Genomic DNA, 144,179 nt, shown 5'->3' on the forward strand with positions numbered 1-144,179 from the left:
AGCCCCAGGATCTGCACTTTAACATGCATCTCAGGCAACTCCACTGCAGAAGGTATCTGGGTGACATCTCAGGAGCCCTGCCTGGCTGGGCAGTGGGTTCTTGTGTTGTGTCTGGCACATCCCAGTGTTCTCGGCTCTCACTAGGCATGTGTGAGTGCAATGTAACTGTGCACGAAGAGCTGGAACAGAAGGCTTCCCTGGTGGCGCAGTGGTTAAGAGTCCGCCTGCCAGTGCAGGAGACATGGGTTCGAGCCCTGGTCTGGGAAGATCCGACATGCCGCGGAGCAACTAAGCCCATGCGCCACAACTACTGAGCCTGCGCTCTAGAGCCCACGAGCCACAACTACTGAAGCTTGCGTGCCTAGAGCCCGTGCTCCGCAACAAGAGAGGCCACCGCAGTGAGAAGCCCGCGCACCAAAATGAAGACCTGACGCAGCAAAAAATAAATAAATTGAAAAAAAAAATAAAAGAGCTGGAACAGAGCTCTATGTGTGTCAAGATGTCCAAGGGGGTGACCACAGACCTAGGGGGTGGAATTAGAGCACAGGCATGCTGGGAGTTGAATCAGCTGCCTCCAGTCACGAGAGCCCACTGAATGTCCCCGTGACAGCTTCATTTCAGGAAGGGGCGATGCAGCAGGAAGGGCACTGGCTGGGTACCTCGGGCCAGTTGCTGGGAATGCTGGTTCTGCCGCTCTCTGATGGTACAACCTTGGGCATTTTACCAGCCTAAAATCTTGAGGATGTCAGATGTGAAATGAACATTCTACCCACCCCAGTGGATTGTTGCGGGCCTATAGTGGGGTGCTTGCCCCAGTGCTTGGCGGGGTTGTTGTGAGAATTCGATAATCTAATGCATGTAGAATGGTTATCATGGTGCCCAGCTTACAGCAGACATTAAGTCAATGTTCCTTTCCACTTCTTTTTTGTGGACTGAGAGTTGGGGAGAATGTTTTAAACTAGCCCTAATGAAAAGAAAAGATAAATATGTTGTCTCATTAAATATGTTGTCCACATAAGGGTCAGTTGCTACTGTACCTGTTGCACCTGGAACTTGGGTGCTGGGGCCCAGGCCAGTTAGCACTGCTGCTGTGGGCACACACCTGAGAGATTTCCAGAGATGGTCCCGTCCCTGGGTACGAGTGCTGGAGGCCTGGTGGGTGCTTGGTGTGGTGTGGAGTGGGACACTCCTTGGGGACTGCTCTGACTGCAAAGCCCCTGTGAAGAGAACACATTGATGTACATTTCATTATAATCTGGAACAAGGTTTCTGTACCAAGATGTATCTGTCTATCTCTCGGGCCAGGGCTGCAGGGATTGGCATCCTGACAGTGATCCTGGGAATTTTACTGCTCATCACCTGCTGGTACTGTAGAAGACGAAGTGGATACAGAAGCTTGAATGTGGTAAAGTTCCCACTGCTGTGTCCCTCCAGATCAAGGACCTCCTTTCTCCTTCTTTCTCTGAATTTCTGGGGAGTGGGGGGACATTCTCATGATCACCTCTAGCTCTGATTCCTGGTTCCAATGAGTCTTCCTCTACATTGTACTTCTTGTAACTCTTCCTTTGCCTCTGCCCACGTGTGAACACCAATCAGGAACTTGGTCCATATTTTTGGTTCCACTCACAGGAAACTCGAGTGCCTATCTGTGTGTGTAGCTGAACACTAATGGTTTGTGGGGCACAGGAGAAGGGTTCGTGGTTCTCTTGCACAGTGAACAGCAGCATTTGAGACACTCCAGATCTTACCAATCCTTCTGGGGATTCCCACTGGCCCTGTTACTCCACTTAGAGGCCCGCTCCTCTCACCTTGCCTCTTCACCCCTTTCCTCCCAGGTTGCCTGGGAATTCCAAGTTCTTCTAACTCTGTTAGCAAGCAACCCATCATACCCAGGACCCGTCCAGCCATCAGTGCAGTGAGGAAACCATCCACCCCTCAGCAGCACAAAAGACCACCAGGTTTTTAACAGATTCCTTCCTCCACTGATGGCCAATGTGGTTTTAATAGGATTTTTCCTCCTTTACCCATACGAGCAGGAAGTTAACAAATGACACGGTCCAGCCTTGGGGTAGCAGGATCTTCCACACATGAGAAACATCAACAGAGTCTCTAAACTGCAAAGACGACAGGTTTCAGAAACCTTGCTTCAAAGCCAGGTAGCACTTTGGAACTTAAGCATTCTCCACTGTGAGAAATGGGATGGAAGGAGAGTTGCAACTTGCTCTCTCTCTTTCTCTCTCTCTCCCTCTCTGCCTTGTTATTGCAGATCTGAAAGCTTCTGAGGTTGATAAGTAATGGAAAAAAATTTATATTTACAAAAGATGTTGGAAAGTTCCAGTCCTCATTCAGCAAGCACTTCATGCAGAGAAAGAGGTTCTGTGATGGAGGGGAGGACCGGCCTGGGTGGAGGGTTGGAGCCTGCGGCAGTCTGAGGAGAAGAAAGGAAAGGGGAGAGCTGTAGCTTCAAGTTCTTCTCCTCCTTGCCAGGAAGCCTGGGCAGTCACATGTGTCCCTTTCCCTAATGCCCATCTTGCCATAGCGTCCCAGATACCAACCATGGAAGACAGGGTGACCTTGGGGGGATACAGCCACCAAGCAGCAGCCCTCCAGTGTGGTGACAGTTATGGGAAGGAGAAGTTTCTGAGCCTGAATAAGACTCCAGACCAAGTTCTGTAGCAAAGCCTTGGGTTAGGAGGTTAGGGATAAAACTCTTTGCTCTCTGCCACACACTCCATGTGTACCTCTAGCACTGTGTTATGACATTGCCTTGTAATTTATTTACTTTTTGCTTCTTCACCCCTTCTCTTTCTCTCGTTTATGAGCTGGGACAGAGAATATTTCTTATTCATCTTTGTAACTCCAGTGCCTAGCACGGTGCCTGGCACACAGCACTCACCCAATCGTATGGCATAAGGAGTTGGTCTCATTGTCTGCCATTGACTTGCTTGGTGGTGTTAGATTTTCATTTCTTTGAGCCTCATTTACTCTATTATACACCTAGACACAGATGATATAACATGATGTGTATCAGTTTTTATTTAATATGTTTTCTTCTATAATTTAAAAAATTTCATTCTATGTTTGCATATTTTAAAAGTTTTTTAAAATAAATTTATTATTTATTTTATTTATTTACTTTTGGCTGCGTTGGGTCTTCGTTGCTTGCGCGTGAGCTTTCTCCAGTTGCGGCGAGCGGGGGCTACTCTTGTTGCGGTGAGCAGGCTTCTCATTGTGGTGGCCTCTCTTGTTGCGGAGCACAGGCTCTAGGAGCGCGGGCTTCAGTAGTTGTGTCTCGCGGGCTCAGTAATTGTGGCTGGCAGGCTCTAGAGAGCAGGCTCAGTAGCTGTGGCGCACAGGCTTAGCTGCTCCGTGGCATGTGGGATCTTCCCGGACCAGGGCTCGAACCTGTGTCCCCTGTATTGGCAGGCAGACTCTTAACCACTGTGGCACCAGGGAAGCCCTATGTCTGCATAGTAAAAGAAAAATGATTTAGTCTTTCAAGGAGTAAAACCTCTACAAACTCAGTATGTTGGTACCCATTTCCTAACTGTCCACGATTGCTAGCTTGATGCTACCCGGACAAAAAGGCAATGTGTTTTGTTTTTCTTTTTCCTTTCTGCTTCAACACTCTCATCTTAAATGTGTTCACTTGAAGAGTAACAGTCTTAGTGTCGTGAGCTCAGACACTGAGCATTTTGCCTGGTGTAGTTCAAGTTCAACCTGCCACCCTCCATTCCTCCAGGCCTAGACCAGTGATTTGCAGAGTTTTTGGAATTTTTATGAGATAGAACTGTGTTTAAATTCCCTTGTTCCCTAATGTTTAAAAATGCTGTCATTTATTTTTTTAATTAATATTAAAATATTGTTTTGAGACTTTCATATCTCCTGAAAAGCCATGTCGGGGACCAGCAGTCTAAGAAGTTTAGGCAAAATTATGTAAAATAGTGCATTAAGTACTGCATTTAATTACATACTCATCTCCCTGTCTCTCCTTGGTGATTCTATTTTCATTATAAAGCAGAAGAACATAAGTGATGAAAAACGCAAGTTTTGGGTACCTGAATCACTCCACATGTAGCAACCTTCATTAGGCTTTGAAATATGTTTATTCTCCCACTTACACTGACCACAGAATGGTAGAAAGGTTGGTTGGAATTAAGGTCTCCTAAAATTTCCCCTTTGGCTAACAATTCCCCTTAGATCTGAAAAACATCTTCTGAAAAGAAAGACTGCTTTTTGCAGCAATGTGTCTCAGAGGAAAATGATTTGTAAGGGAGTGGAAGTTGGCTTTCATATTTATCAGTTTTACTCTTTCACTTGGGAAGTTTAGGACATAATACTTTTAATTCTTGGGGAAGAATTTAAAGGCTCTGCTGATAGCTCAGTTTACACTCATGTCTTGCGGTGCCATGTCTCTCAATGTATGGTCAGGGGCCTTTGCACTTGAATCACCTAGGGTTCTTGCTAAAACGCAGATTCTGGGACCATCTCTGGTGGTGGGACCCGGGAACCTATGTTTTAACACACACACTGAAGTTTGATCAAATACAGAGAATTGGCAGTGAACTGGGGAAGTGGCCCACGCTCCTATCCTATGGCAGGTGAGGATTAAAAAAAAAAAAGAAGAAGAATAAAAGCAATAATTGAGGTAAAGGGAGAGAATGCATTAAACACCTTACCTGAGATATATTGCTGGGAGTGGTGGAGGGGAGCAGAACCTCCCTGGGCCCTCATGTCAAAATTGGGGTTCTTGTGCTTATATCTTTCCAAGGGGTAGTGTCAATAATGATTTCAGACTAGAGTTTAGGAAAATTACTTCCTTACAGTCTGCACACTGTGTAGGTATCACCTCCAACCATGTGTGGCCTCATCCAATTGATGTTCCAAACACTTCTCCTCCCTGGGAGACCTGCCTTGATGCCCTTCTCTTCCAACCCAGTAACCCCAATAATCAGCCATGGTCTGAAGACAAGCCTGCAGAGGCACTGAACACCTGCACAGCCTCCCTGTTCCAGCCCCCCTCAGCCAGGACCACAGAGAGCTGCTCATGCCCTACTGGTGGACTGGGTTCAGATATGTTTGGGTCTGTATCTTCAAAAGATGAATTAGGTGCGAGCATTTAAAAGTAACAGTTTACATAAAAATCTTAATTTCTAGTTTCTTTTTTTTTAAAAATCAAAAGATCTGGCAAAACTGGCAGCTATGCAGTGGTCTGTCCCTTTAGATGGGATATACACTCCCTCCTTTCCTATGGTCCCCACTTGACCTCCTCCTCCCTCTAAGTGTCTGAGCCTAGCTGAGTCACCCCAGGCACAGGCGATAAGAAATTGCATTGTCTGGAGAGCAGTGGTTCTCTGTGTGGCCCTGGACCAGCAGGATCCACATCACCCAGGGAACTTGTCAGAAATACACATTCGTGGGCCTTCACCCTAGACATACTATGTAAGAAATTCTGGGTGTGAGCCCAGGAATCTGTATTTAACAAACCCTCCAGGTGACGCTGATGCATTCTAAAGTTTGAGAACCACTGCTGTGGAGAATTTAACAGTAAAAGCAACTAAAAGTTAGTCTGCTTTTTATAATCACAATGTGCTAGCAATTTTAAACAATGTCAGTAATGAAATACTCCCCCTCACTAGGATGGACCGCTCCTGCAGTCCCCATTTTGGTATGTGTCTCTGCCTTGCATAAATGGTTGTCATTCTATTCTAGGGAGGGAAGGCATTACCCCCTGAACCTATGCAAACCACCGAACTAAGCTTTTACCCACCCCTCCCCCAATAACTCAAGGTGCACGACAGCCTTTGACTGACTTGCCATCATTGTTGTGATGTGACTTGGAAGCTCAGTGCTAGAGCCACAGCATTTCTATCACAACACAGGCATTCGTACTGTTTCAGATATTTTGCTGTCATTATGGGGAAGGCAGAAATAGACAGTGTCCCTGCTATCAAGTTGCTCATATGCTTGTCCTTACTGTGATACCAGCTCCTGCTTCACTAGCTCTGATCTCTTCCACTTGTAACCATTCTCTGAGAGCCATTTTTTAGATTCACTCTTTTTTTCCCTTCCTTTCAAAAATATTCATTGACTAACTAGTGGGTGTCAGGCACTGTACTAGGTGCTTCACCTTTAGTTAATTCCCACAACAATTTTGAGATGTAGGCGATATTATCTTCATATTACAGATGAAAACACTGGAATTCAGAGAGATAAAGTGACTAGCCTGAGGATACACAGCGAGTAAGTGGCAGAACCAAGATTAAAACCCATTCTTAAAACTTTGGCTTCTTCCTCTTTTCTTTAATGGACTCAATTATTTTTTCCTCACCCACTTACTTTCATGAATTCACATTTCAGGACAAAAGCATTCATGCTGGTACTCAAAGTACCTTAACAGGAAGATGTTCATGTGAGGGGCTTGGTCACCAGGACGCCAAACTGCCTTTTCAAGAGAACAATTGTGAACCTGTGGTAGGTTGAGATCCTGCATCTTGATGTTTTTGTGTATGGCTGGTTTCAACTTAAATGAATAAAATTATTCCCATTTAGAAAGCAAGGGCAATGTGAATGTGCTTAATGCTACGGACTTTAAAAAGTGGTTAAAATGGTAAATTTTTGTTATGTATATTTTACCATAATAAAAAATAAATAGTAAGATTAAAAACAAGGGAATCATAGAGATTTTCTTAAATTGTGTCCTCTCATACCCAGATTTTCCAGGGTCAATAATGAGACCCCACATATAAGATCTACAGGAAGAATTTGGTTCTGGTTACAATATCCTTTTGTCTTATGTTTTTAGTATAATTGCCTTTGTCCTGAACATAGATATTATCTAACGGAGAAAAAAAAGTACCTACTATTAACTGTATAGAGTTGCACTGTCCAATAGGGTAACCACTAGTCACATGTGGCTATTGAACACTTGAAACAGAGTTGTTTGAATTAAGATGTGCTGGAATACATAACAGATTTCAAAAACTTAGTATGAGGAAAAGAGTATAATTCATTAATGATTTTTTTATTGACTACATGTCAAAGTGATAATATTTTGGTAGGTGGGGTTAAATAAAATATATTAGTGAGATCAATTTTACCTGTTTCTCTTAATTTTTTAAATTGTAGCTACTAGAAATTTTAAAATCACATATGTGGTGCACTCTATTTCTATTGGACAGTGCTGGTATAGATGTAGTACGTCATAGTTTTTGAGAGCACTGACTCCAGAGCCAAGTTACTCCATGACTTACCAGTTGTGTGATCTTCGGCAAGTGACTTAACCTCCTTGTGCCTCAGTTTCCCGACCTGTAACTTGAAAATACTCCCAGGGTTGTTGTGAGCATTAAATGAAGGCTGACACATTTGTGCTCTGTTGATAGTAGCAGTGGCCTTTAGACACGACTATAGGGATTTATGCTTGTGGTAAAGATGCAGTGCGATCAGTGTCTGTTTAACAGGATTCAAGAATTCATTAGTTAGGTTTGGGGCTTCTACTGACAAGGATAATCCAGGTATAAATAAGTTTCTGAAATTTTTGGGAAGCCACTTAGCCCTTTTTCTTCTCTGCCATTGTTTCCCCCAACAATGCTTCAACATATATACTTGTGTAACCTAATAACGATTACCTCATTGGGTGGAAATTAGCTGTGGACAGTTAAACAAGTTTCAATCCAGAGCAAAAGTATAAACATCATGCTAACTATTTTGACTTAATCCCTCTTCCAGAACCATATGTACTGCTGCCAAGCCCATGCTCTCCTTTCTCACCCTTACAGGTTCCCAACGCTCCATCTGCCTATGAGAAACTCTCCACAGAACAGTCACCACCACCTTACTCTCCGTGAGAGCCAGGAGGCCCCTGAGAGATGCTGAAATGATTTCCCTCACACTTTTTGTTGAATTTGATGTGGACATGTAATGTTCTGCTTCAGAATGCTGTAGAAACAGTGTACATCATCTCTACTATTAAGCTGGCTGTTAAATTCCTTATAGGGCAACTAGCAATACTGATTGAGGAAATGATGAGAAATATTAAAATGGGAAAAGCTTCGTCAATAAACATGGTAATGGATGATACTCTCTGTGCCAGTAATAATAAATCTACAGTATTATTTTCTGAGGGAGATCTTTCAAGTGTGTGTTCTGGGATCATCTGATTTCTTTTTAAGTTGAAATATGGCTAGTAACTAACAAACTGCTATTCTGATTTTTGAAGACGCAGCCTCTTGACCTACATGAACTCTAACAGGACTGTTGCAGGTGAGTCTGTGCTGCAGAGCACTCACAAAGGATACCTTTACAGGTTTAAGACCAAGAGCTAAATGACCTACCAAATTATAGTCAGATTCACCTGATCAGGAAAGTGTCAGTAATGTCTCTTTGTCTTCTAAAATTCCATGATGCTACAATAATATACTGCAGAGATCCTGTATCTTCAGCAATACATATCGTGCAGTTCTAATCACATTTCACTTCAAGGATCAATGCTATGATAATTAATGACAAGAACTTTCTGTTAAGCCAGAAGGTGGTGTAAGGACTTGGAAACAAGTAAAAGCTACTGTAGTTTGGTTGATGTCTTGTCTTAAATATTGCAAAGGCAATTTAGCTCCTTTGAGCTCCCAAATCCCTCTCAAAAGCACATGCAGAAGAAATCATAAGGGACCAGAAATTCTGGAATGGTGTCATTATTTGTATAAAAATATTGCAATTTATCTGTGTGACATCTACATAACATCTGTCTGTTTTTCTTTTCACTGAAAAATTTTTTTGGCTTAACTTATATCGCCATCCTAAATGGAAAATCAGTATCATTTTTCGTAAGTAGAGGATGATTATAAAAAATGAAGATAATGAAAGCAAATTACTTTTATTGAAACCTAGGAAGATACTGATGGTCACAGAATGCTGTCAACTTGAAACGTGCCCTCGTTATTAAAGAGGGAGATTAGCAAGAATCAGAGAAAATCTTTTGACCTAATTAGAAGGCTTGCAAGAGAAAGAAATGACTTGCTCACTCTGTGACTCACTGTTGTTTAATGCCAAGTCAGTAAACCACCTAAAATCACCTTGTGTCATTGGAAACGCCAGTGTGGCGTAACTGCATCATTTTCACCAAAAGACAAGATTGCACAGAGGAGAAAAAACACTGAATAAAGAGACATTACACACACTGAAAAAAAATGTCATTCCACAAAATACTAAAAGACCCTCCCCCACTGCCCTTCCTGATTCTGTCCAGTCTTAACACTTAAAATAAGCCCTCTCCCTCCCGTTTTCAAACAAATAAATTCTGAAAAAGAAAAGTTCATTAGGATTTGGCCAGCATCTGTCCTCATGACAGGGCCCTGTCTGAGCCTCAATCCTCCCCTTCTTATAGAAGAACCTGTGCCCCCCCAAGACCAACCACAGCTGCTTATTTATTTACTATTGTGTGTCACTGAATCACCCCTTCACCCTGCTATAACCAATCCTCCTGTAATAAAAGTGTTAGTGGGAATGTAAAAAAAATTTTTTTTGACAAAAGAATAAAGTTGGATCCCTATCTCACACCATTACAAAAATTAACTCAAAAAAAAAATCATAGAGCTAAGTATAGGAGTTAAGACTACTCCTTAGTTAAGATTTCTCCTTGTTCCTCTTAGGAGAAAACAAAAGAGTAAATCTTTGCAACGTTAGATTTGGTAATGGTTTCTTAGTTATGATGCAAAACCATAAGTAATGTTGGTAAATTGGAATTCATCAAAATTAAAAGCGCTGTGCTTCAAATGAAGGACAAATCAAGAAGGAGAAGACACACAGCACTGGGAGAAAATATCTGCAAGTGATATAACTGATAAGGGAATTGTATGTGGTATATATAAGTAACTCTTACAACTCAACAATAAAAAGAAAACCCAATTACAAAGTGAGCACATTTACCTCATTACTTATTTCTCTATATATTGAAAATCATGAGTTCACACTGATAACTCCAATCTTAAATCAACTACAAAGGGTTCATTCTAACTTTTTTCATTCTGATCTCTTTTCATATTTTTAAATCAATTTCTCCCCATAGTGAGAAAGTGGCTTCTGTTAATCTCAGATTACCAATTTACTGCATGAATCACCTTTGTATGTAAGCATTTCACCATCTATCTTTCATGCCGTCCCACCCCCCTCAACAGATGCCCTCCAGTCCTTATTCAGACCTCGAAGTCTTGCTGTGGACCACCACCAGCTCCCTAACCGGAACACACCTTTCCCTGCTCAGGCGCCAATACCCCGTGCCCAAGCTTCTAACTATGGCTGCCTCCCCCTGACATAGACCTGCTATGGTACCCCCCGTTCAAACATCCAGATATTGGCCTCATGTGGCCAACAAATAAATAAATAAATAAAATTAGGAGAGAGAAAAGGTATTCTTAAAAAAAACCCAAAAAACAAAAAAAGTGTGATGCAAATTTGCATAAAATCAAAATCAATCAAGGAGAGAATTTACTGCATATAAATCGAGAAGAAATGTCCCAAAGTGCACAAAAATATTAGTCATATACATCAGAAACATGACCCCTAGAAGGGATGGCCTTGAGAAAGAGTTGGAAAGAAGCACTTCCTTTTATCAAAGCTGGATTGTCTCCCATGAGAAAAAAGCTCAAGAAAGTTGTTCGGCAGCTTGGCTGAGTGCAAGTTCACTGAGCTAAGAAAATAATCAAAACAGACAAAAATTGGCTGAAGCAGTTTAAATTCCAGCTTTTCCCAAGTTGCCCCCACTGTTCCACATGCAGCCCTGGTCAGAGGTGGGAGAGTATCAGGAGACTCCCTGAATCATCAGGTCCCAAAGGAAGGGAGAGGTTTCAGCTGTGAGGGCTCAGGCATGAGCATCACCTGCAGGTCTGATTCAGGTTTACAGCAGCCAACTCCTAAACATCCATAGCAGGACATCTGTGTTTTCTCTCTTTAAAAATAATTTAAATAAATCTCTTTTCAGATTAACTGCTTTTACTTAATGGATGCTACATTTGCTCAAATTGAAGTTTGATAGAACTGTAATTCCTAAGATAGTGTTTTGCAAATCTAGATGGTTATAATAAAATTCTTACGGATATCAGACCATTAGACTCTAGAATTAGATCCATATATGTACTGTATTTAGGTTGAACTCAATGGTCCACTATTATTTAACCCATAATTGAATTTTTATATGATCAGGGAGAGACATTTAAATCAATAAAGACCATTTATATACGCTATGAACTGTCAGAAGAAATCTGTAAAAAAAAAAAACTACTTATCTCAATAAATTTTGATTTAAAAAGTGATATAAAACAAGAACCCCACCGAATGTAAATTGATACAGCCACTGTGGACAACACTATGGATGTTCCTTAAAAAATCTAAATAGAATTACTATATGCCCCAGCAATCCCACTACTGGGCATACACCCAGAGAAAACCATAATTCAAAAAGACACATGCACCCCAATGTTCATTGCAGCACTATTTACAATAGTCAGGTCATGGAAGCCACCTAAATGCCCATTGACAGACGAATGGATAAAGATGTGGTACATATATACAATGGAATATTACTCAGCCATAAAAAGGAACGCAATTGGGTCATTTGTAGAGATGTGGATGGACCCAAAGACTGTCATACAGAGTGAAGTCGGTCAGAAAGAGAAAAACAAATATCATATATTAACGCATATACGTGGAACCTAGAAAAATGGTACAGATGAACTGGTTTGCAGGGCAGAAATAGAGACACAGATGTAGAGAACAAATGTATGGACACCAAGGGGGTAAAGCGGGGTGGGGGGAGGGGGGTGGGATGAATTGGGAGATTGGGATAGACATGTATACACTAATATGTATAAAATGGATGACTAGTAAGAAACTGCTGTACAAAAAAATAAAGTAAAATTAAAAAAAAACTGATACTTCTTCAGAAGTTTGTATTTTCATATGGTTTTCCACAGATATGCTCATAGTGGATGAACCAACAGAATGTTCCAACATTCCAGGTGCTAAAAGATTGCTATGAGAACCATCTTTCCCCTTTGCAGTTGCAAATAAATTCTTTTTTTAAAAAACAAAACAAAAAAACCCCAAAACAAGAACCCCACCAAAAACAAAACCCCAAACAAAATTGAAAAAAACATCACCCCCAAATGAACCTATTAGTATTTTCATTAGTTTAGCACTAAACTCATAGATTAATTTAGGGGAGATAACACTTTGTTCATGATATTTTGTTGCTTAAATGTTTCTAAATTTTATAGTCAAAAAGCTTTTCCTTTAAAAATCCCCTTTCTCTATCCTTTCCAATCTAAATAGTGTCCATCTTTTTTCCCCCCTTAACCTCTCTGTTGCTACCATTACTGCCAGGTGACAGGTCTTCACACCACCTGCTCAACTCACCGAGTAATCTTATTAACATTTACTATGTGGCAGGCATTATCTTATCTAATTCTCATAGCAATCCTGAATGGTAGTCCTAGGTGGTACTTTAATAATCTTCACCTTACATGTGAATGCCACTTTTGCTTCCAGTCCTCTTAACCCGTAATATTCTATTCAAACCCAGTTGCTCTGTTCCTTATATGTTCCTTGTGCTTCTCTTTTTTAAGAACCTGAGGTACAATTGACATATAACCACAATAAGTTAACATTCACCACACAGAGTTACAATTTTTTCTTCTTGTGATGAGAACTTTTAAGATCTACTCTCTTAGCAACTTTCAAATATACAATAGAGTATTGTTAACTTCCTTGTGATATTGTGAGACTGAGTCTCTGCAGGCTTGGTTCTAAACATACTTTGTCCCGTCACAAACGCCACCTTGTGTTTGAAACCTCTGGCACCTCCCTACTAAACTCTTAGTTCTTTATTCCTCTGACATTTACTTTTAGCTTGTTATATTCTTTTGATTTTTTGTTGAGGACCGGGAAGGGATCTTACTTATCTATGCTGTTCCTACAACATCTTTTGTACTATATGGTTCTCAATAAATGTGTAGAATGAATTTATACAACTCTCTGATTTTATGTTGATAATTATGCTTTTGAGTTCATGTTGATAACTGCATTAAGAATGATATTAAAGATTACATACAGAAGAACACACAGTTTTGGTTCTGCAGAACCAAAAAACTGTAGATTTTTTTCACAGTTTGTCTCCAAGTTAAACTATAAGAACCTGAACCATGCCATGCCCTTCAGCTTTCTTGTTAATAAACAAGCAAGCATCAAGCACCATGGTGTGCATAGTAAGTGCTTTTTGAACAAATGAAGAAAAATACCTGGGGCAGATGACAGCATTATAGTGACAATGAGGCTCCGGGTTCAGGTGTTGGCAATACAACCTCTGGAAAGAACTTAAAGTGAGTTATGTATCATCTTTATGTTACAGTACAGTATAACTTTGAATAACTAAACTCCCCATCAAATTTCTTAGATCACTTTCAGATCCTGCCATTTTCTCAAGCTTTTAATATTAAGTATTTCTAAATTCATTCTAAGTTAATGATATAGTAGACCAAACAAACATTTCCATTTATCTTAGTGTATATTATAGCCATCGCTGCTTTGATCATAAAACTATTGATGTCAATTACTTATTAAATATATCAATAAAATTGGAATCTTGGAATGAAAGCAGGAATCTAAGCAGCCACTTAGTATTTTTTATATATATATATATATATATATATAAAATCACAAAGGAAAGTTTTTTTGGTAGGAAAAATCATAGGGAATGAGAGAAAAGAGTTAACACATGAGAAGGAGGTATGTTATTTCAGCATGTTTTATCTTAGCATTTAAAATGATATTGAATACTGACATCCAAATGGCCTACTAATTCTATACTAAGGGTAGAAACACCCTTCCAGGACCATGAAGTCTTTCAGGTAGCATTGTGGTGACTTTTCTTCCTTTACATGAATGCTTTAATAGATGACCTTTAAGAATACTTAAAAACACTGAACACAAAGAACTGAGGAATTTGACTTTGTACTCTCTGGCCAAGATCCCAGAAATCCACATGACCTTCCAAACTGGAGGCAAAGGAAAAGGAATTTGACTTTTTGATTATATAATCCATTAATTTAGTCAAATTTCTAGTAAAAATGGGGCATTATTTTTTTTAAAAGTAAACTAGACCTTAAATAATATAAGAAGCTAACTAGATTCCTCACTCATTCAACAAATACATATTGAATATCTACTATGTGCCAGTTGCTAGGGTGACAATGATGAAGATGACTGACAAGGTCTCTCTCTTCTAAAAAATGACAGGCATTAAATAATTGCATACAGATCATTTTATTACAGTTGTGAAGGAGTACTATGCATTTCTCACACTATGACCTCAATCTCTGAGTGACTGCAATAGCATGATGCTGGCTGGGGTAAGGAGCGGGAGTTATGTAATATGTAATGAGAACCTGAAATGAAACATTAAGTTAAAGGGAACATCTGGGAAGACCTTGAGGTCTTGAACTTTCTAGGAACTAAAAGAAAGCTAGAGTACAGAAAGCAAGGGGGAGAGTCAATTGAAATGAAGCTGGAGAGGTAAGCAGGAACAGACTGAAGAGCCTTTTAGGCTCTAAAAGCCTAAACGGGGAGCAGGGACTTTAAGGTTCACCAGATCACACAGAGCTTTGAAAGTCATATTAGGATTCTGATTTAGGAGTCAGAAAAGAATTAGTGGTTAATAAGTGAGGGGCCTTCACTGGGAATAAAGTGTGTCATAAGTAATTCGGTAAATTCGTTTCTGGAAGTGGTGTAGAGAATTGTTTTCAGACAAAAGATGAATAGTTTTAGGTTGTTTTGTTTTAAAAAGTTGAGTAGGTAAATACATTCATTTATTGTGCACCGTGTATGTACAATGCAATGTACTTCAAACATCACCCACTTCCCCCTGAAATCCAAGGTTTCTAAACTGACAAGGAAAGGGGGAAGGTGACTACAGAGTGAAGCATAGACATGATCAGCAAAGGTACTGTCTTAGAGTATAAATCTAGGCTTTTGAGAGCCTTTAGCAACTTTCCAGGAATACCCTCACTGCCCTCTTCAACTAATAAATTTCAATGTAGTTTCAAAAGAAGTCTTTAGGCCTACTCTTCAACCCTAGACTACAACTCCATGTGATCAGGTTTAATAGTATCATTATAAATGGGATGTGGATGAGTTTACAATCAGTATCCCAAAAAAGATAATGGATATAAACATCAAGTAAGTATAAAATCTACCTTTTATTTAAAATGAGGCAAATTCTGAAATACCATAAAGTTGAACCCCAAGAATAAGCTGGTCCATATAAACATTGCTTTACAATGGAATTTAAGTAACTGCTCTGTAATTGAAAAATACACACAAAAAGAGAGTACTTATAAATAATTGAAAGTGTTCACATTCATTTGTCATTCTAAACAAACAAAAAAAATTCACGTTTTTAAATATCATTTTGGAAAATCAGTCAACTATGAACCAACCCCTCAATGTAAATATAAATGTATCGGGGGAAACTAGGTGAAGGGTACCCCAAGCCTCTCTGTACTATCATTGCAACTTCCTGTAAATCTAAAATTATTTAAAAATAAAAAGTTAAAAAAACATATTTGGGATGTATAAACACAGACCAAACACACTGGCCTTTAAGATTACTTATTTTGATCAATGTAGAATCTGGTGGTGGATTAAGTGAAAAAAGTTAAAACAATGAAATCTAGAGTGAAATTTTAAAGCAGAAGTAATGTAAAGTTATGCAGAAATGATTTTAAGCATTAGGTTCAAATACTGGCTATACCACCAACTAGCTGAGTGACCTAGGGCACATCATTTAAGCTCTCAAGAGTACTGTGAAAGTCAAATGAGATATGTGGAAGTAAAGTTTATAAATTCTAAAGTCTTGTACAAATGCTATTATTAATTCAAATTTCCTAGCCTAAATTCCTTTTTGTAAAGATCTGTCCTCATCTTCTATCATGTAGTCTTTCAATAGAACAAGAATGCACTTTAAAAATGGTATTCAAACAAGGAAATACAGCAACTCAGTTTATTACATGCAGATTCTTCTGCATTGATGCTAACAGTTCACTGGTCCAAAATTACTAAAATACTTAAAAAACTATACATTATGTAAACAAAACATAAATAAGACAGCATAGTTCTTTGTACATATAGTTTAGTAGAGGTTGTTAAGGATTTAGGAATATGTACAATTTTACACAATGGACTGCATTTTCACAATGCATAAATATATATATATATTTTTTCTTACAGAAACAAAAATAAGATTCCACTAAAGACACAGAATACCATATTGTAGAGTCACGCCGCAACAGTCCAAATTCAAGAAGAAACATGTCAATGCAAGTGTGCAAAAGCCTAGCTTACTCCAAACTAGTCAAATTTGACTTTGTTCAATTCATGTTATATAGACAGGTAAGTCCTGTCTATTTTAAACAAATAACCTTTGAAAACATACTCATATCAATGAGTGAAATGGAACAGATTTTTCCCTCCCCAAGAAAAACAAAGCCTTGTTGCAAGCTAATGAAAAGATACATTAAAACACACACACACACAAACTATGTATGTTTTCAACAGTATAATAAAGTTAAAATTTTTATGGGAGTCAAAACAATGCCCCATTATTTAAAAACTGGCTCGTTTAGTCTAAATTCAAGATGCAGCTGTGTCAGGCTTCTCTAAGCCAGATGACTGAAAAGCAGGGAAGACAGAGGCAGGATTTCGACTGGCAGATACAACAATTTGAGAGAGTGATGAAGAGAGTGAAGAAACCTTAGATGATGGAGTATTTATGGTATTCAAAATGGCTCCTTCTGGGCTGACCAACAATTTTTTGACTGATGTATCCAAATGAAATACTGAAGTGCTACTCGGCAGTGAAGGATTACTAGAGCAAATGGCAGAAACCAAAGATGTCTTAGCCAAAAGAGTAGCTGGAGGAGACTTAATTACTGAAGTCAATGACACTGTTGGTGCAGGAGGTGGTACAGAAACTTCAGCAGCTGGGTTTATGATCTGTGGTGCTGCATGTACTCTGGGTAGAGAACTTGCATTCCCAAGAGAGTTTACAATTTTTGTAGAGCTTCTTAGAGAATGTTTCACAGGTTGCCCACTTAAAGAATTATTTGATGCTAGCGTGATCTTCTGGGCCAGGTTATCTACCGGTGCAGGCTGAATGCCTTGGCCACTGTTAAGAACTAAGGGAGGTCCGTATTTTGGATTAGTGGATATAAGGAGAACATGGCTGCCAGCTCCAAGACCTTGTGGTGGAACAATAAAGCGGGTTCCGTTAATCATGATTTGTGTGCCAGGTGCCAAAGGCGTACTGGTATTGATGACTATTTTTTGCTGAATACAAGGCTCACTGAACTGGCCCCCTGCCACACTAGTTACATTTGATGGTGCTGCACCAGTGTGAACGGCAGTGCCAGCTGGAGCAGAACTGTAACTGGGGGTTGATTTTACGAAAGCAGGGGACAGTTGCTGGTTTGGCAGAGAAGCAAAATTGGAAATGTTAATTATTTTACCTGGATTCGGTGAAAGGGATGGAAATTCAGTTTGAGGTTTATTTGTGTTTATACTTGTTGGCACTGTAGTTGAAACCCCTGGTGACTGAAACTGGACGCAAGTCCGAGATTGTCTTTTAGAAAGAGATACAGAACGTGTGGCTCCTGGTACTGTTGTGGCTTGTGGAACTGTGTTGATTATTTTAGGGGATACAGTCACAGATGTAGGCAAGGCAACTGTAACAGGGATTTGCAAAGCTGATGTCAGACATTTAGGAGACACTGTTGGTTGTGTATTTGAAATCAGAACAGATGATGCAAGATGTCCTGTTTTCACAGTTGATATAGCCACAGTGTTTCCGAGATTTGACGTGCAAAGTCTATTTGACAAAATAGGCATAATTCTTGAAGAGGTATCATTTCCACTGACTAAAACAGGAGGTCGTGTCCCAACTGAGGCAGAGGTTGAGGTCACTGAAAGAGAACCCAAAGATACATTTGCTCCTGTTACTGAAAACATGTTTACTGTTCTTGAAGCAGAAACCACTGATTCATTAACAGGAGTAATATTTTGACTCACAAAATTTGAGCTTACTGGAATTGAATTACCAATTGTTGACAGCGGCAAAACATAGCCCTTGGTACTTTTTTCTTCTCCTTTTGGGGTTACATTTTGCAATAGGTTAATTGATGGTATAGCTGGCACACTGCCTGAAGTATTTACAATTGCTTGGCCTATGTTTAGCCCAATTTTCACATCTTTTATCTGAGACACAGTTGGTGACGAATTTATTTTTATTGGTGCTCCCACTGTAGATGGAATTAGTACTATCTGGGGCTGCTCTGGAGCCTTAACATATGTTTTACTCAAGGGAGGAGGAAGAGTTTGTTTTAATGGTTCTGCCACAATAGTTGGGGTTGAAGTGCCACTGGGAATTGCAGCATTAATAAAAACTAATTTCTGGGCAGAAACACCTGCAGATGTTGGTGCAGGTGCCACATTAATTGCAGTTCCACTGCCAGAAGAAAGAATAGATGGAGCTGACACCAGCATAAGTTTCTGAACTGGAGTCCCACTGACCATATCTTCATTTGTTGCTGCTGTTGCTTCTGATCTTGTAACAGGGTAACTTTTTGTGACATAATCTACTTGTTGCTGTTTAGCTGGTGTATGAATAACATTTGCACTGGTTTGTCCAAAATTTCCTGTTGATATGCTAATTACGCTTACTGAACTATTTGCTGTTGATGGTAGGAGAGTGCTAGAAGAAACAGAAGACTTTAAGGGAGAGGAGGGCATGTGTGAAGTTTTATCTATCATGTGCCCCAAATTACTACTGCAGGAAGGTTGGCTTAATGTAAATTTAAGATTTTTCCCCGTGGATGGATTAAAGCCAGCTGGAATGGAAACAGAAGTAGGTGCTTGGCCAAAAGGTGGGAGACTAGATGTAGCAGTTGTTCCAGCTACTGGCGAAAAAGCAGAGGATGATGAAGTTGCTGATTTGGGCACTAGAAATGCCTGAAGCTGAGGAGCAAAAGTAAAAACTGAACTTGAAGATAAACTATTGGATGAATTTTGATCTGGATTGGTCTGTACTTTTACAACTCCAGTGTTCCCACCTCGTGTCCTAACAAGAATTGACTGTGAATCTCTTATGCATACAGTTTTCAGTTCTTGCTTTGCTTCAGAAGAATCAGCAGTTTGTTGTGCAAAACAGTTGAGGGAACTACCGGGATTTGTAGATCCATTTAGTGTTGTTGCTGATAACTGAGGCTGAACTGTTGAGGAAATGGTGGGTGAAGCAATGGGCTGGGGGAATGCGGCTGCTGAAACTGCATTCTTGACTTTTCCTGCCTCACTCTGGCTAGTCTTAACTGGTGGTGTTAATAAATTACTTATGGAGGTTACAGGTGTCAAAGGCTGTGGTCTAGCATTACTCACATTTGACAAAGGTGTAACTGTCTTGTTGAAAGCTGTATTAGGTAGTTGGGTAGAAACAGTTCCTGTTGGGTTGACAAGAACTGATGCTAAAGAAGAGTTTACATTTGCTGTCTGTGGGAAAGATGAACCACGTCGTTCTGTACCTTTTTGTTGAAGTGGTGGTATTTCTTTTGCAACTGCTTTCCCTTCCTTGTGCTGAATTACAAAATTCTTAGGCAGAATGAGAACCTGCTGCATGATTTTTTCTCCTGTTTTAGGATCCAGCATAGGTTGCATCTGAATCTTTACAGAGCTGTTATGAAGATCTATGGGCAACCACTGGCCACAGGGCATTTTGTACACCATCTGTAAAGGACCTTTTGTACTGGTGTGGCAGGTCAATGCTGGCTTTATGGGGCTTGCTTCTGGAGGAGATATAACTGGCTTTTCCACAGCAGGAGCACTTCTACCTGTGGAAGGGGGCAGTTGATTTGTTAAGGTCACTTTGTTCCCAATATTCTTTGCAAGCAAGGCCTGAATAGGTTTGGTCCCTTTCTGGAGAGTAGACACTGGTGTTGAATCCAATGAGGCAAATGACTCTGGAAACAGTGGCTCTGTATGCTTTGATTCATTCAAACAGTCAATTTGCATATCACCTTCTACAGTCTCAACTGTTGTCTCATTTGTGCTTAACTTTGTTTTCTTCCTTGGGGAAAGCTCTTTTGTGCTATCATCCAGATAATTAGTTTGTTTGGACTGCCGTTTAAGTGTTTTAGGCAGTGTCTTAGGTACATCTTTAGAAGGCAATTCTTTTTTCAGCAACTTGCTTCTGGCCATAGGTAAATCTATTTCTGACAATTTCATATCATCTGAAAATTATAAAACAAGCATTTTGTTTATATAAAACAGCAACTGAATAGCAATGGTAAGACCAATTATAAAAAAGAAAGTCAATCTTTGAACAAGCAATTTATTAAGAAACCTGTAGGGCGATTCAAAAGTCTCAGTACCACTGATGGAAATTAAGGTAAGGTGAGCTTTAACATGGTAATCCTGACATTGTAACCATTCCCAAGAACAACGTATTATTAATAAGGAAATTATTTTTGATCAAATTCTGCTGCCAATACAAGTGTAAAAGGAAAGTTTACATCTTTTAAAGAGATACTCAAGCCAGCAATTAGGACTTAGGATTTAGATTTGGAAAGGAATCTAGTCTAGTGCTCTCCTTCTAGATAGGGAAACCTTCGTATCAAAGAGAGATGGTTCTCCATATTTTCTATTTTTAGAGAGAGACTCTACGGAATTAAAAATGTCCAGCTTTTTCTGGTGTTTAATTATTCCTACAGTAAAAAATTTATGTTCATATCTGATCAAACTGGGTTGATGAGAAGTTACTCTTTTTCAATTCACCAGACATGGAAAACAATAGGTTAATACATTTCTAACCAAAAATTTTTATACCTCTTAGATAACTAAAGAAAGTTATTTAACTAGATTTATAGAATAAAATAATCTGATAAGTTGAAATGAATTACAGATCATCTAATCCAGCCTCCTTATAAGAATGAGGTGTCCACTCTGGTCTTATTAGGCCATCAACCTTGATCATTCCTCATAAAAAAAAAAAAATCTTCACAATTATCAGGGACTTGACAAGTTCCATTTAAAGCAAACATCAGAAATAGTGCTTCAAAATTAATAATAATAAAAAGAAGAGGCTAAACCTATTTCAAAGGGATGCATATCAGTGATGTGTGGTCTGTAATGAGCAATAACATGCCTACAGTTTGGAGTCGGGCACTGACTCCAGAAACTCCTAGAACAGTAATAATGACTCCAAAGAACCTTTAATAAGACATTAGTACACCTTCAAACATAACAGATTTTCCCAATCAATGAACTTCATTAACCAGATTATCCTTTATCTCCACAAAAGATACTAAAATTTCTCTTTGTGCTTTTAGTGTTGTTTTAAAGAAAGTTTTAATGCCTACCTGAATCAAAATGATCCTTCTCCAGGATATCTAGAGGTTCTGTGGTGTCTATAGACTTGCTACTGAGTTCTACTTTCGGAGATTCTTTTCCAGGATCTCCTTCACCTTCTTCAGCAGTCCACAGTTCTCCAGTAAATTTATCGTGATCAGGCTGTCTTCTGAAATCATCATAGTCTTTTTTTAGGCGACTCCTGAAGAAAAATATTCGACACAACAAACAATACATACGTATTGAACTCTTGGAAGCTAAAGTACCTTCTAACATTTTAAGCTATATTTTAGTATTTTCAATTAAGTCACTAAACCTATGTTTTAACCAAGTGTGTCTAAGATGCCAATGACTATTGTTCAAGAAGACAAAACACAGGGTGTAGGCATAAGAAACTTAAAAAAATATATGTGCAATTTCAGAATAAAGTGTTCGTACATATACCTATTTGTCTTTCTAAAGGCTGCTGTTAGACCTATTAAATGCGAAAAAGGTAATTTTTTTTCTAGCTGCACTGATAGAAATAGATTTGAGATAGTCTTAAAACTGCTGATTATAATATAGTTTAAAAGGTCATTTAAAAGAGTTAATCAAAAAGTTCTAATAAACAGTGTGTATTATTTTTGACTGTTATACAAAGAGTGACAAACAAAAACAATCCATCATTTAATCCTGAACCTTTGGGTCTCACTAGAAATTATTTTTTTAAATTAAGCATAGGGAAACAAAGCTGAAAAGTGATCTTTCAGAGATCCTTTTCACATAAAAACATAATACCTATGTTTCTATAACACTAAGAGAGATAGAAACATTTCCAAATGATTACATGATATTTTAGAGATCCTTTACTATTCATTTGCTTTCAACTGAGTTTCTCTATTTTACTTTTACCCTTTGTTTATTTTTATTTTTTAAAAAAAAATCTGAACATACATTCTCCAATTTACTTCTGCTACAAATTCCTATCTGTGTGGGACTTCCCTGGCGGTCCAGTGGTTAGGACTTCGCCTTCCAATGCAGGGGGTGTGGGTTCGATCCCTGGTCAGGGAGCTAGGATCCCACATGCCTCGTGGCCAAAAGGTCAAAACATAAAACAGAAGCAATGTTGTAACAAATTCAATAAAGACTTTGAAAATGGTCCACATCAAAAAAAAAAAATTCCTATGTGTGCATATTGGAGTTTAAATCTCACCTCTGTCACTCAACAGTTGTAAGACTTTGGGCAAGTTCCTTAAACTTTCTAAGCTTCAGTTTACTTATTTGTATAATGAGGATAATAATAGCACTTACTTCGTAGTTTGTGTGGCACACAAATATTCAACAAATGTTAGTTAATAATTACTCTCAATTTATCTTTCAATTATTGCTGAAGGTTTTTTTTTTTTTTTGCTTAAGGGTTTTATAGAGCAGATGAGGGCTGTAAGATACTAGAGTGGGTTATCAAAGGATAACTGTAAAATTAATTTCATTTTAGTAATATCTATATGGGGGTAGTATAAAGTTCCTCCCTTCTCAGTCTTCTTCTCAACTCAGCTAATGACTTTGCTCCTTATTTCAGGGAAAATGGAAGCAATCAGACAAGAACTCTCATATGCTCACACCCCATCTGCAACTTAAGACCTTCATCTGTACTCATATTCTCCATCTTCCTGTCTAAGCTAACCCTTCCAACTTATGCATCTTCTCTCACCTAGTCAAGAATCTCACTCAACCAAACATCCCTTCCATTGTCTGAGTTCATTTTTGCCTCTCTATTCAATCATTTCTACCAGTATACAAACATGTTATTTCTCCCATTAATAAAAACAAATGACCCAACTTGACTCCAACTTGTCCTTCCAGGTACTGCCCTATTTCTCTGCTCTACTTTTATAGAAAAACTCCAGTTCCTCACCCCTAATTCTCTTGAACACACTCCTTAGACTTTTACCCACATCTCTATCAACACAGCTCCTCAAGGTCATCAATGATATTGCCAAATTTAACAATGAATTCTCGTCCTCATCTTCCTCAATCCATCATGAGCAGCCTCCTTTTTAAAACATCTTCTTTACCTGGTTTCTAAGACACCACTCTTGGTTATGCTCCTGCCTTGCTGAATACTCCTTTTCAGTCATTTCTGCTGAGTCCTGCCATCTCCATCACCTCTAACTGTTGGAATGTCCCAGGGTTCAGTCTCTCTTATCTATGCTCATATACTAGGTGATTTCTACCATCTCACAGCTTAAATATAATCTATATCCTGACAACCCCCAAATTTATACCTCCAGCCTGGCTTACTCCCTTTAACTGGGACTAATATGCTAAACTGCCTACTCAGTAACTCCAATTAGACATCTGAAAGGCATATCAAACTTAACATGTTGAAATCCAAACTCCTGAATCCGCCCCCTCCCCAAAACTACTTCTTTGTTTCCCCTATCTCAGCTAATGGCAATTGCATTATTCCAGTTGTTTAGATAAAAAATACTAGGCACCATCTTTTTCTCCTCATTTTTTCTGACACTCCATATGCAAGCCTTAAGGAAATTCCACCAGTCCTACTTTCAAGATCTATCCAGAATCCAAGCACTCCCTGCCGTCTGCATTGCTACTATCATGGTCCAAGCCACTATCATTTTTTGCCTGGACCACTACTATAGTGTAACTGACTTCCCTGCCTTTATCATCATCCCACACTACACTATCTCAACAGAACAGGCAGAGGGAGTGCTTTAAAACATAAGTCAGATCATGTACTTCCTCTGTTTAAAGCTCTTCAATGGCTTCTCATCTCAGAGTAAAAGCCAAAATCCTTAAACACGTAGGCTACCTTTCCCTATACTTCTCTGACTCTTGACTCTTACCACTTTCCTCCTCACTCACTCGGCTCTGGTTATTCTTGCCCCTTTGCATTTCCTATAAATGTCAATCATGCTTTTAACCTTAGGGCTTCTACATCTTCTTTTCTCTTAGATATCCACTTGGCTCTCTCCCCTATTTCCTTCAGGTCTCTTTTCAAACATCAACTCATCAGGGAAGCGTTCTCCAACACCCTGGTAAATGACCAATCATTATTATCCCATCCAAACTAAGCATTTATTCCCCTTAACCTGCTTCATTTTTCTTCCCAGCACTTATCACCATCTGACATTTGAGTTTGTCTGTCTGAATAGATTTATAACTAGTAAGGAAATTGAATCAATAATCAAAAAAATCTCTAAACATTTCTCCAAAGATATATAAATTGCCATAAGCACATGAAAAAACACTCAATCTCACTAATCATTAGGGAAATGCAAATCCAAACTACAATGATATACCACCTCATATTCATTAGGATGGCAATTAAAAAAAATACAATAGCAAATGGTGAGGATGTGGAGAAGCTGGAACTCTTGTAACTGTTGGTGGGAATGTAACATTATACGGTCACTGTAGAAAACAGTATAGTAGTTCCTCAAAAAATTAAAAATAGAATTATCATATTCCTCTTCTAGGTATACACCCCAAAATTTGAAAGCAGGGTCTTGGATATTTGTACACCCATGTTCATAGCAGCATTATTCATAATAGCTAAAACATGAAAAGCCTCCCAAATGCCCATTACAGATGAATGGATAAGCACAATGTGGTATATGCATAAAATGCAATATTATTCAGCCTTTAAAAGGAAGTAACTTCTGACATATGCTGCAATATGGATGAACCCTGTGAACATTATGCTAAGTGAAATAAAGCCAGTCACAAAAAGACAAATATTTTGTACTATATGAGGTACTTAGTCAAAATCATAGATACAGAAAGTAGAATGGTGGTTGCCACGGGATGGGGGGAAGGGGGGAATAGGGAGTTATCGTTTAACAGGTATAGCGTTTCAGTTTCACAAGATGAAGTTCTGGAGATGGATGGGGTAACAGTGACACAACATCATGAATGTATTTAATATTACTGAGCAGTACACTTAAAACTAGTGAAGATGGTAAATTTTATTTGTGCATTTTACCACAATGAAAAAAAAAACTGGGGGAGAAAAAAACCACACAGTATAGAGTTTTGTTTAATCAATAGTACTTTGTCGGGCTTCCCTGGTGGTGCAGTGGTTGAGAGTCTGCCTGCCGATGCAGGGGACACGGGTTCATGCCCCGGTCGGGGAAGATCCCACATGCCACGGAGCAGCTGGGCCCGTGAGCCATGGCCGCTGAGCCTGCGCGTCTGGAGCCTGTGCTCCGCAATGGGAGAGGCCACAACAGTGAGAGGCCCGTGTACCGCAAAAAAAAAAAAAAAAAAAAAAAAGGTAATAGTACTTTGTCAGGGCTTAGGAGGTACCTTGTACACAGTAGGTACTCAAAACTATCTGAATTACAAATCAGTGGAAAACTATACTAAATGATACCAGGATACCTTCCATAATCATAAAGTAAGAGCCTTAAAAAAGATAATAAAGCTTGATTTACCTGTTCCTTTGAAAAGCTTTCATTAACTTTGGTTCCCATGGCAGCAATTCATTTAAAAGACGTATCAATGTACTATGCAATTCTTTTACAGCTTGCCTCCGATGATACCATTTGCCCTAAAAAACACAATTTTAAAAGTAAATTCCTTAGACTGAATCCAAAAGTAAACGCCAAGACTTATTTTCTGAGTAAAATACAAAACAAAATGCCAATACCCATCAAATAAGTACATATCTCTTCTTCAGAAGGTTGCAGCAAGGAGGAAAATATCCTATAATAAATCTTCTTCGATATACTTTAAAGATTCTCAATTCTACAGGAGAAATCTAAAACCCATTTAATTAAACCAAGAGATAAAAATTTTTTTTTAAGTTTTTAATTGGGTCAATTATAAACACTTTTATAAATCACTAAAACACATGTAAAGATACAAACATTTATATAACTATGTAAATGACATTGCTCACTTCTGTAAAGTTTCTGTAATTTTTCCAAAACAGTGGGGGAAAGAAGAGAGAAAGCCTGAATTGTTATCCTATTCAAAAGCCATCCTAACAAACTTCCTTAGGAAATTTTACAATTATTTTATTTAAAAATGTTTCCAGCACAGAAAAGTAAACAACTGGTCACCATTTTCAGTACTATCATGCTATACTAACGGTTAATTTCTGACATGCCCTCCATTTGCTAAGTATTATCCTAAGTATTTCATTCATACTTGGAGAGAAAGAGACAGAGAGAGAGACAGACAGAGAAGGAGGGAGGAAGGGAGGGAGAGAGAGATCGAGTGAACATGAGAGTTCACGTATACTAGCAGTTATAAAAGCCCTCTAAAGTGTGTGCATTTTTAGTCTTACTTAACAAATGATGAAACTAAGGCTCAGAGAGATTAAATGACTTGTTTAAGGTTCTCTGACTTGAACCCAGATCTGCCTGTTGGTGAAGTCCAAGTTCTTTAGAACTAATTACATCACTGCCTCTTAAAAACTGTATTACATAAATTCAATCTGACACAGGTTATAAAACCTCTAGTAAAGATACATTTCATCAGCACCCATAAAATTATTTGAATACCATAGGGACAGTAAGATTACAGAAGGTATAACTTTAGGTAGCCAACCTCCCCTTCTCCACAATGTTAGTGAACACCAGCTATCCACATCACCACCACCACCATCACTATAGTCCCTTACTGTTATATAACCAAGTTGTATTTCTTTTTTACTTGGTAACAGCTTTGAGATATAATTTACATACCATATAGTCCACTCATTTTATTTCTTTTATAACAAAAGGCACACAACTATATATGTTACAGATCATATTTAACCTGCATAAAATTAGATTTCACCCCACAGGAACTCTGAGTCAATTTGCATATAGGTAAAACATTAAGGCAGAAAAATAACCACTCCCTAGAGCAAAGCATATTCTAAAATCTGTGCATAAATTCCCCAACTTCACATATATCTAAAACTTTTCCTTTTGTCATGCAAATTTTAGACACATACAAAACTAAGTGATCAATAACAGTGCATTTCCTACTCCTGAAAATTTTGTGCTTTAAACCAACACAACGTTTATGCACATAAAAATAAACATTTCTAACTGAGGTTTTTATACTTCAGAAGGGAAACTGTTCATTAGAAGAGTAGGAAAAGGTGAGATTATATGTGCATGTGCTCATAATGAATGTGGAACCTAGGCTCACTGACTAATTTTTGTGTCTTCTCAGTGGCATAACAAATTATAGTATTGTGAAAAAATTTCAAGAAAAGTAACTTTTATTTCATATAATATACTAACCTGAAGAGACTTTCCATCTTGTCAAAAGCATTCTAAAAGGACCCAACTAACAATGAGTTATACCTCAAAAGTTTATTTTTCTAAGAAATGTTATGAGATAGTATAAAGTGCATATTCTAACCCATGAAAACAAAACTATTAGATTATAAATAATAAAACTGAGCAAGAAATAACTTCCATCTATGGAAAGCTATTTGAGGAAGATGAAAAGGCAGGTAACAGCTACCCTAAATCCTTTTCAGAATGAGGTAAGATTTTGTTTCAATAAAAAATAGAAAATAGTAGATGGAGATTTTTCCCTTTAACAAGGCATATCAACAACATTATTTTTTTCTACATATAAACTTCTATTTGGCTCAAAAATGAAATGGTGACAGTGGAAATAAACTTTTCCTAAGCTAAAGAGAGCAGAAAGAGGTAAGGAATGAAGGTGGGGAGAGTATTCTCTTCATGGTATAACTGACTGGAAAAGCATTAAAGGATTAGGGGGCGCCAGGCATGCTGAATTCCTTATTAACTGGGAGATATATGGGGAAGAATTACAGATGCAGACTTAACCTGGGCAGTACGGTGGCTGTGTGGATTAGTGTGGTGGTGATGGGGTAGGGATTACAGAACTGTCAGTGTTATGGGACTTTTAGGACTAGGTAGATGAAGCACGGGAAGGGGAGACTGTGTAACTGGATACTACTTAAAGCCATTTATCAACTCTGTTTGTGTCTCTACTAAATTACAACATTAATTTTTATAGGAAAGAGTTTTAAAAATATTAGGAAAATTTTACCTTTTGATTTTATTTTGGTTACTAAATTTTACTTAATCCAATGCCCAGAAAATATACTACTGAACAGGAGGGGTCATATAAATCAATCAGAGAATAGAGTCCTAACTTCCATATAACTCTGTTTTACCCACTGACCTGTTTGTAAATGTCTAAGGCCTTCAACTTTATGTATGTTTTTTGGCCTTCTTCCCCTTCTTTATACTGCATATTCTCAACTTGGGGTAGTGATGGTATGGTATCTCATTTATATTTGAAAATGCCTATCTAATCATTCTGTATTTGAAAAACAAACAAAAATTTATTATTTTCATAACACAAATTATATAAAGTAAAGGCTGATAAAATGTTTTGACTAGAAGATACATATAAAGGATACGATGACCTCAACAAAGGGCATCCCTGTACCTGCCATGGGGTATGTGTGTCATCTATCAAAAGGGGGCATAGGTTTAAAAAAGTTCAGAATCACTGCTCCAGGACTGGTGTTTGAGGTAGTAAGGTACTTTAATTACTTGACAGTAAAAGAGAAACTCATACTGGTTCTCTCATTTATTATTTCTTTGGTCAATACAATCCAAATGGAAAGAAAATAATACGTCCCTTTCTACCTAGTGCTGGTCTCAGAGTGTCACAGTATACAATGGAACTAATGTAGAGAAGTTATGAATTTTTAAATGAAGTTAGTCAAATGGTAATAATTTGCCTTAACTTGGATCTAATATAAAAATCTATTTAAAATCAAACAAAATATTTCCTGAACTTTAAATCAGATCATTAGCAATAGCTTTCCTGACTGATCAACTTTATTTATATACACAGATAAAGGAAAAACTATCATGTTTCTTCTAGGATGAAATTATTAAAGCTAAAAGGGAACTCAGAGGACATAATTTTACAGAAGGAAAGTGTCTAAAGTAAACAGAGAATTACTTGTAGGTGGAAGAAGACTTTAGAATTCTAGATCTCCCGAATGCTAAAATCCACTTTCCTTCCACTACACAATGCCATCTCTCATGGGCTACACACAGACAATTCCTAAAGAAGAAAGAGACTGTACTGTGTAAGTTCCTATATTTACATGTAGGTATCTCTGTAATGCAAACATTAAAATCTCTAAAATTTACTTTGTTTCATTTGTTTAATTACAGTAGTACTTAAAACTATGGTGACCTTAAGTTTAAAAGTGAATTAAAAAAACAAGGAAAACAGCAAGTTCCCCATCTTCAAACACATAAGAGAGAATACGGATATAATGAAAATCAGAAAGGCTCTTACAGTTTTTATCTGCACTGATCAATACAGAATCAAAGAAAGTAGATAGAAAGATTAAGTAAATGGTTATTTATAGAACAGTGTTCTAATTGTTTCTCTAATAAAAAATACATTTAATACGCTTTACATATATAAATTTAGTGCTGACTTTTCTTTATAAACAGGTATGTGAATATGGGGATAAATGAACATTTTTTAGTATTAGAATTCTCACAATTTTTAGTATTAGAATTCTCACTATTTTCACAGACAAAAATTTTTTTCTAAAATAATCCCAATGTGTTATGTGAACTTAATAATTCAAACATTTACTGAAGGTCACTTTGAAGAGAGTAATGTATTTTTCTTTTATAAATTTACTATGAAATGTAACATAAAATAAAGTATGAATTCAAACATACACCACGGAACCAAAGGTATACAATATGGTCTAAATTTGAGGCTTACCTTTCAATACTTTCTCAGCCAATGTCCACAGCAGCTGCAGATTGCCAGCTCCCTTTCCATGAGATGCCCCACTGTCAAACACTAAGGTTTTATAACCTCATAGGGATTACTACAATAAGGAGCTTGTCTATGGCCACGAGGTAAGCCCTTTATTATATTATGCAGTTTTATAAGTTTTTGAATGTGATAGGTTAATAACCTAAGGAACCATAAGAGAAAAGAAACTTCTAAAAAACTTACAAAACTACACAATATTGTAAAATGAAAAGCTGAGTCTATGTGTGTGAAATGAGTGGGGAGGGAAACTTACCTTACAACTAAAGAAAAACTCCATTCTGCTGCAGTAATCGGGTATGACAGCACCAGCATAGTGCTGGCTGGGGTGCTGCAAGGAGAGGGAGTTGGCAATCTACTGATGCTGGGGACACTGAACATCTAGAAGGAAGAAAAGAGGAAAACAAATAAATTCCAGGTTTATTAAATGTCTCATTACCATGGATCTTTTGCACATTTTAATAAGTTCAGATGCTTTGAATATTAAACTTAGGTGAAAGTAGTTTGTTTACACAAATCATTCTGTTACTTATATAGATTTTCTTATAACATTATATCTAAACAAAATAGGTATCAACAGTTATTTGAAGAAAAGATTAACATCACATATAAATATACAAAGAATTCTTTTTTAAATTGAAAGGGTATTATTGTGAAGATGATAAAAAAGATAATTTTTATGTACAAAATATAATATATATGAAAAAGGCATCAATGCTCTTTTGCTACATGCTTTTACTTACAAATATGTTGTTACAGCACAGAAACAGGGATCATATGACAAAATATTTTTTGTTATAGGCTTGGTTCTTGTCACAGACATAAATCACATGGTGGAAAGGGATTAGATAATAATACATCATGCTTTTCAAATAAAATTCAAATAACTTTTAGAAAAGCCAAATCGATTTGTCTGCAAAGATGTCTCATTTAAAATCACTAGCAATATCCAAAGGTAGGTTACAAATAATTTAAATGCAAATGTATAAAAACACAGCACAAATCAAATTAACTATACTTAAGCATGTTAATAATCTAATTATTTGGCATTCTCCTTAGTCTAAGTAATATTAAGTGAAAAGGTAGTAAGTATTTACTTTTTTTTTCTTACTGCTCACCTAAAGAAATTACTACTATATAAGTATATTCCTGCATATTCACAGTTTTGGGGGTAAAACACTGCATTCACCTTGTTGGTATACAGTCCCTTGAAAAAGTACTAGTTAGACAGTATAGTGAAATGTTTGCATATTAATATGGAAAAAGTTAAAGAGTATTTTCACACTGCCAGAGGTTCTAATATGAACTATCCTATCATATACTAGTATTTTCTCTTTAGGTACTCTCACCCATTTTCTCTTAAGACTAATTCAATAGAAAAGGAAAGCATTTGTACTTTATTCTAAAGATATCCTACATTGCACAGCATGTACAACATTTCCATTATATTTCTAAATTAGCATTTCTAATGCTAATTAGAACTATAGTTCTAACTATAATTTCCATTATATTTCTAAATTAGCATTTAACTAGAAAGCATGAAGACAAACAACTGCAAACAACTGCATATCACTACAAGTGATAATATTGGAAGTTTCAGGGTCATTTGACTTTGTAGAGAGGATGGACAGATCACATTCCCAGTGAGATAGTTACTATTACTGGGGAAGAAAATCTAACAATATGTATGTAACTGATGGTATGTAACCATTTTCATTCACAAAGAAGAAAAAATCCTGAACTAGAAATTAACTATTGGGTAAGTATCTGAATTTGATTCTTTTTAGTAAATAGGTGGTAACAAAGAAGTTAATAAAATTTTATCAAATCTATACCTGATATCAGAAAGGTGGGTTCTCAAGCAATTCACTGCAAAATCTAAATCACTAAGTAATGTTACATATGGTATCATCAGAGCATAAAAAGGTCCATGTAAGTGAAATTAAGACTGGGAGTATCTTAAAAGCAGAGTCAGTATCCTACTTATTTTTACTTTCTCAGGCTCCATCACAATGCATAGCAGAGAGCAGGCCCACAATAAGTATTCAAACTATAGAAGTAAATTTCTTAGCTTACAGAGATTTTCTACTTAGCTGCAAAAGATTTTAAAAAATTGATAGAAACGTTCCTAAAATATGTCTTCCAGATTTTCTGAGTATACAATGAATATAATTTAACTCTTGATGACTCGGATCATCATTTTGAACAAGTTATTGTTTCATATTTTAAGGCAGTGACTGCAGGGTTTACAGGGCTATAACCTATGTTCCTATATTAAGTGGTTATTGATTACTAATAGTTTTGGACTCCTAAAATCTGCTTTTGTAGGTTTTTTTCTCAATTGTCTATTAGCATTTCATGCTACTGCCACTAAATCTGCCTTAAATGGCCTTGTCCTAATTAAAAGCACCTGCTACAACTAGTTAGCATCATATCTTCATTAAAAGAAACTAGTTCCATGCAAGGATTTTTTTCTACTTTAAAGTGCTAGAGATCCAGATGTGGACTCTGGGCCTTCTATTTAGATTCCTTTTTATTCTCTGGTAGATTTGGGATTAATTTTCCTTCCATTTTTACCTTTTTTTTTTTTTTTTTTGCGGTACGCGGGCCTCTCACTGTTGTGGCCTCTCCCGCTGCGGAGCACAGGCTCCAGACGCGCAGGCTCAGTGGCCATGGCTCACGGGCCCTGCCGCTCCACGGCACGTGGGATCCTCCCAGACCGGGACACGAACCCATGTGCCCTGCATCGGCAGGCAGACTCTCAACCACTGAGCCACCAGGGAAGCCCCATTTTTACCTTTTTTACAGAGTCTGGTAAGATGGTAGGAAAGTTCTGTTACTGTTCAATCTTCTCTATTTTTTGGATGGTATTTTTCCCTAGTTCACAAAAGGTTAAACTACCCTATCTTTAAATTTTAGGGGCTTTCCAAAGATTTTGATATCTTCTGTAATATAAAAAAGAGAATGATGTGAAGCTCATTTTCTGGTCTTAAGCACCTCACGGATTTAAATTCAATTTTCCAGAACTCTTACCACTGAAAGGCAGTAGAGTATTAAATAGAAAATAATACAAATTTACTTGGGGCTTTGAAAAATATTTGGCATTTAGATTGTTACTTACATTTGAATAAGTGTGTGTGATATTTAATTCAAAAGAGTTTAAGGCAAATAATAAAAGCCACACTATGAAGTTCTAATTATAGAAGGAGCTGTCACCTAGTTCAATTCTTCCTTGAAGCTCACTCCATGCTGGGAACACGCAATATGAATTCTCTGGCTGATGTAAAAATACGAAACAACAGTTTTCCCTTTTAATTGGAACTTTTATTAGAAGAAAAGAGGTGTTCAAATATTGTTTTTAAGAAAGTTTCCCTGATGGGATACAGACTATGCCACATTGCAGTAAGTTGAAACAGTGAGCACTATTAACAAGAGTTAAAATCCAGTTCTTAGTTGAGCAGAGTAGTTATTAAATGTCAAAAAGAATGCCCCAAAGCAAGACTTACCGTAAATAAATTAGGATAATGCATTTTCAGATAATTCAGTGACTACAGTCAATTGAAGTTTTGTCTTACCAGACAGCTATTGTTCTGGTTCACGTTTCCTGTCATCTAGTTCTCTTTTCTTACTATTATTTTGAACAGTCAGTTAATATTTGATTCTTCGTAAAATCCATAAAGTCCCACTCCCAGATAATATATTAACATGTCAATAAGGGAAGTAAAGCAAGTGTCTAGAGTGTCTGGTGATCTCTGAATTAAAAAAATGGCTTGAAAATAAAAGATTAAGTCTTTTATAAAAGGACAGGAGTTAGCGCAACCAATCCTGATTAAAATTAAAAATTTATCCCCAGGATTGGCGATAAAAAGCTTAAGCTCTAAAGTGAATTCCTTGAGGATGAGGACTTTGTTTTAGTCTCTGAATTTCAACCAAGTTCCTTGGTATTATGAATAGTACACAGAAAACAGTGAGGAAGTATTTGCCTAATGAATAAGACTAGAATATGACAGGCAAAGAAACTTATTTATTTTATTTGTTGTACAAGGTTTCCGAAAGGTTATTTTAATTTTTTGAAAGCTTTAACTATGACAATTTAAAGACAGAGTGTTTTTCCCCCCACAGATGAGCTAGTTTTCAGTTTTGTTAACCATATCAAAAGATCTAGAATAAGAAAACAAGATACACAATGATGTAATTGCCAAAAACTTAAACAAAACTAATTTAAGGACAATTTAGATATTGATGCAACCATATCTACAACTAAAGTTATTAAGTTAATAAGGGCATATTCAGGATTCTGAATGTATCTAAAGTTCCTTATACTGTAGTAAAATAGACTTTTTACTCTAAATAGATGGCTATAAAATAATTTTGATTTGATGCCTCACTGAGCAAATGGGATATGGAGAGAAGAGGGAAAAATCCCAAAATCCTACACTATAATAGAGTAAAATTTCTTTGTTACAGGTGTTAGAAAATAAGATTAATGTATAATAATTTCTTTGCCTTATATCAAGCTTTTACTATATGCAACTATGATTTAGGGGTTCATATAAATTCATAAGTGAAGTTTTATACATAATTTGACTATATTTTACCATTTACCTGTGTATTATTTCTTACTATATCTTCACTTTTTAAGAATGTTTTCCATCATATTTTTAAAAATGAACAAAGAAAATACATATACAACCAAGTTATAACTTCATTTCCTATAATGAAGGTAAAAGGTAAACGGTGACCATACTGAAAAGAGGCCATAAATCATAATGGATTGCAGACAGCTGAGATGGATCTGAAGCTAAGGTCAAGAATTCTTTTAACTATCTGAGAATCATAAAGGGTAAAGGTTAATACTGACATTCACAAGTTCCATCAAATATAAGTCTTAATTAGAAATATACGATATGATAAAATGGTCTCAATCATGGAATCTGGCATATGATTTCATTGATTTCTACCTAAGTGTCAAAACATCAACTTGTTTTCTCCCCATAATAAGCTGGCAGCAGCAACTTATGAGATACTAGGGCCCTGAGCAAAAACAGGCATATGCCAGGGTTCTGCAATCTCTGCACAACTGACATCTGAGGGCAATAACTATTTGCTGTGCGGGGCTGTCAGGTGCACCGTAGGATCATTACAATGTAGAATATTTTTAGCAGCACGGCTGGCCTCTATCCATTAAGTGCCAGTACCACCTCTTCAACTATGTGAATCAAAAATGTCTTCAGACATTCCCAAAGTCTCATAGCAGCGATAGGCAGGGGTGGGGTGGGCAGAATCATTACTCACTGATAACCACCGGCTTTTACAAAACTCTGTGGCCAAAAACTAGGGTGTCACTACCTCTGATCTAAGCTTCTGATTTCTCTAAAGTTTGATCTAGCTAATGCACAGCCTTTGGTTAGGCAAGATTAAATGCTATTATTGTATTATGAATTTAAATTATTTTAAGAACATAAGAGATTAATTTTATTCATGACTTGAAATTCCTTTCTAATTCTCTTAAACATGCCTTAAAAACATGCCTTTTGACATACTATAATAATTATGCATATATTTTTTGGATGTTTAAAAAATTTAACATTTCATGAATACTTCCATGTAGTAACAATGATCTACAAATATTTTATTTTACTAGCCATATGATATACCACTGTGTTAATATTATTGCTTGGTTAGTCATCTCCCTACTGTTGGACATATGGGCTTTTCCCAAATTTCTACTATTAGAGACAGTCTGCTGAACACACTATTGTGTAAATTACTTTTTTGAGGGGTAGGGGAGTAGGGTGAAAAATGAGGGAAAATGAAAGTTAAATATCAATTAGGATAATAGGATCAAAGAGTCCAGGCAATTTTATAGCTTTTCTTACATACTGAATATGAAATACAGAAATATTTGAAGTCTGTCTTAAAACTTGCTCAGTGTGGAGGTGCTTAACTGCTAAAAGGTGTATTAGAAAGACAGGGTATTATATTTAAAATTTTAGTTTATCTATATTGATAAGACTATCATTTATCATTTCATAATCCAGAAAAGCTTTCTTTTCTTATAACTTTTTTTTTGCCAAATGTTCCCTTTTCATTATCAAAAAGACTGAAACCTCTTTGAAGATCTAAATTATGATATAAAACATATGGAAATTAAGGAAATGTAAGAAAAAAAGGGTCACATGAGAAATTCAGAAATATAACCAGTTCTGTATTAGCCTGACAAAAATCTACCAAGTTTGATTATTTACACAGCAAGAATGTCTAATAAATTTCAAATACAATAGGATCAGGCAAATTTATCAATATCTTAGCTCTCTCTGGAAAACTAATAAATTTCCTAAATTAAAAAGACTACTTTCCAAATAATTAAGCAAAATGCAGTTTTTCTCTCTTGACTAAAACCACAAAAAAAAAAAACCAATAAAATGTCATGATTTCTCCTTTAGGGCACTAAAAAAATCCTATGATCTAAATAATAATGAGATAGACAAAATGAAAGGATTTTGTCAAACTACATACTTCTATTTATATCAGTCAGATGTCTGGTATAGCACTGGAGGACGTAAAAGACGCTGAGTTCTCTTTGAATAAGCCTTTAAATGAAGTAATGGGATCAAGTGAACTAAAGCAAACTCAGAAAATTAAATCATTTTTTCTCTCCTCACATTATAAATCGTAAGTAGAATTAGTTGTCTTGCAAGAATAAGTAAACAATCTAGATTTTAAAAGATTGTAAATCTTCCAGTACAATGAGTAGCTCAATGGCAAAACCTCTAAGAGATTAAGAAAGCTTTTTTAGTGGAATGTTGACCTGGATGAGGAAATGGAGTAATTCTTCCTTGTTGCTTTGGTAGGAAAAACTATCTAGAAAGGCCCTGCAGAGGAGCTCCCAAAAGCAGCCAGGTTTTTAAACGAATCCACATTAAATCCTCTATCACATATGTAATTTCTATCTTTAGTAAGAGCATTTGTGACAACCAAATGTTTATATGGAATATGTCCTTCCTTGTTACTGAAGCCATCGTAGATCTGAAAGCTGCTGCTGAATAATATTGGGTGGGCCAAAAGGTTCCTTTGATTTTTTCCGTAATATGGCTCTAGTGGCACTTAGCTGTCTTTAACTTCATTTGAAACAATTTTGTTAGATTATATGTGACGGCTGTCATATCAGTGTGGATTTAAAAAAGACAGACTTTTTTTTTTTTTTTTCCGGCACGCGGGCCTCTGTTGTGGCCTCTCCCGTTGAGGAGCACAGGCTCCGGACACGCAGGCTCAGCGGCCATGGCTCACGGGCCCAGCCGCTCCGCGGCATGTGGGATCTTCCCGGACCGGGTCATGAACCTGTGTCCCCTGCATCGGCAGGCGGACTCTCAACCACTGCGCCACCAGGGAAGCCCAAGACAGCCATTTTACTATTGAAGACGGAAGAAAAAAGCAACATTTTCAGCATATTATGCTTTATTATTTCGAGAAAGGTAAAAATGCAACTGAAATGCACAAAAAGATTTGTGCAGCGTATGGAGAAGGTGCTCTGACTGATCAAACGTGTCAAAAGTGGTTTGCAAAGTTTCGTGCTGGAGATTTCTCACTGGACGATGCTCCATAGTAAGGTAGACCAGTTGAAGTTGATAGTGATCAAATTGAAACAATAATTGAGAACAATCAACATTATACCACGCAGGAAATTGCTGACATACTTAAAATATCCAAATCAAGCGCTGAAAATCATTTGCATCAGCTTGGTTATGCGAATTGTTTTGATGTTTGGGTTCCACATAAGTCAAGCAAAAAACCTTCTTGACCATATTTCTACATGCGATTCTCTACTGAAATGTAAAGAAAACGTTCTGTTTTTAAAACAAATTGTGACCTGCGATGAAAAGTGGATACTGTACAATAAAGTGGAATGGAAGAGATCGTGGGGCAAGCAAAATGAACGACCGCCAACCACACCAAAGGCCGGTCGTCATCCAAAGAAGGTGATGTTGTGTATATAAGTGGGACTGGAAGGGAGTCCTCTATTATGAACTCATTCTGGAAAGCCAAACAATTAACTCCAACAAGTACTGCTCCCAATTACACCAAGTGAAAGCAGCACTCGCTGAAAAGCATCCAGAATTAGTCAACAGAAAACGCATAATCTTCCATCAGGATAACGCAGCACTGCATGTTTCTTTGATGACCAGGCAAAACTGTTACAGCTTGGCTGGGAGGTTCTAATTCATCTGCCGTATTCACCAGATATTGCACCTTTAGATTTACATTTATTTCGGTCTTTAAGAAATTCTATTAATGGAAAAAATTTCAATTCCCCGGGAGACTATAAAAGGCACCTGGAACAGTTCTTTGCTCAAAAAGATAAAAAGTATTTCAGGAACTATGAACTTGCCTAAAAAATGGCAGAAGGTAGTGGAACAAAAGGGTGAATACGCTGTTCAATAAAGTTCTTGGTGAAAATGAAAAATGTGTCTTTTATTTTTACTTAAAAAACAGAAGGCACTTTTTGGCCCACCCAAAAGAATTGTTTTGACTCTAAACACTATTTTTTACAGTGATATCCTCTCATGAAGATCAATATTAATATTTCATTTGTCTGGCAATAGTGAAGGAAGCTCACCAAGCAAGGAATAAGCAAAATGGCTATCACTATTGCCAAGTTCATATATTTCATTAATAAAATTCCTCAGGTCCTTACTATGAGCCTAATTCTAATAATACGGATACTTGCTTTGTAACCGACAGTATATCAGCTAGGGCGAGTACATGGACACACATAAGAAATGACAGGCTGACAATGAAGAGACAGAACAAAAGCAAAAAAACAAGCAGACAAAAACCTTCAAAATACATAATCTAAAGGCCTATTGGTGAATGTTTAGAGTAACTGAGATCAATAGATTTTTAGGGTATCAGTACAATTATGGATATTCATAATGATCCCTGAGTCATCAAAAAAGTATTAAATTATGTTCAGTATAAAGGAGGCAGGGAAATTTTTTCATTAAATGATTAAAGGAAGAATTTTAGTACTGAAGGTTTAGGTTTCAGCTTCCTAGAAAATGCAATTAAGTGGAACCCCTTATTCCCAAGTGATGACAGACAAATAAACTGGTATTCTCCAATACTAACATAAAAATTCAATAAAGTGAACTATTACAATAACATTTATCACACTCAGTATCAGCTTTTGTAAAAAAAAATAAGGAATGGCACTGAGATGCAAACTTCTACTATTATTTCCTTTATGCTGTGTGGCCATTTCATTGATTGAGATAAGTTGTTCATGAAAACAGTTGTTTAGTCAGGTAATTTAAGGGGAAAGTAGCCTGTATACTGGTAATCTCAATAACATTATCCCCACTAAGTTCAGTTCCAAGAATTTCTATTTCTTGAAGAGCAGAAAACATATTTTAAAACTAATATGCAAATATCAAGGGTCATGGACAAGTTAAAAATTTAGAGACATAAAATCTAATCAGTTAAAACCCATACATAACCTAAAATTTTCTGATAAACATGTCCCCAAGGACTATAGAGTCAAATATTTGTAATTTATGTTTTCTTTTACTCTTGTACTTGTTCCTGTGAAGGAAGGCAATATGTTTATACCTCATACCACCAATGGAAGGGGGGTGGATGGCTTTACAGGAAAACTCAAGGATGCCTGCAAAAGTCTTTTTCTCTTACAATACATACTATAAATAAGTATATAAGCCAATTATGCTTAAAACTATCCATTAAGAAGAAAACCCTAATTCATAATATGGGAACAAATTAAAATGCATATGTTATTGTCTAACTGCAGCTAATAAAAACCAATTAGCAAATTTAATTAACAGAATTCTGTTTAGAGTCATGAAGTATGGACTAAATGGCTTCTGCAAAAAAACTATAAATAAAACCCTGATTAAGACTATTCTTTCCTATTAAAGAACAGAATCAGTCCTTTATAAGCATACATATAAAATATATTAAAAAACACTTTTGGCTGAGGAAAAAATATTTTAATATAGTTTGAGAAATACATCACAGAGATAAGTTTTAAAACAACACTTGGGGTTCATTCCATATGAAGAGATTGCTGATATACTCAAAACAAAACAAAAAACCCCTCACAGTCTAATAAGGATTCAAACCATTTTTAATGGAAATAATTGTAAAATATACAGTTTTCTGCATTCTCAGATTATATATTGTACACAATGTGTATTGAACATGTTTTCTTCTTAATTGATGGCTATCAGTATGAACATTATCCCATCTCTTAGATTATAGCTATACTCTCAGGGGTATCATATGAGTGACTTCCAAAATGCTTAAGGCTGTTTTACCTCTGTATTAAACGACCTCAGAAGGTTGTACTTTTATGGTACTTTAATTTCCTTCCTTCAGAATGCTACCAATATGTTCTTTCTGAACAGCATATAAAATGACTTTAACAAATCTGCTGATATGAATGAAGCTTGCTGTATCACTAACCTTATTATCATACATCATTCTAGATTAACAGGTTCTGAGCAAAGACCTAAAAGTGGTTTCATGATGTTCCTAAGGCATAAAACAAAGGGATTTTTTTTTAATGGTGATTGATTTTTTTCAATGCTTAAAGCCTTCTCCATTTATTTATTGGTATGTAATTGTGTTTCAAATCTATAACACAATTATAAATGTCAGTTAAATGGGTATTACTGATTTCATAAATAATTGTTTTACCAAGTGTTGAGTGAATAAAAATAATGCCCCTTATACTCTAGTCTCTCAAGAACAATAAAAAGTGAAGGTAAAGATTAATTGTGAATTTAGTATAGTGAAAGTTAAAAAAAGACCTTCAGCTGATAAAGGTTCTTAAAAAAGACATATTGTTAAGCATGTATCAAAAACATCTGGGGCAAGATTAAACAATTTACATACGTTATTTATGTCAGAGCTAATTGAAATTTTATGTTACTAAGCAATAAACTTCCATTAAAAACATATAATTATAATTAAGAATAATTATATTATTATAATATATAATAAGGTAAGCACTACCCAAAAAACTACCAGTCAGAAAACAACCAACCAGTATACTGGGAAATATCTAAAACTATACCTGATATAAACCAGGCAAACAAAATTAATTTACTTGCCCCAGCACCATTTTTGTGTATTAAAAATGAAAACTAGACCACATAGGAGAAATAAAGGAAACAATGTTTCTATTTTTCATTGCAAATTTTTATGTAACTCAGGACAACAAGATTTAAAAAGGCTTTAGGAAGAAGCAGGAATAAATTTTAATGCTGACAATAATAGATAGAACTTTTGGATCAACACCTACCGATTTTTTTCTACTGTTTTCCAGATCTTTGAGTTCATTCTCGATTTTTGTGATTAATTCCCTGAGTTCATCAAGATTAGTGCAAATAAGCTAAAATAAAACACAAAAACACAGCTTGATAACACATAATATAAAACACCCAAAATGTGGTAACAGAATTTGTTTTAACACACACTGAATTCACAATTATTTGTCTTTGTAACAGCAAAATGCAAAGAAAGCTCCGCAGTTTATATTTTAAAAGGTATTTACTTGTTATGATGTATGAACTTCAGGCTTTCACCCCACATCCCCACCTTTCAGTTTGCTTTATAATCCAGATACTTTTTTTTTTTTTTTAACATTCTTAACTTTCAGCCCAGAATGACAAAGATCTGGAAACTCACCCTAGATTTCACAGGTTACTGAATCACCTTTAAGAAATGCTTCATCAAGCAGTCTCCTAGCAGGTGAATAAATGCACCCCTGGAGAACTATCATTTTACCTTTGCTTTGGTTGCTAACTATACAATTTAACAAATTGCATTACTGCTGTTGGGATTGCTAATAAAGAGGGACTTCAACTATATGAATATATTCAAAGAAGTTAATGAAATTATGTATACATTCTTAATATGATCTTCTTAGTAGTCCTTAATAAGACCATCTCCAGAGATAGCATCTATTTCCTTTCATAATTATGTGGCTCATTTAATTTCACCTAGGTAATGCTGGCAAATGGCCAAAACACTTGGTCTTTAGTTATTAATTAATAATCAAACTAGTTTGGCTTAATTACTAAAGATTTAAACAGTGAAGTGTCAGCAGCAATAACAAAAATATTAGTAACTACATTTTAGTTCTTGTATAATTATACTGAATTTTTCCAATTTGATACATTTTACTTTTTTTTCTAAAATAATTTAAGCTTATATTTTAAAAAATCTGTTGTGAAAAAGAAATAGAAGATTTCTAAAAGATAACTGCAACCACATATAGAGGAAAAGTTTTAGATTAATGAAAATCTTGTAATGTTTATACTGTGTGATAATGAAAAATAAACCCACTATACTTATAAAGCTACTAATTCATCATTAAATTTTTATCAGTCCCATGTTTCTTACATTCATTAATTTCTTGTAAGGGTGTTGTTTTCCTAAAAGGTATATTTTCTTTTAAAAGAAAACAAACAAAAACAACAAAAGCAAAAGTAGGTTACAACAAGATCATTCCTCATGACTGTGTGACAAAAATGAGAGACTAGGAGCACCGACACTTTCTTTATCATTAAGTTGAACCATATGAAATCGCTGATTGCCTTTGATCTACAAAAATGGCAACATGGTTCAACGTAATAGACAAAGAAAAAGTTATCACAGATAATATAAATTATACTTAGTATTAACAATTATTAGAAACATCTACATAATTTCAAACTCACAGAACTGACAAAGCAGGTAAAATATGTATTTAAGTAACCCAAATTAAATAATTTCAGAATAGAAAACAGTATGAGATGATGTAGTAGGACAGTGCAGCTGATATTTATTACACACTACACATTTCCATCTGCCAAATCTAGAATTATGGAAGAAATGCTGATGGTTAAGCAGTGCACTAGCTAATTAGCTAAGTGCCTCTAGAACTAGATAATGTCTTCAACTTCTGTTATATCACTAAAACCTCAGAACCATGCTGGCCCTACACCAGGTTTCTAGAAAGTACTCAATGGGAACTAAACTTTTCATTGTATAATCTGCTATTATGACTACCATGTCAAATTTGCCACAGAGCTTGTAGATGGTTACACCCTTTTCACTGAACTTGATGTATTAGTCAATAGCACACCATGGATTTCTCATTTGCACATATGGCAAAGCTCAGAGGAGTTTTCACTTGCATCTCAGCTGTCTCATTACACATGGAGTAAGGGTACATTTTGCATGTACGTTGTAGAAACTTACGGTAACAATGAAAACATATACCCCTACACCTGACCACATCCTAAAAAATTTAAGATCTTTTAATTAGCAAGCAAATATTTACATTCCGTTTAAGGGAACAGATACCACAGTTGTGAAGTCAAATCAGGAATGATTTCCACAGCCTAAGAGCTATAAGTAAGCTGTACTACATCAGTGCTTCTCAAACTTTAACGTGCATAAGGATCATCTGGGAATCTTGTTAAAAGGAGGTTTTTGATTTAGTAGGTCTGAAGCAGGACACAGGATTCTGCATTTCTAACAAGTTCCCAGGTATGGTCTGAAGATCACATTTTTAAGCAATAATGTACTAAATGATTATGAATTACAAATCTGCATGGCTATGGAAACATGCTAGTAGTATGGAGCTAAATGAGTATGAAAATTCAAAAAGATTAATTTCCAAATAGGGGATGGAATAGTGAATTAAATGCACAATGGTAAGACAAATGTTTCTTAAATGACATGACTCAAACATAAATTTTGCTGAATTTGAGGGTCAAAATATTTTTAGCAACATTTACTTTGAAGTTATCTTAAAATAACTTAATATCTACATGACAATTTATACTCTTTATATACTAATATATACCTCTCTCTACATATATACGTAATACCTAATATATATACCCAAAATATACAGTCAAGATATTAGAAAATTCTTGTATGGGAACATAATTCTAATTTTATTACTGATATCAAGGGAAAAATAATTTGATTTATGCCAATTCTGTCATATATACACTCTATTCCTTCTCTCTACAAAGTAAGGTATATGTGTGGCCTTTAAACTCAATTCATTTTCAAATGGTGCTTTTAAAAATAGAATCAATCCAATAAGAAATGTTCACCTCAATAAGGAGAACAGATGCATTATTTGAACAAAGCAAAACAGCTTATTAAGACCTCCTTCTCATTACCTTACATTTGAAAAAAATATCTAAGGCTCGGTGCCTCCAGGGGTAAAAAGGAAAGCTCCATAGCAGCTTGGATTACAGCTGGGTCACACTGCCAACACTCATAGGAGAAGGTTTTCAGTCATACTGCAGAGGTTAGACGAAGAGCTTTATCCCCCAGGAAGAACCTTTTCAAGGATGTCACACTCTCCCTCAAATTAACCTTTCACTTGATGCAACCCATGAGAGAGTCACAAAATCATAAATCTTATTAGAGCTGAAAGGAACCGCCCCCAAAATGTGATTTGGTCCAAACCCTGGCAAAGGCTAAAAAGGTGTATCTCCAATTCATATACAAGCTAGTTAAAATTAACAGAGATAAAGTAACCTAAGATGACACACTCAGAGAGAAAACCATGGAACCTAGGACTCCTCCTCCTACTAGATCATATTCTTTAAGGGTTCCCTCTAAACAAAATAAAACAAAAAAACTAACAATAATTGAACATGTATTATAGTTTTAAGAATTAATTTATACCTAAGCTTTCACTTCTATTAAATGGTAAATATTAAAAGGCCCTCTCTCCAACTCAAGAAGCAGAAGTGTGTGTATACAGTGAGGGAGGGGAGGTCCTATAGAGATTGAAAGAACTCCATGACCACATCTCAGAAAAATTACAAAGTAAATTATTTCTTATTTTATCACTACTTCAAGCTAGATATTATGCCCTTTGGGTATAAACTCAATAGGTTTGACAGGTATTTACTTTATTGATTCCAAAAAGGACACAAATAAGGTAGCATACAAAAGTAAAAGAATATAGTAAATTACATTAAAAAGCAAAAGGAAAACAATGCAGTCAAAATGAATAGGTCCAAATAAAATGGATCACATTTACTACCACTCTAATGAAACACTCCAATAATTTATTTAAAAAATTATAAGTAAAACAATAAATGCATGGTGTAAATTCAAAATCTATATTATATTTAAAATAAAATTATATTGACATCTGTTAAGACTATGATGACAGGAAAATTCCTTCTCACTTCTATGATCATATCAGCAATACTGACTACTTCAAAACTTGCAAATGAAGATATCATGTGTGACATGACAAGTAAGTCTGATTAACAAGTTAAAACATTTTATACCACTATATGATTAAAACCTGATGTTTCTCTCAATGTACTATATATAAAAATGGAAAAAATTTTAAGGGGAAAGTAAAACCCCATGATGTTAAAAGTGAAACAAAAAGCTGAAGTTGAAAATACTCATTTTATTAGGATACATTTCACATGAATGAAGAACAAATGAGAAGGATAAGGATGTGTAAAGAAAAATACTTTTAAAGAAAAAAGGTAGCAATTCAAAATAACAATACAATCAAAAGGTCCTTAACTCAGTGAAGCAGTTAAACTCTAATTTTACTTTTGGTCCCAATTTGTCACATTGAAGATAGTACTTTATTTCATATCCCTTAGTTTCTCCATTGGTTAAACGGAAAAATAGAGTTTTTTCAGAGGTATGTTGGATCAGTGAGTTTATGCTTATGTTTAAAAATAATACTACTATGTAAGTCTTAGTCAACAGCTGGATTCTGGATTTCCTTTGCAAAGGAGCCTTTCGAATAAGTCACATATATGGAATAGGAACAAGTACACATGACATGAAAGATTTTGATTACCAACAAAAAGCAGAGTCACGGTAACTAAGGCTTTTAAATTATTTTAAAGACTTATCTTATTGAGACTTGACAAACTAAGCTTTAAGAATACTTTCTGGGACCTTCAAGATGGCAGAGGAGTAAGACGTGGAGATCACCTTCCTCCCCCTAGATACATCAGAAATACATCTACATATGGAACAAATCCTATAGAACACCTACTAAACGCTGGCAGAAGACCTCAGACTTCCCAAAAGATATATATATTTTTTATCCTTTGTCTCTTTTTGTGAGTGTGTATGTGTATGCTTTTGTGTGATTTTCTCTGTATAGCTTTGCTTTTACCATTTGTCCTAGGGTTCTCTCTGTCCTTTTTTTTTTTTAGTATAGTTTTTAGCACTTGTTATCATTGGTGGATTTGTTTATTGGTTTGGTTGCTCTCTCTTTTTTGTATGACTTTTTAATTTTTAATAATTTTTTAAAATTTTAATAACTTTACTTTATTATTATTTTTCTTTCTTTCTTTTCCTTTTTCTCCTTTTTCTTCTGAGCCGTGTGGCTGACAGGGTCTTGGTGCTCCAGCCAGGTGTCAGACCTGTGCCTCTGAGGTGGGAGGGCCGAGTTCAGGACAGTGGTCCACCAGAGACCTCCCAGCTCCACGTAATATCAAATGGCAAAAGTGCTTCCAGAGATCTCCATCTCAATGATAAGACCTACCTCCACTCAACAACCAGCAAGCTACAGTGCTGAACACTCTATACCAAACAACTAGCAAGACAGGAACACAACCCCACCCATTAGCAGAGAGGCTGCCTAAAATCATAATAAGGTCACAGATACCCCAAAACACACCACCAGATGTGGTCCTGCTCACCAGAAAGACAAGATCCAGCCTCATCCACCAGAACACAGGCACTAGTCCCCTCCACCACAAAGCCGACATAACCCACTGAACCAACCTTAGCCACAGGGGGCAGACACCAAAAACAACGGGAACCACGAAGCTGCAGCCTGCGAAAAGGAGACCCCAAACGCAGTAAGATAAGCAAAATGAGAAGACAGAGAAACACACAGCAGATGAAGCATCAAGGTAAAAACCCACCTGACCAAACAAATGAAGAAGAAATAGGCAGTCTACCTGAAAAAGAATTCAGAATAATGAGAGTAAAGATGATCCAAAATCTAGGAAATAGAATGGAGAAAATACAAGAAACATTTAACAAGGACCCAGAAGAACTAAAGAGCAAACAAATAATGATGAACAACACAATAAATGAAATTAAGAATTCTCTAGAAGGAATCAATAGCAGAATAACTGAGGCAGAAGAACAGATAAGTGACTGGAAGATAAAATAGTGGAAATAACTACCACAGAGCAGAATAAAGAAAAAAGAATGAAACAACTGAGGACAGTCTCAGAGACCTCTGGGACAACATTAAACGCACAAATATTCGAATGATAGGGGTCCCAGAAGAAGAGAAAAAGAAAGGGACTGAGAAAATATTTGAAGAGATTATAGTGGAAAAGTCCCCCAGTATGGGAAAGGAAGGAGTCAATAAAGTCCATGAAGTGCAGAGAGTCACATACAGGATGAATGAAAGGAGAAACACGCCAAGACACGTATGAATCAAACTATCAAAAATTAAATACAAAGAAAAAATATTAAAAGCAGCAAGGGAAAAGCAATGATTAGTATACAAGGGAATCCCCATGAGGTTACCAGCAGATCTTCCAGCAGAAACTCTGCAAGCCAGAGCAAGCGGCAGGACATATTTAAAGTGATGAAAGGGAAAAACCTACAACTAAGATTACTCTACCCAGCAAGGATCTCATTCAGATTTGATGGAGAAATTAAAACTTTTACAGACAAGCAAAAGCTAATAGAATTCAGTGTCACCAAACCAGCTTTACAACAAATGCTAAAGGAACTTCTCTAGGCAGGAAACACAAGAGAAGGAAGAGACCTATGATAACAAACCCAAAACAATTAAGAAAATGGTAATAGGAACAAACATATTGATAACTACTTTAAATGTAAATAGATTAATCTCCCACCAACAGACATAGACTGGCTGAATGGATACAAAAACAAGACCCATATATATGCTGTCTACAAGAGACCCACTTCAGACCTAGGGACACATACAGACTAAAAGTGAGGGGATGTAAAAGATATTCCATGCAAATGGAAATCAAAAGAAAGCTGGAGTAGCAAGCCTCATATCAAACAAAATAGACTGTAAAATAAAGACTATTACAAGAGACAAAGAAGGACATTACAGAATGATCAAGGGATCAATCCAAGAAGAAGATATAATAATTGTAAATATTTATGCCCCCAACATAGGCGCACCTCAAAACATAAGGCAAATGCTAACAGCCATAAACGAGGAAACTGACAGTAACACAATCATAGCAGGGGACTTTAACACCCCACTTTCACCAATGGACAGATCATCCAAAATGAAAATAAATAAGGAAATCACAAGCTTTAACAATACATTAAACAAGATGGACTTAATTGATATCTATAGGACATTCCATCCAAAAAGAGCAGATTACACTTTCTTTTCAACTGCTCATGGAACATTCTCCAGGATAGATCATATCTTGGGTCACAAATCAAGCCTTGCTAATTTTAAGAAAATTGAAATCGTATCGAGTATCTTTTCTGACCACAACGCTATGAGACTAGATATCAATTACAGGTAAAAATCTGTAAAAAATACAAACACATGGAGGCTAAATACACTACTAAATAACCAAGAGATCACTGAGGAAATCATAAAATACCTAGAAACAAATGACAATGAAAACACGACGACCCAAAACCTATGGGATGCAGCAAAAGCAGTCCTAAGAGGGAAGTTTATAGCAATACAATCCTACCTCAAGAAACAAGAAAAATATCAAATAAACAACCTAACCTTCCACCTAAAGCAATTAGAGAAAGAAGAACAAAAAAAACCCCGAAGTTAGCAGAAGGAAAGAAACCGTAAAGATCAGATCAGAAATAAATGAAAAAGAAATGAAGGAAATGATAGCAAAGATCAATAAAACTAAAAGCTAGTTCTTTGAGAAGATAAACAAAATTGATAAACCATTAGCCAGACTCATCAAGAAAAAAAGGGAGAAGACTCAAGTGAATAGGATTAGAAATGAAAAAGGAGAAGTAACAACTGACACTGAAGAAATACAGAGGATCATGAGAGATTACTACAAGCAACTCTATGCCAATAAAATGGACAACCTGGAAGAAATGGACAAATTCTTAGAAAAGCACAACCTTCTGAGACTGAACCAGGAAGAAACGGATAATATAAACAGACCAGTCACAAGCACTGAAATTGAGACTGTGATTAAAAGTCTTCCAACAAACAAAAGCCCAGGACCAGATGGTTTCACAGGCGAATTCTATCAAACATTTAGTGAAGAGCTAACACCTATCCTTCTCAAATTCTTCCAAAATATAGCAGAGGGAGGAACACTCCCAAACTCATTCTACAAGGCCACCATCACCCTGATACCAAAACCAGACAAAGATGTCACAAAGACAGAAAACTACAGGCCAATATCACTGATGAACACAGATGCAAAAATCCTCAACAAAATACTAGCAAACAGAATCCAACAGCACATTAAAAGGATCATACACCATGATCAAGTGGGGTTTATCCCAGGAATGCAAGGATTCTTCAATATACGCAAATCAATGTGATAAACCATATTAACAAACTGAAGGAGAAAAACCACATGATCATCTCAATAGATGCAGAGAAAGCTTTTGACAAAATTCTACACCCATTTATGATAAAAACCCTCCAGAAAGTAGGCAAAGAGGGAACCTATCTCAACATAATAAAGGCCATATATGACAAACCCACACCCATATGGTCACCTTATTTTTGATAAAGGAGGCAAGAATATACAATGGAGAAAAGACAGCCTCCTCAATAAGTGGTGCTGGGATAACCAGACAGCTACATGTAAAAGAATGAAATTAGAACACACCCTAACACCATACACAAAAATGAACTCAAAATGGATTTAAGACCTAAAGGTAAGGCCAGACATTATAAAACTCTTAGAGGAAAACATAGGCAGAACACTCTATGACATAAATCACAGCAAGATCCTTTCTGACCCACCTCCTAGGGAAATAGAAATAAAAACAAGAAACAAATGGGACCTAATGAAAATTAAAAGCTTTTGCACAGCAAAGGGAAACATGTCAAGACAAAAAGACAACCCGGAGAATGGTTGAAAATATTTGCAAATGATGCAACTGACAAAGGATTAATCTCCAAAATATACAAGCAGCTCATGCAGCTTAATATCAAAAAACAAACAACCCAATCCAAAAATGGGCAGAAGACCTAAACAGACATTTCTCCAAAGAAGATATACAGATTGCCAACAAACATATGAAAGGATGCTCAACATCACTAATCATTAGAGAAGTGCAAATCAAAACTACAATGAGGTATCACCTCACACCAATCAGAATGGCCATCACCAAAAAATCTACAAACAACTGCTGGAGAGGGTCTGGAGTAAAGGGAACCGTCTTGCACTGTTGGTGGGGATGTAAATTGATACAGTCACTACGGAGAACAGTATGGAGGTTCCTTAAAAAATCTAAAAATAGAATTACCATATGACCCAGCAATCCCACTACTGGGCATATACCCTGGAAACCATAATTCAAAAAGAGTCATTCATGTACCCCAATGTTCACTGAAGCTCTATTTACAACAGCCAGGACACGAAAGCAACCTAAGTGTCCATCCACAGATGAATGGATAAAGAAGATGTGGCACATACATACAATGGAATACTACTCAGCCATAAAAGGAAACGAAATTGAGTTATTTGTAATGAGGTGGATGGACCTAGAGTCTGTCATACAGAGTGAACTAAGGCAGAAAGAGAAAAACAAATACTGTATGCTAACACATATATATGGAATCTGAAAGAAAAAAATGGTTCTGGGCTTCCCTGGTGGCACAGTGGTTGGGAGTCCGCCTGCCGATGTAGGGGACATGGGTTCGTGTCCCGTCCGGTAGGATTCCACATGCTGCGGAGCGGTTGGGCCCGTGAGCCATGGCCGCTGAGCCTGCGCATCCGGAGCCTGTGCTCCGCAACGGGAGAGGCCACAACAGTGAGAGGCCCGCATACCGCAACAAAAAAAAAAAAAAAAAAAAAAAAAAAATGGTTCTGAAGAACCTAGGGCCAGGACAGGAATAAAGTCACAGAAGTAGAGAATGGACTTGAGGACATGGGGAGTGGGAAGGGTAAGCTGGGAAGAAGTGAGAGAGTGGCATGGACATATACACACTATCAAATGTAAAATAGATAGCTAGTGGGAAGCAGCCACATAGCACAGGGAGATCAGCTCAGTGTTTTTTGACCACCTCCAGGGGTGGGATAGGGAGGGTGGGAGGGAGACGCAAGAGGGAGGAGATATGGGGATATATGTGTATGTATAGCTGATTCACTTTGATATAAAGCAAAAACTAACACACCATTGTAAAGCAATTATACTCCAATAAAGATGCTAAAAAATATATTATATATATATATAAAGAACACTTTGTATGACTGTTATAATTGTGTACAAAAAGAGAATTCACATATTAAATTTCTCTCTCAAATATTAAACAAATTAAAAGGTTCCTGGGTAAAAATGAACTTTATTAAGAAAATCAATATTCACTTTTCAATATAAAAGTCTTACATTATAAAACTAACACAGAGGGCTTCCCTGGTGGCGCAGTGGTTGAGAGTCCGCCTGCCGATGCAGGGGACGTGAGTTCGTGCCCCGGTCCAGGAAGATCCCACATGCCGCGGAGCGGCTGGGCCCGTGAGCCATGGCCGCTGAGCCTGCGCGTCCGGAGCCTGTGCTCCGCGACGGGAGAGGCCACAACAGTGAGAGGCCCGCGTACCGCAAAAAAAAAAAAAAAAAAACTAACACAGAAAAACAAAAAATAATTTAGTCAGTTTAACAGAGTAATCAGTAACTGTTAAATTTGACATAAAAGTTTTTATCACCAACATGCTAAAGACTAAAAATAAAAATATTTCCTAACTTTTTACAATTATTGCTAAGTAGAAAAACATGACAAGTTCCCCTATATGCCAAATGTATAACCCGACATAACACTAGAGTAGGGAGGGCTCAGCATAAGTTTTCCCTCTAATATAATGATGCAAATAATATTACCCAGTTTTTCACTTTTGAAATACTTTTATGCTTAATGATGAAATTTCATGATTTATAAAATATGACCAAATCTGAGATTTATTTCAAGGTCTTAAGTTCCTGGAAAAAGTGGTAAAGGTCAGTAATAGATGCTCTTAATTGATTGATTTTCCTGCTCATAAACACAGTACTTTTCGTCTAAAGCATCTGGCATGCTTATTTGAAAAAATAAATAAGATAATAAAACAGTAAGTTCTATCATTTAATCCTCACAACAATCCTAGGAGTGGGAACTATTATTATTCCATTGTACAGATGAGGAATTGGAAGCTTTGAGCAGTTAAGTAACTTACCTAAGGTTATCAAGTTAGGGCTAAGATGGCATTCGAACCTAAGTAGCCTGGTTCCAGAATCCATATGTTTAAGCACTATCCAGATTACTGACATCCACCTAGACCCACTGAATCAAGGATGGACCCTTAGAGGATGAAACCCAGGATTTTTCATTTTTAATAAAAGTATCAGATTATTTTTATACTATTTAAAGTTTGAGAACCACTGATATAACTGCTAGGAAAAACTGGTACAGATATGGGTAGTCCCATTATAATATATACACAAATATAAATACAATAGGTCTTTGACTGCTTACAGTGTATACTTTAAATAGGGGTGGGATGATTATTTTTTCACACTGAGGTATAGATATTTTTGTTGTGTATATAAATAAACACGGATTCTTCCTGAAGCAAACAGGCTTATAGGTTTGATCTAGTTTTAAAAAAGTCAACAACCACTATCAAATTAAAAAGTAGCTGAGGTCAAAACAGGATTCACTTTTTTAATTCACCAGAACTTAAATACAACAACTACAAAAATCAAAATTTCACACAATTTAATTCCTGGATATGTTTCTGAGGTGCTAAATGTCATACTGCTAGAGCTTTTGAGAAGGAAATAAATTCAGTTCTTTGTTATATAATAACCAGTCTTCTTATATGTAGGAGTCTTTCAAATAATTAAAGAAACAAACTACATAGAATTATTATGAGAGGCAAAACTATAAGTTTTGCATGTAACAATAAAGTTTACTAGTGACTAATACTATGTCCTATTCTTTGCTTAGTTGAAGCAAATGACCTATTTCCTGGGAAATGGCTGTCAATTTTCTTTCTCAGTAATACCATGGTATTTAAATTGTAAACCAGGCATAAGAACAACTGTTCTCATAAGTCTATTTCCCAACCCTAGCCACACACACACACACACACACACACACACCCCTCTCTCACCCCCAACCCTGCCTTCTTTCTAGGACACCTTAAGAACCAGGAAGAGCACTTTATTTTAAACAGTTCAATCTAGCAAAACATGTACTTTTGACCTTAAGTTTCTGAGTGGTAAGCAAATGGTCGGTAACTAACTAAAAACATCATTTACGACAGTGTTTTTCATACTTTTTTGCCCCCAACCCATGGTCAAAAATACATTTACACTACATGTCAGTAAACACACACAATGGAAACCAAAGTTTTATGAAACAATATTACCCTTATTATATTTGAAACTCTTAAAATTTCTATTTTAATTTTGTTAGCTTAAAAAAGAAATGCTGGTCATGCAATCCACTAAGCTGATTTCATGCCTCACTAATGAATACCACCTGCAATTAAAAAAAACAAAACAAAAACTGTCTATGCTGTCTATGCTGTCTGTGCCACTTATTACATATAAAAATCCATCCATTAATACAGGAATGAAGGGGAATATCAACAGTGGACCAGATCTGTTCTGAGATCCATACTGCCAGGATGAATACTTTGAGGGATTAAGGAAAAAATGAGTGGGAGAAATAGCAAAGGCTAGCATGAAATCAGTGGAAGAATGAATGACAATATACTATTATAGCATTAAATAACACACACAAGCAATGGTAGAAAAGCCTCTAAGTAAACAGTAAATACACTTTTTTGTTTTTAACTGAATATGCTGGAACCAAGGTTACTTTATATAAAAGGATTTTGTAGAAATGGTTGTAATTCATCCTAAGGATGTCATTAAAAATACTCTAAAATACTAAAAGAAAAATATGTCTATTTTCTTTTACTGTTCATTTAAAAGTATTAAATTTTACCAATTAGTAGCTTCCATAAAAAACACTTCCAAAATAGAATTTTTACTGAAAAAAAGATGTGTCTACATTTTTGGATACAGGTAACTGTAAAACTCACATTACATATTATCAATATTTTCATAGTTATTACTCCTTTACTTTCTTCTTTAGTTTTGAGACTCACAGAAATTCATTTTAACATCACTTTTTTTTTTTGGCAATTAAGTGTTAATTTTATAATCTAAACCAGAAATAGATTGGACACGCTAATACAAAGAAAAATTTTAAAGAAATAGTCATTTGTTGTAGAAACTCATCTTTCATAAAGTAGAAAATAAAAGTATTATTTAACTAGGGTGAACTTCTCTGCTTATTCTAGTATCAACTACAAACAGAAAACTCTTCACATAATCAGATAGCAGTACATACAAGTACTTTTTTCTTTTTGCAGAAATGTTTAAAAAACCATTCAATTAACGTTTACTTAATATTCTCTCTGAAGTTCATATATAGCTGTGTTAAAAGTTTTGTTTTTTAAGTTAATAAGTCTGCTATTTCTATAGTGCCCAAATAAATGAAAATAAAATGGATTACCTACACAATGCTACCATGTACAAATTATAGTTAGTTCTTGGAAGACTTTCATCTACACATTTACTTGATACATATATATATATATATATTCTATTAAATTACTTCTACAAAACAGTATAGTGTACAGAAAACCACAGAGATTTTTGACTATCAAGAGACAAAAAGAGAGGTAAAAATTTTTGAAATACTAGCAGATTAAATTTTAGCTATATCTACACTTGCAGGGAAAAAGTCATAGTTGGAAACATCTCATTAAAAGTATTGTGTGTTATGGCGGAATTTAGCCAATCTCTTGAGGAACAATATAAACACTGAAACAAAAAATTAAACTAATAAGTATAGAGACAAAATTGAAACATTTACCTGAAATTCTGGTACAGTAGGTGACTTTGTGACAGTTTTCCTCTTCTTTGTGATTGCTTTTTTAGATATGGATTTTTTTCCTTTCAAGATTAAAAGAGAAAAGCTTCATAATGCTGTTTATAGCACTTCATTAACAAAACCCAAATTACATAGAACCTTGAAAGTTAAATTATAACTAAGAGATGGCTTCTAGTGAGTCAAATAAAAATGATGAATCAAAACAAGCCCCAGCAAAAGCAAACATTAAACTATAACTACCTGTAACAGACATATTAACAAATGGTGTTTTCTTTCTATAAGAACCAAACTACTATAATCTCCAATGTGTTGCACAGTACCAGAATTTAATACAATAAGATTTGGCAAAAAAGTCACATTACTATTGCTTAGTTAAAATCTAATTCACAACTTAAAATGAGGTTACATAAGAAAAAACCTTACCTTTAACAATGACTTCTGTAGTCAGGAACTTGCATACAACTATACTCTGAAGACTATGGTCTTTATTCAACCTAATGTGAAAATCCTCTCAGTAGCTTAAGAAACAGGGTTTTCCTTCTATCCCTTTAGTTCTGCACTCACCTAATGGACTGCCGTTGGCAGTATTCAATAACCAGTTTTAAAACAAGGTAAACATCTCCCTTTAAAGTGCACCTAGTCATTTGTGCAATCAGAAATCACTAGGAAAAATAAATCCACATTCTTAAACAAATCTATTTCATAGCATAAAGTACATATAATCTAAAATATGTATTTAACCAGACAAAAGAAATATGTACATACATATAGCCTCTATTTTCTAGTAAGGAACATAGTCAAGTAAATGCTTTTCCCCCCATTTGCAATCAGCAAAATCAATTAATAAATTGTTACTTAATCAACAAACATGAGATACAGTACACTTTATGGGGACAACAAAAAATTATAAAATGGAAACCCTGTCCTCCAAGAGTTTACAATCTATGTAGGGAATAAAAAATTAATTAGAAATACTTAAAAGTTAATTTTAGTTCACAATCATTTGTAGGCTAAAATCATCTTAAAACTTACTTTTTTTTAAAAGAGAAAATGACTAAGTACCGAAAGCAACTTTGCTATACTACATAACCCCTATTGTTCTTTTCTAAATGTTTTCCTGCATAGATGTGATCTTGCATGAAAACAGTTTTTATTGCAACATTTCATTCAACTCATAAGCGCAATTCCAGTTTACAATGTAATTGTATTTTCTTCTGTATTCCTCTTTCAATCATATCACAGAATTGTAATTTGGGTCATTTCTAACTTTGACTCAATAAAATGCAAGTATACCATACTTGAACTACTGCAAATTTTCAGTGGCTGAGATTCACATGGGTTTTAGTGTTTTGTTCCACTAGGTAACAATTAAATTTAAAAACCTAATGTAGGGACTTCCCTGGTGGTGCAGTGGTTAAGAATACACCTGCCAATGCAGGGGACATGGGTTCGAGCCCTGGTCCACGAAGATCCCACATGCCGCGGAGCAACTAAGCCTGCGAGCCACAACTACTGAAGCCCACGCACCTATAGCCCGTGCTCTGCAAGAAGAGAAGCCATTGCAATGAGAAGCCCGCGCACCACAATGAAGAGTAGCGCCTGCTTGCCGCAACTAGAAAAAGCCCACGTGCAGCAATAAAGACACAACACAGCCAAAAATAAATTAATTAAAAAAAAACTAATGTATATTTCTTATCACTGTTATTTGCTTATGTGCTCACACAGTACCTACACTAGAACTAAACTCATACAAAAACAAGTGGGTGGGTGGCTGCTTTAGCAATATTCAAGAAGTGATTAAATTCTTGGTATCTCTATAATACAGCTAGTTACTGATTTCTAAACTGGATGCAATAGGTACCTCTCAAGGGGACTGATAAATCTGAACACCAAAATGCCTTTCCTCTATATGCTACCTTTACTATTCTTGAAAGTTCATGGGAAAAGATTTAACTGCTTGCTGACCTAAGACAGCAATTTGAAGGAAATGAAATCCTTCCTCATTCCTATTCCCCACCCCCTCAGCACTCCTCTAACTAGCTTTTTAAAAAATAATTTGATTTTGTATTTATTTCTTTATAAGCACAACAGAGGTCACTCTTGATAGTCCCAATTAATTTCACATTGTTGCCACAGAGGCACTAAGGTACTAAATTCTCAGTTAACTCTAACAGTCACTCTGTTTGACTGTAAATTAAGTAAATTAAGCAGCTGAGGTGGTTACTAGGCATCTCCTTTCATCATGTCATTAAGATACTTAAATGTTATTAAGTAACTAGAAGTAGTACTGTGCAGTAGTTTTAAGCTTGAGTTTTGGAACTAAACTACCTGGGTTGGAATATCAGTTCTAACCACCTACTAGCTGCAAGACCTTGAGCAAATTATTTTATTTCCTTGTGAAGTTTCATCATCTCTAAAATAGGGATAACAATATCACCTATGTTGTGAGAATTAAACAAGTTAAAACATGTTAAGAGCTTAGACTACTGCTAGGCACATGGTAAATCACCAATAAATGTTAGCTGTTGTTCTCACGTGCCTTAGCTAAGTTGTGGTAAAGGTTTAAACAAAATGTTTATTATCTTTTAACCTTCTTCAAATTCTTTTATTAACTTAGTCCTTCATTTTAGTTCTTCTTGCTCTTATGTCCTATGTGCTACCACTCGACTTCGTACACATATCAATTAATGTAACACTTATCATACAGTATTATAATTATCTGTTTATATATTTCTCTTCCTTACTAGATTGGAAATTACTGACAACAGAAATCCTATTATTCATTTTGCATGTACAGCATTTAGCACACAAGAGAAATGATCCTTAAATATAAGAATCCTATACTTCATCAGAAATTTTATCAGTTTGGGGATAGAAAAAGGGAGGCAGGTAATTGTTTACAATTCTTAGGGTCAATCTGAGTCCATTTTATAATGAGGAAAACGCTGACAGACAATTTAAATAATTTACACAATTTACCAAAGAGTTTCACAACATGACCTAGGAACGGTAGTAAGGAAAATAACATTTATTGATAGCCTACTATGTGTCAGACACTTAGTAAGGTGATATATAAATTACCTCAGTTAATTCTGAAAACCACCCTCCAAGGTAGGCAACATCCCCATTTTAATAAGGGATAAATGAAGATCAAAAAAGTTACTTAACTTACTTAAGTGTTACACTGTAATAAGTAAGCCCCAGAGCCAGGGACTCTAACACCAAAGTCCAAGCTCTTTCCATTATGTAATTCTAACCTCTCAAAAATCATAGTTACCATCTATCGATTCCTACCGTGTGCCAGGCACCATGCTAGGTGCTATGCATTTGCTTGCTATTCCATTAAACCTTGAAAAAATACAGCAAGGTAGGTATTACCTCATTTTTCACAGAGAAAGAAACAGGCTATAAACAGGTAAATAAATTGATGGAGAACTTACAGCTAATATGCACTGGAGCATATATTTGTACTAGATGGGTCTCACTTCAAAGCTGTGCTCTTTTTATGGTAAAATACTGCATTGTTTTCAGACATTCTACAGGGATGTAATCTGCATCTGATTGATTTCAGAGCATTCCTTTTGATTAGGGTTATAAGATTTGCATATTCACTATTACTTAATACATTGAGACTATGTCCTCCACAAAACAATTTGAATACAAATTTTCCTGTATTCTTCAATAAAAATCAACTGTTACTTTTTATTAAATATTACTTTTAAAATGGAGCATGGGATACTGTAAAACCACACAGCCTTTGTTTTATAACCTGCTTTTGCTCCAGGGCCAGATAATACAGAGGGCAAGTTACATACTGCCCCCTAGTGGGCTTCCATTCCTCTACCACTTACTTGATCATACCCACGGCTTTTACCTCCACTGCCCTAAGTCACCTAGTCCCATAAAATATAACTGTCAGAAGTCAATTTAAAACATACAAAGAATTTCAACACAATTCCTGAGCCTAAAACACAAACATGGGCAAAAAGTGAGTGTCAACATGTACCTAGAAATGGATAAGGTAACTAAATATGGCCTAGTAATTGATACAAGCACAGCCTAATGAAGCTTTTTAAAATTACGCTTAGATCAGCTCTAGAAGGAAGCCCAACTTGAGAGAAAAATATAACTAAAAATATATTTCACACTATAACTTAGGCATAAAATTGTAGTATTCTAGAACATGGAGATACACTTACCAGAAAAATTAAGGTGACTATCATTCCCAATCCAACTCTTTCCTTAGTCTCTTATTCTTCATCTTTACCTTCACCTGGTTTTCCTGCCTGTATTCACTCCTTGGCTCCTTGGACTATTCAGGCTTCCACTTCAATACTCCTAGATTCGGCCTTCCCATGTTTAAAAATTATTCTAACACATACACTACTCTCTCAGTACTTTCATTTTAGGAATATTAATGTGAATGGATACTAAGACATTAATCACTGTTAAAAGTAAAAACCCAAGAGCATTTGTATTATAAGTGATTCTGGCAAGTGCCTAGCTAGACGGTGAAGTCACAGAAACAGTCTAAATATGGCTTTAATTTACTAAGTGTCCATATCTTGGCTAATATAAGTTTCTGGAATGTTCTAAGTAAGCCATTGACTTTAATAAAACAGCTGATTTTCCTTCTATTCTCCTTGCCTATGAGCAAATTTCTCATCATACTGGCATTTTTTTAACATTATAAAATAATTCGGTAACTCCTGAATACCTATTTCTTTTTTTCCCCTTTAACTCAGAATACTGAATTAGTTGTCAAATTCTGCTATTTACTGCAACATCTCTCTCAAAATGTTATTTTCTTCTGTCAGTGTGATAGAACAGTTATATAATCATTCCTTATCTGGATTTAGAATTTCCTCTTCCTGGAGTTATCTTCTATCCCTTCATTTTTATAAACACTGCCAGTTTCTTTTTATAGCTCTTTAATGGCATCCTAATTACCCTGCAACATTCCTTCTCCTAATCCTGCCATTCACTTACTAGCTGTGTGACCTTGGATACGTTAATAAACCTCTCTGTGCCTCAGTTTTTAAAAATCTATAAAATCTATATAATGGGGGGAATAGTAGCATCTACTTATGAGTTTTTATGAGGATTAAATGAGACAATATATATAAAGGCTTAGAATAGTGCCTGGCATGCAGTAATCATCATACGAGTATTAGGTTTTTGGAGGGGTGGGGGAAGTAGAAGGCATTAAAATAAAAGGACATGGAGTATAGTCGATTCTTTCAGTCTTGTACCTTGGCATCTTGAGTTGGTCCTCTAAGAATTTTTCCCATAAAGACAAACATAGTTAGGTTCTATAGTAATATTAACACAGAATTACACAACTGTTTCACAGATAAGGGCCTGGATATAATCAAATATTGTAGATTACATTACTTTCTCAGTCATTCCCTATAAAGCAGCTCATTACTTTCACACATTTGATATATTTTATTTCAAGCTCATTTCCCTGCACTGTATTCCTGATTCAATTATCTAAAATAGCACCACATACCCAGAAAGATATCACCTCAAAATGGCATATTTCCATCATTCAAACACCTTTTAAACCCTCAACTTTTCAACTTTTTCCTTAAGTTTTTCTCTAATTATGCTTATTTTTTCACTGACACTTGGCTTAATTACGCCTCCATGGCTGTGCTCACATTATTAACCATTTTTCATCTACCCAATCCCCATTATTCTTCAAAGTCCTTCATCTTCTATTAAATCTTACTATAGCACACATGGATTTAGCCTCTCTTTGACCTTTGTATGGTCTTTACCATATACTTAACAATTATTAAATGAGGCTATTTACTATTTTTGAACCTTAGTTTCTTCACCTATAAGAAACTAACACCACTTGTCTTATTTATTTTAATTGGTTTAGAGGAGCTCACACAAAATGATTTGGTTGAAAATAACGACCATGTAAGGAGGGAAAACCCCTCCAAACCAAACTGGTTGAAATAAATAACTTAAAATACCACAAGCTTTTTTGTAATAATTAATGTATCTTGAATCATTTTTGTTTGTTTTTTTCAGGTTTTATAAAAAGTCCTCTCATTTTAAGATTTCTCATTCATTTCACTCAACTCTACCTGCTCTACACAATCTATAATAGTGCATTACCCAAAACAACCAAAATGTCCAGTAAGGAGGTTGGTTAAATGGACTACACAATACACATAACAGAATCCTACACAGCCATTTAAAATGATGCTATAGAGATCTATTTATTGCACAAAGATGTTCATGGTATACTGTCATGTGGGAAAAAAGCAGCTTGTAAAATGGTATGTATAGTATAATCCTATTAAAAAATATAAATGCATTAAAAGAATGTGAAAGATACATATTAAGGGATAAATCTTAGTTATACCTGGGAGAACCGCATTATGTGTGTTCATTTATTCATTCAATAGATTCTTACACAATGAGTTAGTCACTGTGCTAAGTGCTAGGGATGCAAAACCAGAAATAATCCTTCTGTCCTCAAGAATGTTATAGAACAGAGGGAGACAATCATCAAAACAACCTAGAAATTCAACTATTAAGAATAAATTTTATAAATATTATGAAGGAGAAGTATCTAGTGCTATAAGTATGCATATTTGGGAAAATGCCAATGTTTTTCTATTCTACAATGCTTCCAAGAGTAAGGAGCAGGCTTAAATAAATGAAAATAAATTCAAAATTTACAAAGCAGGAAGAAGAGTCCAATTCTGAAAAACAGATTAAAATGCTTATGGATTGCAAAAGTGCCTCACAGCACACTAAAATTATCAAATCATTTTCAACCAATTTATCTTTGTGCCTTCTACTAAAAATCATCTGCCATCACAATAAGCTTTACTAAATCTGGAGATTCCACCAAAATTTAGGGCCTGTGTAATGAACATAAATTGGACCAGGTTAACTAGGTAAATCTCGATTAACTACATTTAGTCCACCCTACGTAAAGGTTCATAAATCAGCCATGGGTGACACAGCTTTATCCCAAAGCACATTCTACAGAATACTATTCCTTGAAAAAAGCTCTGTATTCAAGTAAACTTGAAAAATACTGGGTTAAACAAAACTAAACAGTTTTCTTCAAGATTTTCTGAAGTCCTTAATATACTGGCCCAGAATCACTTATGTACAATTCTACAGTCCAAAAGGTTCTGAAAACTGAAGTTTTAAAAATAATTTATATGATAGCAAAACGTGACATAAACTGTTATGAGGTTCTTTGTAGTCTTCATCTCATTTAGTTTGTCTATTTCATATTTTTCTGTAGAAATTATACATTTGATTACACGGGCTGCCCTAAGCTCCACTGGGGATGTTATTTAATAAACATTATATATATCATAATACCCTTCTAAAATCTGAAGATTTCTGAATTCCAAAACACATCTGGTACAAGAGTTTTGTAAGATGCACTGTGGACCTGTACTAATGCACAATGTGAATCTGTAAGAGGAATATTTCCCAAACCTGTGACCATGAAGCTCACTTTTAAAAGGAGTAAGAAAGGAAACACTGGATTAGGGTATGCCCCTAACTATAAAAGGCCACAATGTCATATACCTAATAAAAAAACCTCAGGGCAAAGCCTCAGATAGACAAGTGTACAGAAAGACGTAAAACAGATGTTTTGTTGTTGTTATATCATTTTACGTAGTACTGTTATGCCAGTAAGAAGTTTAGTGAAGAAACTAAAGAATTGGCCTATGCTTACTCAGTACTAACAAGGGAGAAGGAAACTGTATTAGCCAGATCCTAGTATTTGTGCCACTGAAAACTGACTTTCCAAAATTTGCCCTGAAGATAAAATGAGAAAGTGTATAGGCGAGTGCCATTATTTTCTTCTACTTCATTCCTATAAGCCTTCTCTTCCCAACAAACAGCCTCAGAGAGCATGAACCGTACTCACTGAATTTGCTTCTGAGTTTTATTCACCCACTTGTCTAGAACTAGACATGCAACTCCCACAAATTTTTTCTCTGATCTACAAACACTCTGAACTTCCATTTTAAAAATGAAGCAACACTTTATTTGCTTACAGTACAAACTCCTTTTAATTCAATCCTTAGGAGTTAATATTTTTATTCTGCTACTGGTATAATCTGTATAGGAGCTACATCAATATCTATTTTATTTTATAAATCATCATAAGCCATAATTACTTTTCAACACATGAATAGTAGGTCATAAATGAACACTTAAAAGCTTTTAGGTGATAATGGTATTAATAAAACAATACTACATGCTTTGGAATTGAAAACAGTTTTTAAATTTTAAAATATTATTTAATATATTAGAGGCTAACATTTCAAAGAGAACTTGCCAAATCAGTAAAACTAAATTTATATAGCCTAATGGATTGCTTATAAAATTTAAAGGATTTATTGTTGAGAGTCACTTTAAAAAAACTGTAGCTTTTTATCATCTGGGTCAATGTGGACCACTTTGCAATTTTTAGTTCAACAAATTAAGTTTTTTTTTTTTTTTTTGCAGTATGCAGGCCGCTCACTGTTGTGGCCTCTCCTGTTGCGGAGCACAGGCTCCGGACGCGCAGGCTCAGCGGCCATGGCTCATGGGCCTAGTCGATCTGCGGCATGTGGGATCTTCCCAGACCGGCACACGGACCCGTGTCCCCTGCATCAGCAGGTGGACTCTCAACCACTGCGCCACCAGGGAAGCCCAAGCCTGTTCTTGATGGTAAAATTTGTACTACTTCTTTATCAATTATATATTACATATGCATTTTAAAATACATTTAACTGTATTTAATGATTTAAATAACTAAAGTATAAAAGCAACTATATCAGCTAAACAAAGTTCACTCCCTCATCTGCCAACTCATCAAATTACTGTCTAATCTTCATTACCTTTGTTACTGAGGGAAGGAATAAAAAACTGAAATCCATAAATAATGACAATAAATCACAACTCATTTTAGTAAACTATTCAAGTTTTTCCCAATCCAACAACTTTTTATTAGTGTTAATAAATGAAGTTGATCATGTGCTTTTATCTCATCTATGCTCTTAGTAACTGAGACATAAATTGATTAAATGGCAAACAACAGGAAAAGCAAAAGCACCTGAGTAATTATAAAAAGAGAGCAAACAACCACTGAAGACTTTATTCATCAGATTTTTTGTTGTTATTGTTCAAACAGGATTGTGGCAAATATAGTGAGTACTTAAATCTGGTGTAAGACAAACTTACAAATCCTGTAAAAAAAAAAAGCTTCATATCTTATTAGTTGATGTAATTTTTCCCTTATAGTTCACATTTTTTTCTGGATATGAAAATATATACTAAAATAATTTTTCAGGAAGTTGAAAAATATATAATGTGGGAAAAAACTAAGACCCAGAAAAATAATCTAACTTGCCTTGGTTTAAGAAGCTAGTTGCTATACACTTTAGCTCTGGGAATGATACCTCTTGATATCAGTGCTTCTTCCATTGCACTGTACTGCCCTTAGCCTGGGGAAAAAAACACTTCTTAAAAATGATGGGAAGCATCACTTATGGAGAAATTGGTCCAGAGAATGTAAAAACATAATGCCCAAAGATTCTCAACTGAGAATTAAATTCAAATGTATTACATCAGTATTTTGTTGTTGTTAGTATTATATATAAAACCTCTTCTGCTCTGGGTTTTAATTATGGGGACTAATATAAAACTTGACCTTTAAACATACATACACACACACACACACACACACACACACACACACACACACACACGTTATTTCATTTTGTCAGTCAGAGCCTTCCATGATGCCTAATTGAAAGCACTACTTGATATATGCTAAAATGTAATTCTCACTCATTTTGTGTTAGCTTACCAGATTTGTGCTTCTTGTGTTTTGCTTTCTTTTTGATGATCAATAACTTATTCTGGATCTCAGGTTTGTAAGACTTGAATGCAAGGGAATGAAGACCTTCGCGCTTTCTTTGTAAGTTTTCATTCAAAACATCTTTCAATTTCTTTTTTTTCTTTTTCTTCTTTTTTGCCCTCATTTTAGTTACTTTGAGTTTCTTGTGGCTCTGCAGTGACTGTTCTAATAGAATATCCCTTACAACTTTGTGGCAGTTAATTTCTGGATGATCACTGTGACTTCCATTTACATGTATTTGGCAAGATTTCAGAGCATTTTCTTTTAATGGACTGGGTTCAGGCTTTACTCTGGAAGCTTCACCATATTTTTCCTGATTTTCTATAAACCTTATTTCACCTGGACTGAGAGGCTCTCCAAAGCCAGTAACTTCCCCTGGGCTCCCTGGTTTCTCTAAATTTTCTTTACAGCAATCAGTTATTTTCATTTCACAGGGCCTACGAATTCTAATTTCACAGTTGGATTTCACTTCCATTTCAACAGAAATGTCATGATTATCCAAGTTCATTTTAGCAGGGCAGCAAGTTGGATCAAAACTAATTTCCTGCTCTTTCCTGAAGGCAGAGGGCAGGCCTTCTCTACTACACCTATGTTCTCCATTACTTGCACTAACATAGTCACACTTCAATTTCTCCAGTTTAATCCGAGGTACTCTTTGTATTTTAATGGGTGGAACTGGAAATTCTGGGGCTTGAAAAGGTCTCTGTTTATAAATCCGTACATCTGCACCACAGAACTGTGGGAAATGTACATAAGCATTCTCCAAATAATCGTAACCAAGGATAACTTCCCTGCATTCATGAATAGGCTGTCCAAGTACAGCATCTTGAACTTCCTTCTGTGTTTCATACACAAAGTCACAAAGACCCTTAAGTAACCACACTTTTTGGTAGAAAGGTAGTTCATGAAAAAGTTTTTCTTCCAATGGATTAACTTCTCCAAGAACTTTAAAAAACTGAGGACACAACCCAAGTTTTTCAGCACAGTTATTGGGATTTTCAGTCTGCCCTACAGCCGTGTACCACTGCTGTACTTTCTGTCTCAGTGCTGCTTCCCAGGTTCTATAAGGCAAAGTAGGTCTTCGATGTAAGGTAGGTCTGCGATGGGGAGGACTTAATAGAGAAGTCATTATTTTAGATAGAAAAGCGTTACACTGAGGCATCAGAAGACAGCGTTCCAATTCGTAAAAGACTATTTCTGGCAAATTTAGAATTTGCTGGGCTAAACAAAGGAAATGCCCGATTGCTGGAATTTCCCACATGGTCTCCATACAAGTTGGAGCTGCTTGAGCTAGAAGTTTTCTTTCCCATTCTTCTACTTCCTTTTGACTAGCTTCTTCTGCTTCTTTTCTTTCCTGCTCCCGAAGCCTAAAGAAAATTTAACAAATTATATTATTATTACTTAAAGTAGAGAATACCATAAAATACTAAATTTTAAGTATGTCATATTTATCTTCAGTCAACAAGGCAATTGGCTGTTCTAGTTTTCACTATCAGTACAAAGTGTCCCATTAGATGTACTATTGTGATTTTTTTTTTTCAGATGAAGAAATACACATATAACTTGATCCTGAGTTTTACTGATGGAGGATTATCACTAACATTGCTACTCAAGGCAAAACTGTTCAACTCACAATGTGTATCAACTTCAAACTAAATGAAAAACATTTTTAAAATGTTTACTACACAAAAGCACAGTTTAGTGCTTTCTAGAAGTAATATGATGTCATGTAAGAGCTGTAAACATGTTTACATCCTTTGACCTGATAATTCCATTCCTAAAAAGTTATTCTAAGAAGATAATTCAATAGAAGCAAAAAGTTACGTGTTTGTCAGTGTTAACTGGAGTTCTGTATAAGGAAAATAAAAATATAAAGAAGTTGTATTACATAACTGGGAAATAAGCTGGATATATTATATAGCCTTAAAATTAAAATTATGAATATTATGCATAAACACAAAAAACATCAGAACACAATATAGTACTTAACAAACAATAGCAATAATGAAAATATGCAAATACTGAACAAGGAGATGACAGTATTCCAAAAATACGTGAATCCTATGTTGATGAGATTATAAGTGCTTTCTTCCCCTTAAAAAGTTCTTTACGGGCACTGCTTTAAATTTTCTTAATTAAAAAAATTAAATTAGATAAAAAGAAGTCTCCGTGATCTTGCATTAGGCAAAGTGTTTTTATATATGGCACCAAAAGCACAGCAACAAAAGAAAAAATAAAGTGGTCACCATCAAAACTAAAAACGTTTGTGCTTTTAAAGGACATCATCAAGTGAAAAGACAACCACGGAATGGGAGAACATTTTTGCAAATCACGTATCTAATGAGAGATCTGTATCTAGAAAATAAAAGAACACTTATAACTCAATAATAAAAGGATAAAATAACCGAACTAAAAATGGACAAAGTAAATATTTCTCCAAAGAAGACGTACAAATGAATAATAAGCCGATGAAAAGATGCTCAACATCATTATCCGTTAGAGAAATGTAAATCAAAACCACAGTACGATACCAATACATGAATTGGTATCTCTCTTAAGATAATGATCTTGAGATGATTATTGTAAGAGAGATACTAACAGCTATTGGTAAAACTATGGAGAAACTGGAAACTTCATACACTGTAAAGGATATAGCTACTTTCAAAGGCAGTCTAGCAGGTCCTCAGAAGGTTAAACATATGACGCAGCAAACCTACTCCTAGGTATATGTCCAAGAGAAATGAAAATATATGTCCACACAAAAACTTGTATATTAATGTTCATAGTAGCATTACTCATAATAGTCAAAGAGTAAAACTACCAAATGTATTTGGTATTTGTATATCCATCAACTGCTGAATGGATAAATAGAAAGAAATCATAAAGATCAGATCAGAAATAAATGAAAAAGAAATTAAGGAAATGATAGCAAAGATCAATAAAACTAAAAGCTGGTTCTTTGAGAAGATAAACAAAATTGATAAACCAATTTATCAATTAGTTTTGGGAGAAACCAAAAGGGAAAAGACTCAAATCAATAAAATTAGAAATGAAAAAGGAGAAGTAACAACTGACACTGCAGAAATACAAAGGATCATGAGAGATTATTACAAGCAACCATATGCCAATAAAATGGACAACCTGGAAAAAATGGACAAATTCTTAGAAATGCACAACCTTCAGAGACAGAACCAGGAAGAAATAGAAAATATGAACAGACAAATCACAAGCACTGAAATTGAAACTGTGATTAAAAATCTTCCAACAAACAAAAGCCCAGGACCAGATGGCTTCACAGGTGAATTCTATCAAACATTTCGAGAAGAGCTAACACCTATCCTTCTCAAACTCTTCCAAAATATAGCAGAGAGGGGAACACTCCCAAACTCATTCTATGAGGCCACCATCACCCTGATACCAAAACCAGACAAAGATGTCACAAAGGAAGAAAACTAAAGGCCAATATCACTGATGAACAGATGCAAAAATCCTCAACAAAATATTAGCAAACAGAATCCAACAGCACATTAAAAGGATCATACACCATGATCAAGTGGGGTTTATCCCAGGAATGCAAAGATTCTTCAATATATGCAAATCAATCAATGTGATACACCATATTAACAAATTGAAGAAGAAAAACCATATGATCATCTCAATAGATGCAGAGAAAGCTTTCAACAAAATTCTACACCCATTTATGATAAAAACCCTCCAGAAAGTAGGCACAGAAGGAACTTTCCTCAACATAATAAAGGCCATATATGACAAACCCACAGCCAACATCGTCCTCAATGGTAAAAAACTGAAACCATTTCCACTAAGATCAGGAACAAGAAAAGGTTGCCCACTCTCACCACTCTTATTCAACATAGTTTTGGAAGTTTTAGCCACAGCTAAAGAAGAAAAAGAAATAAAAGGAATCCAAATCGGAAAAGAAGAAGTAAAGCTGTCACTGCTTGCAGATGACATGATACTATACATAGAGAATCCTAAAGATGCTACCAGAAAACTACTAGAGCTAATCAATGAATTTGGTAAAGTAGCAGGATACAAAATTAATGCACAGAAATCTCTGGCATTCCTATACACTAATGATGAAAAATCTGAAAGTGTAATTAAGAAAACACTCCCATTTACCAGTGCAACAAAAAGAATAAAATACCTAGGAATAAACCTACCTAAGGAGACAAAAGACCTGTATGCAGAAAATTATAAGACACTGATGAAAGAAATTAAAGACCATACAAACAGATGGAGAGATATACCATGTTCTTGGATTGGAAGAATCAACATTGTGAAAATGACTATACTACCCAAAGCAATCTACAGATTAAATGCAATCCCTATCAAACTACCAATGGCATTTTTCACAGAACTAGAACAAAAAATTTCACAATTTGTATGGAAACACAAAAGACCCCAAATAGCCAAAGCAATCTTGAGAAAGAAAAATGGGCCTGGAGGAATCAGGCTCCCTGACTTCAGGCTATACTACAAAGCTACAGTAATCAAGACAGTATGGTACAGGCACAAAAACAGAAATATAGATCAAAGGAACAGGATAGAAAGCCCAGAGAGAAACCCATGCATATATGGTCACCTCATCTTTGATAAAGGAGGCAAGAATATACAATGGAGAAAAGACAGCCTCTTCAATAAGTGGTGCTGGGGAAACTGGACAGCTACATGTAAAAGAATAAAATTAGAACACTCCCTAACACCATACACAAAAATGAACTCAAAATGGATTAAAGACCTAAATGTAAGGCCAGACACTATCAAAGTCTTAGAGGAAAACATAGGCAGAACACTCTATGACATAAATCGCAGCAAGATCCTTTCTGACCCACCTCCTAGAGAAATGGAAATAAAAACAAGAAACAAATGGGACCTAATGAAACTTAAAAGCTTTTGCACAGCAAAGGAAACCATAAACAAGACCAAAAGACAACCCACAGAATGGGAGAAAATATTTGCCAATGAAGCAACTGACAAAGTATTAATCTCCCAAACTTACAAGCAGCTCATGCAGCTCAATATCAAAAAAACAAACAACCGAATCTAATAATGGGCAGAAAACCTAAATAGGCATTTCTCCAAAGAAGATATACAGATTGCCAACAAACACATGAAAGCATGCTCAACATCATTAATCATTAGAGTAATGCAAATCAAAACTACAATGAGGTATCATCTCACACCAGTCAGAATGGCCATCATCAAAAATTCTACAAACAATAAATGCTGGAGAGGGTGTGGAGAAAAGGGAACCCTCTTGCACTGTTGGTGGGAATGGAAATTGATACAGCCACTATGGAGAACAATATGGAGGTTCCTTAAGAAATTAAAAATAGAACTACCATATGACTCAGCAATCCCACTACTGGGCATATACCCTAAGAAAACGAGAATTCAAAAAGAGTCATGTATCACAATGTTCATTGCAGCTCTATTTACAATAGCCAGGACATGGAAGCAACCTAAGTGTCCATCCACAGATGAATGGATAAGAAGATGTGGCACATATATACAATGGAATATTACTCAGCCATAAAAAAAACGAAATTGAGTTATTTGTAGTGAGGTGGTTGGACCTAGAGTCTGTCATACAGAGTGAAGTAAGTCAGAAAGAGAAAAACAACTACTGCATGCTAACACATACATATGGAATCTGAAAAAAAAAAAAAGGTCATGAAGAACCTAAGGGCAAGACGGGAATAAAGACACAGACCTACTAGAGAATGCACTTGAGGATACGGGGAGTGGGAAGGGTAAGCTGGGACGAAGTGAGAGAGTGGCATGGACATATATACACTACCAAATGTAAAATAGATAGCTAGTGGGAAGCAGCCGCATAAGCACAGGGAGATCAGCTCGGTGCTCTGTGACCACCTGGAGGGGTGGGATAGGGAGGGAGATGCAAGAGGGAAGAGATATGGGGACATATGGATATGTATAAATGATTCACTTTGTTATACAGCAGAAACTAACACACCATTGTAAAGCAATTATACTCCAATAAAGATGTTTAAAGAAAAAAAAGCATTTGACAAACTACCAAAAAAAAAAAAAAAAAGAAAGTGGTATATCTGTACAATGGAATATTATTTGGCAATTAAAAAAAATGAAGTGCTTATACATGTTACAACATGGATGAACCTTGAAACATGATACTAAGTAAAAAAAGTCACCCATAAGACCACATATTATATAATACCATTTACATAAAATGTCCAGAAATGAACAGAGATGGAAAGTAGATTAGAGGTTTCCAAGGACTGGGGAGGTGGGGGAAATGGGAAGTGACTTCACAGTCTTTTTTTTTTTTTTTTTAAGGCTGCGCTGGATCTTAGTTTTGGCATATGAACTCTTAGTTGCAGCATGTGGAATCTAGTTCCCTGACCAGGGATCAAACCCAGGCCCTCTGCTTTGGGAGCATGGAGTCTTAATCACTGGACCACCAGGCAAGTCCCATTAGTCTTTATTTTTGGTGTGATGAAACGTTCTAAAATTGACTGCAGTGATGGTTGCACAACTCTGTGAATGTACTAAAAACAGCTGGATTTTATATTTAAATAGGTAAACTCTATGGTATGTGAATTATATTTCAATAAAGCTGTATTTAAAGAAATAAAAGCATATAAGGTTTGGGGAGAGAAATTAAAATGCACCAACAAGGGGAAGAAAATATAATAACTTCTTTCTCTTGAATTTTCAAGAGTGAGAGCTCTTACTCTAGAAAAGATGTATAAAAACATAAAGATGTGACTAATTCATGGACTCTGAATGAAAGTCGAGGCACAGTGTCTGACACTGGCTATTTTTCTGTACTATCATATTGTAATCTGTTAAAACAAATACATAGTAAGAATACTATTTTAGCAATATCAGGACTTTCATTTTATAGAAGAAACTTACTTTTATATTTCTGGCTAAGAGGTCACACTATAACTACCTTATTATTACAGATACAACAAATTAATCAAGTAGTGCTGGTTCATTAAAAAAGCTAATGAAGAAACTATCATTTGTGATTTGGCATTTATGTATATTAATTACATTTAAATATCTAAACAGTACTAGAGATTTTTGGTAAAATTCATTTTTTTTTCAAAAGTGCTTATAGTTTTGGGGAGTTTTAGCTTTTTACTGAATGGGGGTGGTTGTGGGATGATAGAATCTGGCTTCCCCAGCACAAAGCTGGGACTCCAAAAGCCCACAAAATTAGCAGAAGGGTGTACTAGCAACAACAGTCCCTTCTCCTGGCCCCAACTAAGGGACTGAAAGGAAAACTGTCTTCACAATAGGAGTGTTGGATGGAGAAAAAATAAAATCTCTTTAAAGAATTTGTAACTGTAAGCTGACTCATGTGGATTTACTGACCACATTCACATTTCCTGGGTGCTCAAAAAGTTTAACATGGTCTCATGTCAAAATTGTTGTCAGGTACTTGAACAGAAAAAAATCAATTCTCTGAGGCAATGAACCTTATAACTAGATCTTAAGGAACTCCCACACTGATTCAGTAACAAGAAATGAGTTCACAGTCAAAAAAACCCCAAAATATAAAAGGAAATAAGTTACTGTTGAGGGATAGGAAAAAAAGTACGACCCCCCCAAAATCTATAGACATAGGTAATTTAGGAGGTGCAAAATACGTCTAGTGAAAAGAAACTGAAAACAAGGGCAAAGAAAAAGATTATTTTAAAATGCAAAGCAGTTTTGAAAAAGAACTAAAGAAAACTTCTAAATATGAAAAATACAGAAATTAAAAGAAAAAAAAGATTTACAGTTATCTCAACAGAAATAATGGAAGCCAGCAGACAATGGAATATCTTTAATGTACTTAAAAAAAAAACTATCGGGACTTCCCTGGTGGTGCAGTGGTTAGGAATCTGCCTGCCAATGCAGGGGACGTGGGTTCGAGTCCTGTTCCGGGAAGATCACACATGTCGCGGATCAACTAAGCCTGTGCACCACAACTACTGAGCCCGCATGCCACAACTACTAAAGCCCGCGTGCCTAGAGCCCGTTCTCCACAACAAAGACAAGCTACTGTAGTGAGAAGCCCACACACCACAACGAAGAGTAGCCTCCTCTTGCCACAACTAGAGAAAGCCCATCTGCAGAAATGAATACTCAATGCAGCCAAATATTAATTAATTAATTAATTAATATTAAAAATACTATCAATGTAAATATCCATTCGCAGCAAAAATATCTTTCAAAAATGAAGACAAACATAAAGATATTTTCAAACAAAAACTCCATATTTGTGATGAACAGAACCTCATCCAAAGGAAATGCTAAAGGACTTACTTCAAATGGAATAAAGGTCAATGATCCTTACCTGATGATCAGAGATGGGAAAAGAGCAAAAAAGTGGTAATATATAGCTGTATCTATATAGACAGGGCATAAAATAATGATAAAAATGTTTTGTGGAGTTTAAAAAGAAGACAAGATAGAATTAAAATACATTACAACAATAACAAATAAGCTGGGTGAGAAATGATTACAGTTAAAAGTGTTCCAAGGTCCTTGTATTAATCAGGAAAATGGTAAAAATATTGATTAGGCTTTAATAAGTTAATTATGCATATGAAAGTTTCTAGGGTAGGTACTAAAATAACAGACTTTAAACATGCAAATGAGTAGAGATGGAAATATGGAAGGAAAATATATAATAATTAAAAGTGGTGGGGTGTATGTAACTAAAGCAGTACTTTGAGGGACATTTATAGTTAAGAATGTATATTTAGAAAAGAAGGAAAGTTGAAAATCAAACATACGTGTTCATTAAAAGAAAAAAAACTAGAAAAGAACAGCAAATCAAAGCCCCAAAGCTGAAAGAAGGAAATAAAGAGCAGAAATCAATGAAATATAAAACAAATATACAATAGAAAAATCATTAAATTCGAAAGTTGGTTTTTTGGAAACATTATTAAAATTAATAAACCCTTGGCAATACTGATGAAGAAAACAAACATACACATACACAAAACCAATACCAGAAATGAAAATGGGCACATCCTGGAGATTCTACAGATACAGATGATATAAAGATATCATATATATAAAGAAACTTTATGCCAAGAGACAATTTAAATGAAACAGGTAAGTTTTTTGAAAAACACAAACTAACAAAAGTGACATAAGAAGAACAAAGATCTGAATAATCCTGTTATCTATTAAAGAAACTACACACTTCAAAATCTTTCCCACATATGCGACTTCCCTGGTGGTCCAGTGGTTAAGACTCTGAGCTTCCACTGCAGCGGGCACGGGTTTGATCCCTGGGCAGAGAACTAAGATTCCGCATGCCATGCAGTGTGGCAACCCCCCGCCCAAAAAACCCCCCAAAATAACCAAAAGAAAAAAAACTTCCCTACATAGAAAAATCGGGGTCCTAAAGCCTTCACAAGAATTCATCTCGAAAATTTCAGTTAATGAAACAAAGTATAAAACAGGCATGTTAAAGAAGTAAAAGAGGGAGGACAGATTAAAGTCTAACAAACACCCAGTTGGAGCTCCAGAAATAAGAATACAGAAGAGGGGTAGGGGAGTGGTGATGATGGCAATATTTGAAGAGATAATGGCTGAGAATTTCCTAGAAATGATAAAGGACACAAATCCCCAATTCAAAAAGCCCAAGAAAGTAAATTAAGAGAACCACACTTGGGCATATCATAATAAAATAATAAAACATCAAAGACAAAAAAAAGTCTTACAAGCAGTCAGGGGGGAAAATGACAGCTTACATATACAACAATCACAAAAAGATTGAGAGATTTCTCAATAGCAACAAAATAAACCAGAAACAACTATCATTCACGGATGAGGATAAATTAAAGTCATTTTCATTTAGACAAAAAGCAGAACTCATTCTAAGTAAAGTAAAAACTTCTAAAGTGTCTTCTGCTTCCACCTGAAGTAACAAGGAATCACATTTACTCTCCTACCTGAACCAACCATAAAAATCCTGACAAAATAGATAAAACAATGGTCTGTAAGAATCTAAACATCAAGCAAAGGACAGTGATCTCAGAGAGACGGGAAATAGAGAAGATGAGCCCAACAACTGTTGCAGTTACTGCTTTGAGAGAATTTTCAGGCCATGATGCAGGAGGGGGAACCCAGGTAGAGCCTAGCAGACTCCCTGAGTTGAGAAGAAGTCAAGAATCCAGAGACACCAAGGCAGCTAAAGTCTATAGGACATAATACTAAAGAAGAGAGAGCTGCATAAAGTGAGAACAGCAAAGATGTACAGAGTCCCCCTCAAATATTCAGAGCACTGACTAGTGTATGCATGTAAGGAAACAACCCAAAACTAGGTGGGGGAAAACATCCAAAAGATTAGAAAATATAATGTCTATTCCCACAAGCCACACTGGAAAAACTCATAATTCATGGGATGTTGGATAGAATACTCAGAAAGGTCTTGCATTGGTAGTAGAGAATAATTAGCTCTAGACTGAGCACTGTTCTGGACCCAAGTAACAAATCATAAAAGACCCAAAATGACCAAACTGCTTCCAAGTAATTAACTGCATTCCAGAAAAAAAGCTCTAGGAGATTCACAGAAATATAAAAATATCCGGCACCCACCAAGATAAAACTCACAATGTTTGGCATCCAAACCAAAATACTAGGCATACAACAAAGCAGAAACACATGGTCCATAATGAGAAGATAAAAATCAATCACTCAAAACTGACCCAGAAATGAAACAAATGTTAGGATTAGCAAATAAGGCCATTAGAGTAGTTATTGAAACTGTAATATATATGGTCAAAAAGTTAAGTAGAGACATGGGAGATATAAAATAGACCCAAATTGAACTTTTAGAGATGAAAACTACAATGTCTGAGATGAAAATATACTGAATGGGACTAATGGCAAATTAGACATAGCAGAAGAAAAGATTGGTGAACTTGGAGACAGTAATAGAAACTATCCAAATTTCAAGATACAGAGAAAATACTTCTGTAGTATATACTTCAGGAAAACAATGATCACAGAAAGAAGTTCTAAGATGAAAGAATTGAAGAACAAATCAACTGTGAATCATGTGGGTAAATAAACATTATACTACAAAAAACAGTAACAATAATGTTTAGTTCGGCGAGTAAAAAATGAGATAGAGCTAAATTATTCATCAATCATATATAAGACAGATGAGGCAGAAAAGATCAAAATTAACAAGAGAAATAGAGCATATAACTTCCAAGTGAGTGGAAACAGTTTTAAGTGAAATAAATCTCATCTTCCAAAGATGGATGTCAACAGATAATGCCAAACTGAAAAATCAGGAACTAGCAATCAGCATGTATTTAGAAATGTGTAAATAATTACTAGAAAAAATGGCTAAAAAGTTAAAGGTAGATGTTTCTGAGTCATGAAATAGAAGATGAGTTGAAGTAAGGCTGTTGTCTTTAATTAGAAGCCTTAATAGTACTATGTAACTTTTGAACTATACAGCCAATGAAATAAAAAAAAATTCTTCAATCAACTTTTCAAAAAGAATATTAGCCAGGAGATATTAAAGAGCCAATACCAAAAAGATTTATGGATATTATATTTCTTACCTGTTAGATATATGGATATTGTTTACCATGAAATTGAGTTTCTCTGCACTTTATATATACTGAGAAGGGTAATCATTTCTTCAATATTCTGTTGTTAACTAAAGAAAAGGTTTTCAAGTTATTTCTCATGAAATGTAACTCAGAGCTTGTTTAAAAGTTTGGTATAGAAAACTATCTGTTAGAATACCAACCAACAAAAAGTGCATTCATTTAGTATGCTTGGCACAGAAACTGATTTTGGTCAACCCTGTCACAATCAATCATGCTCTGTTTCTGTAGAGGTGAAAGAGTAACAACTAGTGCTCAGGGAAGAAAATGAAAGGAGAAGTTGGAGCAGACCAAGACACTTTTATGGACTTGGTTTTGACTAAAACAGTGCTAGCAACCTTTGGCCAATAAAGGCTAGAGATACGGCAATTTCAGACACTATTTATTCAATTTATAGACGGGGACACTAAGGACATAGAAGGGCGATAAGGTAACTTTCTTAGGCTTACACAGTGATTAGCGTAAGAGCCAGCAATACAAACAGTTTGTCATTGGTGGGCCAAAGTTAGCACCAACTGGCTTACTCTTGGAAGATTAGGCAGTAATTCACAAATTGTGTTGGCTCAGGTGCCTGGAAAGGCCATGACTTAGTTGGGGTATGATGCTGCCAAATGTGGACATTGCCTGAGTTACTCAAGGGCTGCTACTCACTCTTCTGTTCCCTATAAACTAAACCCTTCATGGGAGAATGATGGATTCTAGCCTTAGACCATGAGTACCGAAGAGGCAGGAGAAAGAGAAACAAAGATTGGTCTGGTGTAGGCCAGCGTAACACAGAATAATCCTTTAGACGTAGAGCTGTGAGTCTCTGTCCCAATCCTCAGCAGTATGGTATATACAGAATGGGAGCTTGCCAAAGAGCTCTAGAGTTAACGTCTATAACCTGCCAATTTAAAAAAACTTAGTCAAACACTTAAAATATAATTAAAACATTAAAAAAACCACTGTATTACAAAATGCTGAAGAAAACCACACTCTGCTCACAAGGACAAATAAAAAAGAGCTTTCAAAATTATTCTCAATTTAAAAATTTGTTCTGAAGTGCTGTACTAAAATCAGATAGAGTGCTACATGTTTCTAAAATGTTAGCTTGAAAAATTAAGCCTTCAGTATTGGGGCAATGCTATATGAATGCCTGAGGATAGTTATAAAATCCACATTCACTAATGAAAAAAAAAACGGTTATAGGAAAGTAAGAAAGTAGATCCTAATAGTTCTCATTGCAAGGAGAAATTTTTTTTTAATAAATTTATTTTATTTATTTATTTTTGGCTGCATTGGGTCTCCGTTGCTGCGCACGGGCTTTCTCTAGTTGCAGCGAGCAGGGGCTACTCTTCGTTGTGGTGTGTTTGCTTCTCATTGCAGTGGCTTCTCTGGTTGTGGATCAGGGGCTCTAGGCATGCGGGCTCAGTAGTTGTGGCGCACAGGCTTAGTTGCTTCTCGGCATGTGGGATCTTCCTGGACCGGGGATCGAACCCGTGTCCCCTGCATTGGCAAGTGGATTCTTAACCACTGAGCCACCAGGGAAGTCCCTCTTTTCTTTTTATTACATCTATATGAGATGGTCAGTATAATTAAATCTACTGTGGTAATCATTTCACAATATATGTAAGTCAAACCATCATGCTGTACATCTTAAACTTATACAGTGATGTATATCAATCATTTCTCAATAAAACTGGAAGTAAAAGTAAACATCACCAAATGAACAACAAAAAAGTGTTCCCCAATTTTTTTTTTCCTGGACAAGTTCTCATTTTTGAGGTTGCTCCTTACTGGCTTCAAGAATGTTTACCTGTTACTGTGTAAAATACGAACAGAAGCTGTGCCTAAGGTTATTTTGGTCAGGTATAACTTGGTAAGAACATCACTAACAAGTGAACAGCTTTACAAAAGAAAATTATGTTTTAAAGTATCCTAACTTTACTAGTTTTATAAAGTTTATCGAATGCTTACCATGTGTGAGAATACAAAGAGGTGAAAGCATGGACCACACTCTTAAATAAGAGTTTACAATCTAGTAAGAAACATATACAGAAGTTGTAATCCAAAATAATCCATTAACTGAAAAAACAATACAACACAGTATGTAAAGTGGTAGCATGAAAAAGGAAAGCATGACATTTATTTACATTTTCTAAAATGAGCAATATACAATATTATATTTTAGGAAAACCAACCATTCATATTAAGTGTTCAGTCAAGCTTCTTACTTAGCTACCAACAACAGAATCTCTTCTAGCTAAAGTAGAGAAGGAATTAAGCTCTGTTAAGGGTAACAGAGCCAAACTTAATAGATATGAAGATATGAATCCCAACCACACTTTGAGAGCTTCTCCAGAAAAAACTAGACTTCCACTACTACTTAGCATTTCTGATACTAGGAAGCTAGAACAACTAGAAGCTCCTACCACCACCTTTGCCAAAAGATTAACTTCCCTGCCCAAGACTGCCACCTCATGTTGGTCCCAAGCAATTTCAAGTGAGAAGAGCGTGACTGGTCACAGGCCTCTACCTTAGCTATGAGTGGGTATGAGAATATAAATTTTCTGGCATCTGCTTTGGGAAGTCAGGACTTACAACATGGGAAATTACCAAAATGTTGGGCAGCTCTTCAAAAATGCTGGGTGGTCACAAATGACAAATGTCTACTTCATTAAGTCATTGTTATTTTGTGTTATAGAGAATTTGAAAATAAATCACTTAATCATAAGTCATAGCTTTTTTTTTTTTTTCCTTCTTTTTTCGGTATGCGGGCCTCTCACTGTTGTGGCCTCTCCCATTGCGGAGCACAGGCTCCGGACGCGCAGGCTCAGCGGCCATGGCACACGGGCCTAGCCACTCCGCGGCATGTGGGATCTTCCCGGACCGGGGCACGAATCCGTGTCCCCTGCATCGGCAGGCGGACTCTCAACCACTGCGCCACCAGGGAAGGCCCACAGCTTTTAATTCACAAAAATGTAGAAAACATTTTTACTTTAACTCCAATGATTTCCAAATCAATAAAATACCAGTAAGTTTAGACAAACATGTGAAATGAGTACAAAAGCATGCACACTATTTCTAGTAATCCAAATAGTTTTGCAAAAAAAGAATGGTGAAGAGGTCCAATATTTTTAACATGGCTAGAGTAGACATTAATGATTGAAACTGCTACCTAATGATGTCATATTCCAGATTAACTGAAATTTACTTAAGGAGAGCTAACTTCCAATTTTAACAATTTTATTTTTAAAATATTATCTAAAATGTATTATATATGTTCCTGCTTAATAAATAAAGTATGTAAAATATAATTTAATCTTTCCTTAATGGCTCAGTGTCACCATTATAAACAAAATGCAGTGGTCATGAGTAGCTTAAAGACTATTCCAGCAACTACACTTTTTTTTTTTTTTTTTTTTGGCTGCACCACGCAGATTGCATGATCTTAGTTCCCTGATCAGGGATCGAACCCGGAACCCCTGCAGCGGAAGTGTGGAGTCCTAACCACCGGACTGCCAGGGAGTTCCCTCCAGCAACTACACATTAACCAGCCCTTTCACTCAATTTTCCCAGAACTTTGACTTGTACTGTTGCTGTCTTCTAAATCAACAGTGCCTCTGTACACTAATCGGCCTCAAGATAGGCTGCTGCCCTAACAGCATTTACCTGAAGACAGCCAGACTACCAAGCCTTACTCAATGTTTATTCCTTTCTGTTCAACACATATCATCTGCCATCTCCTTTGCACTGGTTTCCAATGCATCCAGGTAAATAAAGATAGTAGTATAGGAATGCCAGGATTTTGGATTTTTGCAATCTGATTTAAGAAACCATGGTTTGTACGGCATATACTGTACAAAAAAGGGAGACTACCTACTGTATAAAAATTAAAATATAGAGTAGGGATTCCCTTCCTTTAATTGGAATAGATCACAAATCAGAGACCTAACTGTTGGACTTAAAAGATTTTTTAAAATAGTTTACTCTTAGGTTTATGTCTGTCCAGATGGTCACCTAAAAATTATCAGATGCCCATCAGTTAACTGAAGTATTACCATATTATACTATGGACTGGAATTATTCAGCTTGCTGCCAACTTGAATTTCTGATATAAAAAGTTGTTTAAAGCTAATTAGCAGGAGGAAAACTTTACTTTCTCACTTCTTATGCCAAAAGTTTTAATCAAAAAACAAAACAAAAAAAGAGAGAAGCTTACGCCCAGGTCTTAAGCACAACTACTGTAATCATATGATCCTTGCAATCTTCCCTGTCTTCCAATCTGACCTTTCTTTATGATGTTTTCAAAGCCCCTTCCAGACCAAATTTTACAGTAGCTATATTCTCAGCTAGTCTCTGACTAGCTCTCGAGAGGATATTAGATCGATAGAATTGATAGATTGATAAAATTATCATGATAGATTATGATAAATTAATTGTACATAGAGAGGGAGGCTTTGTTTAGCACTCCCATGTATCATACCACATGTTGATGACTAAATGTCACATTTTCCTTCTAAGGACTTAAAACAAATCTTGTGAGAGGCTCAAAAGACATTTAAAAGACTCAGTCTATCTCACTAGTTATGGGGCACTTTATAAATTTTAATACTTGTCATATTTTCAATTATAAAAGAAAAGCATGCTTATTTTAGAAAATTTAGAAAACGAAGGTTAAAAGAAAAAGTCTCACTATTCCTGATACATTTTACATGTGTTTTTATGTAAACTCTAAATTCGGATGCACATAAAGTTAACGCTCTCTTGGTACTGAAGACAGAAAAAGAAGGCAGGTGTGGCAAGGATAGCAAGAAATGTGGGGAAAAAAGGCATATGATGAGATTAGAGAGATAGGGTGAGGCCAAAAGGTAAAAGCAGGGTCTTATAAACTATATTAAGCCATTAAAGTTCGTGTGTGTACTTGACTTGCTTTGTTTTGGGGAGGTGTAAGTAATGGGAAAAGGTAAGTGGCATGATCAAATTTGCATTTGGAAAAGTTCATTCTAGCTTTAATGTGAAAAACAGAATGGAAGGAGGACAACTGTTTCACCAATTAAGAAAAGATTATAGTAGCCTAAGTGAGAGATTAAGGAACTGGATGAAGGCAGAGAAGATAGAGGGTAGCAAATTCAAGAGAGATTAGGAAATAAAACTGTCAACATTTGGGGATGAATTTGATTTGTGTATAAGGGAAAGGAAGATGTCCTGGATGAATCCTAGGTTTCTAATTTAAATAATCTAATAGATACTGGTGCCATTCATAAAGATAGGGAGCACTACAGTGAGATCAAATTTTAGGTGTAAGCATTATGCTTTCATAATTAATTTTTGATGTAATCAATTTGAAGAAGATATCTATAGCAAATATCTTTTGTTTGCCTGCAGATCTATTCTCTACCCTTCACTGTGTAGTTTAACTGTATCAGCAGGCAACGTCATAAACTAGCTTTCCTTAGGTTTAGTTGAGGGAGCCCTGGCAAGGACCAGATAAAGACAGGGAAGTAGGGAAAAGTAGGGTAAAGTACTTTATTCCCTTGGCTTCCTCTCTGTGAGGTTTTTGGTATTTACCTAACATGCATGTGCTGTAAAAATAGTTAATAGGGAAATAACCTGAGCTGATGGCTGTCTTGTTTAATGTCTTGCTAAATTTTCATGAACAATACAAGCATAATTGTTAAGAACACATGTATTAAGTTCATATAAGTGGAATAAAAGTTTTATAAATGGACTTAAATAAAAGGGGGGGAGTTGTGTCCTTCAACACAAGGTATCATCTCAATAGCCTCTTGTTTGTAATCCTCTCATGGGTACCAGTAACTACACCCTCTTGCTCACCCTGGTTAACAGCCTCATGTCTTAATGTTCAGCTATAATCCAATCTCTTTTGAAATAAACCCTCCTTGAATTTTCTCATTTTGAATGTGCCACCTGTTTCCTGATAGATGAGAGACAATGATACTGTCAGTGATAGATACTACATCCAGAGACATGTTAAATATGCAATTAGGTCTCAAACTTAGAGAAGTTTGGGCAAGAGACATATATCTGAGTCTTCTGTATATAGGTGGTATGGGAATGGATGAGATGACTTATGAAGAAAATATAACATGAGAAAAGGATAGACTCTTGGATAAAAACTTGAACTGTGGCAACAGCTGGACAGTTAAGAACCAGAAAGAACTAAAATATTGGACAATGATGGCACTTAAGACTGAGGGAGGGCTTCCCTGATGGCACAGTGGTTAAGAATCTGCCTGCCAACGCAGGGGACATGGGCTCAAGCCCTAGTCTGGGAAGATCCCACGTGCCACAGAGCAACTGAGCCTGTGCTCTAAAGCCCACGAGCCACAACTACTGAGCCCACATGCTACAACTACTGAAGCCCGCGCACCTAGAGCCTGTGCTCTGCAACAAGAGAAGCCACCGCAATGAGAAGCCCACATGGCAATGAAGAGCAGCCCCCACTTGCTGCAACTAGAGAAAGCCCGTGCACAGCAACAAAGACCCAACACACCTAAAAAATAATTAATTTTTAAAAACAAAACCAATAATGATGGTAACTACTTTATCAGTAATGATGGTAACTACTTTATCAATATAACCTCCTCACAACAACTTTAAGAAGAATATATTAGTGTAGCAACACTCCAAAAAACGTTGAAGAATCTGCCATGACCATAAGATTAAAAGCAGAATGAATATACAATTGAATCAAAAAGAATGAAGTACCCAGGAGGTGAAAGACCAAAGAAAGCTGGAAGGACCCTGCTCCCTGACTTCAAATGATGCTACAAATCCACAGTAATCAAAACAGTAGCGTACTGGCATAAAAACAGACACACAGATCGATGGAAAGGAACAGACAGCCCACAAATAAACCCATGCATATACAGTCAATTAATTTATGACAAAGGAGCCAAGAATATACAATGGGGAAAGGACAATCTCTTCAATAAATGGTGTTGGGAAAACTGGACAGCTACATGCAAAAGAATGAAATTTGATGGCTCTCTTACAATATATACAACAATTAATTAACTTAAATGGATCAAAGACTTGAACATAAGACCTTATACCATAAAGCTCCTAGAAGAAAAAGATAAGCAGTAAACTCCTTGACATAGGTCTTGGTAAAGATTTTTGGAATCTGACAACAAAAGCAAAAGCAACAAAAGCTAAAATAACTTCGTGTGACTGCATCATACTTAAAAGCTCTGTACAGCAAAGGAAGCCATCAACAAAATGAAAAGGCAACCTACTGAATGGGAGAAAATATTTGCAAATCATGTATCTGGTAAGAGGCTAAAATCCAAAATATATAAAAAAACTGATACAATCCAATAGCAAAAAACCAACAATTTGATTAAAAAATGGACAGATCTGAATATACATTTTTCCAAAGACACACAGATGGCCTACAGGTATATGAAAAGATGCTCAACATCACTAATCATCAGGGAAATGCAAATTAGAACCACAATGAGATACCACCTCACACCTTCAGAATGACCATTATCAGAAAGACAAAAAATAAGAAGTACTGGTGAGGATGTGGAGAAAAGGGAACCCTTGAGCACTGTTGGGAATGTAAACTGGTGCAGCCACTATGGAAAACCGTATGACAGCTCCTCAAAAAATTAAAAATAGAACTACAATATAATCCAGCAATTCCACTTCCGGGCATTTATCTGAAGAAAATAAAAATACTAACTTGAAAATATGTACCCCCATGTTTACTGCAACCTTATATACAACAGCCAAGATATAAAAACAATCTAATGGATGAATGGATAAAGAAAATGAGGTATATATACACAATGGAGTATTAGTCAGCCACAAAATAGAAGGAAATATTGCCATTTGTGACAATGTGGATGGACCTTGAGGCCATTACACTACGTGAAAAAAGTCAGACACAGAATGATAAAACTGTATGATCTCTCTTATATGTGGAATCTTAAAAAAAAAGAACAGATGGGTGGTTGCCAGAGGAGGAGGGTGGGAAGTGGGAAAAATGGGTTGAGTGAGTCAAAACATAAAGAAGAAAAATAAAATTAAAAACAAAGTAGAATGAACACATACACACACATCTATCTGTATCTCCATCCTTAAAGAAGACACATACATCAATGTTTACTGCAGCATTCCATAATAACAAAACACTAGAAATAATCCAAAATGTGCATCTTATCAGGTAAATGGATAAACTGTAACACAGTCAGATAATGTAATATTATATACTAGCACGTGAAATAAACTAGAATGAAATAATTCAACACAGTTAAATCTCAGACACATAATGTTGAGTGAAAACAGAAAGTTGACATTTATATAAAGGATTCTTCAACATGCAAAAATCAATCAATGTGATACACCATATTAACAAACTGAGGAAGAAAAACATATGATCATCTCAATAGATGCAGAAAAAGCTTTTGACAAAATTCAACACCCATTTATGATAAAAACCCTCCAGAAAGTAGGCACAGAAGGAACTTACCTCAACATAATAAAGGTCATATATGACAAACCCACAGCCAACATCATCCTCAATGGTGAAAAACTGAAACCATTTCTACTAGGATCAGGAACACGACAAGGCTGCCCACTCTCACCACTATTATTCAACATTGTTTTGGAAGCTTTAGCTACAGCAATCAGAGAAGAAAAAGAAATAAAAGGAATCCAAATCGGAAAAGAAGAAGTAAAGCTGTCACTGTCTGCAGATGACATGATACTATACATAGAGAATCCTAAAGATGTTACCAGAAAACTACTAGAGCTAATCAATGAATTTGGTAAAGTACTAGGATACAAAATTAATGCACAGAAATCTCTGGCATTCCTATACACTAATGATGAAAAATCCAAAAGTGAAATTAAGGGCACACTCTCATTTACCACTGCAACAAAAAGAATAAAATACCTAGGAAAAAACCTACCTAAGGAGGCAAAAGACCTGTATGCAGAAAACTATAAGACACTGATGAAAGAAAGTAAAGATGATACAAATAAATGGAGAGATATACCATGTTCTTGGATTGGAAGAATCAACATTGTGAAAATGACTATACTACCCAAAGCAATCTACAGATTAAATGCAATCCCTATCAAACTACCAATGGCATTTTTCACAGAACTAGAACAAAAAATTGCACAATTTGTGTGGAAACACAAAAGACCCTGAATAGCCAAAGCAATCTTGAGAAAGAAAAACAGAGCTGGAGGAATCAGCCTCCCTGACTTCAGACTATTCGACAAAGCTACAGTAATCAAGACAGTATGGTACTGGCACAAAAACAGAAATATAGATCAAAGGAACAGGATAGAAAGCCCAGAGATAAACCCACGCACATACAGTCACCTTATTTTTGATAAAGGAGACAAGAATATACAATGGAGAAAAGCCTCTTCAATAAGTGGTGCTGGGAAAACTGGGCAACTACATGTAAAAGAATAAAATTAGAACACTTGCTAACACCCTACACAAAAATAAACTCAAAATGGATTAAAGACCTAAATGTAAGGCCAGACACTATCAAAGTCTTAGAGGAAAACATAGGCAGAACACTCTATGACATCAATCACAGCAAGATCCTTTCTGACCCACCTCCTAGAGAAATGGAAATAAAAACAAAAATAAATAAATGGGACCTAATGAAACTTAAAAGCTTTTGCACAGCAAAGGAAACCATAAACAAGACCAAAAGAGAACCCTCAGAATGGGAGAAAATATTTGCAAATGAAGCAACTGACAAAGGATTAATCTCCAAAACTTACAAGCAGCTCATGCAGCTCAGTATCAAAAAAACAAAGAACCCAATCCAAAAATGGGCAGAAGACCTAAATAGACATTTCTCCAAAGAAGATATACAGATTGCCAACAAACACATGAAAGAATGCTCAACATCATTAATCATTAGAGAAATGCAAATCAAAACTACAATGAGGTATCACCTCACACCAGTCAGAATGGCCATCATCAAAAGTTCTACAAACAATAAATGCTGGAGAGGGTGTGGAGAAAAGGGAACCCTCTTGCACTGTTGGTGGGAATGGAAACTGATACAGCCACTATGGAAAACAGTATGGAGGTTCCTTAAAAAACTAAAAATAGAACTACCATATGACCCAGCAATCCCACTACTGGGCATATACCCTGAGAAAACCATAATTCAAAAAGAGTCATGTACCAAAATGTTCATTGCAGCAGTATTTACAATAGCCAGGACATGGAAGCAACCTAAGTGTCCATCGACAAATGAACGGATAAATAAAATGTGGCACATATATACAATGGAATATTACTCAGCCATAAAAAAGAAACGAAATTGAGTTATTTGTAGTGAGGTGGATGGACTTAGAGTCTGTCATACAGAGTGAAGTAAGTCAAAACGAGAAAAACAAATACCATATGCTAACAAATATATATAGAATCTAAAAAACAAAAATGGTCCTGAAGAACCTAGGGGCAGGACGGGAATAAAGACGCAGACCTACTAGAGAATGGACTTGAGGACATGGGGAGGGGGAAGGGTAAGCTGAGACAAAGTGAAAGAGTGGCATGGACATATATACACTACCAAATGTAAAACAGCTAGCTAGTGGGAAGCAGCCGCATAGCACAGGGAGATCAGCTCAGTGCTTGTGACCACTTAGAGAGGTGGGATAGGGAGGGTGGGAGGGAGGGAGATGCAAGAGATATGGGGATATATGTATATGTATAGCTGATTCACTTTGTTATAAAGCAGAAACTAACACACCATTGTTACCAATTATACTCCAATAAAGATGTTAAAAAAAAAGAATGTTAAAAAACAGACCTGTATACACCTGAAACTATCACAACATTGTAAATCAATTTAAAAAAATCAAATGTATTTCTGTATGTTAGCAACAAAATATAACTGAATTTTAAAATGATTTACAATTGCATCAAAAGCATGAAATTTTCTCTTCCTCAAAAAACACTGAAAATGAAAAGGCAGGCCACAGACTGGGAGAAAATATCCACAACGCATATACATAGCTAGCAAAGGACTTGTATCCAGAATATATAAGAGAATTCTTTAAATTTAATAATAAAATACATGGGAATGATAAAGTCTGGAAAGTGGTTTCTCCTGAGGACAGAAGAAAAATACAGAAAATCTTGATTAAAACTATGCTTATTTTGTTTAAAAATTGCTGGGTAGTGGGCATCTAGGCCTTTATTACAATTGTATTTATTCGTTGTTCCGTGCTTAAAATATTTCTAATTAAAAAAGAAAAGGTTAACACTGTACTCAAAGAGAAAGTTTAATTCATAGTAAATTATCATAGTCACTAGACATTTAATGAAGGATTTTTTCCCATGTCTTATTCACCTATGTTTATTTGATGTTAAGCACAGGACACAGATAAATATATGTAAAATTGGAGAAAAGAAAAAGATTCAGTCATATCTCTAGTTTCTTACTAGCCATTTCTACTTAATTGCTTAAATGCTTCCCTCATCACTTCAAACAACTTATTAAAAACTGCAGTTCACTGATCTTTCTCCACACCATGGACTCAAAGCTTTTTTATTTTCTTTGCTGATTCCATCATATTTAAGTCACAGGGACAGCATGCTGCTTAGGAGCACAAGCTTTATAACCAAACTGCCTGGGTTCCAGTCTTAAATTTACCACTCAAAAATTGCCTGGCTTTGGGTAAGTTACTTAATGTCTCTGTGCCTCCGGACAAATGCTGAATACATACATACAAGGTGCTCAGAGCTAAACCTGGCAAATAGTCCTGCTCAATAAATGTTAACCATTCTTTTTAATTTTCTTCTTATTGCTATTATTACAACTACCTCCTGACTCCTCTTTGTCTCTTCCTTTGTTCCCCCATGTCAAGGAAGGTACTAAGTACTGTTGATTGTTCCCAGAACAATCTGACCTTCTCCCTATTTCTGGTTACCAGTAGTGGAGGTCTAGACTACTACAGCCTTCTTCCTACAAGCTTTGCTTTTCTTCAATTCCTCTCTATTCCAATGTATTACATACTACTGTCAGATTAATCCTTATCCCCTTCCATAAAACCCTCTTTCCTATAGCATAAGTAGTTCTATGAGGCTCTATAGAAAAAAAAAAAGTATTTCACAGTGAGTTCCCAATTAACCACTACTATTAAAAAGTATGGTGGTAGAAAGTCTCAAGGTTGAATTTTAATCCTACAAATATCAAAGCAAGCTAAATTTATTACTATAAGAGGAGCAACAATATATTATAAATTGCCTTTGAGTAGCATTAGTAGTTCCCTATTAGGTCAGCAATCACTCCTAACATAGTTTGAGATATGATTTAGTATAAAAATCACCAGTCTGGGGCTTCCCTGGTGGCGCAGTGGTTGAGAGTCCGCCTGCCGATGCAGGGGACATGGGTTCGTGCCCCGGTCTGGGAAGATCCCACATGCCACGGAGCGGCTAGGCCTGTGAGCCATGGCCACTGAGCCTGCGCGTCCGGAGCCTGTGCTCCGCAACGGGAGAGGCCACAACAGTGAGAGGCCCGCATACAGCAAAAAAAAAAAAAAAAAAAAATCACCAGTCTTTTTTCAGTAATCACTTACCTCTCTGGGCCCTAGTCTCTTGCTATTAAAAAAAAATTACAGATGTGTCATCCATCTCTATGCTCCCAGACCCTAGAAGGTAACACTAATTGAGCACAACATTCTTTCCTGATGAATCCAGAGTAAGCATAGTTATCCAGGAAATTAATACCAATGGAGGACTGGCAGAAGTGAACCTATATGTCATTTTGAACTACACAGTCTCTGGAGTTTCTCCTAATTTTAAACTTTAAAGGTCTGTGATTCTATTCTAAAGCTCTATGAATCTACATAAAATTCCTCTCATTTAAAATTTATAATTCATTTAATACTACTTCCAGAAATCTAGAAAGCACCCTGAAATCTTTCATACAAATTATTTTTGTATAGCTTCAAAGTAATTTGGTTTAAATTTTAAAACTCTATTTTGAAACAAATATCATTGTGATATTTCAGTACTAATTCATACGTAGGTGAGAATGCATTTTGGAACACTATTAAAATGGGCCCAGAAATTTGATATGGGCACACAAAAGTTATACAACTACTCTTTAAAATGTAGTTCCTGAAAATTTGAACAACATGAAACTCAACTTTTTTTTTTTTTTTTAGCATTTACCTTTTTTCTTCTTTTGCTCTCAGCTGTTCTTCCTGTCTCAAAACTTGAACCATTACAGATTCAAAAACTCCACTTGTCAAGCCTGCCAAACTTCGTGGTGTTGACCGGCGCCTTGTTGAAGTACATGCAGTTCCCTTCTCATCCTCCAATCCATAATAGCCTCTAGATGTAACTGCTATCGTTGTCTTTTCTCTCAAGTGCCTTGGAGAAGAATAAGTCAATTCACAGGTCAAATCTTCTGGGTAAGCAATAAACCCCCTTAACCAGCATCTTAAGATGAATCCTTTTTGCTAACTACATAAAAATTTAGTTAAACCTTGCTTAGCTATGTTTCAGATTTTTATCCTCCCTACATAATTTCTAATTTTCCTTACTCATGTCATAAAGTCAGTCTGAGTGATAGTCTCTTCCCTACATTAAAAAAATATAAAATTGAAGCACTAAAATTAAGAATTAAAGATCTCTTCAATGAAAAAATTTTATTGTTTGCAAAATTAAATGTAGCTTATCTTTACATCTCTTCATATATTTCATACTACTATATCATTACTATGGAAAAATATACAATCACACAAAAACATTTTGGGAGAGAAAATTTACGATATACAAACACTTTGCAGTAATTATAAACAAATGAAGCACTACAATATATAATTTTAAGTTGTAAGCATTACAATATATAATTGTAAATTTAGAAACCTTCTGACTAAACTATAAAAAGAACCTAGGAATCTAGATTTCCTCTTCAACCTCACCATAAATGTCTCCCTACCCTATGATATTTATTATTACACTAAGATACTAGTCTAATGCTTAAAGATAAGGATGAAAAATTTTCTTAGCAGTTTGCTTAATTATCCATAAATTGTCTTAACGAATTTGGATTAAAACTATTTACACTGAAGAAAGAAACATTAATCTTATAAAATTTTAAGTCTAGAATAAAAACTGAATCCTGAATTTATGAGTTAATTGTAAATCTATATGAGTTAATCGTAAAAAGCACCAGGGAAAATATCTGCTGTTCTACCTCTGCAAAACATCCCAGAGCCTCTGAAGGCTTTGTACATGTTGTTTCTACAATGGTAAAATCAAGTCAATCTTAAAGTAAGCATTCAATATGCTGGATAAGAATCTATGTAAATTAAAATTTGAACCTGTAGTCATATTTTCCTGCTTTCCTATAGGCACAGGTTTTCTGTAATATAAAATAAGCTAAAGGTTCACCGAAACATAAACCTTTATGACATGAAATATAATCAAACTCCTGTCCATCTTGGACTATATTTACAGTGGTTTATTACTCTAAGTTAGAGTAACTTTATAACATTCTTACTCTCAGGCCATCTAGGTCCCGTGAATAGTATGACTGCAAGGTTCTACTGAACTGTGGCACTATTATGTGTTTTCTTTATTATGAGATAACATTTTAACTAATTCAGCTTTAGGCAGGGCATAAACTTTTAAACTGGTTTTCTAGTAATGCTAAAGAACTTGAGCTAATCTATCCATACTGTTTCAGGCTGTGATCTTTTAAGCACAACAGCATACATCTATATAGTGGCTAACTGGCTGGGAGTAAGGAACGTGGGCCCAAGGAAAATAAACTGGCAATAACAGATACTGAATGGGTATACCTGGGTTCATTTTAGCATAGTGTTCACACTGGCGAACTAACTAGTTCTGTAATTTTAATTATTTCCTCATCGATACTAATGGAAAAGAACATTAATGGACAATATTACACTGAAATGTGATGACATGTCAGAGGTTACACGGTATGTAGAGCACTGGGGATAAGGAGAGTTGAGGGAAATATTAAGTCATATGGCTTACAAACTGTCATGTAAACAAGTCAGAACCTAATTTTTACCCTTTAACTTCAGTCTTATAAGTAGAGATGGTGAAGTTATAAACTACTTTTTTAAACAGTATTTTCTCATAACAAAGAGGAATTAATATCCTTTATTACTCATCAGAAATAAGAATTTATAAGCTTTGATATTTATCATTCATAATCCAAATACAAAGAAAACGATGATGCTTCTCTTGTATCAATACATAAAGATGAAAGGGTCTAAGGAAAAAAAATTCTCATGCAACATTAGCGGGTATGTAAAATTGGCACAGCCTTCTTGGAAGTCAATTTGGTAATAATCATTAAGATTTAATGTGCACATATCCTTTGACCCATCATGCTTCTAGGAATTTACCCTATAGACATATATCCACAACTGTGAGCAATAACACACACACACACACACACACACACACAAAGTATTGTTTGTCATTCAAAAAGAACAACCTGGAAACAAATGTCCTTCAATAGGAGACAGGTTAAATAAAGTCATGTACATCACAACATGCAATATCATCATCCATTAAAAGCAACAGGTAAATCTGTATGTACTCACTATAAAAGATGTCCACATTACACTGCTGAATGTAAGGAAGTTGTTTTGGGGTAAAATATATTTTTTACCCCAAAAGGAATTATATACAAGTATATGTAAACATACATATGGCATCCAGTAGTGTGTGCTTGTGTACATGTTCAAACTCTCACCTAGCTTACTTCAATCTCTTTGTGACACGTCTCCTGACTTCTACTCTGATCTCCCTCCAGTCTATCCTTCAAGCTGCAACCCAGGTAATCCTTTTAAAAAGCCAATCAGATTTTGTCATTGCCCTGCTCTGTCTCTTCCAAAGCCTTCCAGTTATACTTAAAATACCATGCAAAGTTCTGATGGCTCACAAGAGTTAGTATGATATGGCCCTCATCTACCTCTTCAGACCCTATTTTCTATTACTCTGACCTTAGCTTTTTGTGTTCTGGCCACAAAAGTCTCCTTGTTATTCTCAGTCACACCAACATCTGCTTTGCACTTGATCTCTCTCCTGTAAGGCACTTTCCCCCCAGATATTTGTATGGCCAGGCACTATCACTTCATTCAAATCTGTATTCAAGTATCACCATATTTGAGAGGACTTCCCTGATCACCATAACCTGTAAAGGATTCCCTGTCATTCTCTATTGTTTTACTCTTGTTTCTTTTTCTTCATGTTACTTATCATACATTAATTATCTATTTATTTGGTAATTATCCATATCCTCACCAGAATGAAAGCTCCAGGAGGATAAGCACTTTGTTTTGTTCCTTCAGAGCCTCAAACTGTGGTATATAGATATAGTATTTGGAAGGATACAAGCCAAACCATTTATTTTTCATTTTAAATTTACACACATAAAGTTGAAAAATTCTACTCATCTATTTTGTCCACAGTAAAAGAACACTGATTAAACATTTGTTACTAACTAGTACTTGAGTTTTCATACATCAGAGAATAAAAGGCAATAAAATAAGATGAAAATAAGTCTCACCTCCAGATAAGAATTGTCAGATAATCAGCAATCAAATAATACACTAAAATAACTCCCCCTTCCCAAAATTCAAGTTTTCCTTCCTATTAGGAAAATTATTCCATGAAATCAGTCTGACAGTAGTTTGAAAATAACAGATTGCTAACTGTAAGCAAAAGCTAAGCAATAATTATGGTTGATTCATTGAGTTTTATAGTTACCCTTTTTCTTTTTTTTTTCCCTCACAAAGAAAGCATGAAAAGGTCTTTTCTGTGGTGTTGATGCATTCCAAGTTTCAGAATTCAGAGGTGCAATTTTGTTTAAAATTATTAAAATAAGTATTAAGGTGGAAGTAAACTGATATTAAGTTTTACTTAAGGTTAATATTTGGACTGATCCTCTACTATAAAAAGATGATTGGAAAGGTTTCCGCTATTACATGATTTTACATTACCAAAACAATGTAGAAGTGTCACCTATAAAAAGTTTATCTGTCCACTTAAAAGTTGGAAACAGAATCATCTAATGTGCTTTAAAATGTTCCAAATGAAGAGTTTCAGTCACTTTTTAAACCCATTTACTTAAAAAAAATATTAAAATGCAATATAGCCCTCAGGGTCCTGACAAGAAAGAGATAATATTCAAAAGGAGGTGATGTTTAATGAAGACACCATTTACAAATGTGCAGGTAAGGTTAAGGGAAACTAGGAAGGCATGGTGAAGCACTCGTGGACTAGCTAGAGAGCATTATTATCACTCTAGGCTCAAAAGGGAAAGGGGAGGGAATAGTTACTAGAACCAAGAAGCTGTCATTGTAGAAGAGGGCCACACGATGATGATGCAGTTACTGAAGCCCAGCAAAGAAGAAGCTGTTAGAATAAATATCCCTACCTCTCTGTCAGTGCCTCCAACTGACTGAACCCAATCAGAAGCCAGAAAACAAGGCAGACCAGTTGATAACAGTCCTTAGAGATCAGCTTCCTGGGGCACAGAGCATAGTGCACAAGGGTGGAGAATAGATTTGAAGGTGCAAATGAAGATTATCCAGCACAACAGGAACTTAGTACTAGTTTTCAAGAGCAACTAACTGAAATTAGGAAAGGCAGAACTTTTTTTGGTGGATTTCAACAAAAACTTTTGCATGTTTGATAGATAAGCATCATTATGTAGTCAGCCCAGCCTGTCATGCACTTTTTCCATCTGGATTTGTGTATGTTTATGAGCTCTGAACTACAACAGTCTTTAAAACCAAGTACCAAAATAAACTCAACTTAAAACAAGCCTTTTAGATAACGCTACAGCCAATTATTAAACCAAGATTTTCAAAACTAATGAAGTATCAAAATGCCCTCACCAAAAATAACATTAGTATTATTTTTTAAAATTTAAAATATGCTTAATCTCTCATTTCCAGGATCTAGTTTAATGTATTGTGATGTAATGTTTTATAATATATAAAGCATAATAGTACAGAAGAACCTATATATGATTTATAAATAAATATGCATACAATAGGGGTACATATTCAAAACCTTTTCTGCTTGAGAAGCCAGATCATAAAAGTTTGGAGACCACTCCTCTCATCTCCAGCTTATATATGATACCTCTAACAGTTCTGGAACAAAGAAGTCTTCATCCACACCAAAGGAAAAAAAAAAAAAAAGCATTTATCACAGATTTTTAAACTTATTTCCTACTTGATCTCCTTTACTTTCTATTCTCCCAATTGTTACTCTTATTCCCCTTGCATTTTAAACTCATCTTCATCCAGACCTCCAGTCCCTTGTTTGGTTCCTTTATTTGCTCTCACATAATTCAGCCTCTTTCAGCTATTCATATAGATAACTAAGTTGGGAACCATCATATACGACTAACCTCTTCTATCTCATCTCCCTTGACCAGTTTATCTTTCTGTCTCAGGCACCCTATCTCTCTCTTGCATCTCAGCTAAAAGGTCCTTCACACCTATACCTCCACTACTAAGCACTGTAGGAGAAAAAAATCACCACCTTGTAGTTTATGGTCTAACTGTAACCTAAACTGGGCTCGCCTAAGATTATTTCTTTGAAGGAAGTCAACTCCCTCTTCGGTTCTCCATAACAGCAACTTCAAGTGCCATCATTATTCAAAAACTTCACCTCACTATCCATCATCATATAGCAGTTGACTTTGCTTATTACTTATTTCACAGAGAAAATGGTAGTTTTAAAGAAAGAGCTCGATTAACTTCCTGATTCTCAAAAAACAAAATTATCTGAAGCTAAACAAAATGTATCTGCACTTTAAATTGCAGTGAAAAAAGTGTCTCTTATCAAAAACTAATCCTGCAGTAGGTTTTCAGAATTTTTACTTCATTAACTATCTCCTGGATCTTCAGCCTCTACCTGCTAGTTGCCTTTAGCATATAAACATGTCCAAGTTTTTATTAAAAACAAACCATTCCCCTTGAGAAGAGCCACATCTAAATCTTGGTCCATTTCACCTTTCATTCACATCTCAAACTGTCATTTGCCTGTACCTACTCTATTGAAATCCCTCTTCCCAAATGACCTCCTAGTTATGAAATTCAAATGATATTTTTCATTTCTTATTCACTCAACCTCTGTATACCATCTGATTACTCTTTTATCAAGACCTTAAACTGGACTTTGCAGAAAGAGCAGTTTTAGATAGGTAGGAAAGAGTGGAAAAGAAATACTAATTAAGAAGAAAAATATTCATTCATATTATTCAAATTCATTCATTCAAAATATTTACTGAGCAACAGGGATTCAGCAGTGAACATGCTGACAGTTTGCATATATTCGGGTTGAAACAACGGTGACACCACTGAAAAAAATGTTAAAGTTGAAAAGAAAAATATGAAAATTGGGAAGGAGACCTGGGTTAGAAATACACTTAGTTTTTAACATTTTGATATAACACTTGCACAACCAGCTGGGAAAGTTCTATGGACAGAAATATGAAGCTAAAACAAAAGGAAAGGCTCAAGATATCGATTTGAGAGTCTTAGAAAGTCATAAAAAAGAGTCTCTCCACAGAGGAATAAATATAGGGAGATATGACCTAAAGGCATAACTTTAGGGATCATCCATAATTATAAAGAAAAACATAGCAAAAGAAGAGGAACACTCAAAAGACAATAGTTTAAGTTAAGAAACAGCACTATAAGGGAATTCCCTGATGGTCCAGTGGTTAGGACTCAGCGCTTTCACTGCAGGGGTCCAGGTTCGATCCCTGGTCAGGGAACTAAGATCCCACAAGCCACGTGGCGTGGCCAAAAAAAAAAAAAAAAAAAAGAAGAAACATCACAATAACAACCAAAGGAGAAAAGTTTTAAGTACCAAGTGATCTAAACTATTTAGTTCTCCAGATAGATGGAAAAAGTACTAAGTAAAAACCAAGGATTAAGCAAGAAGGCATTCATTAATATGGAAAACTAATAAGGGAATAATTACAATAAGGGAATAATTACAAAGAATTATAAGTTAAAAAATCTTTCAAAGTCTTTGTTCATACCTGAAGTGGCACCAAATAAGTGACATAATTCCCCTAAATAACAACCAAAGACCACCATAACTAATTTTTTGAAAACCAAACATTCTGCTTAGAATAAATTTCCATTTCTTGATTTTGCCTTTCTAATTTAAGGAAGGGACAAAGGTAAATGTAAAGTTTTTATTTACATAGGAAGGATACTTGAGAAGTGCCTTACCAACCTCAACAACTCTGATAAGCATTTTTAGTAAGTTAGTGCTGTTCTGTTGAACATTTTACTACCACTACAGCTAATCCTTACCATATAGAAGCAGTCATGAGTTTTCAGTACAGGCAGAACAGAGGGCTCCCTAGGTCCTTATCTTTCATATAGTCTGGTTATGTTCATGTTCCCTAGAAGATACTAAAGCTGTGACAAGTCTGCAAAGTGGGCAGGTAGATAGCTTGGCTTCCTTTTCTTGGCTAACTCCTCTAAATATCTGCCAAGTACTGACGAGGATTTAAAGTAGGACACTGTAAATTCAAGATACTTTCAGATGTGACACAGACACAAAGAGGAAAGATGGGAAAGCTGGGGCGAGTCTTGCCTCTACCTACTTGAAATAAGAGGTCATAAAAAAGAGATGTAGGCACCTAACAAGAGCTGAAGACTTAACTGAAATTAGGAGGATGTGACAAGTGGACATTATGGTGTTCACAGAAAATAAGCAATGCTACCAACCTCTTTCTTTATTGTGCATTTCAAGAATGGGAAGAATGTCATTCTTATTCCACACAAACTAGTAATTCCTGCTGTTCTCTCACGTTTTTAATTTAAAAATGAATATTTTATTTTCCCCTCCTTTATTGAGATATAATTGACATAAACCATTGTGTAAGTTTAATGTGTACAATGTGTTGATTTGATACACATATATTTTGCAACATTATTACCACCACAGGGTTAGCTAACACCTCCACTGGGTCACATAACTAAAAACAAATATTTTAAGAAGTCATTTCTGAATTATATCTTTCTTCTGATTAAATTATCACCTTGCCCTCTGGGTTTTGCAAGGTCCAGCATGGGTTACAGGACTCTCTATCTGGCCCCGTTGCTGTCATTCCATCACTCACTCACTCCACAAACATTTACTGAGCACCTCTGGGTGCCAGGCTCTGCTTTGGGTACTGGGGATTCAGAAGACAGTGGTCTTTGTCTTCCAGGTACTTGATGCTCTCTTGCATTTTCCAGCCATGCTGGAATGATGGAGATGATTTCCTTATCCAGATGTGCTGCTTGGTATTGCACCTCTGCATCGGTCTCTCTGTTCTTTCTTCCCCTTATCATCTGGTGAGCTCCCTTCCTTTCTTCAAAATCCAAGTCAGATCTCTCCCTCCGTGGAGACATCTCTATCTTTGACAATAATCATTCAACTCCATCTCATTGTGGTTCCTTCTTTATGTCTTTAGCAGTAGAAGATCTTTTCTGGTAGGTTCCAGTCTTTTTCACTGATGGTTGTTCTGCGAATAGTTACGATTTTGGTGTGCTCATGAGAGGAGGTGAGCTTAGGGTCTTTCTACTCTGCCATCTTGGCTGATCTCTCCATCTCCCAAATATTTCTTATGGCCAAGTGACCAAAACATGGGTGGTGCAAATGTTGAGTCCACAATACTATTTTATACTATTAAAAAGTATTAAAAGTACCTTATGTAAAAATAAAAACATGAAAATTTCATTTCTGGAAAATTCAGAAAAAATCATTTGACAGAGAACTCATCCTACCAGATATTAAAGTGGATTTTAAAGTCACAGTAATAAATTTAATACCAGAAGTTGAATAGTTAGACATACTAACAGTAGTGGAGACAGTTCAAAAGTAGACCCAAATACACCAGGACTTTAATATATTACAAAAATGGTATACCAAAGCAATGGAAAAAAGTGATGCTGTGACAAGCAGCTAGATGTGAGAGAAAAATAAAGTTGGATTTCAACCTCACTCCTTGACCAATACAAATTCCAGACAGATCCATTTATTTGTTAATTCATTCATTTATTCCTTTATTCAATATTAAATACACATAGATACTGAGACAGGTATTGGCATCAACACTTACAGGCAAGATTCCTCCTTGCTGAGCTTACACGCTAGTAAGAAGACACACAAAAAAAGAGTAAAGAAATACATACACATAAGTCTTAACTATAATATACTATAAGTTCTGTGAAGGACAGTCAAGAATAATTTCTCTGAGGAAAATGAGAGGAGGAGCCAGCCATGACCAAAACAAACAAACAAAAATAAGCAAACAGAAACCCAAAGAAAACCCTGGGAATAAGAGTGTTCTAGATAAAACAAAAAGGAAGTATAAAGGTCCTGAGGTGAGAAATGGCTTGGTAGGTATATAAAGAACAGTAAGCCAAACTCCTTACTATAGCCTAAGTGCCAATGAAGTGCTTGATGCAGGGTTCTGACTTCTCAATGTACATTTTTTTTAAAGTTCACCATGGCTGCCAGGTAGAAAATGGACTCAAGGAGGAAAAAGCAGAAGCAGGAAAAACAAGTCAGGAAACTATAGCAGTATTTCAGGCAAGAGATGATAATAGTTTGTACTTAAGTGGTGACAGTGAAAAGAAATGGGCAAAATTTAAAATATACTTTAGAGGAAGAAAGCTCAGAAATGGTTGATATGCTTAACAAGAGAAATGAGTGAAAAGGAAGAATCAATTAAAAAATCATGTTTTTTTGGCCACAGCAACTTCCCAGACAGTGGAGTCATTTGCTCAGAAGGTAAGAACAGGCTTAGAAAAGGAAAACAAAACAACAAACCTAAAGTTCAGTTTTGAACATGTTAAAATTTGAATTGGCTAACTTTTATTCAACATAGTATTGGAAATCCTTGTCACAGTAACCAAAAAATAAAAAGAAATAAAAGGAATCCAAATTGGAAAAAAATAAGTAAAACTGTCACTGGTGGCAGATGACATGATACTACTATACACAGAAAATCCCAAAGACACCAACAAAAACTACTAAAGTTCATCAATGAATTAAGTAAAGATGCAGAATACAAAATTAATATACAGAAATCTGTTGAGCTTCTATACACTAACAATGAGCTATTGGAAAGAGAAATAAACAATCCCATTTTGCATCACATCAAAAAGAATAAAACACCTAGGAATAAATCTAAGGAGGTAAAAGACCTGTACTTGGAAAACTTTAAGACACTAATGAAAAAAACTGAAAATGACACAAAAAGATGGAAAGATATTTCATGTTCAGGGACTGGAAGAATTAATATTGTTAAAATGACCATACTACCCAAAGCAATCTACAGATTCAATGCAATCCCTATCAAAATACCAATGGCATTTTTCACAGAACTAGAACAAATAATTTGACAAATTGTATGGAAACACAAAGACACTGGAAAGCCAAAGCAATCTTGAGAGAGAAGAACAGAGCTGGAGGTATCAGGCTCCCTGACTTCAGACTACATTACAAAGCTACAGTAATCAAAACAGTATGGTACTAGCATAAAAACAGACACGTAGATCAATGGAACAGAATAGAGAGCCCAGAAATAAACCCACACACTTATGGTTAATTAATCTACGACAAAGGAGGTAAGAATATGTAATGGGGAAAAGACAGTCTCTTCAATAAGTGGTCCTGGAAGAAAATGGACAGCTTACATGTAAAATAATTAAATTAGAATATTTTCTTATACCATATACAAAAATAAACTCAAAATGTATTAAAGAACTAAATGTAGGACCTCCCTAGTGGTCCAGTGGCTAAGACTCTGCTCTCCCAAAGCAGGGGGCCTGGGTTTGATCCCTGGTCAGGGAACTAAATCCCACATGCCGCAACTAAGGGTTCACTTGCTGCAACTAAAGATCCCACATGCCGCAACTAAAAAAAAAAAGATCCCGCATGCTGCAACTAAAGATCCCACGTGGCACAACAAAGATCCTGCACATGGCAACAAAGATTCCACATGCTGCAACTAAGACCCAATGCAGCCAAATAATAAATAAATAAATAAATAAAAGAACTAAATGTAAGGTGGAAAACCATAAAACTACCAGAAGAAAACAGGGGCAGAACACTCTTTGACATAATTCATAGCAATAATTTTTTAATATTTCCTTTCCTATAGCAATAGTTCCTTTCCAATATTTCCTTTCCTAAAGCAAAGGAAACAAATGCAAAACATAAAAAAAGGGACCTAACTAAACTTAACAGCTTTTGCACAGCAAAGGAAACCACCAATAAAGGGAAAAGACAACCTACTAAATGGGAGGAAATATTTATAAATATTATGACTGATAAGGGGTTAATATCCAAAATATGTAAATTGCTCATACAACTCAATATCAAAAAAACAAACAACCCAATTAAAAAATGGGCAGAAGACCTGAATACACTTTTTTTCTAAATAATACATACAGATGGCCAACAGGCACACGAAAAGATGCTCAACATTGCTAATCATCAGAGAAATGGAAATCAAAATCACAGTGAGATATCATCTTACACCTGTCAGAATGGCTATTATCAAAAAGGCCACAAATAACAAATGTTGGTGAGGATGTGGAGCAAAGGGAACCCTTGTACATCATTGGTGGGAATGTAAATTGGTGCAAGTATGGAATACAGTATGGAGGCTCCTCAAAAAACTAAAAATAGAACTACCATATGATCCAGCAATTTCACTCCTAGGTATATATCCAAAGAAACTGAAAACACTAATTTGGAAAGATACATGCATCCCAATGTTCATAGCAGCATTATTTATAATCGCCAAGATATGGAAGCAACCTAAGTGTCCATCAACAGATGAGTGGATAAAAAAGATATGGTGTACATATATACACAACAGAATACTTACTCAGCCATAAAAAAGAATGAAATTTTATCATCTGCAACAACAAAGATGGGACCTGGAGAGTATTATGCTTAGTGAAATAAGTCACACAGAGAAAGACAATTACTGTATGATATCACTTATATGTGAAATCTAAAAAATAAAACAAATGAATGAATATAACAAAACAAAAACAGACCCACAGACATAGAAAACAAACTAATGTTTACCTGTGGGGACAGGGGATTAACAGGTACAAACTACTATGTATACAATAAATAAGCTACAAGGATCTATTGTACAACACAGGAAATACAGCCAATATTTTATAATAGCTTTAAATGAAATATAATCTATAAAAATTTTTTATCAGTATGTTGTACACCTGAAACTAGTATTGTAAACCAACTTACACCTCAATTAAAAAATAAAGCTTCACACAAACAGAAAAAAAAACCCAAAACAAAAAACTGAGACACCCAGTTGAATACAAGAAACTAGTGACAGTCGTAGCCTATTTTACTAGGGGACCAGAAAAATGTAGAGCAGACATTTTTATTGTAATACTTCTTGTATTGTTTAATTTTTTGCCACTAAGATGTGTACACATTATTTTGTAAATTAATAAACTACCAATAAGACAAATACTAATCACTGGATTGCTAAGCAAAGTCCATGTACATTAGTTACACTATTTCCTTCAGATTTTCACAGTTGTTATACTTTATATGCATACTTATTTTCAATAATTTATACTGCAAATACATACTGTCAATCCCACCACCACAAGTATCTAAATACTCCCTCCACCTTGAAATCTTTAATGATCCTATTCTCCCCAGCCTCTCTTTCAGGTAGAAGGCTCCTTTCTCTCAATCCCTTCAACTCTTGCTCATAAGCAACAAACACTGTGATTAAGTACCTGGGCTCTGGAGCCAAACAGTCTGGATTCAAATCCAGCTTCTGCCACTAATTAGTTTGGGCAAATTAATTTTTCTGTGTCTCATTTCTTCATTTGTAAAACAGGTTATGTAAATCATTAATTACTTCAAGAGTTGTGGGGATTAAATAAGTTAATACAGATAAAGCCTTTCAAACAGAGTAACATACAATAGCATTTAATAAGGCAGCCAAAACAGGCTATCTCTACTCCCTGCTCTAAATTGGCAACTTAATCATAAGTATTGTTGAGAAGGATAGTTATAAAGTAACGAAAACATTAGGAACTAACGTGTGTGACTGGAAACATTTTAAAATAGTTTTAAGGTATATTCTTACTATAAATCTCACAAACTCATCATGCCATGACTGATGGCTTCAACCTATTTCTTAATGAGTTAGGCAAATTTTTTGTAAAAAGTCTTGTCATTTTTTGTTGTTGTTGTTGGTAGCCAAACAAAGCACTAGATAGCTAATCCACATGGCAAAAAATAAATTTCTTACAAGAAAAAACTACAGGGTCAAACAAAAAATAACAAAACCATCACTACAGGGTCCTACCGTTGCTTTCCCGTTCGTGTATAGTTTTACATGTAACAATATTCACACACAACAATCAAGTAACAAGTAAAATCAAATCTAGTAAGTGATAAGCAGAATATATGGCAAAATATATAAACTATAAGTGGAAAATTCGAATTTTGTATTGAATTTGTGTGTGTATATGAGAGTAAATGATACATATGTATACAGATGAGATAAAGAAGGCTAACAAGTGATATCTGATGGGAAAGGTGATTTTTATTTTTTGACATATTTCTATTTTTTTCAAATCTTCTTCAAAGAGCATGTATTGAATAGAATGCTTAGCAGAGTATTTAGCATATAGAAAGAAATGAATAAATGTTAACTCTTAGTAAAAAAGGACTTAAACTGCTAATAAAAAATTAAAATAGATCTCAGTTATCTTATCATTTACACACTTGCCATAAAACTTAAAAAAAAGACTTGATTTCAATTTCACTACCAACCAAATTCTCTACCATGGAATTAGTAAGTAGAGGAACTTACTAATGTACTGGCAATTGTATCATAATCAGGGATTCAGATAAACTGGAGAATATAAATGGTTCTGTGGATCACCATGAAATAATGTCATATTTAATATATTAAAATGTTTCTACCATCTTTTATTTAGCATGTTATGATATTTATTTTAAGCTGATATTCTTATAAGTATCTATCTGTTAAAAATACAGGTTTGGGTCTATAAAAACCAAGCTGTCAAATTAAACACAACCAGCTGATATTATCAATATGTATTTGCAATTTATTAATTATATTTGTCCTATTCATTTTTTTGGTTACTGGTAAACAAAGTTGTAGAAAATAACTTGGAAGATATAGTAACTTAAATTGGTAAAATTCTGTATTTAACGTAATTTTTTTCCTCTGAGAACTGTGAGAAGACTGAAATTATCCAATTAAAGAAACAAAACGAAGTCCAACTTAAATTATTTATTTACATATTTAAATCTAGTGTATTATCTAAATTATTTGGCAAAAGAAAATACTGTCTGTCTCTTCTTTCTAGCTTTTCAAGATCAATAAAACTAAAAGCTGGTTCTTTGAGAAGATAAACAAAATTGATAAACCATTAGCCAGACTCATCAAGAAAAAGAGGGAGAGGACTCAAATCAATAAAATTAGAAATGAAAAAGGAGAAGTTACAAAGACACTGCAAATACAAAGCATCCTAAGAGACCACTACAAGCAACTCTATGCCAATAAAATGGACAACCTTGAAGAAATGGACAAATTCTTAGAAAGGTATAACCTTCCAAGACTGAACCAGGAAGAAATAGAAAATATGAACAGACCAATCACAAGTAATGAAATTGAAACTGTGATTAAAAAATCTTCCAAAAAACAGAAGTCCAGGACCAGATGGCTTCACAGGTGAATCCTATCAAACATTTAGAGAAGAGCTAACAACCATCTTTCTCAAACTCTTCCAAAAATTGCAGAGGAAGGAACACTCGCAAACTCATTCTATGAGGCTACCATCACCCTGATACCAAAACCAGACAAAGATACTACAAAAAAAGAAAATTACAGACCAATATCACTGATGAATATAGATGCAAAAGTCCTCAACAAAATACTAGCAAACAGAATCCAGCAACACATTAAAAGGATCATACACCAAGATCAAGTGGGATTTATCCCAGGAATGCAAGGATTCTTCAATATACGCAAAACAATTAATGTGCTAAACCATATTAACAAATTGAAGAAAAAAACATACGATCATCTCAATAGATGCAGACAAAGCTTTTGGCAAAATTCAACACCGATTTATGATAAAAACTCTACAGAAAGTGGGCATAGAGGGAACCAACCTCAACATAATAAAGGTCATATACGACAAACCCACAGCAAACATCATTCTCAGTGTTGAAAAACTGAAAGCATTTCCTCTAAGATCAGGAAGAAGACAAGGATGTCCACTCTCGCCACTATTATTCAACATAGCTTTGGAAGTCCTAGCCACGGCAATCAGAGAAGAAAAAGAAATAAAAGGAATACAAATTGGAAAAGAAGAAGTAGAACTGTCACTGTTTGCAGATGACATGATACTATACACAGAGAATCCTAAAGATGCCACCAGAAAACTACTAGGGCTAATCAATGAATGTGGTAAAGCTGCAGGATACAAAATTAATGCACAGAAATCGCTTGCATTCCTATATACTAATGATGAAAAATATAAAAGAGAAATTAAGGAAACACTGCCATTTACCATTGCAACAAAAAGAATAAAATACCCAGGAATAAACCTACCTAGGGAGACAAATGACCTGTAGGCAGAACACTATAAGACACAGATGAAAGAAATTAAAGATGATACCAACAGATGGAGAGATATACCATGTTCTTGGATTGGAAGAATCAATATTGTGAAAATGACTACACTACCCAAAGCAATCTACAGATTCATGGTAATCCCTACCAAATTACCAATGGCATTTTTCACAGAACTAGAACAAAAAATCTTAAAATTTGTATGGAGACACAAAAGACCCCGAATAGCCAAAGCAGTCTTGAGGGAAAAAAGCGGAGCTGGAGGAATCAGACTCCCTGACTTGAGACTATACTACAAAGCTATAGTAATCAAGACAATATGGTACTGGCACAAAAACAGAAATATAGATCAGTGGAACAGGATAGAAAGCCCAGAGATAAACCCACGCGCCAATGGTCAACTAATCTATGACAAAGGAGGCAAGGATATACAATGGAGAAAAGACAGTCTCTTCAATAAGTGGTGATGGGAAAACTGGACCGCTACATGTAAAAGAATGAAATTAGAACACTCCCTAACACCATACACAAAAATAAACTCAAAATGGATTAGAGACCTAAATGTAAGACCGGACACTATAAAACTCTTAGAGGAAAACATAGGAAGAGCACTCTTTGACATAAACCACAGCAAGATCTTTTTTAATCCACCTCCTAGAGTAACGGAAATAAAAACAAAAATAAACGGGACCTAATGAAACTTAAAAGCTTTTGCACAGCAAAGGAAACTATAAACAAGACAAAAAGACACCCATCAGAATGGGAGAAAATATTTGCAAACGAATCAACGGACAAAGGATTAATCTCCAAAATATATAAACAGCTCATGCAGCTCAATATTAAAAAAATAAACAAACCGATCCAAAAATGGGCAGAAGATCTAAATAGACAGTTCTCCAAAGAAGACATACAGATGGCCAAGAAGCACATGAAAAGCTGCTCAACATCACTAATTATTAGAGAAATGCAAATCAAAACTACAGTGAGGTATCACCTCACACCAGTTAGAATGGGCATCATCAGAAAATCTACAAACAACAAATAATGGAGAGGGTGTGGAGAAAAGGGAACCCTCCTGCACTGTTGGTGGGAATGTAAGTTGATACAGCCACTATGGAAAACAGTATGGAGGTTCCTTAAAAAACCAGAAATAGAATTACCATATGCCCCAGCAATCCCACTACTGGGCATATACCCAGAGAAAACCAAAATTCAAAAAGACACATGCACCCCAGTGTTCATTGCAGCACTATTTACAATAGCCAGGTCACAGAAGCAACCTAAATGCCCTTCGACAGACGAATGGATAAAGAAGATGTGGTACATATATACAGTGGAATATTACTCAGCCATAAAAAGGAATGCAATTGGGTCATTTGTAGGGATGTGGATGGACCCAGAGACTGTCATACAGAGTGAAGTAAGTCAGAAAGCGAAAACTAAATATCATATATTAACGCATATATGTGGAACCTAGAAAAATGGTACAGATGAACCGGTTTGCAGGGCAGAAATTGAGACACAGAAGTAGAGAACAAACGTATTGACACCAAGGGGAGAAAGTGGCAGGGGGTGGGGGTGTGTTGAATTGGGAGATTGGGATTGACAGGTATACACTGATGTGTATAAAATGGATGACAAATTAAAAAAAACATATATTTTCAGATACATTTCTACATAATCTGCTAAGAGAAGCAAAATAAAAAATTAAAATTAAGAAAGGTGAAAATTAAGGGATGGGAAAAATCAAACTGACGTTAGTTTTCTCTTCTAATTCGTCTCATCTATGTGTCCCTTGTAACTCTCTAGCTTGAAAGCTTGAAATTTAATAAGTCACTAAAATGGAATATCATATTCTTTATTAGCACAGCATATTAGGCCCTCTATGACCTGGCTCCATAAGCTGGTCCTTCCAGTCACAGCTGTCATTACTTTTCTATATATAACTAGCACTCTAGCCAAACTAAACTACTGACCATTCCCTAGCTATATACAGTGACTTTTTTGCCTTTGCACTTTTGAATATGCTATTCTTGTTGCCTGGAATGACCTCTACATCAACTTCGTTTATCAACTCTTGTCTTTCCGTTTTCATCTCGAATACCTCTACACTGCCTATCAAGTAATAAGCACTGTAAATATGTTTAATATAAGGAACAGTACCTGTCTTACTACATTAACCATACACTACCTGCTATTATGCTTTTAAATACTGTACCCATCCCTTAAGAGAGGATATGGTATCTGAATTCAACCCAATTAATACATACTGAGGTTCTCTGCACTTGAAGAGCTTATTTCTAGAAACACAGAAATGCGTAAGAAAATCTTAAACTTTGGTGAGGCAAACAGATAACTTCAATATCATGGTATTCAAAAACTTCAATACAAATCATACGAATACAAAAAGTGGGTTAAGAACAGAAGAATATAACCAAGCTGAAAAGAAGAGGGGGGAAGAAATATGCAAAGTTTTCCTGAGGAGATGACTGCCGAGTCTTTTAAAAACAAGCAGCAATTCTGACTTGATATAACTGAATATTTATTTGATTTTTATTAGCTCATTTATTTCATTAGTTCAAGAATTACCAAACAACTACCATCATAATATAGATAGACAGACACATCACTACCATAAATTTTTTAAGTGCTATAACCAAATGCAAAACAAAGAATCATGGAATACAGTGAAAAAAGCAATTAATTCTGTATCAGGCTTCATAGAGGAAGTAAAATCTAAGCTGAGCCTCAGAAAATAATTAGGATTTCACTAGACATAGAAAAAAGAAACAGACAAGTAGACAAGAAGGCACTCCAGATGTTTTGAAATTGCTCTGAATTTGATGAAGTTAACAGCCAATGACTGTAAATGAAATTCTAGAGAAAGCCAATGTCTAGTTCAACACAAGTGTCACCGGCAAAACCAGAATTAAACTCACTTTACTCACAAAGTTAAGACATCTTCAGTACAGTAAGCCATATATTAATTCTTTCAGAGTTCTAGAATACCAAGGGGGCTATTTCCAGGACATTTTTCCTCTTAATTTAATGCAGAGCAAAACTATTACTTAATAAAGTCTCTTTGAACACCTAATAGAATAAACATAGGCATAACATAAGAATATTTATCTTCAGGTACTATTCAAATTCTGTTATTTCTGTTAAAGGCCTAATTTTTCCTTCAATTAACTGGAATTTTCTCTAACCAAACATCATCATAATTTATTGGATGTTTGTTAATTCTGTGGTTTAAAACTATGGTTCTTAAGCTTTTTTTGGCTCTGTACTCCTCTGCTGACCTAATAAACTTCTGCACCCTCTCCCTAGAAGAACTAAAATGTAGGCACCTGAGCATACTCCCACACACACTTTGGCATACTGTATGGAGTAGGGGATGTTTTAGAACTCTAATTAAAAACTTTAAACTTTATAAAGGCTTGAACTCATACTGAACTATAAAAGAGAAACACAAAATTTAAAAATCAACCAAAAGACTATGAGGTCAATTAGTACATTACTCTGCCTGATATAGTGCAGAGCAATGCTATGAGAGCTAACCTTGGATCTCCTTTCATTGCTCCCCAAAATCAAATGAGAAACACAAAGAATAGCATTATTATCCACAGCTGATATATGATGTAAGATCATACAAATAGGTTTAAATGAATAAAAGCGACGGGAATAGAGTCTTAGGTCTTTAACTTAAGGCTTTTTAAAATTTTGGTACTATTTAACACATTAGCCCTATGTAACAGGGATTACTCATAGAATACTTCAACATAATTCTAAATTAAAATAGAGATTGCTCCGTGTAATAGTCTATGACAAACACATGACTTCCAAGGTCTTTCCATTCTTTAGTAGCATGCCTCCTCACCCCTCCCCCAACACTTCCCTCACTTGTTACCACTTACTTCTTCAAGCTGTATTCCACACGAAGACATGAATATATGAATCTGCTTCTTAATTCTTTCCTACCTTCCCTTCATTCTATAACCCAAAATACAATGCTAATAAAGGTTGACAAGTATAAAAGCAGTGATAAAAAAAAATACTCCAATGAGAGAAAAAATTTTAATTCTGATGGGAAATCAATCATGAAACAGTGTTACTATATCCTGAAGTATCACTCCTAGAACTTTATTGTACATAAAAATCATCTATGGAGTTTATTAAAACTGTAGCTTCCTCATCCCCACTCTGAGATTCTGAGTTAACAGATTTAAATATGCTATTCTGGGACCAAGGAATCTGCCTTTAACACAATTCTTAACGCTGGTGATCTGGGAAACACCTTTTGAGAGACAAGCCCCAAACACTTTTGAAAATGACCTGTAGACCTTATAACCACTTAATTCTAAATCAACATTTATAGAAGTCAAACAACAAACCAAGCAGAAAAAGTCCCTGCCCTCATAGATTTTATATTCTAGTGAAAGAGAAGAAAAAGATATATAATTAAATCATATTGTATGTGAGGTTGAAATAAATGCTATGAAAGAAAACAAAGAAGGTTAAGACAGAGGGAAAGCCTTGTAGATAAGGCAGCAACAACAGAAGAAAGGAGGGAACCAGGAAACTAGTTTATCTGTGAGAAAAGAGCCAAATTTAAACCTGCTTTTCCTCAAGCACAAGTATTCAAGAGAGATATAAAATGTTTTCAGGGGCTTCCCGGTGGCACAGTGGTTAAGAATCTGCCTGCCAATGCAGGGGACACGGGTTCAAGCCCTGGCCCGGGAAGATCCCACATGCCGCAGAGAAACTAAGCCCGTGCACCACAACTACTGAGCCTGCGCTCTAGAGCCTGCAAGCCACAACTACTGAGCCCGTGTGCCACAACTACTGAAGCCCGCATGCCCCACAACAAAGGGTAGCCCCCACTCGCCCCTACCAGAGAAAGCCTGCGCACAGCAACGAAGACCCAACGCAGCCAAAAAAAAAATAAATTAAAAAGAAAAAAATGTTTTCAATTTTGTTTACTGTTTATATTCTAATATTTTTATCTTCCAATTTTAGTAATTCGTATGTTAAAAATTGGGCTTGTGGGCTAACATGGAAACAATCTATAACTATTTCTAAGGGAAAATGTTTCTATGTAGTAAGTTTTTGAGATGATTTTTCTTCTCAGCACAAAATGAAATGGATTTGTTCTTATTTTTAGAACAAACATGAGAATAGACCCTGAATTCACCAGGAATTGTATATTTAGCAATTATATTCTTTACTATATCCTTTACTGTATTTGTTAGGCAATCTACTATCGAAATTGAAAAGCAGTTTAAAAACATAAAGCATGAAATGCCACAGGGAAAATCCAGTATTCTACCTGCATGCACATTTTGTAAGAGAGATTTTCTTTCTGATCTCAACTTCAAAAAGCTGAGAATGCACACCATTATCATAAAAGTCAATGTACTAGGCTAGTATAGATTGTAAAACTGGAACAAAACTGTTTACCTTTAAAGCTTTTGCAAACCCAAACTGTAGTTATTATAAACTGGGATGTTACCATTTGAAGAAATGGTATCTAGCAGATGAGATGTATCTGAAAGAGAAATGGGGCTATCTTTTGGAAATAGAAGATCCACAAAACACTTTGTCTGCTAAATAGCAACTCAAACACTTTCTGCATTATATCTTGGCAATGTTTTTTCACTGATTCTAATTTAGAAGGCTTAAACTCCCACAAAAGAGCAATATTAGTAAAGTAGTACTTACAAATTATAGCAAGAGGTAAATAGTTTTACCTTAAACTGGTTTATCTCAATCTGTATTCTCATCTTTTTTTTTTTATCTTTTAGAGGGATGCCTAGACAGAAATGAAAAGGTCTAAATCCCCAGATGTACTAACATTTGAAGAGATATAAAAGAAACTATCAGAGAGTTATTTTTGTCTGAAGGTACATTCAGATGGCTCTACTCAAAAGCTTTAAATATGAAAGTTTGGGGTGAGTTCTTAGCACTAGCTATTCCAACCCTTTAAAACTGCACTTACAGAATCTGTAGATTTTAAGTTTTGAATGGTATTATAAAAAATAACAACAGTAACACATGGTCATTGTAGAAAAAGAGTAGAAAGTGGAAGGGAAAATTAATCATCCACAGCTGTACCACCCAGTTACAACATTTAACATGACTGTACTGCCTTAAAACTTTGATGATACATATTTTTAACCCAATTCTTATTCAAAATTATAAATACTAATTGCCTTTAAATAAAATCTTTTATTAACTATAAAAGTAATATGATTATAGAAAATCTAGGACATACAGAAAATTAAAAGAAGAAAATGAAAAATACCCAGGATCTTTCTACTTAGCAATAACCACTATTAATACTTCATTGGTCTTCCTAAGTCTTTTTGCAAAGTGTATATGCTTAATATCCTGACTTTTTTTTTGCGGTACTCGGGCGTCTCACTGTTGTGGCCTCTCCCGTTGCGGAGCGCAGGCTCCGAACGCGCAGGCTCAGCGGCCATGGCTCACGGGCCCAGCCGCTCCGCGGCATGTAGGATCTTCCCGGACCGGGGCACGAACCCATGTCCCCTGCATCGGCAGGCGGACTCTCAACCACTGCGCCACCAGGGAAGCCCGTATCCTGACTTTTAAGCATGATTAATTTTGGAACACTCACGGGTCCTGGGTGGAAGATGATATAACAAAGGGCTTGGTTATATATAATACTACCACTGGGGTTTATTAGTGTTTCCCATTAAAAAAAAAAAAAAAAGAACAACGACTTCAAGTAATTTAATATATATTTTAAAGATTCATATTATTATGGAAGTTCCTTGGAAATGAAAACAGCTATTATTTGTTCTCTAATCCTGTGGAGAGAGCCTAGAGAGGATTTGAAAACTAAAACACAAATATGAAAAGGACCTAATCTTCTCTCCAAAAACATGATTTCTTTTCCCTGCTCTAATTTTTTTCTTAGAAATAAAAATAAATACAAGGGCACAAATACAATGAGAAACGAACTTTAAGGCAAAACACACTACAATCTATTAGGGCATTTTTACTGTATTAGATCTAAATCATTTCCAAATTATTATTTTCAAATGGAACAAAATCTCCTAAAATGCTAAAGTCTGTAAGTTTACTATATTCCAACTAACACCTTTTATTTATTCCAGAATAAACTCTTTTCAGCTTCTTTAACTGCCTCTTCTCAATTAAGTATTTCAGGTTTTAATACACATTATACACACTTCAATCATATTTTTCTAATCTTTCCAAATTTAAGATAAGTCAATCCTTACACAAAGTTGTCGTGGCCTCCCCCGTTGCGGAGCACAGGCTCCGGACGCGCAGAACCAGTGGCCATGGCTCATGGGCCCAGCCACTCCGCGGCATGTGGGATCTTCCCGGACCGGAGCACGAACCCGCGTCCCCTGCATCGGCAGGCAGACTCTCAACCACTGCGCCACCAGGGAAGCCCGGTCCCCTTGTTTTTTTTTACTAGACTCTGTCCTGGGCAATCTCATTCCCTCCCATTTCTTCAACCATCATCCTTCTGCAGGTTAATTCCTCATTAAACACCTCTAATCTAGCTCTAGTCACTCTGCTGAGCTCCATATTCCGCCTTCTAATAATTCTGAGCTGCACATCTTCAAATGCATGCTCCTCTCACATTCCCTCGGCATCACCATCACCTGGGCTCAAATTTTGGCCCTCATCCTCTCCATCACACCCACATCCAATAGCTTGCCATTATACCACTTCTACTTGCTGAATTTACTTCAGCATATAATAAGTATCCTTATTTATTATTTGTTTCTACTGCTTATTATCTCTTATTATCTCTTGATGGTATTAACTCCAGAGCCTTTTAATTGGTTTCCTTTCTCCATTCTCTCTCCTTCCATTTCAGTCTTCAAACCTCAAAATACTAGTAATACTAGTAAAATCATGTCACTCCCTTAGCTAAAACCCGTGATGAATCTACACTGTCTACATTCTAAATTCCTTAGCAAGCAAACAAGGTCCTCCATAATTAGTCCCAGCTTACCTTTCCAGACTTATCTGCCATGACAGTACCTCATCATCCTACACTCTAACCAACCACTGGGTATAAACTATTCCTCTGGAATACACTGTACTCTCCTGCTTCCATACATGTAATTGTTTACCTACCACCTTGAAGTAAGGGATAAAGTCATGTCTATCATTGTAACTACAGGGCTTTACATACTACTTACCATAGCATAGGTCAAATAATTGTTTAATGAACTCCTCAACGTCACCTATCAATAGTCTACTCACCTTCCAAAATTATGACCTCTAGAATAAAATCTAATAAAATATTTTTCAATGCCAACTTCCCCACCTCCCCAGAGTAGTTGATCCCTCCTCTGCACTCTCCTAACACTCTATAATAAAGCTTATCACAGTAGTCCTCAGAGTATGCACACTTAGAATATACAGCTGATCCTTGAACAACAGGAGTTTTAACTGCGTGAGTCCACTTATACGCGGATCTTTTTCAATAGTAAATACTATAGCACTACAGGATCCTCAGCTGGTTGAATCCGCGGATGCAGAACCCCAGATAGGGAGGAACCAAGTATACAGACAGCCTACGGAGGGCCAAGTTAGACACAGATTTTTGACTGCATCGAAACCAAGATATACCATCAAAAATCCAAAAGTGATTATGTTCTCCCTGTTCGTAGGGAGAAAAACCTTAGGTACTAGATAGAATCTCGTCAATTAAGGGTTTCCTTCCATAATTTGTTTTAAGCCTTTTGTATCCCCTAGCAAAAAATCATACAACTAAATATATCAATATTTCAGGATATTCTGCAAGCAGTCCCATGACTTCCAGGTGTTCTGACAATGGAACAAGTTTGAAAATCAGTTTTAACACATTTTACATTTTACCATAACTGTGTATGTACCCTTTTTTAAACTTCTTGGGCCAGGAATTGTCCCTTAAGTCATAGAACAAAGCAGGTGCTCAATAAATGTCTTGTTAGTTGAAATCCTTCATCCTTTCATCACTGCACTTAAACATTTTCTGAACCTTCTTAAATAGCACTTTTTGCTTTTTGAAGAATGGCAACTATAATAAATAGAACTACGTGGAGTATCAAGCTCTAACGTTCTACAGTTCTGCACAAGAAGCAAATCCAGATTCTATTACCAAAGGGCCCCAATTTTTAGATCTACATTAAAAAGACAGAATTACAGAATCCAGGGGGGATGGGGGAGTTGGACTACTAGGGAGTAAGAAGCACCTTGTTAAAATTCCCAATTACTTTCTGGATTTTGATCTTAATTGAGAATAAACACGTCAACAAATTTCAAATTTAACTGAAGAGGAGATTAAAATCTGTGTACAAAATCCATTTATATTTCAATTACTGCTTGTACTTGGAAACCTCTATTTTTAAATTTTTGAGGCTTCATGATGATGCTTTTGTATGCTCATGCCCAACTAAAAAGCAATTACAAAACTAAATAATCTTTAGCTGTATTTTAAGAAAGACTTTTTTTTTAACAGCTCATTACATGTACCACTTTTTAACAACTTAATTCAGAAATCAACTATAATTTTAACAAGGATATATAATATTCAAGCTTATTTTCACCAAAATATTATTTTAAATGGCCAAAATTAAAATTTCAAGTTCAGCACTGCTGGGGTCACTGGCACATTGATGCCTCTTCTATAACTACAAGCTTTTAAAACTACATAGCAATATTCTTAAAGCTTTCAAAAATATTTTAAAATTTAAAAGCTTTCAAAAATATAATTTAAAATTCAGAAGAGGCAAAAATTCTTATTAGACATAACTTCCCAACTATTAAGTATTTTCTATTCATTTCCACTTAGTAGCTGATTTTCTCCCTATTTCTAATGCTAATTGTTATTTCTCTCAGTTGCCCCAAATACATGAATGAGATCCCTTCTAAAATACAACTCTGAGACGAAGTATGCTAAGTCTTAGTCCTAGTTCTATCACAAATATTATATATAAAACATATTGCTATATATTACTTATATTAAATATGATAAAATTATAAATCTTTTATAGATCATATACATGTAGTCCTATTATAACACCACAAAAAGCAGACCAAAAAATTTAGAAATTTTAACAGGATAAAACAAAAATAGAATATACTAAAGCTGTGATATTTTCTTCCCTCTCCCCAGCTGGTCATCCTGCATACCTCCTAGAGAGCAGACACTACCCTGGAGAGACCATACTGTAGCCAGACGAAGTACCTGTAGTACCCAGAAACACTATGCTGTTCCATGCCTTGCATTCACTGTAGTTCAGCATTCTGGAATGCCCCTCTCAAACCCTCCAAAAAAAATCCAGAAGCAATCTTCAACTTCTTTAAGAATCAGTTCAAGTATAAACGTCTCTATACCTTTTAACTCCATTATAGAATCATCATCTTTTGAAAAGCATCTGTTTCCCTACTCAACTATACACCACTGAAGAGTAGGGAACTTCTCTTTTGATATCAGGGCTCTGAATGTCTAGCTCTGGCAGATACATATTTGTACAATCGACACTCTCATAGCACAGATGAAGAAACTGAGATTTAAGTTATACAAGGTGCTCAAGGTACTAATGTCATTGGGTTGCTCTGTAATGATAATGTGGCACCCTCTATATCTAATGTATGTGATTTCTTGCTCACTAAAAGGCTCAGTAGTGTATGGAGCAGCTGTAAAATTCTTACAGTAAATTTCAAAATAAGGGTTAATTCAATATCTTACAAACATATACTAGAAGACAAAAGAGAACAAATGATAATATCTAAGTGACTGTTTTTCATTACTAAAATACCATATACAACTTATTTATAAATAAGGTATCTGAGTCACCTATTTGCTGAAAATCATACTCATGTGCCCAGTCTATAGAATATTGTTCTGGAGCATCTATATTTACTAATTGCATACAAAACAGTTATAACCTATGGGTTTCTGAAAGTTGTGCCCACTCAAAGCATTTATTTAGTAATGACTCAGACTGTAGGCTAGTACAGAAAAAGAAATGATTTTCTAGCATCTACAAGTGTGGTTTGTCAAATCTATTATTTACAAAATGTTTGTATACATCAAATACCAAAAAATTGAGGAAGTCAAATTTTTAATTATCTCTTTGAGACCATCACATTACTTTTTGCTACTAAACTGCAAGAATTTTCTCTCTCTTGGACTAAGAACATCAGAAATACATTATTATGTTTATAAACAAAAGAATGTTTTAAGTTCTAAGTATGGATTCTATTAGATCATATGGGAATACAGTATTCTGAACATTAGTCACTAGGAATGATTCAAAGCATTCAGAAATTTACCTTTATGTGAAGAGAAACAGTCTCCCTGCTCTTTTGCAGGGCTTAAGAAACACTATATACAAAATGTTTCTGAAAACACCTGTAATTTATTCAAACCTATAAGCAACTTCTTAGCACTTTGATGCAGCCATTCTCCAGCCTCATTCTAAACACCCGTTTCCAGTCTGTAAAACTAGATGCTTGGACTAGAACTCTATGGTTTCTTCCAGGTCCAAAATCTTGTGACATCAATTTGGAAGATATTTTACTACTTAAAAATAATGACGTGTGAAAGGACTGTTTCTTATGTGAGTCATAACTATAAAACACTGTGGAGACAAGGGTAACGAACACACTACATAAATATAATGTCGCTAAATAAAATATTAAAAGTAATATACAAGACAAACTTGGGAATTATTCTATTACCAAATAATCCTACATTATGAATGGATTCAAGAAGAGGCTCCTTAGTTTAAATACAGCTGCCCTAATGAGTCAAGCGCTATGTTAACCATTGTTTTCAGTGAAAGAAGTCACTGATAGTCTCGAAAACAGCATATGGGAAGCCAGTGACAGATTAGATTATTTTAAAATTACAGTTATAATCAAGGACCAAAAAATTAACACAACTTTTCAGGAGCTATTAGATAAAAGCACTAGTACACTTCCCAGTTTCAGATATGAAAATATTCATCTTATTCAGCTACCACTACTAGTATTATAATGATTAAAACTTATCTTGGGCTAACTATATGGGACTGGCACTTTCGACTTTACATTTATTAATGCATTTAATCCTACAGCAACCTATTAATTAGGTACTGTCATTATGCCCATTTTACAGATGAAGAAACTGAGGCCAAAAAGGTAAAGTGACTTGTTCAAGTTCACTTCCACTAGTAAAGAGTCAAACAACTGGTTCACTTCAACCACGATTTCCAACAACATTCAATTATTTTTCTATTCCTGAAGAATTTCCGATAGAGAAATTAATTTGGCTCATTATCAATTACAGAATTATAAATTAATACGTGTATTTTAGTAGCCTCCTGTGCTATATTATTTCCTCTTAAGAAAGAAAAATAATTGACTCTGGATATATGGGTGGAGTATACCAAGAGCATCGTGCCATCTGAACTGCCTGTGACTTCTGGTAGAATAGATACCAATACCGAAATGTATTAAAAATTTTGTGTTGATGCAAAAATTCAGTCTGCTCAGATGAAGCTGAGAAAAAAGACCAGGAGTACGCCACAGTAATTGTTAACCATTTAATTACACGCTATAAAATCTCCGATGGCCGACTTGAGCAGTAAAGTTATTATTTTAACAGTCTGAAATCACCCTTTTACACGAGCCAGAATTAATTTTCTAACGGTATTTCATTCCAAAAACGTTTAAAATTTTCTTGCCAAAACTGTCTAAAAGTTGCAGGTCCAACTTCCATCTCACTTAAACTTTTCCTCTCCCTACTCCTGTAATTCTTCCATTTCACTTTACTTCTAAAAACTTTACCTGCTCTTCGACACTCGGGACTCGGCTTCCGTCTCAGATTCTTCACGTCTGGGCGTAGGGTTCTCTCAGCCCACACCCACCACACCCCTGCGGGCCCCCGCCCAGCGCTGCTCCTCCTCCCGGGGTTCTCCAGCACCGACTCAGCACCTATCAGCGACGCCCCCCGGCCCCTGGCCCAACCCATCCTCGGACACGTGCGAGGGTGTGTTTGTGTCAGCCCGTCAGTCCCGCCAGGGACGGGGCTCACTCACCGAGACAGAAGCGCCAACTTCTGCTCCAGCATCATCTCCAGCTTCTGGCCCTGTTTGGAGATCCAGTGGTCCACTCCATGCAGGCGGTAGCACGTCTCCAGCATCAACCTGAAGTCCGCCACGAACTCGGTGATGCCCCCGTATTGGCCGCTGGCGAACTTCTCCTCCATCTTCAGCAGACACATGCCCTTCCCGGGCTGCTGCCGGAGGGCGCGACTGCCCCGGCCCCCGCTGCGCGGCCCCTCGGCCGCCTCCTCCTCCCCAGTGGCAACGCCCCCCAAGGGCTGCAGGAAGGGGGAGGTGAGGCCTCGGTGCTTCTCCTGCAGAAACTCGCCCAGGATGCGGTAACCCTGCTGCAGCTCGTAGGTCAGCTCCTGCTCCTTGCAGACACCGCCCCCGACCACCATCGCCTCCTCCTCCTCCTGGTCGTCCGCGTCCTCCCTCGAAGAGGCACTCCTTCCTCGGGCCGGCCCTGAGGCCGGGGCCGCCGCTGCCACCAACTCGTCGTCGTCGTCCTCTTCCTCGGCCGCCGGTGGCGGCCGCTCCTCCTCCCCGGCCGGCTCCATCTCCCCCGGCGTCCCGGGCACGCTCATGCCCCCGGCAGGCCCAGCTTGGGCGGTGTGGAGCGGACGCTCGAGGCGCCGGGGCAAGCGTGAGCGCGGGCCGCTTCCTCAGGGCTCGGCTGCGCCGCGCAGCCCCAGCCGCATCGGGCCTCGCTCTCTTCTGCCGCCGGCTCGGCTCGGTGCGCGCGGGGGTCTCGAGCTCGCCGCCAGCGGGGCGGGGTTACATGGCGCGCGGAGGAGGGGGGAGAGAAGAGGAGAGCCTAGGTGCCCTCCTCTCCCCTCCCCCCGGCGGCGGCGCGCGCGCGGCCCTTGCCTGCCTCACCCCTCCGCGCCCCGCCCGGCTACTCTTCACCCGCCAGGCCCGGCTTGGCCTCCGCGGCCTCGGCGCCCCACCCCCTCCCGGGCCGGCTTGAGGGCTGGGAGGGGGCGAGGGGGAAGGGGGGGTTTCCTCTAGCCTCCCCGGAGGGGGCCGAAGCACAGGGCAGCCGCGGCTCGGGCTCCTCCTCCTCTCCCTCACACCCCCTCCCGCCCCTCTCTACCTGCGGGGTACCCGGGCAGGAGGAGGTGGCGCGCGGACGGGGCCCGGCGACAACTGTCAGTTAGAAGCCCTGCTGGGCGGGGGGAAGAGAAGGGGGAGGGCACTCAGGCCCCCCCCCTCCAGGTTGGGGCGAGCTGTGGAAAGACGCAAAGAAAGGGGCACCGTCGCCGTCCACGGTGAGCATGCGTAGTACAACACCACCAGCCCGACTTCACGTCCCGCCCCCCTAAGCGATAGCAAGGACTTAGTCTCAGCTTCAGGCCCTGAGGCCTGGTAGGTTGCACAGACCAATGATGTCATCAGCTTGTAGACGACTGTAAGGGGCGGAGTGAAGAGGGAAGCAAGGCGCCTGCGCAGCTTTGCTTGCCACCTCCTGAGAGGGAGGCCGAAAGGGTTTTTAAATCAGGTGCTGCAAGAGGATATTTCTTTTGTGAGACCCCTATTAGCGCTAAAAGCTAAAATTAATCCTGAAGGAGCTTGCTAGATAACCTTCGTCGATGGAAAGTGAATTGTAAGAAGGCATAAAATGTAAATCCTATCCTTTTGTAAAAAACTTCTCTTTGCACACTCCCTCCCCCTGTGACTGCCGGTTTTTCAATATAAAACTAGAAGTTTGAGAAGTCTAGAAAGGAGGTTGAAGGACTCGACCAACTGAAACATGTTCACATGGAAAAGGAAAGGAGATGATTTGTGGAACTTGAATTTCTCAAACTCCTGTTCCCAGGTCTTAACATCAATTCCTGTTTTGGAAATTAATCCCATGTTTTCCGTTAGTGAAAAACATTTCCACCCTCTCGATTTTTGACATCTGCTAAGAGTAAAGGAAGGGAATGGGACCTCATTTTTAAAAATCCTTGGGACTGAAAACAGTCTTCAGATATTTCAAATCTAAGCTGTGCAGCATGACCTTACAATCTCACTACACATTTTAAAATTACTGTTTAGGGAATGTCTAAAAAGTGAACTTATCATTCCATTAGTTGTCATATTGCTTAAAGTGAGGAGAAAGGAACTAATGGGTCCTTAAAGCAGTTATTACTATCTTCTCACGTTCTATTTTAAAGGTGCACATATTACTTTTTCTCCTTACACAGAACTCTCTTGCTTTAAACCTGGAATTACTTGAATACAAAAATCAAAATTTTAGAAAGCAAGTGGGGACTTCCCTGGCGGTCCAGTGGTTAAGACTCCGCACTTCCGCTGCAGTGGGGGTGGGTGGTGGCGTGGGTTCATCCCCGGTCGAGAAACTGAGATTCCCACATGCCACGCGGCGAAGGCCAAAAAAAAGGGAAAGCTGTATAATGAAATGATTGAGATATACTGACTATTATGATTGTTTACTTCCCATTAATATGGACTTTTAAAGCACTGATAAAATTCAAACTTAAAAGCTTTTTTTGGTCCAGTTAAGTTAGACAGCAGCCTTAGGTAAAACAGTTAAGTGGGAACACTTGAGGTTTTAGGGTATTGACACTACCACCGCCAACAAGCACACCCATCATCTAGTTTTCACGGTCTCCTCTCACCTCATCAGACATTTGTGGTGTATTAGGCATTTACAGCATTCTCTCTCCATAGAGCCCACAGATGTACCTCAGCTCAGGAACAAAGGCAGAGACCAGTCTGACTTCAGGGACTGACAGCCAAAACTGTCTGACTGAACGTCCCTCATTTCCTTTGACAAAGCCCAAGAATCTGCACCCATCTCACCCCAGCAAATATCACCTCTTTCTCTTTAGCCACCAACCCTATTTCACGACTCTCGGATAATATTAGCTTGCATTTATCAAACACTGTGCCACTAAGCACTCTATATTCGTTACCTCCTTTAATTCTCACAATCCTATGAGCTACGTATTATGGCCATTTCACAGATGGAGAATTGTTTAGGTTAAAAAAGTAGTTTGCCAAAATTCAAATCTAGGTCTGTCATACTTCAAAATTCTCCAGGTGCCTAATTCCAAGTCATATGGTAGATTTTCCAGTTCCTCATGTACCAGAGTGTAGGGAATTGCTGGAAATGTTTACCAAGGGCTTCTTAATTAAGGGATACTAATTAAGATAAAGAGGTGCAGGTGAGTAGAAGAAACCTCAGCTATAGGTCATGGAGAGGCCAAATTGACTGAGATCTTAGCTAGTATGAAAATAGAATCAGGTGCTTGAACTTTTAGACTATAGATAAGTAAGAAGAAAAACTGCCTTTCCATCCCACCATCCAGAGAAAACCTCTATTACAGTAATATCAATACTTTGTAGTGGGGTTTTTCTATTTATTCATCTATACTTTAAAATTTTATCTTAAATAAACTTAAAATTGTGACTATACTGTACCTAATGTCCTTTTCTTTTTTCTCTCATTAACAATAAATAATTGTAGGGAATGTACAAGAATTGCATATCTAAAATCTCAACTTCATATCTGTCCACAATGGCCTAGATGGCCTGCTCATGAACTTGTAGGAGGTGAAACAGAGATTCTAATGTAAAAGGAATTCCAAACCATAAAAAAGAACACAGCAGAAGTAAAAACACCAACAGCAATAACAGCTACCATTTATTAAGCACTTACTAAGTCTTAAATATTTACTAAATATGTTACATAGACAGTACTCATAATAGCCCCAGGAAATCCTGACAGATGTATTTGTTCTTAAATTTTGGATTAATATCTTGCTGAGTAGAAAGGTTTTTTTCTACCCTACAAAAAGCCTGACATTAAAGACCAACATTGCAATTAATATAATTAACCCTAGATTTACAGAACTGTTTTCTTACAATGTATACCTACTGCTAAATAACTTCTCAAAGCTGTTTTCTTTTTCTCGTTTAAAGATTAAATTAATTTTGCTTCCCTTTCATGATCACAATAGAATTCTCTTTAATGCTACTATATAATCTATTAAGAACTTCTCCAAAATAGAAATCTATTTAAGCCCCACTTTGAATCAGGGCTTCTCTTCTTGTTGAACTGCTTTGCAGGAAAAAATGGCATACATACACAATGCAATATTCTGCTCAAATACATAACACTGATTGACTCCCACAAATATTATTTACTATTTGTCAAACACTGTGTTACAGTATGTTACATGCTACCAATGTTAGATGTACCAGGATGCGCTTTTCAGTAACCATGGTCCTTAGAGTCCTGGATAACTTGAAAAAAAAGAGACTGGTCTAAGACTTCAAAGTTTTAACTCTCAGCTGGACACTTTGGGAACTAGAATATGGATATATCTCAGTCTCAGGAGGACATTATTAAAACGTTCATATGTATTATGGAGAAAACTTCCCACATCCATTGTAATATCTCAAATCTCTGTTCCAATTTCAGCATCCTCCCATTACTATGATAACTAGGAGTATTATCAAGGAGGAATAAGCATGCCACTATATTCTTCACCCACAATTCCAAAGATGTTTGTCCTGGAAGTTCTCCTATCCCATCTTTGTGAGCTCTTAGCATCTTGTGGTAGGCAGCATGACATCTTGACACCAAGTATACTGCTTGCCCAGCATCAATAATTCAGACAAATAGCAACAATTTATATACTTTACATCAACTACAGGAAAGGTGACAAACATTTTAAGACAACAGAAGCACAGGTTATCACCAAGGTCTGTGTTTAAGAGATAAAACATGCAAGGTAAACAGAGGCTATAACACTGACTAATCCTGGAGAAACATGGGGAAGGCATATAAACTGCTTAGCAGGAAGAGAACAGTTCTCTCAATCATAATGGAATCCACGCACAAAACTTGTTCAGAGTTACTTTTATGGTGGATGATATTCAAGTAATATTAAGGTGCTTCAGGCAAAATTTAGCAACTCCTGTAAGGCTTCCTGCTGCTCATCATCAAGCTGGGAAATGCATTCCAACCATAATTCTTCAGAAGTCTGTACCTGACGCACGACATTAGCTAGGCGTTTGGCACAAGGATCTTCATAGTTAATAGTCTCATTCATTTTTCCTTCTGCAATTACACTGATTATTTTTGGAAGATTGGAATTATTTGGACCAAGTACAACTGGGTGGTTACTTTCAATTAAGTCACAGAGAAAACTCAAAGTCTGAATAGCTTCCTCTTTATCCTCATGCAATGGAAGCCATGACAACCAATGTGGAAGAACTTCATCTACATTTACACAGTTAGGCTTAAACCTCAAAATCTTGCCTACTGCTGAGATACAGTTCTCTGTAGCAATGACATTTTTTTTGGTTTTGGAATTTGCACACTTAATAACTTTTACCAGCAGCGGAACAGCTTCTGAACATAAAGAACGATAATCATCTCCACCAAACTGTGCCATAACACCCAGGCCATAAGCAGCCGCTTGCCTGACTTCAGGGTTGTTGTCTCGCATATTTAGTAGCATTGGCCACCGAAAATATTCTACATATTTAAATGAGGTTGGACTACAGTGTTCTATGATATCATCAAATATGCACAATCCCCACTGTCTGTCTGGCCATGGCCTATTAGAACAAATTAGATTTACAATTAATGGAAGCAGCTGTTCAAACCACGGTAAAATCTTTTCCTTGTAAGTACTAAATAATGAGTGCAAAATATCTGATACTTTGGTCAGAATATAAACATCACATTCATCCTCATCTTGCAGAGACATTTCAACCTGTTGGTCATAGTTTTCTTCCTGTCTTTTAACCTGTCTCAGTTCTTGGTTTTTAAAGTGCCCTTCAAGTTTTGCTTTCAGTATTTCTCCCAGTTCTTCCAACTGTTCATCATTGAGGCACCCATCTCCCATTACTTCAATGGACTTTGCAAAAGAATTCATTATTTCTGAGAGTACATCTGTATCAGGTTCGGTCCCAATAGCCTTGATTAAAGGATCACATATGAAATGCCACATCTGTGCAAGATACTCTGGGCCATGAATTCTTGCACATTCCAGGAGAAAAGGCATGGACTCTGCTGCTGCCACTCGAACATTGTCATGGAAATAAAATTTCAGTAAAGGAACCATCAGTTTTACAACTTGTTCTGTGTATTCCACGAATCCTTCCCTTAACTCCTTAGCATAATAAACCAACATCTGGCAAGCAGTTGCTTTTGCTTCAAGCCCTGAAGTCTTAATTCCAAAACTCTGCTGGTCTCCAAGATTTACAAATTGCCATCCATCATCATCACTCATATTCTCCACATCTTGTGTGTCTAAGAGAGCAACGTCAGGTTTAGCTGAAGCAGTCTTAATAAGAGGCTCAATAACCAGTGGAAGGTACTGTTGAAAATCATTTCCAAGAATTTTACACATTCTGGCCCACGCTGAAATGATGTAAGAGGTCTGAGGGTCATCATCTTCCATATTATTTAAGTCTGATTGTGTTTTTAACAACAGTTGCATCACATTTGATGCATCTTGCATAAATTTTTCCTTCCCAACAGCAAGACCAACATGGCTAATGCATTCAATAGTTTTTCCTTTCAGAAGTTTGAGTTCCTTTTGAACAGCAAGCTCAACAATCTGCTTTAGTGAGGGCATAAATATATCATAGTATGGAACAAATTTTTCTTCTATTGTATCTGCAACTGAGGCAATGGCTGTCACAAGCTGTTCCAAGGCCAACTTAGTTCCATTGCGAATCAACTCTTGAAGTTTAATCACCAAGATGGAATGTAGATTTCTCACCATACTATCCAAATATAGAACTAGCAATGATTTGGGGCAGTCTTCAATAAAAATAATAAGCGCAGAAGCTGCATGTGACTGCACACGCTGATTACCTTGATTTTCCATGGTACGCAACAGAGCTGCAATCACCGTTTCATGGAATTTCTTTTGGAAGTTAGGTGCAAAATCTGTAGCCATCTGTCCAAGTGTAGTACAGGCTGCAGCCCTCACCCTTGGATGAGGATCCTGAAGAAAAAGCAAAACAGAGTTAACTGTTTCGTCTAGAATTGATTCCATTTGCTGATGGCATCCTTCTCCAATAGCAGATAAGGCCATTAATCCAGCATGTCGATATTTCCAGTCAGGGCTCTGAAGCATCTGCATGATATGCTCCTTAGTCATTGGTAAAACAAGTTTTCCACCGAGCCCACAAGCCAGTCTGTCTAGTGCACTCTCAGCAGCAACTGCATTGCTGTCAAAATCATCTTCTTCCATTTCATCAGCATTTACCCAGTCCTCATCATCTTGTAGATCGACCATCATTGCCAATATATGAGGAACTGCCTGTGCAATAATATTTGTATGTTTTTTCAACATTGGGGTTGCAGTTTCAGACAAGGTCACTATTACTTCAAGAGCCAGCTGGCGTTGCAGATTACTAAGTCTAGAGTCTCCACATAACTTTAGACTCAATTGCAGAGTATCTTCTAAATAAGGACCCAAATATTTAGGTACAGTATCTGCAATCTCAACAAGGGATTCTAGCACTGAATCATCATCCTGGTAGCATGAATCATTCACAGCCTGTAAGATTCCAGGAAGCAAGTCTGCAAAGTCTTTGAAAAGAGCAATATTATTCTCATTAGCAAGTACAAATGCAGCTGCAGCTCTAGCAGATAATGTCCTGATTGCTGGATGTTCTTGATCTTGAATACACTGGTCCAACAACCGTTTGATGATATCCAAATCGTGCCGATCTTGGGTCCCAAAAATCCCAGGAAAGTGCCAGAAAACGTGAAGTGCAACTTCCCACAGAACCACATTTTTAGAGTAGATTGAATCAACAAGGAACTTCAGACCTTCGGGCCAGTGGTTAGTGCCATCCTCATCTATCAAATTCCTGGCCAGCACTGCAAAAATATCACAAAGTTTTTTCCTCATACTAGCATGGGTTTCTAACTTAACAGCCAGTATCAGTTCAATCTTGACGTCCCTCTGAACATCAGAAGGCAGATTTGGATAGACTTCCTCAAACCCAGAGGACAAAAGCCGTCGTAGCAGGGCGGCAGCCATTTGTCTCACCTCATAACCTGCTCTTCTATTTCTGACGGCATCTAAGAGGAATGTAGTCTTACACAGACCTGGGATATTTTCATAGATTTCCTCTGCTTGTCTCCGCACCATACAGCTTGGATTGATGAGGTTCTTCAGAAGCTGGTAAAACTCTTGCTTTCCCGACACGGTCGCCGGTACTCCGGCAGACCCGCACGCCGCCATCGCGTTCTGTCAAAGCGACCGCGACGGAGCAGGAGGGCGGGGGTCTGCGGCTCGAAGCAGTGACGTCAACGAGGCGCCGGCGGGGATGGGCGGGAGCGCTCCTTCCTCCCCTGCCTGGCCCTCGGTCTGGGCTCTGGGAAGGTGGGAGCGAGGGTCGCTCTCCAACAGTTTTCCAATCAGATGAAAATGTACCTACCGAGGAGAAAGAAAATGAAAGAAAAGTATGATATTGATTGTATTAGAATGGGATTATGGATGATTTTTTTTCGCCTTTTCTTTATTTCTAAACTATCTCTATTGTTACACTGATAATTTTAAAACAGAGAGTACTCCTTGAAAAGCCGCTAAGTGAAAGAAGACGATCACAAAAGGCCACATGTATGATTCCCTTTATATGAAAGGGCTTAAATAGGAAAATCCATACAGAAAATAGATTAGTGTTTGGCAATGGCTAAGGGGAAGGGAGATAGAGAATGACGGCTGTCAGGGGGGTTCTTTCTGGGTGATGAAAATATTGTAGAATTGATTGTGGTGATAGTTGCACAACTCTGTGATTATACTCAAAACTATTGAATTGTACAATTTAGATTGGTGAATTCTATGGCATGTGAATAATACCTCAATAAAGCTGTTCATCAAATAAGTACAATAAAAGATAAAGACAATGATTACTACCCCACTATTAGGTGTGCAGACTCAGGTGTGTGTCGGAATCACTTGGCCTGTGGATTATAATAAAGAATGAGAAAGACAACTGAGTAAAGTATGATGAAAAGTGACCTGGGCTAGTAATCAGGAGACTAGAATTCTGGTCTTGTCTCTAAACTGATTTTGTATCCCTGGTCACGTCACTCAAGATTTTCTTTGCAAACTGTAAAATGCCTTTACAGTTTTTCTTTTAGTAGGAAGCTGCTGAGATTATTCTAAGAAATAAATGCCCCTGAGGCTAAATATTGTTTCTTTAATTCAAGCAAGTGTGTCAATCAAAAACAATGATCATTCCTCTAACAATGATTAGATCTTACTTTTGTATTGGCACCTTGCCATTCTGTCATTTTGACCATTATACAGGTTTGCAAGGTTGGTAAGATAGGTATAATACTAATTTTAGATGAGAAATGGAAACTCAGGGCTGACTTTTGATGGATGGATTTTTATTAACTATTTGAAGAAATAGAAGAAGCTTCTAAGTAAAGGGAAGAGCTGTGTTCAAATGCAGAAAGGTCTGAGAGCCTAGTGTGATGAGTTCTGTCAGTACTTTTTGCTGGAGCATTGGGTATGGGACTTAAGGGTCTTGGGGATGACATAGGAGGCAGTAAAGAAGAAGACAAGAGTTATATAGAGGCCAGATCATGAAGAGTCTTATATTCCATGTTAAGAGATTTGGCTTTTTTTTCCCCCAAAGGTAAAGAGGAGCCTTTTAAGGATTTTACTCAAGGCTGTGAAATAATCCATTTTAAGAAAGATTACTTTGATGGCAATGCAAAAACTGAAGTGTGAAGACTGGAGGCATTTAGGAGGACAATAACCTAGTTCAATTACACTGAAAGTCTAAATCACAGCAGTGGTGGAGGGAAAGAAAAGAGGGGAAGGATTGCAGGTCTTAAGAAGTCATATCAATAGCAACATAGAGGGGAAGGAGAAGCCTAGGAAATCTCCCCAATGGCCTGGGCATCTTGTTGGAGGTGCTGCAATTTACCTATTTCTTTACCTACACATGTATAAAGAACAGAATTAATGCAGACCAAAAGACTGCTAACTCTTTCTGGAGGAAAAAGAGGCTTCCCTAAGAAGGTGAGTCCCCAAATCCTTTTTGTTCTCTAGTTGCTCCCACTCTATGGTGATGGTCATTGTTACAACAGTAAGAGTTAAACTGAATCCATTTTAGGAAAAATATTTATGTTCTTTTATTTTAGAAAAACATACACAGATTTAAAATCTTAAGGTACTTCCTCTCTAGCTTGCATTTAACTTTTGCATTGTTATTTCCCTTCCCCCCCCCACCAAGAAGCACACATAATAACCAAGATTTCAAGACTGGACTTGAAGACTTGGTTAGAGTTGAACAACTTTATGAAAATTTGTAATTAAAATTGGCTTTTAAAATACTTTGCACTGTTGAGAGGCCATTTAAGAATGTTTCCATAAGGTGACTCAACAGCAGACAATTCGAGTGTTTATTAGCAGCTTACTAAGTGAAGAAAGTGCAAAATAAGTTGCAAATTTCTTCCAAGATCTGAGAGATTTAGAGTCAAATGAGGGGGGTAGAATTAAATTGGACATAGGGGGTAGAATTAAATTGGACATACTTGACATTTTTTCAAGAATAATCCAGAATAAATAAAAATACAGAAAACAAAAAATACTACTATGAAGGCTCCTACCGATCTAATATGGAACAATATGAATATCAAAAAGAATAACGCCTTCGATGGATTAAAAAAACTTTAAATATATCAACAAAAGTTCTGAGTTTCTAATACTAACAAAAGCCACCAATGCATTGATCATCTTTGGAGGATGCTAAGTCACCAACTGAAAATTGATAAAGAGGAATAATCAAGATTTTTCCTGCCTTTTCTGTACAAACTGTATTTCAGGATAACCAAATAGTTATCCACTTCTTCTTGATAGAATTCCAGATAAAAGGAGCACAAAAATGCTAAAATCAGAAAATTGCTGTGTTGTAACCCCAAATGAAATAATGAATGTAGGTAACAGTAACCAATGGATGCTAAAACCATTAAATGAAACATTGATTGGGAACTTACTAATAGAGGGATAAGGATGAAACCACCTAAAGTTCCTGATTAATCTTAATATTCTTAAAAGTGGGATAAACCAGAAGTGTCATTTACATGTTGTCTTTCGGCTTCACATTCATACTTTCTCTAATTTGTTCTCTGATTCTGATGTTAGGCTCTGGAAACAAAATTTCTCCTTTTTCAGCTGGGTCCCTGATAATTTCCACCAATAGGAGCTGCTAGATATTGGAGGATAGAAAAGGGACAGAAAAGAGATTGATCCTTCTTGTTTTTCCTTTTCTTGTCTGGATTGCTCTAGCAGTGGCCCTTCCTCCTGGTGACATCAATTTCCTCCCTCTTGCAGCCCAATCTCTTCTCTCTGCAGATATACCCACAGTAGCCTGGGGGCACTCCTTCCTCAGAGGTTTCAGCCATAGCTCTGAACTCAAAGATACCAGTTCTGTTTTTTTTTTTTTTTTTAACATCTTTATTGGAGTATAATTGCTTTACAATGGTATGTTAGTTTCAGCTTCACAACAAAATGATTCAGTTATATATATACATATATTCCCATATCTCTTCCCGCTTGCGTCTCCCTCCCTCCCACCCTCCCTATCCCACCCCTCCAGGCGGTCACAAAGCACCGAGCTGATCTCCCTGTGCTATGCGGCTGCTTCCCACTAGCTAACTACCTTACTTTTGGTAGTGTATATATGTCCATGCCTCTTTATCGCTTTGTCACCGTTTACCCTTCCCCCTCCCCATAGCCTCAAGTCCATTCTCTAGTACGTCTGTGTCTTTATTCCTGTTTCACCCCTAGGTTTTTCATGACATTTTTTTTTAAATTCCATATATATGTGTTAGCATACGGTATTTGTCTCTCTCTTTCTGACTTACTTCACTCTGTATGACAGACTCTAGGTCTATCCACCTCATTACAAATAGCTCAATTTCATCTCTTTTTATGGCTGAGTAATATTCCATTGTATATATGTGCCACATCTTCTTTATCCATTCATCCGATGATGGACACTTAGGTTGTTTCCATCTCTGGGCTATTGTAAATAGAGCTGCAATGAACATTTTGGTACATGACTCTTTTTGAATTATGGTTTTCTCAGGGTATATGACCAGTTCTGTTTTGTTCCTTCAGCTTTAGGGATGGTAGCAGTTCCTTCAGTTACCATCTTTTGATTACCTCAGTGCTATTTATTCACTCCTTCAGGTCTCTCACACCTGTGTGACCAATCTCTTAAATCTCCTCTTGAAGTACTTAGTGTGGTTTCTATTTTCCCACCTGGAACTTGACTCATTCATATACCAGGCATTATGTGATGCAAAAACTGCAAAGTATTTTTATCTTAAATCAGGTTTATTAAGGTATAACTCATGTGCAATAAAATTCACCAATTATAAGTGTTTAATTAGGTAAGTTTTGACAGTCAAGTAACCATGACCACAATCATATATAGAATATTTTCATTACCCCAAAAAGTTCCTTTGGGTCCCTCAGTAGACAATCTCCTTTCCGCACCCCTGGCTCTAAGCAACTACTAATCCAATTTCTGTTGCTATAGCTTTGTCTCTTCTAGAATTTCATATAAATGGAATTATTCAGTATGAAGCTTTTTGTGTCTGGCTGCTTTTACTTTGTACAATGCTTCTGACATTTGTCCACTCTGTTGCATGTTTGTTCCTTTTTATTCCATCATATGAATACACCACAATTTGCTTATGCATTCACCAATCGACAGACATTTGGGTTGTTCCCAGTTTTAGGCTATTATGAATAAAGCTCTTATGAATATATGAGTACAAGTTTTTGTGGGAAAATATGTTTTCATGTCTCTCGACAAATACTAGGAGTGAAATGACTTGGTCAAATAGTAAGTGTACGTTTATAAGAAACTGTCAAATGCTTTCCAAAGTGGATGTACTATTTTGCATTCTGACTGAAATATATGAAAGTGCCATTAGCTCCACATCCTTGTCAGCATGTGGGATTATCAGTCTTTTAAGTTTTAGTCATTCCAGTGAGCATGTCTTGGTATCTGATTGTGATTTTAGTTTGCATTTCTCTAAATACTAACAGTGTGGATTATCTTTTCATGTGTTTATTTGCCATTTGTGTATCTTCTTTGGTGAGGTCTTTGTTCAAATCTTTTGCCCATTTTTCAAAAAATCTAATTTTTTTGTCCTCTTGCTATTGAGTTTCAAAAGTTCTTTAAATATTCTGGATACTAGTCCCTTATCAGATGTATGCTTTCAAATATTTTCTCCTTTTCTTTTTCTTAACCATGCTTTTTAAAAATCAAAAGTTATTAATTTTGTTGAAGTTCAATTTATCATTTAAAAATTTTTAAGGTTTCTGCTTTTTATGTCCTATTTAAGAAATCTTTACCCAACTCAGGTTCACAGAGATTTCCTCTAATGTTTTCTTCTATAAGTTTTATAGTTTTAAGCTTAAAGATTTTACATTTAGATCTAGGATCTATTTCAAGTTGATTTTTGTATATGGTATGAGGCATGGGCAGAAGTTCATTTCTTTTTGCATATGAGTTTATAGTTGTTCCACTTTTATCCCACTGATTTGCCATCTTTGTTGAATATTAATTGACCATATACATGTAGTCTTATTTCTGAACCTTCTATTCTGTTCTATTAATCTATATGTGTATCCTTATTCCAATGCCGCACTGACTGTATTGATTACTATAGCTTTACAATAAATCTTGAACCCAAGTAGTTATAGTCAGTGATTCTAAAGATCACTGAACACTGTAATTTTTAGAAAGTACTCTCTAGACTTTAGTAAGTTTAAGATATTTTTAACCTAATTAAAGTCCATACATATTTGTGAATTTGAGTATAATTGGGAACTTTTTGCAATCTATACACATTGTGCATTTAAAAATTAAATAATGGACCAGAAAAAATGAGAAACAAATTTCTTCTTTATTTGTTTTCAATGTAAACTTATTGATTTAGAATAATACCTCAACTTTTTCACACAGATCATCTCCCTCCCCTCCAAAAAATAGCTGAGGAGAAAGGAATTTCTGACACTTTGGGCTATAATCTGAAGCAGCTTATGTTTTAACTTAAAATTTGAATGTAAATATGATGTTCCAGTTGCTAATATTTTCAAGCTTTTTCATATGAAATTGTTTTCTCTATAAGCTTTCCATTTCCTTCATTTATTCAACAAATATTTAATGAGTACCTACTATGTTCCAGGCACTGTGCTGGGACACTGGGGATACAATAGTGAATAAAACAGAATGCCTACCTTCGTGAAGTTTACAATCTACTTTGGAACTCCTTAGCTTATGCCAGGAGGACCAGCCATGTTTAACCTGTGGTTTTATGGATTTCTCAGCATATTACCCCTTACATCCAAGTATATGAGAAGCACAGTAGTAAAACACTGTTATCGTCTTTAAGAATTGCATGGCAATAATTCAGAATATTAAAAGTTGAATAAAAACATCATGAATTGGAGAGAACAGAAAACTCACTATGTGAGTACTGAACTCGCTTCTTTACCAGATGGTTGAAAATATGTACATTAGTACTTGCAGGTATTAACTGATTTAATTTCATAACAAATAAATGAGGATACAGATAGATTAAAAAATTTTTTTAAATACAGATTAAATAACTGAGAGGAAAGTTATAATAATGATGGAGGATATCAACCATCCAGACATTTCATGTCATTTTGTTCTCCTAAAATTAGAATGTTTGGCTCCAACTCCCAGGGTTAGACAGAACCCAGCAGAAACAATGCCCAGGGCAGAAGTGGTGAAGAATGAGAAAAGAACCAAAGTAGGAATCAGCCTGGGCCCCACTACTCCAAACAATTAATTATAAACTATATTAGCTGTAATTTTAATAAAAAAGACAAAGCAGACATATTAAACTAAACATATTATCTTACAAAGATAAAACACTCAGAAGAGTGTCTCTTTTATACTGCTACTACTACTACTATTACGGTTATAAGAATGAAAATATATCTGATTAATTAGAGACAATATTTTGTACAGTTTCTTGTATAATAGGCAAAATATAAATTATAAAAAGGACCTGTCCCACTGGGTAGTATACTTGGGAAGATCATCTTGAAAGATGACAAAACATTATTATCTGCATTTTCAGTTGGTGTGAGAGGTAATCCTGACTTTTTAAGTAAGTTTCAGAAGTTGTACAGTCAGGAAGAAGTAATAATAATAATGAAATAATAAAGAATAAATTATTTTTCCATTGAATTAGAATTCTTGTTAGTGTAAAACTGTTATTAGTGTACTGATCTGTTTTGTAGCCATTATAACATTTTGCCTAATTTATCACTGTGTGTCTACTTTTAAAAGATTTATGAAAATCTGATATATTAGAATTATGAAGAGTCTAATTGGTTAAACTTGTGCTAGGGTGACCAATCATCCTGGTCTGCCTAAGACTGGGGTTTCTTGGAATGAGGAGTTTCAGTTCCAGGACAGTCCCAGGCAAAGTGGAACAGTTTGCCTAACTTTCAATCACTTTTTAAGTATTGGAAAAATATCATTTGTAAAAAGTCATTAACTATAAAGGTTAAATTAGATTCAAGTTAAGCACTTTTGACAATAATCCTTTATAAGTGATGCTATGTACTTCATATGCATTTCATTAAGTATACATAATGTTTGGTTGTCCTACAGTTATTGTTACTAAGCTTTAAGTAGTGACTGCCTGATCTCTCCATTTTGTTTTTCCTGTTGAGACAAATAAGTTATCTTTGGGGTAATACTTTGACAACCTTCAAACTCTCCTTGCCTAAATCAGATATTTCATCAGGAGTGGGGAAAAGGTAAACTATTCTAATTCCATCATTTCTTCTATGTTTGTAAGCTGGCATTTTTCTGTAATAAAGAGCTCTCCCTCATGACCTGAGGCTATTTGGCAACTGTGAAGGAGTGCTTAATTCTTTCTCATTAATTATCAATTTTCAGAGTAGGGAGGTGAGTAATAGCCACCTCCAATCATGACAAATACAGTTGGTTTGTTATGTTTTGTTTGGCTTCTCTTTTTTGAATTGTCAAGAGCTGTGAAGAATCTGAGATTTTACGCTACTTCAAAGCTAACAAGTTAGCCTGCCATAGTTTCATGGATGATAGTAAAAGATATGAGACTCTGCATCAGAGACAAAAAATAATTTGTTACTCATGGCAACAGCAGCAGTCAGAGTATCAGCATTTTTCACTGGTTCCCAACTCGCAATTCCTACAGCATGATGCAAAGAGGGATAGATGCCAGCTATACACATCAAGGACTGTGTTACAGGAGGGAAACGCTGAGCTTAGATTACAAATCTTTTATAACGGACAGTAAAGCTGACTGCTTTTTTTCCAGGGGGGGACATTATCTTTTTATTCTGGATAGTAATCATGCTTGCCCTTTGCTCCAGAGGGAGACATTATATCTGTCTTCCAAGGCTATTCACTACACAAGCATACTTAATAATATAGTCCAGAATGTCTTTGCTCACAAGATGTGGAGAAATATGAGATACCATGGGTATAGTTATGTGCTGGTTGTTCTCCATTGCTCCCCTCCCTCCTTACATTCTCTGCCCTTTTCTGTAGCCCAGGAGGCTGACATCTACAGACTGCATCACTCAGGCTCCCTTGCTCTCTGTCTTCTGGTTGAATTGGCTTATGAGAGGCATTAGCAAGAGACTGGGAAGAGGTGGCATCGGGTATTTAGTCCCCATCTCTCTGCCCTGTTCTCGCCCCACCTTGAGGCAGTCCTGGTACAGGCTGCATTCTACTGATACAATTCTTATAAGGAGGCCCTTTTTTCCAGGCTGCAAACTCTCTGTAGGTTCATTCTCTCCCATATCCACTTTAGGCCTAAATATGGTAAAAGTGTATAAACGTTCCTAGACCCTGTGTTTTGTTATGTTCTCTTAACCTTGCCCACATTTTTGTAAACAATCCTTTCAGCACACTCTCTTCAGTAACACTTTCTAAATATGTTTTCTGTTTCCTGCCAAGATCTTGATAAGAACTCATAGATTCAATTAATTTTAAAAGAGAAAAAAGCTAAAATTAATAAAACCAAAGATTAGAAAGGTAGTTTAACAAAAAAAGAGACTTTTAAATTTAATTTAATTTAATTTTATTTTGGCTGTGCCATGCAGCTTGTGGGATCTTAGTTGCCCGATCAGGGATTGAACCTGGGCCTTGGTAGTGAAAGTGTGGCGTCCTAACCACTGGACTGCCAGGGAATTCCCAAAAAGAGATTTTAAAACATGAAAATATTATTATCCTCAACATGCTAATTCATGCAAATATATTTATACAAAAATATAAGATCAAAACCAATAAAATCCTTTTAGAATAATTTATAGAATGTGAAATTATTTGAAAAATAAAAGAATAAAAAATACAAAAGATGGGCTTCCCTGGTGGCGCAGTGGTTGAGAGTCCGCCTGCCGATGCAGGGGACACGGGTTCGTGCCCCAGTCCGGGAAGATCCCACATGCCGCGGAGCGGCTGGGCCCATGAGCCATGGCCGCTGAGCCTGCGCGTCCGGAGCCTGTGCCCCGCAACGGGAGAGGCCACAACAGTGAGAGGCCCACGTACTGCAAAACAAAAAACAAAAGATTTATATCCTACTTGATAAATGACCAGAGCAGATGATTTATCAACAAAGAAATATAGACTATAAATCTTGACGAGAAAAAATATTCAATTTGGGTAGTAATTAAAACAAAGCAAACTAAAGGCACAACCACATCTCCACATAACTAAGATAAATTACAGGAACAACACAGCACTGGTGGATTGTTGGAAAATAAATCTATTGCTGGTGGCCCCTGATTATTAGCTGAGAATCTAGAATGGTGGTTAAAAAGTCTTTGATGCAGAAATTCCACTTTGAACAATAGATCCTAAGTGGATGATACAAAAGAAGACAAAAATGAGGTGCATATTTTTCACAATAGATGTATGTTAAGAGTATTAAAAAAATGAAAATAACCCAACAATGGGTAGAATAATTGTTAAATAAGCCATGATATTTTAAGATGTGTTGAAATGTTTCAGTGAGAAAAAGAGGATATATTATATGTACACACTACATATACTGTGTATTAAAATATGGCTCTATGTGCCTGGAGTGAGGGAGACTCTGGGAGAGACTTCCTTCCCAGAGGGCATCTCAGTGGGCCTCCAGACGTGTGCCAGAGGTTCTTCCCCTCATGCCAGGCTCCAGGACAAGCAGGTAGGCCTCTGTCACAGAGGGACAGTGGTGTATGTGTCCACTCTTTCTGTTCTGTGCCCTCGGGGTGGTGGCCAGCCAAGAACTGTCTCTCCGTTTGTTGCAGTTCCAGGAGACCCAAAAGTACAGGCTCTGCTGGCCATGAGCCAAGCAATCTCGAGGTGTCCCCTGGGTGGCAGCCACAAAAATCTTATGCCAGACATGTGTGCAGTTTCCCCTCCATTATCCAAAAGAAGACACAAATGAGGTGCATGTTTTTCACAGTAGATGTACCTTGAGTTGCAAAATCTGGGGTCCTGTACTCTGGAGCATGGCAGAGGGAGAGCAGGAAGATAGCACCTGCCCTCTGGGGTCTCTGGAGAGGATTACAGTCAGCCCTTAGATGTGTAGATGTGTGTTTAACTACAGGCCTGCCCCTCAGGCTGCAGCTATGAAAATATGGCATCTGAAGCCTGACGGGTTTGTGTCTTGGCCAAGGTCACACAGCTGGGACATGATGGCAGCAGCACACACCCTGGACAGGGGTGAGGGAACTGCTCCCAGATTTTACTCTACATTAGTTAAGGTGTGGTTCCAGGACATCCAGACTCATGCATCACAACTTCCTACCCGAATCTATGGAGAGATGTGGCATGAAAGAAAGCACATTGAACCTAAAGGCAAATAGCGATAACATTGGTTGTCAGAAAAGTGGTGAAACAGCATGGTGAAAGGAATGCTATGCACAAAAGCAGGTGGCAAGTTTTGCATGAGATCCCATGGCAGGTGAATCTCTGGATAACTCATTCATTAAACAGTGGACTCTACTATCAATGATACCAGCACCTTGGATGAGAATTCTTAAGAGTGCTGATGAAGCTACCACAACTCACAGATAGCAGAAACCTACCACACAATCTCCTAGAGATTAGCCAACACAACAAGCCTAAATATAAGAGAAGGGTTAAAAAAAAAAGTTCATTTTCCCAGAGACTTCTCAAGAAAAAGTATCTTCCTTTGAAAAAGGAGCACCCAAGACAACAGCTTTCCTCAGTGAATTTAAATCCTATTTTAAGAACAGAATCATCTAGACAGAATTGCATGTGGAGTTTTCTTCCTACCATGATAAGTGTAGCAATAATGTTGGAAAGACCGACTCTATGCTTTGGACTAGGTGAGCCCTCTTAAGGGTCCTTTTCAAATTCCTAAGCTATAGTTTTGGGAGTCATTTAACAGAAAGCTTTTACAGAAATTGTAGTCAATCACATTATAGTAGGTTTCCTATTATTCATCCTGGTCATTGTTTTATTTATTTTTTTTTTTGCGGTACGCGGGCCTCTCACTGTTGTGGCCTCTCCCGCTGCGGAGCACAGGCTCCGGACGCGCAGGCTCAGCGGCCATGGCGCACGGGCCCAGCCGCTCCGTGGCATGTGGGATCCTCCCAGACCGGGGCACGAACCCGTGTCCCCTGCACTGACAGGCGGACTCTCAACCCCTGCACCACCAGGGAAGCCCTGGTTATTGTTTTAATAACAATAAAGTGACAGACTGATAAGAAAATGTGGCTCTATGTTCTTTGGGTTCTTTTTGTTTTCCTGTAAAGTTTCTTAGATTTCTAACTTATTTTGAAGATGTTGATTTACATAGAGATTTAGTGCAACATTCTATGTTTGTGGCATTTACTTGGTCTTTACCTATGCATTTTTTTAATGAAGAAAATGTATCAATAAAATTAATGAAAATGTTATATGAATAGATAGAATAATGGCTGGAACAATGAGTATTCTTAGAGGACAATAAAAAAACCCTTTAGATTAGTGTCATTATAAATCATTCATTGACAATGGGAACAGAACCTTTCCTAGGCCCAGAGAACTTAGGTAACTTGTCTGAGGTCACACAGCTAGAAAGGGCAGAACAAGACTGGAAGTTAGTCTTTTTGGCTTTCAAAATGCCCCTGGTGTGGGAATATACACCATTCAGAGTACAAGTAGAGGGGATAGATCTTAAGGAAAAGAATGGACACTTCTATTGCAAAGGAGGAGAGCCTGAAAGAGAATGCATGTGAGGTAAGCTTGCAGTTGAGGTGGTAGATAGGCAGTAACTGAACGACTTTTTTAAAAGACGATGATCTCTATTTTCTTGGCGAGACTATTGGCCTTAAGTAAGGCAGTGAGTGTTTGAGGAAAAAGTCAAAGGTTTTGGAGAAGCCACGGGAGTGAGGAGTGCAGGATAAAGGAGTTGAACAAAGATAACTTTAAGAATTGAAAAGGAAAAAAAAAAAAAGAATTGAAAACTTTTCTCCAGTTGAAATTAGAAACCAGGAATCCACAGTGGCAACAATCCATCAATTATACTGTTAAGTGAAAAAGGCAGGGTTCAATGTCATTGGTTCAATTCCATTTTGTAAAACACCTATATGTGTGTATAAAACATGTGCAGGAAAATGTATAGTATATATACCAATTTGTTACAGTGGTTACTTCTAGGAGGTGAATGCCTTTGAGGTTGGGGGAAAGGACTTTTACTTTTTACTCCATATATTTCTGTATGGTTTGAACTTTTGTAGCAATATATTCTTGCATTACTTGTATAAAAAATGGGGAATGTGATGGTCTGGTAAAGGCTTTAAGTTCCTGAGCATGTCTATGTTTCCATATAGATCATCTAGAGCCAATTATATAGTGACCTGAAGCTTCAGAGCCAGGAAAAGTCCTATCTGGCTCCTCACAGCACAGCTCACAGCTGCTGCAAAACCCACAAGGCTTAAAACAGAGCCAGCACTCTAGAATTAGTGGTATCTGGTCCCACTGCTGCTGTGGTGGAGGATTCCAACTAACCATACTGCTTGCATCTGTCCATTAAAAGTCATTCAGACTCAGAGAAGATCTGGAAGGCTCATAAAATTATACTTTCCAGCTGCTGAAAACTGTGCTTATAGGGAATCTCCCTCCGGCTTGTGAGGGAGGTTTCCAGGTTCTGTTTTGGCATCTGTGATGAGTGACAGTTGCAGAAATTTCATGGCTGGCCCCGAATGTAAGTGCTTTCCTGTTTATATTTGTATCTCAAGATAAATCTAAAGCAACACCAGTTAATTTCTTGAAATATTTCTAGTCAATGCAGTTTTCCTGTGAAGATTAATTCTACAGAACAAGACAGATGGGAGATACCAATGACAAATGAACATTCAATAAGCAAGACTCTTCTTGATAAAGGAAACAGAAATTGAGGATTGAAGGCCAAGAATCAAAATTAAACTGTCCATCCTGATTACATAGCATTAATACTGGAAAGGACCTGGAAGGTAGAGAGATTCAAATTTGAGTTTCACCACTTAGGAGGTGTGAGACTTTGGGGAGAATTACTGAACTTCTTCAATCCACAGTTTGCTCATTTTCAATGGGGAATAATAAGACTTAGTTCACTGGGTCATTGTGACATCCAAATGAGACAAAATATAAATGGAGAGTTTTTTTTGCAATATTAATTCATGTGGGATTTTTTTTCTCTATATTTTCCCCATCTTCATTTTCCAAGAAGGTCCTTTGTGTATCTCTTCCTTGGGAGTTATTATAAGGAAGAAAGCTGTTGTTTGAAGACAAAGTTGTTTTTCCTATGTTTCGTGAAAGCTTAAACTCATCAAGGAGATTGTTTTAAGTATGAGTGGGGTGGGAGGGGAGTGGGTATCCTTACAAGGAATGAAATGGAACAGAGAGGAAGTGGACATTTCCCCCCAATTTAGGGAAAGGATGAAGAATGTTCCATGAGGATGGGGGAACTACTGTTCTTCTGGAAGTTGGATCTCCACAGGTGTGTGGAGTACATGTGAAACTATATGCTAATACCTGGCTCCCAGACTTGTAAATATTACTGTGCCCCAAAGGAGCACACTCCCATACTTGCATACTTCCAAGGGACTATTTGGGCTTGAGTAATGAGCATCTTAGTTGGTGGTCCAAAGTGTGGACCAAAGCCCGGAGTGGTTTCTCCATTTATTTTTTTCTTATAAGACCCATTGAAACTTTTGTATAACTCAGTTGGATGGGAGCGTGTCTTTGCCTGTAGTCCTTTGAGATCACAGCTTGAGACAAAGGCTGGGGTGTAGGTAATTTATTTGAGAAGTAATCTCATGGAACAGGAGTTCAGCACAGGAAATGAGGGGAAGTCAATAAAAGGCTGCATTATTGAATTGGTTACTGGCATGGTTTCAAATCAGAATTGTCCCCCCAGAGAGGACTAGGAACAAGAGGGAGAACTGTTTATTCTTCTGCTCCTGCCTCCCATCAGTTGGGACACTAACCTCTCTGGTTTGCATGTATGTGAGAGCTGAGCAGGCACCTACGAGCACTCACAAAAAGGAATCAGAGAAGCCCTGAGGCAGGAAGTGAGGGAAACTAGGCACAGGCTTGAGGGGAGGCACTTTCAGTGCAAAGAGGGAGGAAGCCTGCAGGAACCTGTTTACCACAGCCATGGCTGGAATCGGAGTTGAGGGTTAGAGGATGTGAAGTGGGGTTCCAGGTGTCTGATACAGAGAGAGGCTCAATAATGACTGAGCAATATGGGGCATAGAGATTTTAAAAATTTATTTTCCTCCTGATTAAAAAGATATATATATATATATATATTTGGAGTAGAAACTAACAATTTGATTAAATACAACTGTAATCTTTCTGACATACCCTTATTTGGGGTCTAAAATTTAATCCTGCTGTAGTAGCACAATGCCTAACATAACAGGTACTAAAAAAATACTCAATGAAACGAACAAAAAAATGTTAGTTTCCTTTCTCTAATCACACATGAATATACATAATAAGCACACACACATGTATACACACAGTCTTTTCTAAAAATAAGAGGAAAGATATTAGTAAGTGCTGTGATTCCATTATGAGTTTGTACCTGTGTGATGTTAGCATTTGGCTCTGAACCTCCTAGAAACTGACCAACAGTCACCCCTCACCTGGCTGGCAACAGAGTCCTCACAGTGCCGTCTAATGGTACATAGAGCTACTCCATTAGCCCTCTGAGGAAGAAATTAGTTCTGAGCCCTCCAGAGCGGAATCACCCAGCAGAGCTGTATCAGAGCATTAACTGTCCAGTTTGCCCCACTTTGTAGGTCCCATAAAGGCACACAGGGTAAGCCCTTATGCTCCAAGACCACACTTTCAGAAGCACCCTGTGAAATCCATCCTTTCTTCTTGGCAAGAGTATCTAAATTTCAGGTATTTAGAGGACCTGGATACAAAACCCAACATTTTTTCACTGTTCAGATTCTAATCCTGTCCCTTCTTATAGAGCATATAAATATTCATAGAAATGAAGGAAAAATCATTATGCGAGTCCTGAAGGCCTACCTGCAAACACAACTAGAATTACAATCCTTAATTACAAGAATAATGGAGAAGAGCTGCTTCTGAAGGAAACGTAACATAAACATATTATGGCTTATTGACTGGAGTCTGGGGATACCTGGCTGTAACAGTATTTTTATATAAGTGGTCCCCTTTGTAATTCTATGTACTGTATTTTATGGATTTACAACTATTAATCTGAGAAGGAATCCAAAGCTTCACCAGAGTGCTAAAGAGTTACTTAGCACGTTAAGAACAGCTGTAAAAATTTGTATGTGCTAGTGTGAGGAAACCTTTTAATCTTACCACACGGTGGTGCTATTGCTTTGAGCGTAGGGAGACTAAGGCAGGGTTCTTGAACAGGCATACAAATTACCTCAGAGAAGCTTGAGGAACAAGGGGTGACGTGGCTGCAGAAAGTTACAATAGTCTTAAGAGAAAGTTTCAAATTCCTAGCAGATAAAATGCAAATCCATTAACTAAGACATTGATGATCTAATACATTTACGTGATTTAATATATAAAATGTGGTTGGGTTTTACTGTTTTAAAATAGTATGTAACACAAAAATGCAAGGTTTTAAGGACCTACTGGCTAACCAATTCCCTAAACATTTATTTTACACAATATTATAGGTTCTCTTCAACACACAGATGGCTCACTATGTGGTACTATTGTTCTTGCTGTGTTGTCCGAGTTTTATTTTTCCCATTAGCTCCATTCTGGATTTTTGTATGTAGATATTGTACTTGGCATGCATTGAATTCCAGCTAGATTCAATCATTCATTACATGCAGATGGAAAGTTCAAAGTAGAAGATACAACTCCTGCAGAAGAACTAAAAACTGTCTGATGGAAATTGCATGAAGAACCCAAGGAAGAAACATAACAGAGCTGGTTACGTCGGCAAAAGCAAAATATACTTACAGATGAAACAATTTGCTTTAAAAGAATATGAGGGAGAAGGTGGTGGTGGGAAGTAGGTGGTTGTATAGGTGAAATGGGATGAGCATGTGATAACTGTTAAAGCAGGGTGATAGGTAAATGGGTGTTCCTTATGCAATTTATTTTTGAATATTTTTGAAATTTTTCGTAAAAAATAAAATTAGCATATACATAAAATAACATAATGCTAAAGGGCTGGGTAAGTGAATTTTTGGTAATCGGATTCAGGAGTGTGAGAACACACATCAAGCCACAAAATTAATGGAAATGAAGGAAGAATACTAATGCAGAAAATGTTTTAAGGCAAAGGAAGTGAATAAACTGGAGTCAAGTGTGATACTGAGTTTATATTATTCAATCATCATTTAGATTAAACTCTGTTGGCAAGAAAAATACTTCACAACATTTTTCTAGCAAATCTAAAATCAGTTTTTGAGACTTTAACTATCCTGGCCTTTTTTTCTTTTAGTGGGGGTAAGGGGATTGGCAAAAGAGTCAGCAAAGAACTGTTAGGAAACACGAGGGACTCTTCTTTTCAGCAAAAGGGGCTGGAAGAAGGCTGGTCCTTCCAATTAGCCTTGTAAATTCTTCATGGCTTTAAAAAGAGAAGACTTAACTAGTTTATTTTTATTATCAATGATCCACTCAAAGATATTTCTTTTGAGAAATCTGTTTTATCTCCACTGACAAAAGAGGATCTTCCCAGGTTGTTACAAATGTATGTCTACGGGATTTAATATTTTTGAAAAGGTTACATGAAAATGTGTTTGTATCCATGAATATCTCCTTTTCATTTTTTAATTACAGTATAGTTGATATACAATATCATATTAGTTTTAGGTGAACAACATAGTAATTCAGTATTTCTATAGATTATCCTCCATTTAAAGTTACTACAAAATAATGGCTATATTTTTCTGTGCTGTACAATATATTCTTGTTGCTTTTTTATTTTGTACATAGTAGTCTGTAGCTGTTAAT

General features: G+C 36.4%; 3 protein-coding genes across 9 annotated transcripts in view; 1 reads left to right on the forward strand and 2 right to left on the reverse strand.

Annotated features, from left to right (window-relative positions):
• MLANA (melan-A) overlaps positions 1 to 7,847 on the forward strand; it is a 9,377-nt gene extending 1,530 nt beyond the window's left edge. Inside the window, exons 2-4 of the mRNA XM_030877143.2 lie at positions 1,306 to 1,402; positions 6,361 to 6,474; positions 7,779 to 7,847. Of these exons, the coding sequence (XP_030733003.1) occupies positions 1,306 to 1,402; positions 6,361 to 6,474; positions 7,779 to 7,847 (280 nt within the window). The remainder of the gene's footprint in view (positions 1 to 1,305; positions 1,403 to 6,360; positions 6,475 to 7,778) is intronic.
• A 6,855-nt stretch (positions 7,848 to 14,702) lies between these two features.
• BRD10 (bromodomain containing 10) lies at positions 14,703 to 119,437 on the reverse strand. Of its 5 annotated transcripts, none has more exons than XM_060300912.2 (8): positions 118,683 to 119,436; positions 90,090 to 90,290; positions 65,226 to 66,643; positions 55,358 to 55,437; positions 41,558 to 41,647; positions 25,875 to 25,990; positions 21,450 to 21,607; positions 14,704 to 20,321 (listed from the first exon to the last, which is right to left on the reverse strand). In XM_060300912.2, the coding sequence occupies exons 1-8, from the start codon at positions 119,273 to 119,275 to the stop codon at positions 16,678 to 16,680; spliced, it is 6,300 nt and encodes a 2,099-aa protein (XP_060156895.1). In that variant the 5' UTR covers positions 119,276 to 119,436; the 3' UTR covers positions 14,704 to 16,677. The 5 variants fall into 5 exon arrangements, with proteins under 5 accessions (XP_030733006.1, XP_060156895.1, XP_030733004.1 ...); XM_030877144.3 differs by having other exon boundaries at positions 14,705 to 20,321; positions 21,450 to 21,640; XM_030877146.3 differs by lacking the exon at positions 90,090 to 90,290 and having other exon boundaries at positions 14,703 to 20,321; positions 21,450 to 21,640; positions 118,683 to 119,437.
• A 2,887-nt stretch (positions 119,438 to 122,324) lies between these two features.
• RANBP6 (RAN binding protein 6) overlaps positions 122,325 to 144,179 on the reverse strand; it is a 318,886-nt gene continuing 297,031 nt past the window's right edge. The window contains exons 5-6 of one of the 3 annotated variants that reach the window (XM_030877149.2): positions 126,719 to 127,105; positions 122,325 to 125,662 (exon numbers count right to left, since the gene is read on the reverse strand). In XM_030877149.2, coding sequence (XP_030733009.1) covers positions 123,596 to 125,662; positions 126,719 to 126,913 — 2,262 coding nt within the window. In that variant the 5' untranslated portion in view covers positions 126,914 to 127,105 and the 3' untranslated portion in view covers positions 122,325 to 123,595. Of the gene's footprint in view, positions 127,106 to 144,179 lie in introns of all 3 variants that reach the window. The other 2 variants (XM_030877150.3, XM_030877148.2) reach the window with 2 other exon arrangements.

The sequence above is a fragment of the Globicephala melas genome, chromosome 6 (genome assembly GCF_963455315.2).
Source record: "Globicephala melas chromosome 6, mGloMel1.2, whole genome shotgun sequence".
NCBI lineage: Eukaryota > Metazoa > Chordata > Mammalia > Artiodactyla > Delphinidae > Globicephala > Globicephala melas.

Coding starts and splice junctions, on each gene's coding strand:
- BRD10 (XM_030877144.3), bottom strand. CDS start 119,275: ATGAGCGTGCCCGGGACGCCGGGGGAGATGGAGCCGGCCGGGGAGGAG. Junction 90,291..118,682: donor AAGTTGGCGCTTCTGTCTCG/GTGAGTGAGCCC, acceptor TTCTTCTCCAAG/GCACTTGAGAGAAAAGACAA. Junction 66,644..90,089: donor AGAGCAAAAGAAGAAAAAAG/GTAAATGCTAAA, acceptor AATTTTCTTTAG/GCTTCGGGAGCAGGAAAGAA.